At 40.8% G+C, this 144,179-nt stretch overlaps 1 long non-coding RNA gene across 1 annotated transcript; it reads left to right on the top strand.

The window, feature by feature from the left end:
- The first annotated feature begins 33,215 nt into the window (after nucleotides 1-33,215).
- Nucleotides 33,216-135,577, top strand: LOC130291582 (uncharacterized). Its single transcript, XR_008847968.1, has 3 exons — nucleotides 33,216-33,340; nucleotides 105,745-105,809; nucleotides 134,940-135,577. It is a non-coding gene; the product is annotated as an uncharacterized LOC130291582 (long non-coding RNA).
- Nucleotides 135,578-144,179: the final 8,602 nt, after the last annotated feature.

The following is a 144,179-nucleotide window of genomic DNA, read 5'->3' as shown; positions in this document are numbered from 1 at the left end:
ATTTGGGCATGGTCCTTAAGGGGTTAAACCCAGGAAGAAATATTATGTTTGATTAAATCCAGAAAATACTTGTAACTTGGCCTTAAAGGGCTATTCCGCATTCACTTTTAATGCTTTTAATCTGTAGTTATATAAACCTAGGTAGAGATATGATATCTGATTGAACCCAGAAAATACACATAACCTGACCTTAAATGGCTATTTCACATTCGCTCTTAACAGTTTAAATGCTTATTTACAGTCATGGCCGTAAATGTTGGCACCCTTGAAATTTTTCTAGAAAATCATGTATTTCTCAAAGAATAGGATTGCAGTAACACATGTTTTGCTATACACATGTTTATTCCCTTTGTGTGTATTGGAACTAAACCAAAAAAGGAAGGAAAAAAGCAAATTGGACATAATGTCACACCAAACTCCAAAAATGGACTGGACAAAATTATTGGCACCCATAACTAAATATTTGGTTGCACACCCCTTGGAAAAAATTACTGAAATCAGTCGCTTCCTATAACCATCAATAAGCTTCTTACACTTTTCAGCCGGAATGTTGGACCACTCTTCCTTTGCAAACTGCTCCAGGTCTCTCTTATTGGAAGGGCGCCTTTTCCCAACAGCAATTTTAAGATCTCTCCACAGGTGTTAAATGGGACTGGACTCATTGCTGGCCACTTCAGAACTCTCCAGCGCTATGTTGCCATACATTTCTGGGTGCTTTTTGATGTATGTTTGGGGTAATTGTCCTGCTGGAAGACCCAAGATATCGGCCTCAAACCCAGCTTTCTGACACTGGGCTGTACAGTGCAACCCAAAATCCGTTGGCAATCCTCAGATTTCATGATGCCTTGCACACATCCAAGGCACCCAGTGCCAGAGGCAGCAAAACAACCCCAACACATCATTGGACCTCCACCATATTTCACTGTAGGTATTGTGTTCTTTTCTTTGTTGGCCTCGTTCCATTTTTGGTAAACAGTAGAATGATGTGCTTTACCAAAAAGCTCTATCTTGGTTAACATTTGTTAACTTTTTTTTTACACATTTATAGCCTCCATAGGGGACTATAACATACAATCTGATTGCATACACTGTTCAATGGTATGCCATAGCAAAGCACTGATCAGCATTATCGTTGCTCTGCTGCTCCAGCCTGGTTCTCAGGCATGGAGCAATAGAGCGACAATCGGACAGCGAGGAGGAAGGTAGGGACCCTCCTCCCGTCCTCTCAGCTGATCGGGACACCACGGTTTTACCGCGGTGATGTCCAGTATTAGCCACGGGTTCTGGCTGTTTATAGTCGCCGGTACCAACCCGCTATGACGCAGGGTAAGCTTATGACACCACGTCATAGCAGGGGAGCCACGCAGGGCATACAGGTAAGCCCTGCGTCCTTATGAGGTTAAATGCATATTCACGTTAAACCTTGATAGAAAAACTATATGTTTGATTAAATCCAGAAAATACACATAACTTTACCTTATATGGCTATTCAGAGTTCACTTTCAACGTTTTTAAATGTGTAGTTATGTTAAAAACATTTATTAACACCATTTGTTTGATACAATCCAGAAAATACATGTAATTTGGCTTTAGATATGCTTTTAGTGCATACTTATGTGTAGAAAAAGCTATAACTGATCCCAGCTTCATCAAGGGACCTTCCAGTTTTCTCCATTACCATGCTCCTGTACTGTGACCATGACACTCACACAGAACACATAAAGTTATGCCATTTGATTGACAGCTGCAGACAAGAAGACATTCATTAAAGTGTACCTGTTGTTAACAAAAACTTTTTTATATAATGTAGATAATATCATTATATGTATATTAGTAATATACACTGGTTAAAAAATGTGTATATTTTTGTCATTACAGCTATTGCCTGTGTGTCTCTGTGAGGAATCCTATTACAGGAAATGTGGGTGGACAAGCAGCATTCTATGCAGTGAGGACAAGCAGGGCTCTGTGCATTTAAGGCTCTGTGACATGCTCCCGACTCACACATGATGATTGACAAGTCGAGAAGCCTGCACAGATCCCTGTTATTCCACCCTCACTGTTACACACTGCGCTCCAACCGCAAGCACTGGCCATGAGTGCAGTGTCCCTGGGTCCCCGTCTGCCGTTGGGGCTGGGATTCGAATTTGCTGGGAATCCCAGCCCGTCACTCACCACGCTCCGCTGTCCCTCTATCTCAGTTCCGGCACGCGCGTTTTCGTTTCCTAGTGCACGCATGCGCCGGAGCTCTGAAATTTAAAGGGCCAGTGCGCCAATATTTAGTGTTTGCCCCTGAAACCACATTATAAATCCCTGCACCTCCCACACTTCCCTGTCAGATCTTCAGTGCCCCTAGCCTGAGATTAAGCGTTCCCTGTTACCTGTTTGTCTTTCCCATGTATCCAGACCTTCCGCTATGTTACTAGACTCCACAACTTTGCCACCTGCCATGACCTTCTGCTATGTTTGACTATGCTACTGCCTTATCCTTCGGTACCTCACTTTGCCCAGCTACCTGTGTGGTCGAGCCATGTCGGGGGTAGAGACCTGGGTGTCGCCTGCCGCAGCAAGCCCATCCTGCCTTGCGGCAGGCTCTGGTGAAGACCAGCGGCACCTTAGACTCCGCTTACCGATACGGTCCGAGTCATCAGCCACACACGTAAGAGGAGCCACATGCAGCTCCATTCCACTCACTTTCTGTATTTGGTCTCCTCACAGAGACACACAGGCAATAGCTGCAAGGACAGTCTTTTATCACCAAAAATTATACAAATGTTTTAAATCAATGTATATTACATATATACATTTAAAAGTGTTCTCTATATGATATCAAACATTTATGTTAACGACAGGTACACTTTAATTCACAGCAAATGGTGTAAAAGCACAGAAAGATACTACCCTTATGTTATACAGAATGATGTTTTCCACATCAAGGTATTGATGTATTTGTATCTTGGGGTCTGTCATAAGAAAGCTGCACCAACTTTTCTTCCTGACTTTGTGCTCAGTACAACAAATAAATCTTAAAACAATGGTAATTCTGGCAGTCTCATTAATAGCTATGCCTTGCAGCACAAAACAAAAGAGAAATCCCTTAACAGATAACAATTTCAGAAAGTTAAATGAAATCATTCAGTAACATAAAAGATATTAGCCATTAATGGAGATATTTTATAGTGGTAAACAATTAAAATGTTCAGAACCAAGGCTACAATGAAAAACGGTCTTCCGAATGCAAATCAGTACTGAGAAAAAGCAAAGAAATATATAACATTGCAAATCATTCCCCGCAAATGATGCAGCCGCCACTTGCAAATAATATCAGCCTGTGAGTCTCCTAATTAAAAAGGGAAAGCCGCCAATAAATTTATGGCCTACCACCTGTCCATTCACTGGATGGATGTACTCTTCAGTCATTAGCCTTTAATTTAAAGGTACATAAATGGTGCTATCAATAACCAGTAAGCACTGACAGAAATTCCCTGTGTAACACTATTTAGTTCCTGATAAAATATTTTTACACAAACAATATGAAGTCCATTTATTTGAAATAAGATCTGCTGTATGCACAACACTAGTTCTCTATAAATAAATGTTTGGTTGCATTATCACAAACATTAAATAACATGCTATTAAAGTGAAAGTAAGTTTTTTTTAACCCCTTCCCGTCCTAGGCATATGCATAGTTGCTAGTTATTTAGCACAACTGGACATATGCATATGTTCTAGCTATCTCCTTCACAGCACAATGCGCTGCAGGAGAACGCCAGCGGGTCCTGGCTGCTCCTCCTCCTTCCACCTCCACCTCAAAAAAAATTCTCATATCAGCTCATTTCTCAACTTTGACGCTACTAAACTACTAGTACATGCCATAATCCTCTCCACCTTGGACTATCGCAACATAATCCTCGGTCGCCTTCCATCAAATGCTCTTGCTCCCCTCTAATCCATCCTGAACTCTTCTCCCCGTCTAATCCACTTTTCCCCTTTGCTTCTCCTCTACATGTCCCCTCAATCCTTTCATTGGCTAACTACTGCCCAACAGCTTTAAGATTTAACTGCTAACAATGACATACAAAGCCATCATAACCTGTCCCCTCCATACATCTCTGACCTTATCACCTTATACCACCCCTCATATAATCTCTAATCATCTGGAGGTAGCAGAGGTAGCAGTCACACCAGGACCAAAGCACATCTGTCCCATTAGAGACCAGTAATATAATTGGCATATGGGGCCCTGTTGCAAATTTTGCATCAGGGCCCAGAAGCTAGAAGCTATGCCTCTGCCTTTGTCTGTGCTCATCCCACATCTGCACCTCACATAGCCAACTCCAATAATTTTCCTGTGCCTTCTATAGAGACCGGAACCTGCTACCCCGGCATATACAGTACAGACCAAAAGTTTGGACATACCTTCTCATTCAAAGAGTTCTCTTTTTTTTTCATGACTATGAAAATTGAAGATTCACACTGAAGGCATCAAAACTATGAATTAACACATGTGGAATTATATACATAACAAAAAAGTGTGAAACAACTGAAAATATGTCAAATTCTAGGTGGAAAGTGTCCCCAAGTGCAGTCACAAAAACCATCAAGAGCTACAAAGAAACTGGCTGACATGCAGAAAAGGAAGACCAAGAGTCACCTCTGCTGCAGAGGATAAGTTCATCCGAGTCACCAGTTAATTCATAGTTTTGATGCCTTCAGTGTGAATCTACAATTTTCATAGTCATGAAAATAAAGAAAACTCTTTGAATGAGAAGGTGTGTCCAGACTTTTGGTCTGTACTGTATATGGCTCTTACCAACCATCAAGACCTTCAAAAGCAATCTGAAAACCTATCACTTTAAAAAAAAGCCTACAACCTACATCAACCCTGCTATCAATATCTGACTGGGAATGACTGCTTCCATACCTGCTCACAGATTACAAGCTGTCTCTCTCACCTGCTGTTTCCCTTTCTTGTAGATTGTAAACCATAGCTGGCAGCCCCTATCTCCCTCTATATCAGTCTTTGATTTACATTTTCACACTTATTGTAGTTGTACTTGTGTAATGATATCTTGTTTAACCCTTTACAATATGTATAGCACCCTGAAACTATGGGCACTATAAAAATGCCTACTGTACAGGAGCAGTGACTCCTGTCAAAATAAAAGGAGTCCCTGATCCTCTTCATTTGGCCCATCTAACAAAAGAAACATAGATGTGTGTAGATTTGCCACTTACCTCCAGGCAGCAAACATTCACTGGGATGAGTGTTCTGAGTCAGAATTCACTATAGGATCCAAAACAAGATACATGGCAAAGTGACAAATAAAAGATACTTAAGGTATCTTCTAAAGAATATAGTTTTTGTTATTATGTCAATAATTCAGACACAATGGAGGGGTGTATTGTTCCATTGTCCAATAGTCCATTGACTATTGATTTAGCTTCTAGGGAAGGAGGAAGGGGTGCATCTCACCACAACATGTTCTGTTGGCACTCTTTTCCAGGATACACAACAGGCAACAAATATGCATTATGAAGTTCACGTTTATGAGGTTATAAAAAGTTAGCTCACATACATGAGATGGTAAACTGATTATATAAAATACAGTATTGAAAAAAAGAGCATTATTGAAACATAATTAAGTTAATTTACTAATGGGCTCATCTATAGTCACTAGACACTTTGGGTATCTTCCCATGGCATATTTTTCCATTAGCCGAAAAATATTATATGCAGTATGTGGCAGAAATTTCTGTCATGTAGATTACTAGTGTTTATAATTGCTGTAATAAATGCAGAGTAACCCCATCCAATGGGGCTAATCTGAGTCCAGTATCACTCATTCCAGCAAATTTGAAATGCATGCTCAAACAAACAGAAGTTTAAGTTCACGGTGAGAACTGCAGAACATTTGCCAATCAAAAACAATGGCACGCATATTGCACACGTTTTGCGGTCTGAATTTTGTCACATAATCCACACCACAAAATGAGTTATGTACCTGGACTAATAGAGGCCCCGACCCCATTTTGTTACTCTACTTATCAGGGAAAACAAGCATAAAGTTTTCTTTTCTCAGTTGGTTAGCAGTGTAATGGTGTCAACTAATTCCAGAATTGGATGCATTCTGGTGGCATGCTTCTCTTCACTCACAGCCTAGATCTGGAAAAGGGTGATTAAGCTTAATATGCTAGAGACAGTCCTGGGGACAACATATCAGCATACATTGTTATATTTAATTTATTTGAGAATCATTCAATAAATTAGGCACTGCACTTTATGCCCTGCTCTATTTGGTGGCATTTTATAATATGTTCTGCAATATTCAGGTACTATTAAATATGCAGCATGATTTACTTCATCAAGGTTTGTGAATTATTTAAGGAAAAAATAGAGCAGTATTGAATATTTAATCTTGTGTCTCATCAGATCTACATATGAAAACATTCTAAAAGTCTTACTGTTGCTATATTTTCTGTCTGTGTCACAGCCTGATGAATTAAGAGATGTACAAGTTATAATTAGAAACTGCTTGTCAATGTGGGTTTCTCTTTGTGTTTGAACTGAATGGCTTTGAAGATCTTTATCGTGATGCTGAAATGAACTTATTGCTTGCTTCTTTTAAAGATTCCATCCAGAGATCTCTTTGCTTTCCATACAAGGTGGTTAGAGAGGCATTCAGAACATTAAAGTGATCACATTTGGAGACATTAAGTTTTCTAGCAAATGAAGGTTAATTTCATTAGGTTTCCGTATTTAGTATTTAAGTGTACTATCCAGTCTGGCTCTTTCCTTTGATATCCTTACCTTACCTTGCTTTAGCTTTTTCTACATAGTACCTTCAAAAGATCTATTAACTAAGCTTTCTTCAAGCACTCTAAAAAAATTGAATATGTACAAAGAGACACTGAGCATCCAGGTGAAGAAGCCAGATCACTTTCTATCAATTATAAGGTGTGCATTTTAGTTTCTGCGTTCTGTAAGAGCTAGGCAAATAGCAGCTTATAGCCGTCAGAAACAGGGACACTGAAAAAATTATAACCCTTAGAGGACCCAAGATATAAATGTACATTATGGGGCCCTTGGACTTAGCACACCATGATATACATTTATGTAATTAAAAGAAGAAAACACAAGTTGTAGCTTCTAGAAGACCCAACAAAGTAGACAACAAATGTGCTACTCACACATGTCCAAATGTCCCTTTTAGGGGCATCAGACAGCAGGACTCCTACTCACGTCACAGATATAGGTTACTCCTTACAACCAAGTACTTGTTCTGATCTGGGCACACTGAAAATATTAACTGGTCAGGAAGTGAATGAAAGCCCCACTGACAACCTGCCCTTTCTTCCATAAGAATCCAGGCCCAAAAAGTCCTCAGCAGCTACTGTCTGCTAGGGATTGAACTATTTTTGGATTCCTCATTTCTTCCCTGGATGAGATATGTACTTCGTGAAACCTAGTGGCTACAGATTACAGGTACCTTGAGGAAACATAGCGATCCCTGTTCACCATTCACATCACTGTTTCACAATTTCAATGCAACATCGGCTCCAGTTCACTCAGCTATGACAGGCTTTTCATAGCACTGGGTTCCTTATCCATTATCTTACTACCTACTGCTACCTTTAGGTAAGTAAAACCATTTTCTTAAATAGCTTTGCCTATTATGATCTTAAGGACACCCTGCACCCACTCCCGTGTTATAACACGTGGTCACGCATTAACCCCACGTTATAGCGGGTCGGTCCCGGCACCTAGAAATGGGCGGGACCCGTGGCTAATACCGGACATCACCGATTGCAGTGATTGATGCCCGGTATTAACCCCTTAGACGCAGTGATCAAAGTTGATCGCCACATCTAAAATGACAGAAAATGCTTCCCGGCAGCTCATTCTGGCTGATTGGGATCTGATCATTGTCCGATGGCATAGCATAGATCAGTGTCTGCAATCAGAAGATTGCATGTTATAGTGCCCTATGGGGTCTATAAATGTGTAAAAAAAAAGTTTTAAAAAGTTAGTAAATGTGATTTAACCCTTTCCCTAATAAAAGTTTGAATCATCGCCTTTTCCTATTTAACCACTCATGTTTCTCATTTATCCATTTTTGCAGAAACATGTCCTCTTCTGACTCCTGTAACTTTTTATTTTTCCACATATGGAGATGTATGAGGGTTCATTTGTTGTGCCGCAATCTGAAGTTTTTATTGGTACCATTGTTGTTTTGATGGGACTTTTTGATCACCTTTTATAAATTTTTTATGATATAAAAAGTGACCAAAAATACGCTATTTTGGGCTTTGGAAATGTTTTTTAAGTGCATGTCATTGACCGTGTGGTTTAATTAACGATATATTTTTTATAGTTTGGACATTTACGCATGTGGCAATACCACATATGTTTATATCTATTTTTTATTTACATAGTTTGTTTTATTTTATGGGAAAAAGGGGGTGATTCAAACTTTTATTAGGGAAGGGGTTAAATCACATCTATTAACTTTTTTTTACACTTTTTTACACTATTTTAGCTTCCATAGGGGAATATAACATGCAATACCTTTATTGCAGACACTGATCAATACTATGTCATAGCATAGCATTGATAAGTGTTATTGGCGCTCCATTGCTCAAGCCTGGATCTCAGGCATGGAACAATCAATCACCAATCAGACACCGAGGAGGAAGGTAGGGACCCTCCTCATGTGTTCTCAGCTGATTGGAACATCAAGGTTTTACAGTGGTGATTCCAACCATATTAAGGGGTTAATACCAGACATCACCGTGATCGGTGATGTCCGGTATTAGCCACGGGTCAGGCCATTGCGCGGTGCCAGGACCGACCCGATATGACGCGGGGTCAGCACCCTGCATCCTTAACAAGTAAAAAAATATGTAAACAAAAATAAACATAAACATATGGTATTGCCACATGCGTAAGTGTCCAAGTTATAAAAATATAATGTTAAATAAACTGCACGGTCAATTGCATACTCGTAAATAAATTCCAAAATTGCGTATTTTTAATCACTTTGTATACCATAAAATATATTTTAAAAAAAGTATAAAAAGCGATGAAAAAGTCCCATAAAAACTAAAATAGCACCGATAAAAACTTCAGATCACGGAGCAAAAAATGAGCCTTCTTACTGCCCTGTATACAGAAAAATAAAAAAGTTATAGGGGTCAGAAGATGACATTTTTAAACATACTAATTTTCTTTTCTTTTTTTTTTTTTAAACTTTATTTTGGTTTTATTATTTCCAACAAGGAACACAATTAAGAAAACAGGGAGAGTAATACGGTCCATCCAATGTCAAATCTTCAAGGTGTAAGCAGTTATGCAAATATACATAATAAGGTACAAAAAAACCATAGGATTACAGGAGAGCAATACAAAAATCGTAATGTAAGGCACTACAACTGTTCAATCCAAGTAAACCACACATCAATACGTTGTTTAGAAAGTCCTAATCGTTTAGCTATGAGGCCCTCAAGAGTGAGGTTATTGCGTATTTCTGCTTTAATGGCTGGGAGGGCAGGAATGTCTGTTGACTTCCAGCACCTAGCAATCGCCGTTCGAGCCACAGTGAGAACCTGGAACAAGATCGTAATGTGTTTAGGAAGCAACAATTCTACACCCAGAGTCAACAGGGCCACCTCCGGACCCCATGGGAAGGGAACCATGAGTAAGGAGCCTGCTTGACTCCTTACTCATGGTTCCCTTCCCATGGGGTCCGGAGGTGGCCCTGTTGACTCTGGGTGTAGAATTGTTGCTTCCTAAACACATTACTTGCTCACAGATCGGTCACAATTCGGGGCAGGACCACCAGACATGCAACAGCGACCCCTCCGCTGCCCTGCATCTCCAACACAATGGCTGTACCGATGGGAACATTCTAGTCAATCTGGCGGGGGTGTAGTACCATCTATACAGGAGCTTGCGGGACGCCTCAAAGTGAGAAGCACACCTAGAGTGTTTTTTAGGTAAAGAAAATGCTAGCTCCCACTGTTCGGAGGAGAATGTCATATTCAGGTCCCGCTCCCATTTGTCCTGAAAGGGGTAACGCTCCGGGCGATCTAATCTCACTATCTCAGAGTATCCGATAGTAATGCCTTTCCGAAACGTCCCCCCATCCAGGAAATGGGATTCGTAAGTCGTTTTAAGGGGAACCACCGGCCACTGTAGGGAGTGCATAAAATGTCTCAGTCTAAGATATAGAAAAAAGTCCTTATTAGGGATCCCATATCTAGCAACTATCGTGGAGAAAGGAAGCAGGCCATCCCCATCGATTACGTCAGAAAGGAATCTGATACCTCTAGTCACCCAGTGTCGAAAGTCAATGTCTGGAAGGTGCAGACCGATTGCCTCCACAGGAACCAGGCTTATTCTAGGGTGGAGTAATCTATTGCATATTGCAGACCTACTCCATTGTCTGATTGCAGCTGCTATCGTAGTGTAGGGAGAAGAGGGCGAAGAGGTAGGGTTGAAGCGGAGAGTCCATAGGAAATAGAAAAGTGAAGGAGAGGACAGAAGAGATGCTTCAATATCCACCCAATGTGGCGATTCCACCTGCCACCCCCACTTCTTCAATTGATCTAATATAACCGCCTGGTAGTAAGCCCTAATATTTGGGACTCCCATACCCCCCTCTCCACAGACTGATACAGTAAGGCTGCTCTAACCCTGGATCTCTTCCCTGACCATATAAAGCGGAGTACCATCCTCTGGAGTTGTGCTATATAGAAGGCTGGTACTATCACCGGCAAATTCCTAAAGAAGTATAGGATTCTGGGTAATACCATCATTTTAGCCGTGGCTATCCGCCCCGCCCATGAGATTGGGAGCGAATTGTACTGTTCCATATCTTTCCCAATTTGTGCCTTCAAGGTGGAAAAGTTCACTGCCACTAGGTTGTTGGGATGGGGGGTTAATGATATGCCCAAGTAAGGTATCTTCTCTGAAGCCCACCTAAAGGGAAACTGCGTTTTCAGTCTATTCTCCAAGTCTACAGGTATGTTAAGTGCCAAGATATTGGACTTAGAAGCATTCAGTTTGTAATAGCTAGCGTGGCTGAAGTTCTCAAGTATCTCCATCACAGCCCGTAGGGAGATTTGAGGACGGGAGAGGCACAGGATAACGTCATCGGCAAAGAGGCCGATTCGGTGATCCGTGGGGCCCACTCTAATGCCGCTGATAACGGGAGATTCTCTAACCCATTGTGCAAACGGCTCCATAACAAGGGTAAAAATTATTGGGGACAGGGGGCACCCTTGTCTCGTCCCATTAGTCAGGGAAAATCCCTCAGAGAGGGCACCGGACGAGAACACTCTCGCCGAAGGTAAGGTGTAGAGGGCCATGATCGCTCGCCCAAATGCGGGAGGAATGCAAAATTTAAGGAGAACCGCTCGCAGGTATCCCCAATGAACCCGATCGAACGCCTTCTCCGCATCCAAGGAAAGGAGCAGAGAAGGCGTCCGATCAGCGCGGGCCTTAGTAATCAGGCTCAGAAGGCGTCTCGTGCCATCTAGGGTCTGACATCGCTGCACAAAGCCTACCTGATCTCTATTCACAAGGGAAGGGAGATAGATGTTAAGTCGGGATGCCAACACCATAGCGTATAGCTTGATATCACTGTTAAGCAGCGAGATGGGCCTATAACTACTCGGGTCATCAGGGGGTTTACCCTCTTTAGGGATGGTGACTATCAAGGCCTCTAACATCTCTTTTGGGGGCTGACCGGAGTCACTAATATTATTAAAGACCCTGGTTAGATAGGGGGCAACCAGCGTGTCGAACCTCTTATAAAAGTCATTCAGGAGACCATCTGGTCCCGGTGACTTGCCCTTTTTGAGGGAGCGGATACAAGAAACCACCTCCTCCTCTAAGAAAGGCCTACTAAGTTCTTCTGCCTGGTCAGGTGACAGAGTGGGCAGAGATACAGAAGAAAGGAATGAAGAGATAGTGTCAGCAGATGGTTGGTGTGTCAAGGACTCCTGGCGTAGGTTGTATAAGTTGCCATAGTAACCAGCGAAGCAATCGGCCATTCCCTTCGGATCAGTAAGCTTGACACCTTGCGGGTTAGTCAGGTAAGCTATTCTGGACCTAGCCATCTTCTTCTTCAACTGCTTGGCTAATGTAGAGCTCGTCTTATTTCCCTGCCAATAGTACGTCATTTTAAGTCTTCTAAGTGCCAACTCGTGTGAGTGTAAAGACAAGGCGTGTAGTTCAGCGTGCAGCCGTGTGAGGTCAGCAGCAGTAGCAGGTGAGAAGCATTCTTTGTTATGTCTATGTAACTCAGCTATCCTCTGTTGCAGTTGCAAAGTCCTGGACACTCTCACTTTTCGCTCATGTGACGTCTGGCTAATGAATGGCCCCTAATGGTATCCTTAAAGGCACACCACAAGGTAGTGTCGGCCACAGATCTATCATCATTAATCTGGAAAAAGGCAGGGATAACTGCAGCTGTGGCTTCAGCATACTCAGGATTATGCAAGATCATGGGGTTAAGTCGCCAGACCGAAGCTGGGTGGTGTGTGTACGCTTCCCTGATGGAGATACTAATGGGGGAGTGATCAGACCACTCCAACGGCATGATCTTAGTTTGTGCTATCAAAGGGAGCAGAGATCTAGACACCAAGGTGTAATCTATGCGGGAGTAGGTCCTATGTGCAGTAGAATAAAATGTAAAGTCTTTCTCAGTTCAGTAGGATGGGTCACCCTCCACGCATCATACAACCCAAAGGCAGAGATCATAGAAAAAAAGCTAGTCGGGCCCGACCTAGAGGGCACAGCTGTAGTGTCAACCTGCGGCCACATTGACATATTAAAGTCACCCAACAATACCGTGTGACCCTTTGCCACTTTCTCCACCTGATGTAGGAGTGATTTAAGGAACATACACTGAAGGCGATTAGGTGCATACAGAGCCACTAGCGTGTATAGCACACCATTGAGCGTGCATATTAAAATTATATATCTGCCATCAGTGTCAATCTGAGTATGTTGTACAGAAAAAGCCACCGAGTCCCGTATGGCAATGACCACCCCCCTCTTCTTGTGGTGGGCGTGAGAGTGAAACATGTGGGGATACCTAGAATGTTTTAAACGTCCGGCGTCTTCTACATTTAAATGAGTTTCTTGCAGGGAGAGAACATCGGCATGCAAGCGCTTGGCTTCATGCCATACACGGGAGCGCTTGAATGGCGAGTTCAATCCTCTAACATTAATAGAGACCAAGTTAAGTACCATTGCAAGACATAGAAAAATTCACAGTCACCGCTAATAACTTCTTAACAGTAATAAACATCAGTACTAGAAACTTCGTCTCTTTTGTGCAAATACAATCGTCAGGACTTGAGGACATGTACCTTAATGATCTAGACAGGACAGACCAACATACAGGGGTAAAACACAAAAAAGGGGAGAACAAAAACAGGGAAACCACAAGAACACAAAGAGCAATGAAGGCCATGTGGTAAGCCTCAATGGGGGACAGGAGAAATCGTAATGTCCGCAGCTGGGCCTGCAGAAAGAAATCCGTCTAGGAAGTACCTAACAAAAGGCACAAAGAGGCTAAACAGGACCAGGAAAATTGTACCAGTTCCAGACGCAGTAACCAGTAGCAAATAGTCCACACAGCATAGGGAAAAACCAGAGATCACAGCACCATCACATCACTTAGGATTCTTTCGCTTGCGGTTAGTGACCACACTCCATTCCTCCTCTACTGCAGGGATGGGAGAAGTTCCAGCGGCCCTCAGGGACGGTGAAGTAGCAAGTAAGTTCCATTCAATGCATAAGCGCTCCAACTCGGCTGGCGTGGACACCACTTTCTTAGTGCCCTCATGAGTAACAATCATCTTGACTGGAAAACCCCACTTGTAGGGGATCCCCTGCTCCCGCAGCACTTTAGCACCAGCACTAAATTCCCGTCGCCTGGCAAGAATGGTCGCCGAGAGATCCGTGTATAATTGCAGGGCAGCAAATCGTTCAGGCAGGTCCGAGGCAGTACGAGCAGCTTGCATAAGTTGGTCTTTAATGTGATAAAAGTGCATTCGGAGAATCACATCACGCGGCACAGAGCTGGGGAGAGACTTCGGCTTAGGCAGTCTGTGCGCCCTGTCTATGAGCAAATCAAGAGCAGTGGCATGAGGAAGAAGCAAGGTGAAGAAGTCGGTTAGGTAGTCATGAAGGTCATCCGTTTTGACAGACTCCGGCACTCCTCTAACCCTAAGGTTGTTGCGGCGGGAGCGGTCCTCTACATCCGCGAGCTTTAGTTTAAGGGCCAGCACCTCATCCTCCAAGGAGTTAGTCACATCCACCACTGCATTATGCGAGGCCGTGAGCTCCGCCATTTTAGTCTCAATATGAGAGGTACGGTGCCCTATAAACATACTAATTTTCATGCAAACATTTAAAATTTTCACCACAAGTAAAACAAAATCAAACCTATATTAGTAGGGTATCATTATAATTGTATGGACCTACAGAATAAGGATAAGGTGTCATTCTTACCGAAAAGTCCTTAAAAGCAGAAGCCCTTAAAAGTTACAAAATGGCATTTTTTTTTCAATTTTGTCCCACAAATATTTTTTTTTGTTTTGTCATAGATTTTTTCGGTAAAATGACTGATGTCATTACAAAGTACAATTGGTGGCACAAAAAACAAGCCATCAGATTTTTAAAAGGTGAGGAGAAAAAAAATGAAAGTGCAAAAATGGAAAAACCCTGAGTCCTTGAGGGGTTAAACTATATATACACTTGCTTTGAGGCCATCATGTAAGGCTATATGCGCATCTGCATAGAAATTCTGTCAGGGTTTTGTCTGAATTTCAGTCACATTTAACAGCAAAATAGCCTAGAATACATATGTATTTTTTTCCATAACATAGTACAAAACTATTGCAGACTATGTTATAGGTCAATAGTGTTGATAGGTGAGCATTCGGTGAAATTGTATGACAAATCTGGACCAGAATATTAGTTTGTATTATGAACCCTTTTAATCTATACTCAGCTCAACAGCAGGGTTAGTCCATCTTTCTGTAATGACTCTGACCCGAAGGGTTAAACTTTTTTGAGCTTTAGTTTGGTTGCTGGCAGCTATCTGGGCTGACCATGCTGAGATTGCACCTGTGTAGCTGACTATTTAAACCTGCAGTGTGCTTCTAGTCCTTGCCAGAGAAAGACTTTGTTTAGTAACCAGCAATCTTATAGATGGAGATTCATCAACGGATTTAAGCAGCTTTTTTTTGCTTACAAAAGTCACACAAAAAGTTGCACGTGCGCCTAAGCAATAATTTGTGCGACTTTTGTGGGTAAGCAAAAAATTCCAATCTTCCCTACCTAATCAATTTTCAGTTTTTACTTTGCAGTGGTCCAGGATTTATCATTGCGAAAGTCGCACGTAAGCAAATAAAAGTCGTAAACCCCCTTCAAAAAGTCACAAGTGTACTGGTGCCAAACACAGTGTAGCCCAAAATTACTAAACAGATACCATAGTAGCACAATATACCATTATAAAAGCTTAAAGTAGTACTCCGGGGGAAACTTTTTTTTTATTTTTTAATCAACTGGTGCCAGAAAGTTAAACAGATTTGTAAATTATTTCTATTTTAAAATCTTAATCCTTCCAGTACTTATCAGCTGCTGTATGCTCTACATGAAGTTCCTTTCTTTATGAATTTCTTTTTAGTCTGACCACAGTGCTCTCTGCTGACACCTCTGTCCATGCTAGGAACTGTCCAGAGCAGGAGAGGTATAACGGCCTTACCTTAACGGCTGAGAAGTTGATCCACTGTCCTTTGTGAACAAGGACTGAACCGTACCAGGGAGCAGAATCTAAGGTGCCGCTGGTTTTCACCACAGCCTGCCGCAAAGCGGGATGGACTTGCTGCAGCAGGCGGCACCCAGGTCGCTACCCCGGCACAATCCATTCACACAGGTTGCCCAGGTGAAACTTGGCACAGAAGATGAGGCGTAGTCAGATGAAGCAGGGGTCCGGAGGCAGGCAGCTGAGGAGCATAGCCAGGTTACAGGCACAAGGTCAGAAGGCTGGCAGCAAAGAAGTGTAGTCAGGTCATGGGCAAAAGGTCAAGAGGCAGGCGGCAAAGGAGCAAGGTCAGATCACAAGCAGGATGTTTGGAACACTAATAGGCACACACAAGATTTCTCTAGGGCACAAGCACAAAGATCTGGCCCCATAATAGTGAGGTGCCAAATTATTATAAGGTCTGCCAAACATCGGACCAATTATGGGCGTATTGGCCCTTTACTGGGCGCACTGGCCTTTAAACCTAGAAGTGCTGGCGCGCACCCTAAGGGGAGGGGATGTGCATGCCAGCAATGTGCAGGAGGAGAAGGACCAGAGAGGGAGCAAGGTAAGGGGATACCTGGGACTTGCATGCGGATGCATCCCGGAAAGCGAGTCCCGGAGCCACCGAAGGTAGGGTGGAGAGTGCACCGCCTGGGACACGTGTGCAGGAGAGTCCCGTGGTTGCATAGAGCAGGGAGGAGGGAGTGCTCATGGCCAGAATGAATGGCTGGAGCGCTGCCCTAAACAAGAGGTTTGCTGTGTGGATTTGCTCCTACTGTGGACAGGTCCTTTTATGGACAGAGGTGTCGACAGAGAGCACTGTGGTAAGACAGAAAATAAATTCGAAAAGAACTTCCTCTGTAGTATACAGCAGCTGATAAGTACTGGAAGGAATAAGATTTTTAAACAGAAGTCATTTACAAATCTTTAACTTTCTGGTGACAATTGATTTAAAAAAAAAAAATTCTACCAAAGTACCCCTTTAACACCACTGTCCAGTGTAAAACATTACCCTCAGCCATCTTAAATATTACAATACAGAGTAAAATACCTTTACAGCAGTTCTACAGAAACATATAAAGTTCTGTAACCATTCCCACTCCTCCTCCACTGACAATAGTTCTATCTCAATTCCCACCCCTCCTTTACTGGTAGTGCTTCTGTCTCCATTTATATCCTTTCCCCAGTGGCAGCAGTTCTGAGTATTTATGTTTTATGGAAATGCATGAAGAGATGTAGCCAGCATCTTGATCCCTGGTATGTTTTTATAACAGGTTAAACAAACCAAATTTAAACATACCTTCTTAATTTCTTATCTTAATCTCTTGTGCATTACGATATCCCAACAAAACACATTGCTTTGATAACACATTCAAGCTAACGAGGTCCTGGGATTGTAAAGTTATAAAAACTGCACACGAGAGAAGCACAGAAAATGCTGGAGATGGGACACAGAGAATGTCAAGTGTCCTCCCTTACCTCCTCTTTACCTCCCCGGTATTCTTGTGTAGTGAGATTTGAGTTAATCCCATTAAAACCAACGTAGGAACGCTCTCTCATCTTAGTTACCAGTTCAAATGCCATTGCTGTGTGAAACATGGGGACTCCTGGTAATAAATGTCTGCATCAATTCCTCAGTGGCAGTAGCATTGGTGTATCGGTTTGTAACAAGTCTCTTACCTATCCTACATCATTTATAGTGGTCTCATTCGAGAAATTCCGAGAATCTTTCTTTTTTTCACCTGGATTCCACCATAACCTCTGCACCCTCTATTGTTATAGTTATGGATTAACAGATCTCTGCTTATAGATGTTTAGGAAGTTTTACTTTTCACTAAACATATAAATGGGCCTACAAAAAAAGGCCATGAGAACTATGAATTTTGGGGAACAGTATACCTCAGTAACTATTCACAGCCAAAACAATTGAAAGCTTTAAAGCTGCCTTGAATAATTTCATAGAGCAAAATAACATTAATATGTATGCAAGAAATATAGAATAACATTCCCTCCTCTTCATCCCCCATACCCCTCTTCATCTCCTCACCTACTTGGTTGAACTTGATGAACAATTGTATTTTATGAACCATAAAAAAAAGATAATGATCTGTCCTGATGATATAACTATAACATTCCAACAAAGATTGGTTTAAGACTGCCATATAAAATACTAGACTCAAAAAATCTCCCAATGAATGTCAGAAAGTCAACAATGCATATGGGAAAATAAAGTATGCAATATTTTTTGGACTTTAGGATGGACTTTTTTTGCAACAAAATACACCAGATGCCTTTCATCTCTTGCTATGATCAGATCGGACAAAATAATTGATGCCATTCAAAGCCACTCAGTTCTCGACTAAACGGCACTGATCTCTATGATCAGTATGTAGAAGACTGTGCCAGGAAAAGATTTACCGCAATTATCAAAGACAAGGCAATTCCAGTACTACAGGGAAGCTCAACCCCAACCAATGTAGCTCATCCACCACAGCAACTACACGAAGAGAGGTAGCAAGCAGTGGGGGAGCACGCAGAGAAACCACTGGAGAAAAAAAAGTTGTGTTCCTGTAAAATTGAAACAATTAAAACCAAATAAGTCAAAGGACAGAAGACATGGCAATAGCAAATTGTACCATTTATGACACCAAAACAATTAGGTACAAGTACTCTAGAATGGAGATAGAGCAGGGGCGTAAAATATCCTAGTTGTCAGCCAATGACCACAGGCCTGCTAGACAACCATAAAGTAAATGCTGCAAGTAAAAGGACTCAAAGAAGGCATTTGAATTGGTCCCCAGTACACTACAATGTAAGCAACTATTAGTCCCTTTCAGGAATAAACTTCTAAAACATTAACCCCCCACTACTATCTTAGACCACTAAAATTAGTATCAGTAACCCCTCCACATCCTTAGACCCCCCGGAAATGTTTTTGGGTATTTGTCATTGTCTAAGCATGCATATTATAGTCAAGTGCATCTTATAGTCCGAAACAAATAACTGAAGAGTACAAAACGACATAATTAGATTGTTAAGTAACAGTGTTTGGTTGTTTAGGAATTAGTCCATGGTTAGATTTCTTACACTGTCTTTAAATACACTGTCTCTTACAAAATATTATTAGAATACCCGTCGTATCCACTTTAGCTACATAAGCCAGTGCTTGTCAAAAGTTGTGTGCAAAGTGGCTGACATTGTGTGCACCCTTTCTCTTAATGGATACAATTGTTAGATTGACAAAGTTATATCATTATTTTCAAAGCTACATAGTTACACAGCAAAGCTGGTTCTGAGTCCTCTATGCTATTCAAGAGTTATATTAACAAACAAAAAAACAAAAAATAAAGAAACAGCAAAAAGAAAATGCAGTTCTGCATCATCAAATTGACCTCCCTTGTTTGAGTTTGAAGAAAACAAGTGTTCATGCACATAGTGGTATTAAAAAGTACCCATGCAGAACATTTACAATAATGATGTAAGTAATGAGGTGTACAGCTGCAGCCAGTGTCATAAAGGTAGGGCTCGCTACCGTCTCATAGCCTTGTACTCTAAGTCTATATGCAGTTGCACACAAAGATTTTTCAGTTCATATTTCACTTTATTATCTTAAGTAAAAAGCATCTCAAACTCAATTTATTTTATTTGATTCATCATGTTTCATGCTTTCGGGATTTTTTTTCAGACATGTCCTACTGCCATTTGTTGAGACATGCTTCCAGCTGTTTTTTCTGGGCTCTAGCAAAATATATATCCCCAAAAATGTACAGCCCAAAATATGTCCCCAATTATGTGCCAAAATACATGCTACTGTTATTGCCATATTTTGGTGCATAAATGGATAAAAAAAAAAGACCCCAACACATATGGATGTAAATATTACATCCATAAAAATGTGTTCACAAAGAGCTATCTTGAGACATTTTTTGATTTGTAAAATTACTATTTTACTGGTTTTTCAGGAAAATCAAAATGATCTTCTGAGAAAAGGGTTGTATAAGAATAATAAACATAGGAGAAAAAAAACTAAGTGTCAGCTCACCTGGATCCACGGTGCGCGGCAATCCTCGATACAAATACCATACAAGTGGAATAATAGCCAGCACCTGTTAAAACTTTAGATTTATTGTAATCCTTAAATGATCCATATAGACAGCAGGTAGGGAAAAATAGGAACAATAAAGTCCAGAAAGTAGCATGGAGAATGACTTCATAACCGACATATTTCAGGCTCAATGGCCTTTAGTCATGGCATACATGTTTGCACATTATTCTTCCTTTTTGTACTAACCGGAGTACCTGTTACTCCACTCCGCCCAAATAAGGGGAGGGGGAGGAGGGCCTCAGGTGCACAATACACAAATACAACTTTATTGTTCTGTGTGACTAAAACAACAAAACACACAAAGCAAATGCAAATGAAGAAAAAAGAAGACAAAAAGAGACATTATTCAATAGTGTAATATTAGGTCAGTCCTACTGTTAAGACCATTTGGCTGTATGCTGTTTAAAATATATATCCATATTATCTCCTTCTTCCGGAGATATTTTAGAGAAAATATTAGAGAAGAACTTTAGAGAAGAAACATTTCCTTGATGAAGACTAAAAAACTGTTGAGACAGTAGACAAGCAGCTGGTAAGAGGACCAGCAGCATGTCTGACATGTTCTTGTATTCACTTTCTATGTTTCCTTTAGGTGCTTCCTATATAGTTCATAAGGCATTCAGTACAGGTGAATTTGTACACTACGTATGCACTGTTGCAGTTAATAAAAGATTTCACAAAATGTTTAGTGTTGTCTATTGTACCTTCAATACTCAGACACTTCTCAGCAAATTTGCAGACAACACACCTCGACTCTGAACATTTATAGAAACCCTTGCATCACTAACTAAACTGGGTGACAGCATAGACAATAAAGTGGGAGCCCTGTGACTAGAAAAGCGTACCCCTCCTTGTAACACTTGGCTTGGATCTGGATTGCATTACAGCATGGGTAGATGACGTGTTATAATGTTTCTTATCTGATTGAATTTCGCAGCTATAGGTGGTTACAAATGCCATAGTCTTGTACAGCTTATGCTTATTTTTTTTACCTTATCAAGAAGTTGTGAGTGATCCATAGGATCCATATGTCTCCGGGATCTGTACAGGGTCCACCATGGATTTTTATTTATCATCAAGGAAATGTTTCTTTTCTAAAGTTTTCAGGGATCCAGTATCTCCGGAACAATGAGACAATGGGGTTTATTTACCAAGAGTGGAGTGTAGTTTTCTTTGTAGGTTTCAATTTTCGACAGGTATTTTCCCAAGGTATTTACTAAGGTTTCCCTACATTTTGCACTTTTCCCTACATTTTGCTTTTTTTACAACTGTTCTGATCTGTCGGGTTTTTCCCATCTCAAATCCACCACATTTTCTGTGGAAACCTTAGTAAATATGTTGGGATTTTTCAAAACTGTCTGGGACACGCCCCTTTTGTCGGGACCATGCCCACTTTCTCCCGCGACCATGCCCCCTTTTCGGGTTTATCTTGTAAAATGGAGAGTTTTATTCATTTATTTTTTTGGTTGCAAATTGTATGTGTGTGGTATGTGTGACACAATTTGTGTGCAAAACCCAAGAAAAAAGAGTTGGAATCATGTTAGTAAATAAACCTTAATGTGGATATATCTTTTAAACAGTATACAACCACATGGTCTTAACAATAGGACCGACCTAATATTACACTATTGAAGAATGTTTTTTTTTCTTTTTTCTTCATTTGCATTTGCTTCTTGTGTTTTGTTGTTTTTAGTCACACAGAATAATAAAGTTGTATTTGTGTATTGTGCACCTGATTCCCTCCTCCCCCTCCCCTTTCTTGGGCGGATTGGAGTACAAAAAGGAAGAATAATACGCAAACATGTATGTCATGACTAAAGGCATTGAGCCTGAAACATGTTGGCTATGAGGTCATTCTCCAAGCTACTTTCTGGACTTTTTCCTATGTTTTCCCTACCTAGGGAATTGTAAGGATTACAATAAATCTGAAGTTTTAACAGGTGCTGGCTGTTGTTCCATTTGTATGGTAATAATAAACATGCTATACTCCAATCTGTTCCCCTCAGCTGCTGTGCTAAAACACCAGGTCTTTCTCAGGTCTCCACTTTCTCCAGTTTGTGTGTTGTCCTCTCACTATGGAACCTGCCCACTTAACCTATAAGTGCTGCATCCAGGTCCGGACTCAAGCAGGTCCAGAAAATCTAGCAGTACAGGCAAATTCCTTGTGGGCCACCCATATTATTAGCCAGTCTCCTGTCCTGCGATTAGTTTAAACTAATTTTATTCTGTGTAAGTCAATGGTACATCAACAGACTTGCATTGGGCTGTGGCTGGTCAACTTGTGTAAGTGAGTATTAGTCTTGTGTGAGTTTCATACTGCAACACATCTCAGATAGAACACATTGATTTTGGCAGAACCTGTGCTCTGTCAGTGTCACTGTTGTTATCTGCGATGTGCTGTGCTTTACTGCAGGACTGTTAACGCACGCATAATGTCAATTTTAAATCCTGGTATTGTTTTGAAACCTCACATGCAGGTGTCTGTATTACTTCTGAGGGTCTGTATGTATTAATTGGTCTGGGGTCTGTATTATTTCTGGGGGTCTGTATTTAATGACTTTGCTGGGGGGGTCTGTATTATTTTTGGAGCTCTATATCTTTCAAACTGTATCTTAAGTGCTCCAATACAAATGAATGGAGCCACTGCCATCTACAGCATACACCCTCTCACCAGGGTCCCAATCAGGTGTCTGCTGAGTGTCCCAGTGATCAGACCCCCTGCAAACATATTGGATAGGGGATAAAATATTTCCCACTGGACAACCTCCTTAATGGAGTAGTGGCTGGTATGACTAACGTGGGTACAATTTGCTATAGTAGGCATTGGGCACTGCACAATATTGGTGGGGGGTTGGATGGTTGGTTGGACAATATTTAATGTGGGATGTTGTTGTTTTTTTTCTCTTGGGGGGTGGAAGCTTGATGACTGAACACAAAAGTCGAATTGGCATGGTCAATTCCCTGGGGCCTCCATACCTCTGTCCTTTGCGTCAGCAATTGACACACAGGTCTCAAGCACATGCTCTTTCAATGTCTGTTCTACTGTGAATGGCAAGCTGTCACAGCAAGCATTTTTTCCCTCTGTGAGGGCTCACTCCTGGTGCCTCCAATAAAACAGTGCCCATTCTCCTCTTCTTTCTTCATACACTTCCAGCTATGTGCTGGAAATACCAGACACTAAAGGCAGAGAGCTCTCTTCTTCTTCACACATTACATTTCTGGTCTGATAAAAATTAAAACGTAAAAAAATTATACATGTTTTTCAGACTGCTCAGCACCCTATTATCATGTTGCATGGGTGCAATTGTGTGGTGTATTGACTGCAGCATCTAGTTGGTAAAAATGGAAGAATCACAGTCATTTTCATAACACAATATGGAGTAGGCTCAGCTTCTGAGCTTGGTCCATTCCTTTTGACCTAATGATGTATATGTCAACACGTCAGGAAGGGGTTAATACATTGAGATTTACATTTGTGGGAACATTTAAGGTATTGTATATCTTCACATACTGTACATATCATTAAAACTTGCTGAGCAATGACCACTGTGCATTCCATAACTATCAAGTTTTATATCTAGAATTACCAGAACAAACGTAAAATAATAGATCATTAGGATTTTGCAGAGGCTGCAACATAGTTTAAAATGATTAATCATCGTATAAATGTCAAACCTAGAAAATGGAAATCTTTCAGCTGTCGTATAGCAGATGAAAAGTGATTTTAAAAATAATAACAAATCGATCAACATTTCAAACTGTGACAATTTATTTTAAACATGCAAGAGGAACTGTATAATTTAAGAAATGTGTAAGTTAATCACAATTAATTCATCATTTATTCTTTATCTTCAAAACCATGTTTGATAAATATCCCCCTAAATGCAGTTTTAATGGCTTCATATTTGCTCCTTCAACTTGTAGGGTAAGCTTTCATATTATGTCCATTCGTTCTAAAGAAGTTGGATTTGTACTAACAATACATTACTATAATTTTTGGCATAACAATTAAATATATTTATAAAGCCCTCACTGCCTGCATTTATTTTTGTGTATTCTTAATAATATGGAACCTGTAAACTGCTTTAAACCTTTTAACCTCTGCCAATTGATTTTTTTTCTAAGCATACTGAGATTCATTTATCATTGAAGAGTCGTTTACCTTGGGCGCATTGATTGTCGCAGGTGCGCCTAAGCATAGATTTGTGCAAAAATTTATGAAGATTGGAGATTAAGCAATTTTTTTGCAAAAGCTCTACATGGAGTGATTTTGAAATTTAACTTTGCAGAGGTAACAAATTTAGCAAATGCAACTTTTGCAAAAAAAAAAAAAAGTCACAAACTCCTCAAAAACACATCAAATCTACTCCAGCCCTGGCCTGGCTAACAAAACTGCATTTAGGATAGGGTCTCATGTGCCGTATCTTGCTGCATATTTGCTGCTGCATATTTTCCTACTCATTGACTTGACTGGGTAGGAAAACATGCAGCAGAAAATATGCAGCAAAATATGGCATGTGTGACCCTATTCTTAAAGGGGTACTCTGCCCCTAGACATCATATCCCCTATCCAAAGGATAGGGCATAAAATGTCTGATCACTAGGGTGCTGCTGCTGGAGACTCTCCGATCTCTGTGCTGCACCTGGCATTCATTTAGAGCGTCAGGGTCAGTGCCGGAGGCTTGTGATGGCCATGCCCCCTCAATGCAAGTCTATGGGAGCTGCCGTGACGTCACAAGCCTCCGCCCCACATTGCCAGTCAACCAGCATGGAGCAAAGTTCGCTCCGTGCACCGAATGTCTGGGGTGCCGCAGCCAAGGTCATCGGGGTCCCCAGCGGCGGGACCCCCACAACAAGACATCTTATCCCACATCCAAAGGATAGGGGATAAGATGTCTAGGGGCAGAGATACCCTTTAATGAGCATTTTAGAAAATTCACATATTTTTTTTACAACTGGGTAAAAGTTGCACTTTTATTTTCAGCAACAAGGTAAAAGTCACAGAAAGTCGAAGCGGAGAGGAGGAGTCATACAAAATGACATTCTAAAGTGATTTCTGAACTTTTATGATAAATAGGTCCTTTCAAAAGACACACAATGAAAAAATATCCCTCATTGTGATTATTTAGATAGATGGAGGCAGGGCTTTTCTATTGCTATTGTGCCTTCGGTCAGTGTAAGCAGATCCTCTGTATTCATTTTGCCATGTACACAAGTTTCTGGCATACAGAAGTAGCATATTTTTGCGCGAAGCTTGTGCAATGTGGTATCGGGCTTGGACTCCCTCATCCGGCTACATATGTTATCTCAGGGGAGACATTTAGTGACTTTTAGTGAATTTAGTGTCAGCTTTCCTAATACTAACTAATAAAAACTAAGAAAATGTGTTGTTTACCTACATCTTTGGAGACAAAGTTATTGATTTGCTAGATGTTAGGTTATCTGTTAATAAAAACAAGCTTTGAATACATGGCTTTAGAAAAAGTATACCCAGAAAACTCCTTTTTCCATTTCTGCAGCTCCCTCCCGCATCATGTTAGGAAGCGCATTCCATATTCCCAGTTCAAAAGGCTTAAACCAATTTATCATAATCAAGATAGATACTTGGTACAGGCTAAGAAGTTAAACAGAGATTACAAATAAGAGAATATCCTAACAATTGTATCACAGTAACCTTTGTGAGTGTCCAAAGAACGTTTAGATTTGACTTGTTAAGAAAGAAAAAGAAAAATAAGATTCATGAGAAAAGATTTACTTTCTCTTTTGCAAATACTAGTTAGTAGCTGATCCTGAATTGATAGACATGGCTGTTTGTAAACTCTTAATCACTCGTTTAAGAAGCAGTACAATAGGTGATCACATCCAACATAGAGATAAATAAAAAAAATCTACCTAACAATCTAATTGGTTAAAGGGGTAGACATGTCCAAAGGATAGGGGATAAGATGTCTGATCATTCTGTGTCGGGTGCTGCTCCAGTCTCGGAAATGGTGGGTTTCCGAGATGGAGACATGACGTCACACCCCTTCCATTCATGTCTATGGGAGGGGGCGTGACAGCCGTGGAGGGGAATAAGGGATAAGATGTCTAAGGGCAGAATACCCCTTTAACCCCTTAAAGGGTACCTCTCATCAAAAAAACTTTTGATATATTATAGATTAATGTATGCAGAATAACTTTACAATTGCATGTTATTAAAAAATATGCTTCTTTCTATTTAATTTTCCACTTTGAAGAAATGACCACTAGGGGTCTCCCTACCAGTCATGACAGCAAGCATTTCAGACTCATGCTGGAGTCCTAAACACTACGAGCTGCCAGTCTGCTTTGTTCACAAAGGAGAACACTCAGAGCTGCCAGCCTGCTTTGTTCACAGCCTGTTTGGCTGTGAACAAAGCAGGCTGGCAGCTCTGAGTTTTTAGGACTCCAGCATGAGTCAGAAATGCTTGCTGACAAGACTGATCAGGAAAAATATAAAAGAAAGAAGCATATTTTTCATTAACATGCTATTGGAAAGTTATTCAACATTCATTAATCTAAAATATATCAAAAGTTTATTTGATGAGGGGTACCCTTTAAGGACTCAGCGTTTTTCCGTTTTTGCATTTTCATTTTTTCCTCATCACCTTCCAAAAATCATAATGCTTTCAATTTTGCACCTAAAAATCCATATTATGGCCTATTTTTGTGCCACCAATTCTACTTTGCAGTGACATTAGTAATTTTACCCCAAAATCCACGTCAAAACAGAAAAAAAAAAATTCATTGTGCGACAAAATTTAAGAAATAATTTTATTTTGTAACTTTTGGGGGCTTCCGTTTCTACGCAGTGCATTTTTCGGTAAAAAAAACACCTTATCTTTATTCAGTAGGTCCATACGGTAAAAATGATATGCTACTTATATAGGTTGGACATTGTCATACTTCGGAAAAAAATCATAACTACATGCAGGAAAATTTATATGTTAAAAATTCTCATCTTCTAACCCCTATAACTTTTTTTTTTCTGCATACGGGCCGGTATGAGGACTCATTTTTTGCGCCGTGTTCTGAAGTTTTTATCGGTACCATTTTTGTATTGATCGGACTTTTTGATCGCTTTTTATTCATTTTTTCATGATATAAAAAGTGACCAAAAATACACTATTTTGGACTTTGGGATTTTTTTGCGCACACGCCATTGACTGTGCGATTTAATTAACAATATATTTTTATAGTTCGGACATTTTCGCACACGGCGATACCACATATGTTTATTTTTATTTACACAGTTTTTTTTTTTTTTATGGGAAAAGGGGGGTGATTCAAACTTTTAATAGGGAAGGGGTTAAATGACCTTTGTTAACTTTTTTTTCACTTTTTTTTGCAGTGTTATAGCTCTATAACACTATACCTATAACACTGCACACACTGATCTCCTATACTGATCCCTGCAAAGCCATAGCTTTGCAGGGATCAGTCAGATAGGCGGTCGATTGCTCAAGCCTGTACCTCAGGCTTGGAGCAATCAATTGACGATCGGACGCCGCGGAGAGAGGTAAGGAGACCTCTGCCTGCGTCCCAGCTGATCCCAGCCGACTGAGCTGCCGTGAACGGTTTACTTTCATTTTCAGACGTAGCGATCAGTGCCGCGTGCTATTAGCCACGGGTCCCGGCTGTTGTTAGAGGCCGGGCCCGACCCCGCGTTATAGAACGGGAGCGGACCCATGATGTAGCAGTACGTCATGAGTCCTTGAGGGGTTAAATAAACTAGCACCCATGGAGAATTATCCTTGTACATAATGTTCTTTTTCCAAGTATAAAATAAATAGCGTTCCAGGAGGCCATTCCCATGCTCTTAACTATATAATCACCTGTTGCATGCTAAATGGTGTGTACGCTCTAGTCTGTCCATGTAGATTCTTCCATGTGGGCAAAACAAGAAGATGTTTATTAATCTGTACGAAAGAGCACTTTTACTCAGTATAGACTGGACACAGTGCTTCTAGATTTATTACCACATGAACGGTTTCTATGGCGGTAATTGTAATGTCCTTAAAATTTGCCAGTTTAGAAAAAGTATTGTTTGCCCATAGGAACCAATCAGAGCCCAGTTTTAATTTTACAAAAAAATAAATAAATTGAGCGAAGGCTGAATTGTGAATTGAGCGAAGGCTGAATTGGTTGCTATAGGCAAATCAGACAGTACCCGCCCTCAGACAAAAGAATAATTCTGGGCCATCCAGATGCTTCAGCGTGTATAAATCTGTTGTATACAAGCCCTTATATGGTTCTGAGGATAGAAAAATTTAAGAATTAATGCTTTTGAGATGAGGAAGAAAAAACAAAAATGCTAACATGAAGGCCTCAAGGCCAAAATCTGCTCTGTGCTTGAGAGGTTAAATCACTGGATATCAATAACTACTAGTGTGACCCTTTAAGTGGTTTATTGTTGTAGCAGGCCATGCACTGTTATTTAGGACACCAATGTGCCAGTGGTACTATTGTTTATTTTCTTCTGCAGCACCCTCTTTTAAGCTCTACGCACAAACACCTGCACACACAAAACATGGACCACAGATCACTCTTTAGACGTCCACTTGCCATCCCCGTCATTATAAATGAGCTTTTGGACCACAGTCTAGGATTTGACATAAAGAAGAGAAATGTGTATTACATGCCCAGCAAGTTGCACCAAAATATATTACGCAGCTTATGTCACTTTGACAAATTTTTCACAGTTTGCACCATTTTAACCAGCTCGTAAATCTTACCACACTGTAGATATTGATAAATATCTCCCTTTGTCATTATTTCTTTGCTTGGTGTCAGTTAGTGGAAGCATTCTTGTTTGGCTTTATTATCTGAAAGCTCTTTGCTTTCCTAGTGTGACTCACAGCTGAGAATTTGTGACAGTTTACCATTGAAGACCATCTGTGAACTACTGTATATTTACCAGCCACACACATGTCCTTCCCCTGCATTGGACTCATGGTTAATTATTTCCACAGCTATGTGAGAGCAGGAATAGGTATGGATAGGTTTTAACAAATGAATCGAAACAGTATTAATATTCTCAACGCAAGAACAAAGTTTAAAACCAGTTCTGTAAAAATTAGAGCAATTAAACTCCATAAACAGGGTTATAGTGCAGGTGAACATGAGTAAAATGATATTTTACTCAGCCTGATTGGTGGTCCAGTTAGTGAAATAGAGTCCCAGTTGCTAATATGCAAGAGCTAATTTGCATATTAGCAACAAGGGCTCTATCTCTAATGGGACCATCGATAGGATTGAGTAAATCATTGTTTTACTCATGTTCACCCGCACTATAACCCTATATAATAAAGTCCTGTAGCTTAGTCTCCATAAAGTCCTGTAGGTTAGGCTCCCTTGGATACTGGCTCTACCGTAGGGATGGGCTGCACCTCAATGGGGAGGATGCAGCTGTGCTTGGGGAGAAGATGGCTAGAAGGGTAGAGGTGTGTTGAAACTAGGGACTGGGGGGAGGGAACCTACAACATAGAGGGGGAAGATAGTGTAGATAGAGAGGGGGGACTTATTTAATGTACCTGGGGTGGAGCGGAGGGAGGAATTAGAATAGTTAATAGGGATAGGCTTCACAGGAAGAAAAAACATACACCTTTGAATTGCATGTTGACTAATGTCAGAAGTCTGACCAATAAAACTGAGGAACTGGAGTGGATGACGTCTGAGTAAAATTTTGGCATAGTGGGTATAACAGAGACTTGGTTGGACAAAAGCTGTGGCTGGGCGGTCAACATACAGGGTTATAGTCTATTGAGGAAGGATTGGCCAAAACGGAAAGGGGGAGGGGTTTGTCTTCATGTGAAATCGAGCCTGAAGTCCGCACTGCGGGAGGATACATGGGAGGGAAACAATAATGTGGAGTCATTATGGGTAGAAATATATGGAGATAAAAAGAAAAAAAATCTGATAGGGGTTTGCTATAAGCCACCAAACATAATGGAAGAGATAGAAGATCAATTGCTGAGGCAAATAAACAAGGCAGCAAATCAGAATGACGTGATAATAATGGGGGACTTTAACTATCCTGATATAAACTGGGAGACTGAGACCTGTGAATCTCATGAAGGAAACAGGTTTCTGGCTATAGCTAAAGCAAATGATTTGCCCCAAATGGTGCAGAACCCGACCATAGGGGGCACCCTACTAGACTTAATATTAACCAACAGACCTGACAGAGTAACTAATGTGCAAGTAGAAGGACACCTGTGAAATAGTGAATCTCTTGAGGGGTCACAAAAACAATGAACTTTAGGAAGGCAAAGTTTGATCAACTCAGAGAGGCCCTTAACAATGTAAATTTGGATAATGTCCTCAAAAACAAGAATACTGCCACTAAATGGGAGACTCTTAAAAATATCTTAAATTCTCACTGTAAGAGGTACATACCTTATGGAAATAAAATGGTCAGAAATAAAAGAAAACCAATACGGATTAATAAAAATGTTAAGGGGGCAATAAACAACAAAAATAAAGCATTTAAACTACTAAAACAGGACGACAGTGAAGAAGCATTAAAAAGCTATAGAGAAAAATGTAAAATATGTTAAAAACATATAAAAGCCGCAAAAATAGAGACAGGCTCACAGACTCATTGCCAAAGAGAGCAAAACTAACCCCAAAATGTTCTTTAACTATATAGATAGCAAAAGGGTTAAAAATGAAAGTGTTGGCCCTTTAAAAAACGATAAAGATGAAATTATAAATGGGGATGAAAAAGCAAATATATTAAACAAATTCTTCTCCGCTGTATTCACTGAGGAAATTGAAATGCCAGGTGAAATACAGCACAATAGGGTAAACTCTCCAGTGCAGGTCACCTACCTAACCCAGGAAGAAGTACAGTGTCGTCTACAAAAAAATCAAAATAGACAAATCACCAGGTCCAGATGGCATTCACCCCGTGTTCTAAAGGAATTAAGCAATGTGATAGACAGACACCTATTTTTAATATTCACGGACTGTATAGCAGCAGGGACTGTTCCCCAGGACTGGCGCATGGCAAATGTGGTGCCAATATTTAAAATGGGGTCAAAAGGTGACCCCGAGAATTAAAGGCCTGTTATTTTAACCTCCGTTGTATGTAAACTGTTTGAGGGTTTTTGAAGGGATGCTATTTTGGAGTATCTTGACAAAAATAAATGTATGACTCCATATCAGCATGAGTTTATGAGGGATTGGTCCTATCAAACTAACTGATCTGCTCTAATAAGGAGGTGAGCTCTAGACTGGACCAGGGGGAATCGTTCGATGTGGTATATCTGGATTTTTCCAAAGCATTTGATACAGTACCACATAAAAGGTTGGTGCATAAAATGAGAACACTTGGACTGGGGAAAATGTGTGCGAGTTGCTCAGTGATAGGAAACAGAGGGTGTTATTAATGGTACTTATTCTGATTGGGTGACTGTTACTAGTGGGGTACCACAGGGGTCAGTCTTGGGTCCTGTTCTATTTAATGTATTTATGAATGACCTTGTAGAGGGGTTGAATAGTAAAGGAGCAATCTTTGCAGATGATGCTAAACTCTGTAAAGTGGTAAACACTATAGAGGACAGTGCACTGTTACAAATGGATCTGGATAGGTTGGAGGTTTGGGCTGAAAAGTGGCACATGAGGTTCAACACTGATAAATGTAAGGTAAAGCACATGGGGAAGAAAAATCCGGGCTGGGATTATGTATTAAATGGGAAAACACTTGGGATGACTGACGTGGAAAAGGTCTTGGGAGTCTTAGTTAATAGTAAATTTAGCTGTAGTGACCAGTGTTGGGCAGCTGCTGCCAAGGCAAATAAAATCATGGGGTGCATCAATTGGGGCATAGATACCACTGTACAAATCACTAGTCAGACCACACATAGAATACTGTGTACAGTACTGGGCACCAGTGTACAAGAAAGGTATAGTGGAGCTGGAGAGGGTTCAAAGACGGCAACCAGGGTAATACGAGAAAAGAATAATAACATTGCAGGTTATGGATTCCAGATCTATATGGACAGAAGGTTTATCCAGGGATCTATTCTGGTGGCCATATTTGGAGTCGGTTAGGAATTTTTCCTCTGGATCAACTCAGTAGGGACTCATTAGGGTTATAGGTTGAACTTGATGGACTCTGTTTTTTTTTTCAACCTTATGAACTATATTACTATTATATAATGATGATGACCCATCCTTAGGATAAGCCTTCTATGATAAAACCTAGAAATCGTGCAATAATTGTGGTGCAAGACATTCATAGCAGTTTTTGGTACAAACTGAAACATAAATCTGGCACATTTAGCTTAATAAAGCTCCAATGTATGCTGTACCGATGTAGCATGTATCTAATTATCATTTGTTAGTTATTAATGGAGATGAGCTCGGAAAACCTGGTCTCACTTAGAACTTTGGGGTGACAGCAGCCCACCGAACTTTTGAACATTACTAGGCTTGGCTCGAGTGAGGCTGGCAATTACTTTAATAATAATAGCAGAAGGGATAAGGAACACATAAAAGGAGGAACTACCGTTACCACTGAGATGATGTCAGGGTAGCCCAGCATACCTTACAGCTATAAACAAGATCACATGACCCCAGGTTATGTAATCATTGCTTTATATTATGTGCCACATAGCTTCAAGGTCCTTGAGGACACAGCATAGAGGTGGGTTCAAGAGGTTAAAGAAGCCCTGTGCACTATATTGCAGCCACCATTTTAGAGAGAGAAAGGCAAAAGAGAGAGTAAAAAACAACTAATCCCAGAAAGCCCACACAAAAACAATAGAAATTCAGAGCAAGTTGAGCAAAACATTAATCAGTGGACTGATCTCAGACAGTGACCTCCTGCTCTACTGGGTAGAGTGGGTGCACTACAAATCTCAGCCAGCAGTATACAAGCACATAAAAGCTATCACATTAAAAGCAAAACAAAGCATTGATCTGTGGGCTGACCTTAGATCAGGGGTGTCACTAGGCATAAAGATTTAGGGCCCGTGCCCCAGATACAAAAGACAGTGCTCCGAACTTTATGCCTAGAGCTGAACTGCACATCTCCCTATGCACTGCACTTGGGAGAGAGCTGGGGGGGGCAGGCAGTGTCAGCAGAGCTCCTAACCTCAAGCAGCTACATAGAAATGGAGGACATGTAGCAATATACAGAATGCCACACATCCTCCAGCATTGTAGAGCTCCCTGATCTGAGAGGAGGAGGGGGAGGGGAGGACCAATGGCACGGCAGCCAGCAGAGACCAAATAGCAGGTCATGCCTGTGCCTTGAGTCCTAGGCCCCCTCCTCTCAGCTAGAATCCTACATCTCCTCCTGACCTGAGCCCTCCACAGATGTCCTGAGATGGAGGGAGAGATCTGCCAAGACAGGGAAGTGATTGCCTGACAGAACTAATAGGTTAGTGTAATGTATATGTGGAGTCTGTATAACTATGTAAGTGTATATGTCTGTGTGTACTGTAAATTGTGTGAGTGTGAATTCACCTATCTTGTTTATGTATGTTACTTTTAATATTATAAGCAGGGAAGTAAATAGGCACTGTCATTTAAAAAAAAAAAAATTTGATAAGTTGTATAGACATATGAAAAGTTTTATCAGTAGAGATATGACCCTGTCCGATCATGAGGATGAGTAGACTGACACAAACTCTGGGGGAGATATATCAAAATCTGTCCAGAGGAAAAGTTCCTGAGTTGCCCATGGCAACCAATCAGATCGCTTCTTTCATTTTTGAAAAAGCCTCTGAAAAATGAAAGAAGCGATCTGATTGGTTGCTATAGGCAACTCAGCAACTTCTCCTCTGGACAGATTTTGATATATCTCCGCCTCTAAGCCTATAGGACAGTCCATATCTCATAGACACAGAGCTAGGAGAGAAGTGTGCCGCTGCACGTCTCTTTTCCTACTCCCATGGTTTCAGACTTCAACCACTAAAAAACCTTTGACATATCGCTAGGACTTGTCAGGTACGCTTTGAGTGTTAGAATTGGGTCACACGTTGCTTATTTGCTGCAGATCTTTCGTTAGTCTCACTAGGCTTCAGTGGCAGGATCCATTTAAACTTCCTGAGTAATTTTGTTGCCTGAGAATTGCTCTGAGACTCACGTGATTAGGCGGATTCCCCAAAGTCGAATGTCCTCTGGAATACGTCTGGTCATGTAAATCTCAGAGCAATTCTTGGGCTAGAAGATTACTCAGGAAGTTTAAATGCATTCTGCTGCTGAAGCCAAGTGAGACTAACACTTTAAATCTGCTGCATATACAGAAGAAGACTGGATGGGATTTAAAATGTATATATCTGAGTTGAAATGAGCCTGCAAATCAACAGCATTTTCATTTGGTGTCGTAAACACGATATATTTCGTGTCACAGGGTAAGGGAGCCCGCTTCAGAGATCTGGAACACACATTCTGGATCCCCAGGTCAGTGCAGAGCTTAACTAGTAGTGCACTGCTGAACCTGTATAGAACTGGTATCTACATTTATATGGTCACTGTATATGGAGAACATTGGTCTATAATAGAGATGAGTGAATTTTTGAAAATTTTGATTAGGCCGAATTCTCCGAAAAAAATTGGATCGGTCCAAATTTATTCACAGCAAATTTGTATTAAAAACGGCTATTTCTGGCCTACAGAGAGCCTCAATAGGGGTGTAGAACACTTTTCCTTGCTGTAACACGCATAGGCTGTTGCTGGGTTAGTGAAATAATACTGTTATTCATAATTACATGCAAATTAGAGGCATCGCTATTAGAATCACTGTCACAGAGCGGCACAATGACAGAGCCTGGAGGTGGCATCAGTATGAGGAGATCATATAGTGCCTGAATGACACATCGTGGAGGTGGCGGCAACAAAAGGAGACCAGATAGTGGCTGAATGACACAGCCTGGAGTTGGCGGCAGCATAAGGAGACCATATAGTGGCTAAATGACACAGCCTGGAGGTGGCGGCAGCATGAGGAGACCATATAGTGACTGAACGACACAGCCTGAAGTTGGAGGCAGCAATAGGAGAACATATAGTGGCTGAATGACACAGCCTGGAGTTGGCAGCAGCATGAGGAGACCATTTAGTGGCTGAATGACACAGCCTGGAGTTGACGACAGCATTAGGAGACCATATAGTGGCTGAATGACACAGCCTGGAGTGGACGGCAGCATGAGGAGACCATATAGTGGCTGAATGACACAGCCTGGAGGTGGCGGTAGCATATAGTTGCAGAATGAGACAGCCTGGAGGTGGCATCAGCATGAGGAGAACATATAGTGGCAGTATGAGACAGCCTGGAGCTCACAGCAGCATTAGAAGAACAAATGGTGGCAGAATGAGACATCCTGGAGCTGGCATCAGCATGAGGAGAACATATGGTGGAAGTATGAGACTATCTGGAGCTGGCATCAGCATGAGGAGAACGTATGGTGGAAATATGAGACAGCCTTGAGCTGGCATCAGCATGAGGAGAACATATGGTGGAAGTATGAGACTATCTGGAGCTGGCATCAGCATGAGGAGAACGTATGCTGGAAATATGAGACAGCCTTGAGCTGGCATCAGCATGAGGAGAACATATGGTGGCAGTATGAGACAGCCTGGAGCTGGCATAAGCATGAGGAAAACATATGGTGGCAATATGAGACAGCATGGAGGTGGCATCAGCATGAGGAAAACATGGTGGCAATATGAGACAATCTTGAGGTGGCATCAGCATGAGGAGAACATATGGTAGAAGCATGAAACAGCCTGGAGCTGGCATCACCATGAGGAGAACATATGGTAGAAGTATTAGACAGCCTGGAGGTGGCATCAGCATGAGGAAAACATATGGTGGCAGTATGAGACAGCCTGGGGGTGGCATCAGCATGAGGAGAACATATGGTAGAAGTATGAAACAGCCGGTAGCTGACATCAGCATGAGGAGAACATATGGTAGAAGTATTAGACAGCCTAGAGGTGGCATCAGCATGAGGAGAACATATGGTGGCAGAATGAGACAGATTGGAGCTGGCAGCAACATGTGAAGAACATATGGTGGCAGAATTAGAAAAAGGAGAACTTGGCATCAAATGTGTGGCATCAGGCGGGTGGCAGGATCAGAATAGTAGCAGGTAGGCAGAAGAAAATGGTCTCTTTTGTAAAAGTGATAGTGTGCACAAGTAAGTATTGAGGATATGCATTACGTAAAACTTAACTTTTAATAATATTCTTAAGAAAAACAAATCAAACAAAAGGAAAGGTGTGCGAAAAACACCATGTGCTACCTACACCACCAAGTATTGATGTCATGCAAAGACCTCTAAAAGGTAAAAGGGAACAATGTATGGTCCATAGTAACCAGTGGGGGTAAAATCTTCCACTGTAAGGCCCTTCTCTAGTATTATTAATTCCCTTCTTGGCAAGTGTTACTCACTCTAAAAAGGGCAGCCCCACACAGGATCCTCTCCCTATTTCCACCTGCAAACACTGCCATTTCCCAGGGTTTTTAGGTGGAAATAGGGAGAGTTTCCTGTGTGGGGCTGCCCTTTTTAAGACGAGTAACACTTTCCTCAAAAAAGTGGATGGAAAAAACATATTGTCCATTGTAGCAGATGGGGGGAAAAATTAATAGGGCCCTACTCTCGCCCTATTAATTCCCTTCGTGGCAACTGTAACTTGCCCTTAACACAGGAAAATGTCCCTATTTCCAATTAAAAACCCTGTGAAATGGCAGTGTTTGTAGGTGTAATTAGGGTGAGGTTCCTGTGTGGGGCTTCCCTTTTTAGGGTGAGTAACAATTGACAAGAAGGGGATTAATAATGCGAGAGTTGGGCCTTTCAGGGGACATTTTCACCCCCACCGGTTACAATGGACCATACGTTGTTCCCTACTACCTTTTAGAGTTTTTTGCATCACATCAATACTTGGTGGTGTAGGTGGCACATGGTGTTTTTTTGCACACCTTTCCTTTTGTTGGGTACATATATTTTATGTTAAGAAAAGTTAAGTTTTAGCTAATGCATATTCTCAATAATGACTTGTGGTCTGATGCAGAGGAATGTCTGTAACTGGGGAGCAGCACCTTAAATATGTTTTGCACTATCCATACTTGTGAAGTTTTGATGTGGCACCATGGTCAATCTACTCTGATGCATCAGGCATTGGTGGGTGGAAATCCTGGCTGATCCATGCCTGATTCATCTTCACAAAAGTCAGTCTCTCCACATTTTTTTGTGGACGGACGAGTTCTCTGTGGGGTTACTATGGCCCCCGCAGCACTAAACACCCGCTCTGATGGCACACTACTTGCCGGGCAGGACAGCTTTTCCAGGGCAAACTCTGCTAGTTGAGGCCATAAATCAAGTTTGGCTGTCCAGAAGTCCAGTAGTTCTTCAAGGTGTGTTGTCATGGCCATGTCAAGGTATGCCACCACCTGCTGGTTCAGGTCCTGCTCCTGCTTCTGATGAGTTGCTTCACTATGCGGGTGAAGAAAGCTACTCATCAGCAACTGTAGACTCAGGCTGCTGCTGATGGAGCTGGTATTGTTCCTACCACCCCACCCCTCCCAGCAACCATGGCAGTGAAAGGTGAACGCAGAGGGACCCCCGAGTCAGACCTGTGAGAGGATGGACGATGGCGCAGATAGGCATCGGGCAACTGACTACATTGGATGTCTCTGTAGTAGGTCAGTTTGTCCTCCCTCTCAGTGGGTGTAAAAAAGGTCCCCCTTTTTGTGCCGGTAGCGAGGGTCCAATAAAGTGGAGAAATGAACCCGCTGCCGAATGGTGACAATTCGGCGGTCACTACGCAAGCTAGTGAGCATGCATTGTGCCATTTGTGCAAGTGACTCGGAGGGACTCCCTGCCTCGATCTCCACTGCATACGGCCATGGTGTGTCTGGGTCCTCTGTCTCGCCTTCCTCATAACCCTCTACCTCCTCTGGCTGCTCCTGCTCCTCCTCTCCTGTCAGATGACTAGAAAAAGCAACAATCTCGCAAAACCTAAACTGTGTTCCACTGTGCCCCTCCCCCTCCTCCTCCAGTTCAGCCCCCACAGGGCTCATGTGGCTGTGAGATGTAAGCTCCATGTCTCTAGGGCCCTGACCAGCTATCGTTTCCAACATGTGTTGTAGTAAAAGAAGCAGTGGAATGACGTAGTTCATCCCATAATCCTGGTGACTGACTAATAAGGTGGCTTCCTCAAAGGGCCTGAGCAAACGGCAGGTGTCACATATGAGCTGCCACTGGTTCACATATCGGCTTGGATCATCAAGAAATCGGTGATGGCTTTTCTCCGTTCGTATAGTTGGTCCAACATATGGAGAGTGGCATTCCAACGTGTAGAAACGTCGCAAATAAGACTATGTCAGGGGATACTGTTCTGACACTGCAGCTCAAGGAGGGTGTGCTTTGCAGTGTACGAATGGCTGAAGTGCATGCAAAGTTTCCTTCCCATTGTTAGGATGTCTTGCAGCTAAGGGGAACACTTTAGAAACCACTTGACAACCACACTGAACACGTGTGCCATGTGGGGTGCATGGCTCAGGTTTCCTTTTCGCAACGCAGACAAGATGTTTTTCCCGTTGTCAGTCACCATGGTTCCCATTTCCAGTTTTCGTGGAGTAAGCCATGATTCGATTTCTTGATGAATTACTTTTAGCAGTTCCTCCCCTGTGTGACTCGTTCGCCAAGGCAAACCACGTGAAGAACAGCGTGACACCACCATGCCCGACACACATGGTATACTGGAGGGGCACTGAGACTTGTCCGTGCAGTGGAGGCTGAGGACAAGGTGGAGGATGAGGAGTCGCACACTGTCACAGGACCAATGGCCTGAGACCATGGAGGAGGAAGCGACATGACCTGTCCAAGATGCTGATGTGGCTGTGCAGGAACCACATTCACCAAGTGGGCTGTAAACTACATGTATTGTCCCTGACTGTAGGTACAGCTCCACACGTCGGTTTTGCCGTGCACTTTGGTACACACCGGCAGGCTCAAGGACTGGCCCACCTTCTGTTCCATAAAATTGTACAGTGCTGGTATTGCTTTCTTCGCAAAGAAATGACGTCTTGGGACTCTCCACCTCGGCTCGGCATAAGCCATCAGTTCTCTGAAAGGTGCAGAGTCCACCTTTCAGAGGTTTGAAAAGGCAGGGACTGCAGCACCAGAAACTTGGACAGGAGCACATTCAACTTCTGTGCCATTTGATGAGTGGGTACATACTGTTGTCTCTTGGACATGGATTTGCAGATGGATTGCTGGCCGAATGACTGACTCAAAGTAGGAGGAGTAGGAACATCTGAAGCGACCGAAGATGGGTATGACACACAGCTCCCTTCGGCTGGGGTGGTGGAGCCTTGGCTGGCTGAAACAGGAATTGGCGTGCCACTGGGTGATGCTGCAGGCTGGACCACCACATCGGAGCCAAGGCCCTCCCAGGCTGCTTTTTGGTGATGCTGCATATGTTGACACAGGGCCGTGGTGCCAACATTGGGACCCTGGCCACGCTTCACCTTCTGCCGGCACATCTTGCATGTGTCCATGATAACTTCCTCCAGATGCTTGATGCAAAACTGCCACAGTGCCGAGTAGCTGATTTTCTCACCAACAGTACGCACTGACGCTGCCGACTTCAGGAACCCCTGTTCCACTACCTCCGGAGAAAGTAGGCTTTGCAAAGCAGGTGGTCTACCCCGGGCACATTTGTCTCCAGACTTTCCACTTCTGCCACCATGCTGACTGCCAACCATGCTACCACCTTGCTGGCTCAGCTGCTGCCTCACGTGCAACCTGCAACCCTTTTCTCCTGATGATGATGAAGCCTCTTCTGCACCCGGCTCCCAAGTGCGATCGGCATCATCATCATCGCGTTGTGTCTGCACGTCACTGATGTTCTCCTCAGGTTCCTCAACAGTATCTGCTTCAGGAGCTTGAACGCTCGCAACACCACCTCCCACGTCACTCTGCTCATCCCTCCTCCATTTCTTGGCTAGTCAGTAGCTGCTGACTGTCCTCTAGTAGATCATCCACACTAAATAATGGAGCTGAACCCGGAGCATAAGATACTTCTGTGGGGTAGGGAAAAGCATAGGACAGAGGCAATGGGTGGACAGGGACTGCTCCCGGGCCATGCCAACTGAGAGTTGAGTTGTGTCTGAGGAACCCATTGACTGTTGACTGGGGGTGTCAGATGTCACTTGTGATTAAGTGGATGACCGTGTAAACCAATCGATGACGGCAGATGGGTTGCTGGTCAAGACACGACCGCTAGCTGATACTGGAAGCTCAGGCCTCTTGCTGCGCCTTATGCTGCCACTCGCCCGTATTCTGCTGAGACCTCTGCCTGATGAATTTAGGCCTCTGCCACTCCTCTGTGCACGTCCTGGCACTTCTCTGCCTGACATACTTAGTGCGTATATGAGGGGAGTACAATGTGCTCCAGTATGCTTAAAACAGTATTTGTCCACAACACGTGTGTGTACTTTGGGTTGGCCTTTCACAGTAACTAGGCCCTTGAGGCTTTAACAGGAACAAAATGGTACACCACTTAGATGACCGCACATGTTACACTTAAAGGGTACTCCCGTGGAAAACTTTTTTTTTTTTTTTAAATCAACTGGTGCCAGAAAGTTAAACAGATTTGTAAATTACTTCTATTAAAATATCTTAATCCTTCCAATACATTTTATGGGCTGTATACTACAGAGGAAATGCTTTTCTTTTTGCATTTCTCTGATGTCACGACCACAGTGATCTCTGCTGACCTCTGCTGTCCATTTTAGGAACTGTCCAGAGCAGCATATGTTTTCTATGGGGATTTTCTCCTGCTCTGAACAGTTCCAAAAAATGGACAGCAGAGGTCTGCAGAGTGCACTGTGGTCATGACATCAGAGAAATCCAAAAAGAAAAGCATTTCTTCTATAGTATATAGCTCATAATAAGTACAGGAAGGATTAAGATTTTTCAATAGAAGTAATTTACAATCTGTTTAACTTTCTGGCACCAGTTGATTAAAAAAAAAAAAAAGTTTTCCACGGCAGTATCCCTTTAATAGAGGAGAATACGCTTTTAGTGCTTTGCTCACCCTGACTGGCTGATTACTATTAGCTTTTCAGTTGTTGTACACACCAGTGCTGCAGCACACAGTCGCTGTGTACTACACCCAAAATTGCACTTTCTCTCTCAATCTCACTCCCTTCCCTATCAGTGCTTCTAGGCTGGATTTGGGCTTGGGGTGAATCACTGCTGTAAAAAAGCTTTTCTGTGCAACACACTGCTCTCTGTCCCTCTCTCTCTTCAATAAAACGCTGATGTAAGTGGCTGAAAGATGGCTGCCGATTATATAGTAGTGTTGAGCGGCATAGGCCATATTCGAATTTGCGAATATTTGCGAATATATGGACGAATATTCGTCATATATTCGCTAATTTTGCATATTCGTAATATTCTCGTTTTATTTTCGTATATGCGAACATTTGCATATGCGAAAATTAACATATGCGAAAATTAGCACATGCAAAAATGTGTACGCCAGTCTCACGCAGTAGTATTAGAGCCTTCTTTACACCACACAAGCTGGAAGCAGAGAGGGGTGATCACTGTGATGTGTACTGTGAAAAAAACAAACAAAAAAAAACGAATATTCGTAATTACGAATATATAGTGCTATATTCACGAATATTCGCGAATTCGCGAATATGCGATATTCGCGAATAAAATTTGTACTGCAAATATTCACAAGCAACACTATTATATAGGGCTGTGACATCACAGGGGTGGCTGGCTGCTGATAGGCTGCATGCTGCATGTGATTCAGGGTCATCCTGCCAACCCTTGTTCCCGCCTTCCCAGGATTCCATGCCCCATGTCCTCACATGTGGATCTGCCATTTTAGATGCCCGGCCTGTGGAACCTGGACCACACTAAATGGAGTTTAATGAAGCGATTTGCGCGATCGAATCGCGGCAATATTTGCATTGGTTACGAATCACATTTTTTCTAAAATTCGTAATGAATTCAGATTCTTCAGATTTGACTCGCTAAATCCCTATTCTGTATATAATGGATATTATTAAAAAACGGTAAAGTTGTATTATCCAGTCACTATGTGGTGTTATGGTCATGGTGTGACATGATGTTAGCGTTTTATGTGTAACAAATTAATCTCTGTAATTAGCAATATAAACCCTATTAGGGCTGTTGTGGGGGGGGGGGGGGCGGGTGCCCAAAGCACTCTAGTTACACCTCTGCTTCAATACCTTTGAAGAGTAGGGTCACTTGTGCCGTATTTTGCTGTGTATTTCCTACTGCATCCTTTCCTACCCATTGAAGGCAATGGGTAGCAGAATCAGTTTCAGAAAATATGAAGCAAAATATAGCACATTACCCTACCCTAAAGGTATTTGAATGTATATTGGCAGCAGAGCCCCAAAACCTGATATCAGTTAAGGCATTTTTTTTTTCTGACAAAAATATCAGAAAAAAAAGTGTGTGTGTGAAAGTGGCCTTAACCCCTTAATGACGCAAGACATAAATGTACGTCCTGGTGAGCTAGTACTTAACGCACCAGGACGTACATTTACGTCCTAAGCATAACGGCGAGCATCGGAACAATGCCCGGATCATGCGCGGCAGGTCCCGGGAGCTGATCGCAGCCAGGGACCCTCCAGTAATGGTGGACATCACAGCATCTGCAGCATTGCGGTCACTAAAATGGATGATCGGGTGGCCCGCAGCACTGCCGCGGTGATCCGATCATCCAGCACGGCAGACGGAGGTCCCTTCACCTGCCTCCACTGCCTTCCCGGCATCTTCTGCTCTGATCTGCCTTCCCACATACCAGAGCAGAAGATGACCGATAACACTGATCAGTGCTATGTCCTATACATAGCACTGAACAGTATTAGTAAAAAAAAAAATTGAAAAAAAACCTCCCCCAATAAAAAGGTAAAATGTCCCATTTTCCCTATTTCACCCCCAAAAAGTGTTTACATTTTTTTATATACATATTTAGTATCACCGCGTGCGTAAATATATCTGAACTATTAAAATAAAATGTTAATGATACCGTACGGTGAACGGCGTGAACGTAAAAAAAAAAAAGTCCAAAATAGCAGTTTTTTATAACATTTTATTCCCAAAAAATGTATAAAAAATGGATTAAAAGTTCTATATAAGCAAATATGGTATCAATAAAAAGTAAAGATTACGGCGCAAAAAAAGACCCCTCATACCGCCACTTAAATGAAAAAGTTAGAGGTCTTCAAATAGGGGGATTTTAACCTGTTAAGGAACCAGGGCATACCTGTATGTCCTGAGTCCGCTCCCGTTCTATAACACAGGGCCACGGGGCCAAAGCAGCTCGGGCCCGTGGCTAATAGCGCGCAGCACAGATCGCGGTGCCGTGCGCTATTAACCCTTTAGATGCGGCGTTCAAAGTTGAATGCCGCGTCAAAAGTGAAAGTAGAACCATGTCGGTTAGCTCAGGGAGCTGTTCGGGATCGCCACGGCGATGCTTGACAAAGGCTTGTACGCCGAAACGTTGCATCCCATGCTCTAATGCAATAAAGAATCTTAACCTGCATTTAATCCGGACTCAGTGAATGGTGCTGTTTCCTCAAAAGGAGCACTGTTTGTATTTCCCGCCTGGCAAGATGGGGGATGCCTGCACCACACTGATGGCCTTCCTGTGCTGAAACCCTTCTTCCACTTCTACATTTTCCTGCATGTAGTTATAATTTTTTCCATACGACAAAATCAAACCTACATAAGTAGGGTATCATTTTAATCGTATGGACCTACAGAATAAAGCGGTGTCACTTTTACCAAAAAATGTACTGTGTAGAATCGGAAGCCCCCAAAATGTACAAAATGTTTTTTTTTTTTAATTTTGTCTCACAATGAATTTTTTTGCCGTTTTGCCATAGATTTTTGGGTAAAATGACTGACATCATTACAAAGTAGAATACATTTTTAGGTGCAAAATTGAAACAGTTATGATTTTTTTAAAGGTAAGGAGGAAAAATCGAAAATGCAAAAACGGAAAAACCCCAGGTCCTTAAGGGGTTAAACGTACTAATTTGGTTAAAAAGTTTGTGATTTTTTTTAAAGTGCAACAGTAATAGAAAAGTATGTTATCATATTGACCCAAAGAATAAAGAACACATGTCATCTTTACCGTATATTGTACGGCGTGAAAACAAAACCTTCCAAAATTAGCAAAATTGAAAATTTCTTTTTAATTTCCCCACACAAATAGTATTTTTTCGGTTGCGCCATACATAAAGTGAGTGATGACATTACAACTGACAACTGGTTGTGCAAAAAACAAGCCCTCATACTAGTCTGTGGATGAAAATATAAAAGAGTTATGATTTTTTGAAGGCGAGGAAGAAAAAATGAAAAGGTACAAATAAAATAGTCCGAGTCCATAAGGCCAAAATGGGCTGAGTCCTTAAGGGGTTAGAGTGGATTCTGCCAACAAATCCACCACAATATCTGCAGGTTATGCATGCAGAGTTAAATGCATATATGCTATTGGCTTGTCACCCTTTACAATGCAAAAGCTTAAACCTGCAGCAAATATGCATCAAACTCTGTATATCTGGCCTGCAGGCTTTGTGGTGGTTTTGTTATTGGGATAAAATTACAGCACAGGTGGATTTACTCGTAAATGCTCCTTTGAGATTGAATTACACAAGATCGCATAAAGTTGGGCTCATGCTAGCAAAATGCTACACAGAGGGCCCATGCCCCGGATTTTTTAGGACCTTAGCCACACCCCTGCCTCAGATAGTGACCTCCTGTCGCCTGTTCTGCTGTGTTAAGCAAACTAAACTGTAGAAGTTCGGTTTGGTCAGAAGTTTGGGGTCTACTAGCTTTTCTTCTTCTGCAAATATATCCCTATTTGCTTTTGACAAAGCAATGCTTATATGCAGTTATCTGGGAATGTTTTTTGCACTGTAATAGATTCCCAGGGCTGGGCAAACTCTCCTCCTGCTCTACACAGAAATCTGGAGCTGCTGTATACAGCCTTGGCTTGGTGCTAAAATCCTGACAATTAGCAGCTATGGGTGCACCCTGTCAAGATCATGATCATGCTATTGCTTGCAGGGATTGAATGAAAAGACACAGTGAGTGCATAAGGGCAAGCTTGTGCTGGCATCATACATGCCCCTTCTTGAGCAGTAGATGTCAGAATGAGTGAGCAGCAGAACAGAGGGATTTGGGAACCAAATACAGATGCTAGACACATAAACAATAGATGTAAAGCATTTGTATGATGCAATAAGTAACAAATATAAGCATTATTTTTTTCTGTGATATGACAGGTATGCTATGACAATACCAGTGCCGCTTTTTGCATTACTGAACACTTAACTGCCAACAAGGTGATGGGGGGGTCCAAACTTTTATGCTTTCTTTTAAAATTCTCTCATGTTTCTGTATGACAAGCAATAAGAATAATGGCAAAGTCTCATATATGCAACTTTAAATACAAAGGTTTTGACACCAAGTACTGTATAATCTATAAATAACTTTGGACCATGTTGATGTCATTGCTTCGGAGTACAGTGGTCCCTCAAGTTACAATATTAATTGGTTCCAGGATGACCATTGTATGTTGAAACCATTGTATGTTGAGACCAGAACTCTATGGAAACCTGGTAATCGGTTCTAAAGGCACCAAAATGTCATCCAAAAATAGGAAAATGTGAGAATGAAAGAAGAATAAGTAGATAACTAATACAGATAAAGCAAATCCTTACATATAAAAATAAGAAAGATCTGCTGGGAGCTGTAATCACTGTCTATGTCAGTGTTTCCCAAGCAGGGAGCCTCCAGCTGTTGCAAAACTACAACTCCCAGCATGCCCGGACAGCCAAAGGCTGTCCGGGCATGCTGGGAGTTGTAGATTTGCAACAGCTGGAGGCACCCTGATTGGGAAACACTGATGTAGAGGGTTTAATAATTTACCAGGACAAGAGGTAAACACTGGTCTATGTAGAGGACAGGGGCTTCTTCGGGGTCCTGTACAGTACATGCAATGTCCTAAAAAAGTAACATGGAGCCACCCCCACCTGGTGTCCAAAGAAACAGCTATCCCTGGCACAGGTAAAGTGTACAGAACATGTAATACCTCCCTGTACTGTAGGGGGCGCTACCAGACACCAGTCAGTGCATATGCTTCAATAATACAGGTAAAGAGTACAGAACATGTAATACCTCCCTGTACTGTAGGGGGCGCTACCAGACACCAGTCAGTGCATGCACTTCAGTAATACAGGTGTTTTACCAGTAAATTGCTGATTGGTCAGATCTTCCGGCCATTGACACGTTTCACAGATCTGGACTGTCTGTAGCATTGTATGTTGAGTCTGGTTTCAACTTACAATGGTCCAGAAAAGACCATTGTATGTTGAAACTATTGTATGTTGAGGCCATTGTAAGTTGAGGGATCACTGTATTTATATTTGAGAGCTTGTTCATCAGCAGTATCAGAGTAAAAGAATCACCTACATTTTGTGTTATAACACATTGCTCAATGAGACAATAATATTTTATGTATTTGTTAGGTTTATATTTCTAGAATTAGACATTGCTGATCTTCTTAATTTTATTTGGACAAGTTTAAACCCTGTTACTTTAAGTATTTATGTAAATCAGTGGGCTCAAACATCTAATGAAAAGAATTGCCAATGCTTAAATTTAACATAGAACTCCTTTTGGCTAAGGCACATTTAAAAGCTATTTTTCATGCAAATGATGAAAATGGATGTTAAAGTCGAAGTCACAATCCAAAGGTCACACGTGCAGGTCTTGCAAAAAGGTAATAACATTTTTATGAAATACAACACTTTAATTCAGCTAGATGGCTGTTTTAATAGTTTTACTCTAATTGCCAGCTTTTGGGGCTGTAGTTTTAGGAAGCACAAAATTGATACCATTAGCTTTAATAGCCAATACCTCTTCCAGACCTTCACTATGGACTCTGATAAAACCATTAACTGTTATTTAAGTAGGACAATAAAACGGCTTCATCGCCATGCTTGGAATATTTTTAATTCCTTATTTTTACTAGAGCGAAGTGGAGTTACAGATGACATTTGGAAATCAGAAAGGGAAGCAGTGTCATTGTTATAAAATGAATCATCATTTTAGAAAATTCTACTTTTGATTCGAATTTTGCCCGACACATTTTCACACCAAAATGCATTAAAATATGAAGGTCACTATACTAGAGAACTCACATTTCTCCTGATGCATTATGTGCCAGCTCTTTTGACTTGTCCATACTAGTAAATACTTTTATAACAATTCAAGATAATATTTTTTTGAATTATCATGTCATGTCAGGGCAGGAAATATTTTTTTCTTAAACACTCTTATAAAAATTTGCATGGAATTCCTCCATTATGGTCAATAATAGTATTTCAAACTTTCAATATTAAAATAGTCATTATAGAACATTTTACCCTTTCTCAATGATCACCTGATTTGTTTTAGCTTCTGGAACCCCTATTGGCCAGTTGGCATTGCTAGGGAACCATACAAATTATACATTTTATTGAAAAAACAAGAGCCAACAAAGCATTTTTCATTACAGTCGCAAAGCAGAGATAATCCACATCTTTCTGAGCATAGAAACAATCTAACATGAGGCTCAATAATACTTAAGTAAGTATAATGAAATATATAAACAGGTGTAACAAAAACATGGATTGGACCGTGCAAGACCAGGAAATGGAAAGGGGGCAGGAAAAAAAGGAGATAGTCGGGGAGAGAGGGAGAAGGGGATTGAGTGGAGGCAACAACCCTTACAGTAAATCATATCAGAAACATCTTGGGATAGGGGAATTGTATATCATATGGCACTGTCTATTTTTACTCCATGTTGCTCTAACCAATTTTTTTTTTTTTTTTTTTTAAACTGCGTGAAGAAGGAGGTGCACCAACTTACAAGGTCCTCCATTCCATAAAATTTAAGATAGAAGGAAGAGCAGAGGAGAAGATCGCAACAGAAGGTTGAAAGCAGGTGAATGGAGCTCAGGCGGCCATCTTTAATGATCGGACCACCATAATTTAACCGCAGCTGCTCTAATCAGTGTGTGTACGACCATACTTCAGATGCTGTGATCAGTATTGATCAGGGCATCTGAAGGGTTAAAGGGGTACTCCGCCCCTGGCACCTTATCCCCTATCCAAAGGATAGGGGATAAGATGTTAGATCGCCGAGGTTCCGCTGCTGGGGACCCCGTGGATCCCCACTGCGGCACCCCGCCATCATTACTGCACAGAGCGAGTTCGCTCTGTGCGTAATGATGGGCGATACAGGAGCCGGAGCAGCGTGACGTCATGGCGCCGCCCCTCATGACATCACGGCCCATCCCCTTAATGCAAGTCTATGGCAGGGGGCGTGATGACTGCCACGCCCCCTCCCATAGACTTGTATTGACGGGGCGGGCCGTGACGTCACGAGGGGCGGAGCCGTGACATAACGATGCTCCGGCCCCTGTATTGCCCGTCATTACGTGCAGAGCGATCTCGCTCTGTGCAGTAATGATAGTGGGGTTCTGCAGCAGCGATCCCCGGGGTCCCCAGCAGCGGTACCCCGGCGATCTGACATCTTATCCCCTATCCTTTGGATAGGGGATAAGATGTCTAGGGGCGGAGTACCCCTTTAATGGCCGGCACCAGCTCCTGAGCAAAGAATATTCTATACAGCAAATACATTAACAAAAGCAATTGCTATATGTCAGAAACATGACATAGTCATTATAAGTACATGGTAAAAAAATATATATGTTGTGACTCTATTTATAAAAATATAAATCAAGATGCCACTGTAGAAATGTTCACCTTTAGCATCTTGTATTAGTAAAACTTCTAACCAGTACTTCTACTACCTCTACCAACAAACAAAGAAATGCTTTGCACACAATTTGTTGAAGATCTCTAGAAACAAATGAGGCTGCTGTGCTTTGCAAGGCAATGGAACAATATTAAATTAAAACAATATAAAGACCTGTCCAAAGCTAAATATTTCTTAGAACAAATATATTGATTAAACATCTTCTGTTGTTAGCATTCTTTGTGCAAGTTAGAGTTTTTGCTTACCTACTTAAAAAAAGGGCTTGAAAAGTAAAGGACAAGGCCGAGTAAAATATGCACAGTCATGCTTTTGAAACCTATAATGTAATTAAATTGCAGCAAAACAACATAATGTTCATAAGTCTACAAGAAATAACACAGCTTGGTAACTGGAACAGATAAATTACTCGAACAGATGAGGAAGAAACATTTCTACACGATAAACACGAGTCCAAAATGCTCCTAAATACTTACACTGCCCTCAATACACATGTCTCTCATACTGAATGATTTCTCTTGAAAACAAGAAATTCCACAGAGTAAAAAAAAAAAAAAAAAAAAATTTGAAAGAAACAAGTTAATCTATTAATGTATATAATTCACAACAATGCAAAAGGATTGCTAGCAGAAGGGAACAAAAAAAAGGGTAATAGCCCTGAGCCCAATTACATGTAGAGGCTCACTTAGGTTATGTTCACACCTCGGAATTTCCATTTGGAATTCTGCACAGAAATTCTGCTGCAGCAGAGTCCGGTTGAATTCAATGTGATACTGTTGCACTGTGCACACGGTGGTATTTCTGTGCCAGATTTCTGTGCATTCCCGTGCGGTCCTATTATGCCGGCGCCCGCAGTCTGCGAAATTGTCCGCACAGAGATTTTCTGTGCGGACATTCCAAGATGTGAACATAGCCTTATTGTGCTTAGTTTTACCAGGAAAAACTGCCCCCTCAGGAGTCACATGTCGATAGCCCAATAGCCCTCTTAACTGCCATACACTCATATAGGCTGCTGGCGCTTAAGGTCTGCTGCCTACAATACCACACAGCCCGCAATATGCAGTGATGTCACCAGAGAACATTTACTGTATGGAGTCAAATGTAAAGAGGCTAGAAGGGGGCACTTTTTCTTTGAGGGAAGTGGGAACACTATTACTTTGAGAAGTACGTAAAGGGGGAATTTTTTTCTGTGTGTCTATGTGAGGGCACTAAAAGCAGTGGCGTAGCTAGGGTTCGTGTCACCTCGTGCTGTAGAAAATGGTGTCTCCCCCCCAGAAAGACACTAACTGCAAGACGTTTGCAGCGGCATTGAAGATTTATCCTACTTTACTATGCATTGTTACGCCGAGCGCTCCGGGTCCCTGCTCCTCCCCGGAGCGCTCGCAGCGTTCTCCCTCTGCAGCGCCCCGGTCAGACCCGCTGACCGGGAGCGCTGCACTGTCACTGCCGGCGGGGATGCGATCCGCGTAGCGGGACGCGCCCGCCCGCGGATCGCATCCCAATCTACTCACCTGTCCCGTTCCCCGGCTGTCACATCCCGGCGCACGTGGCCCCGCTCTCTAGGGCGCGCGCGCGCGCCGGCTCTCTGAGATTTAAAGTGCCAGTGCACCATTAATTGGTGCCTGGCCCAATCAGTGTATTAGCTTCCATCTGCTCCAGGCTTATTTAAACCTACTTCCCCTTCCTGTCCTTGCCGGATCTTGTTGCCTTAGTGCCTAGTGAAAGCGTTTTGTGAGTACCTTTACCGGTGTTTCCAGACCTTCTGCCGTTGCCCTTGACTACGAACCTTGCCGCCTGCCCTGACCTTCTGCTACGTCTGACCTCGCCTCTGTCTAGTCTTCCTGTACCACGCCAGTTTCAGCAGTCAGTGAGGTTGAGCCGCTACCGGTGGACACGACCTGGTTGCTACCGCCGCAGCAAGACCATCCCGCTTTGCGGCGGGCTCTGGTGAAAACCAGTAGCAACTTAGAACCGGTCCTCCGGAACGGTCCACGCCAATCCCTCTCTGACACAGAGGATCCACCACCAACCTGCCGAATCCTGACATGCATTTTGCACGGCATAACTAAGATGCTATAAGAATGTGGATGTAAATACCACTGCAGCCCCCTACATCTGCACCAGCCCCAAAGCATGTCCTGACTGCTTCCCCCCAAGAAATAATATAGAAATAGCAGCTTGTAAAACGTAGACCTGGATATTCCCCCTCATACGTTTTCTCTCCCTAAAAATACAGCAACCATATAGCAGTGGATACCAGTACTATGCAGGATATATACCCCATATAAGTGATTGAATACTGTACAAAACCATATAGATTTAGATAACCAGCTGTACACAGGTAATATACACCATATAAGTGATTACATACAGGACCATATAGAGGTAGATACCATATGTACACAGGTTATATATACACCATATAAGTGATTACATACAGGACCATATAGAGGTAGTTATCATCTGTACACAGGTAATATACACCATATAAGTGGTTTTATATATATATATATATATATATATATATATATATATATATATTCACTAAAAATGACCCAAATGTGCCCCTCACTAACTAATAATGCCCCCTGTGCCCCCCCCCATAAATAAATAATGTCCCTCTGTGTCCTCTTATATATCTTTCTTATAGTAAACAGGGAATATTTATATATGAGAGGACACAGTGGGCAATAATATTTATTTATAAATGAGGGGGCACAAAAGGGCTTATTAAGTATGAGGGGGCACAGGGCATATTTAAAAATGAGGGGCCATGATATATATATATATATATATATATATATATATGTGTGTGTGTGTGTGTGTGTGTACAATACCCTCCTGTTCTCCTCATATAAAAATATGCTCTCTCTCTGTCCCCCTCATATATACAGAGCCCCACAGTGCCCCCTAATTTTTTTATCTACCCCTTTATACCTAAATATTCCCCTCTGCGCCCCCTTATGTAGAAATATTGCACCCTGTAACCCCTCATATATATATATATATATATATATATATATATATATATATATATATATATATACAGTTATGGCCGTAAATGTTGGCACCCCTAACATTTTCTCACTGAAAAGGATTGCAGTAACACATGTTTTGCTATACACATGTTTATTTCCTTTGTTTGTATTGAAACTAAACCAAAAAAGGGAGGAAAAAAGCAAATTGGACATAATGTCACACCAAACTCCAAAAATGGGCTGGAAAAATTATTGGCACCCTTTCAAAATTGTGGAAAAATATGATTGTTTCAAGCATGTGATGCTCCTTTAAACTCACCTGGGGCAAGTAACAGGTGTGGGCAATATAAAAATCAAACCTGAAAGCAGATAAAAAGGAGAGAAGTTCACTTAGTCTTTGCATTGTGTGTCTGAATGTGCCACGCTAAGCATGGACAACATAATGAGGAGAAGAAAACTGTCTGAGGACTTGAGAACCAAAATTGTGGAAAAATATCAACAATCTCAAGGTTACAAGTCCATCTCCAGAGATCTAGATTTGCCTTTGTCCACAGTGCACAACATTATCAAGAAGTTTGCAACCCATGGCACTGTAGCTAATCTTCCTGGGTGTGGACGGAAGAGAAAAAATGATGAAAGGTAGGACACAGGACAGTTGCCAAAATGAACTTGAGTAAGCCAAAATTCTTCTGTGAAAACATCTTGTGGACAGATGAGACTAAGATAGAGCTTTTTGGTAAAGCACATCATTTTACCGAAAACGGAATGAGGCCTACAAAGAAAAGAACAAAGTACCTACAGTTAAATATGGCGGAGGTTAAATTATGTTTTGGGGTTGTCTTGCTGCCTCTGGCACTGGGTGCCTTGAATGTGTACAAGGCATCATGACATCTGAGGATTACCAATGGATTTTGGGTCGCACTGTACAGCCCAATGTCAGAAAGCTGGGTTTGTGTCTGAGATCTTGGGTCTTCCAGCAGGACAATGACTACTCGATATATGAAAAAAATAGAAACACAAGAATAGCGCAACAATGTGCGGTAAATGTGGTTTGGCAGATAAAATGAGCGTGATGTAAAGAAACCTGCTCACCTTAAGGTGTTATGCACTGGGCATAACACCATATAGCGCTTGTATCCCGGTGAATCGGGAATCGCTGGATTGAGGAGGTGCGGCTGACACTGTGGCATCCTGTGGGTCCTGGACGTCTGGTAGATGCGATTGGTAAAGGTTCCCGAGACACTAGTTCTCAGGGAGAAAAAAACGGTGTACCGAAGCGCTCTCTCCTCTGTGTCCGCTCACTGTTGGAGGTTCCGATCGTGGTCATGTGAAGAAATAGCCAGGCTCGATGCGGTTGGTTAATCACTGTGGATTTTATTAGAGAAAATCAGGATAACGCGTTTCGAGGGGTGGGACCCCCTCTTCGTCAGATCCAATGATGTGGCAGATGTACAGAGGCCACTCATTTATACACAAAAAGCCCGCGAAACTAAACACAAGTTACCGGGTGGAAATAAAAAATATAGTTTTGTTTTCATACAAACATAATATACATGCAGTGTCACCGTAGCTTGCGGACACCTGGGGGGAAAAAAACTTAAAGTGCACAAAATCTTATAATTCATCTAATCTTCAAATCCTATATTGTGGATACCAGGGCATAATAGGATAGTTGGCCCGGCTATCCAAATGAGAAGAGGGGCAGGTTGGAAAGACAGGGAGCTGTTCTCTGTGTTCCCGTGACATGTGAAGATAGAGATGCGGACGGACCACGGCTGCTAAAAATATGGGAGAACTCACCCATCTGATCCAGAGGGGAGTGAGTGTAACAGGATATTTTTTCAGATAAAGGGACAATACGTGGAATACGCTTTTCCAGTAGAAGTCAATCCGTCAGTATGGTGTATTGGTTTACAGCAGCCTGATGAGCTCCCGTCGCAGCAATCTGCAGTGTAGAGAGACAGAGTCGCGCTGGGATCGTGGCTCGTCTATGTCCTGTGCGGAGCCAGAGATGAAGCACGATCGTAGCTCCTTCTTCTCCTGTTCAGGTAAGGGAATATTTAGTGGAAGTCGCTACTAGCATATAGCGACTGAGTGTCGAGGACATATTGGACTCCAATAGCTACGTACCGTTTTCTAGTGGCCATTATTCCGAATGGAAGCAGAACATACCATATGGTCAATTTCGCCGGGTGCGAAAAAACTGTACGGACACGAAGACATATCTCGACCAATCCAAGATTCTGAAAAACAGATTTACTGTAAAAGGATATCCCAAAACCCTGGTAGAGAATGCTTTTCAGAAAGCTCTTGCACTTACTCAGGAATCTTGCTTACCATCTTTTCCGGTGCCGCCGGTGGCTTCAGACAGTGCAGGCCCAGTACCATCTCCTTCAATACAGGAGGGCCTCCGCGATAAAACCGTGTTATCCTGATTTTCTCTAATAAAATCCACAGTGATTAACCAACCGCATCGAGCCTGGCTATTTCTTCACATGACCACGATCGGAACCTCCAACAGTGAGCGGACACAGAGGAGAGAGCGCTTCGGTACACATTTTTTTTCTCCCTGAGAACTAGTGTTTCGGGAACCTTTACCAATAGCAGGACAATGACCCTGCACATGCATCAAAAAGCACCAAGAAATGGATGGCAACAAAGCACTGGAGAGTTCTGAAGTGGCCAGCAATGAGTCCAGATCTAAATCCCATTGAACACCTTTGGAGAGATCTTAAAATTGCTGTTGGGAAAAGGCGCCATTCCAATAAGAGAGACCTGGAGCAGTTTGCAAAGGAAGAGTGGTCCAACATTCCGGCTGAGAGGTGTAAGAAGCTTATTGATGGTTATAGGAAGCAACTGATTTCAGTTATTTTTTTCAAAGGGTGTGCAACCAAATATTAAGTAAAGGGTGGCAATAATTTTGTCCAGCCCATTTTTGGAGTTTGGTGTGACATTATGTCCAATTAGCTTTTTTTTCCTCCCTTTTTTTGGTTAAGTTCCAATACACACAAAGGGAATAAACATGTGTATAGCAAAACATGTGTTACTGCAATCCTTTTCTGTGAGAAATACTTCATTTTCTAGAAACATTTCAAGGGTGCCAATATTTACGGCCATGACTATATATATATATATATATATATATATATATATATATATATATATATAGAAGTCTGAGACTTCATAACTGGAGCCAAGGAATGTGCTAAGGAGCTCATATATAAATTATGGGCAAATAGAAAAGATTGCAACAATAATACTTGCCTAGTCCAGGTTCCTATGATGGAAAGAGCTTTCTTTTCCAGCTCTGCAGCCTATGAGCCACAGTGTTGGGATTCCTCAGCCTGCGCAATGATGTTACATCATTGCGCCAGTCTGCTGGGGGATCGCATTGCAGAGGCTCATAGGCTGAAGAACCTGCAGCCTATTGGGCTGTGAATGGCAGAGCTGGGAACTCACAGCCAGCTCTGCCATTCACTGTACTGCATCTGGAGGACCGTGGGGTGAGACCACTACAGTAAATATTTTTCCAGCTTGGTCGTATCACCCTGCTTAGAGGTTTCTCGCGGTGCAGTCTGCACTTCCCTGGCAATGCCAGTGTCTAAAGGAGTAGGACTAAAGGAGCACTTTTTCTTTGATTAAGGCACTAAGAAAGCACTATTGCTGAATAGCAAGTGAGGGGGCATTATTACTGTTAAGGGGCAGTAAGGAGGAACTATTAGAATGGTGAGGGCACTAAGGGGGGCATAAACACTGAGTGTGGGCTCAATGGAGAGCACTGATATTGTGTGGGGAAGAGAGTGGTACACAATTATTGTGCGGGGAACTAATTCCATCTTGGTACTGTCGGTTTGGTATAGTTTTTTTGGGGGATGACTTTAGTTATAAGCACACCAAAAGCAGCAACTGGCAGACACTGCCTCCCAAGTTGTAGCTGGAAGACATCATCAGCTGGATCATAGACAATAAAAGAGATAGTAAACTACTTCATGCAGAGAAGGCATCGTCTATGACACATTTGATGTAACTGTAATTCATTATATGTTCTTTAGTACCTGACATTATTATGGAGTCCTGTGAAAAGAGTATTGTTGCCATCCTACACCTGCCTGAAGTATATATTCTAATAAATGTTTGGAGAAGACAGCTTAAATGAGCACTGTCAGATCCAAAAACATGTTATATGTTGTTACTGATAAAATGAAAGACCTTTTGTAATATGGTTGTTTAAAAATGTTTGAATATTTCATAAAGAAAACGGTTCCTGAAAAATCCCAGCATTAGGGATCTCCATACCTACTGGGACCCTAACCAGTCCTGCTGCAGCACCAGGCTTGTCCATGAGTCATGGACAAGAGATGAATTATGGACAAGGCCCCTTCCTGTGATAGGATTTAAAACACTGTGAGCTAATGAAAAGAGGTATTTTTATAATAAATAAAGGTGATGGAGGCATAAAAATTAGATCATAATACATAGCAAATGATCAGGATTAGGTACTGAGTAACATATTATTATTATTATGTGGGATCTGACAGATTCGCTTTAGGATCCAGGTTTGGATGTACGTAGGTCATTGGGACATTGTGTGACCCCTTTGTACTGCACCCCTGACATGACAAGTGTAAAATATGTTTGACCAAATATTCACAGGTCTCGTAAACCCACTTGACCCTGGGAATTTCACATGTGCACCTTATGCTGAAGCCAACAACACTGTAAGGATTTGTAGGGATTTGTAGTATTGCACATCTTCAGAAATAGAACATCAAATCAGTGTAATGGGAGGTAGGCCACTCAAAGTGCCAGTTTGATATTTTTCATTGTCAGATGTTTTAGATCAGTGGCCTGTCTGACAAAACTATAACCTGAGCACATGTAATATATGAGGCACAGTTCCAAAGTGGTTCCAGGAAATATTGAAAAAGTCATTTGTATGCAACGCCTCGATGAGCAATTCCTTACATGAGGCAATAATATTGTTTTTCAGACATCACCTAAATGTACATTGTGTTTCTCCTCTAACTTGGCCCTTAAACTGCTTTTGCTTGCATTTTTACCAAAGCCTTTACAGGATAACACAGTACAAAACACAACTGCAGATGTCAGTACCTACAGTGGGGCAAAAAAGTGTTTAGTCAGCCACCAGTTGTGCAAGTTCTCCCACTTAAAAAGATGACAGAGGCCTGTAATTTTCATCATAAGTATACCTCAACTATGAGAGACATATTGAGCAAAAAAAACATCCATAAAATCACATTGTCTGATTTTTAAAGAATTTATTTGCAAATTATGGTGGAAAAATAAGTATTTGGTCAATAACAAAAGTTCATTGAAGTTCATTGAATATAGGCCTAGAGGATTTACCCCTACTGGATATCACAGTTATTGGCCATCTCCTTACAGTAACCAGAAGCCAAATTGCAACCAAATGGAAGCATAGGGAGATTCCGGAGCTTAATACCATAATAGAGGTGACACATCATAATTGCTGCATGGAAAGGTCGATAGCATTGGTAGTAGATAAGCTGCCGATGTTTACTCAATTATGGTCTAAATGGCTTGAATTTAGACTGATAGCTTAATAAAAATTTTTGACTAGCAATGATAAGATAGAATGCCAGTAAATGATTATTTTTGAAATTAATAAGTAACCACAACTCTCTTCTTCCCCCCTCTTCCCTTTGTTTTTTTTTTTTGTTTTTTTTCCCTTTTGCTTCCTTTCCTTCTAGTTATTTTAACTAGGTAATGTGTTTCCCTATTATTAAGGGAATGTACTATTTGTTTTGAATGTATGTAACCTTGAAATTAAATAAAAAGTAAACAAAAAAGAGAACAACCAGAAAAAAAAAAAAAAAAAAAGTTCATCTCAATACCTTGTTATATACCCTTTGTTGGCAATGACAGAGGTCAAACGTTTTCTGTAAGTCTTCATAAGGTTTTCACACACTGTTGCTGATATTTTGGCCAATTCCTCCATTCAGATCTCCTCTAGAGCAGGGATATCGTTGGGAACCTTGGACTTTCAACTCCCTCCAAAGGTTTTCTATGAGGTTGAGATCTGGAGACTGGCTAGGACACTCCAGGACCTTGAAATGCTTCTTATGAAGCCACTCCTTGGTTGCCCAGGTGGAGTGTTTGGGATCATTGTTATGCTGAAAGACCCAGCCATGTTTCATCTTCAATGAACTTGCTGATGGAAGGAGGTTTTCACTCAAAATCTCATGATACATGGCCCCCATTCATTCTTTCCTTTATACGGACCAGTTGTCCTGTCGCTTAGCAGAAAAACAACCCCAAAGCTTGATGTTTCCACCTCCATGCTTCACAGTAGGTATGGTGCTCTTGGATGCAACTCAGCATTCTTTCGCCTCCAAACCCGACAAGTTTTTACAAGAAAAAATCTACTTTGGTTTCATCTGTCCATACGACATTCTCCCAATACTCTTCTGGATCATCCAAATGCTCTCTAGAAAACTTCAGACGGGCCCGGACATGTACTGGCTTAAGCAGGGGGACATGTATGGCACTGCATGATTTGAGTCCCTGGCGGAGTAATGTGTTACTGATGGTAGCCTTTGTTACTTTGGTCCCAGCTCTCTGCAGGTCATTCACTAGGTTCCCCCATGTGGTTCTGGGATTTTTGCTCACCGTTCTTGTGATCATTTTGACACCACTGGGTGAGATCTTGCGTGGAGCCCCAGATCGAGGGAGATTATCAGTGGCCTTGTCTTCCATTTTCTAATAATTGCTCCCAGTTGATTTCTTCACACAAAGCTGCTTGTCTATTGCAGATTTAGTCTTGCCAGTCTGGTGCAGGTCTACAATTTTGTTTCTGATGTTCTTCGACAGCTCTTTGGTCTTGGCCATAGTGGAGTTTGGAGTGTGACTGTTTGAGGTTGTGGACAGGTGTCTTTTATACTTTTATATATTAAAGTGATGCCATTAATACAGGTAACAAGTGAAGGGCAGAGGAGACTCTTAAAGAAGAAGTTACTGGTCTGTGAGAGCCAGAAATCTTGCTTGTTTGTAGTTGACAAATATTTATTTATTTTTTCTCATTATGACCCTCATAGTTGAGGAATACCTATGATGAAAATTACAGGCCTCTCTCATCTTTTTAAGTGGGAGAATCTGCACAATTGGTGGTTGATTAAATACTTTTTTGCCCCACTGTATATAAAAATACTGTACAAGGGAAGAATTCATCCAGCTCCATGTTAAGGTCATTTGGAAAAATGAAGGTATTCAAATCCAATGTAGCAACCAGGCATGCTTCCATGATCTGGAAAACAAAGAAAATAGCAGTGCAATCAGACATACACGTCAAATTTTTATTATTTTTTTTAAACTATTTTGTTACTGCATGTTTTTGGTATTTTACAACAAATACGATTTTGTTCACTCAGAATATTCAATCAGTTGTCCCTTTGTAATTCTGTAAGGTTGAAAAAAAGACATAAGGTTGTTAAACCTCTTATGCATTTTCCACAATGGCAAACAACTATTGAATGGTTGACAATTGGCTTTTTACAAGGGCGAAAATCATTTCTGAGTTTAAATACAGGAACCATTGGTGAATTTCAATATATGAATCTATTAAAAACAAAGTCTGGGGTTTTCAGTGTTTCCTAGACCTATATATGGTGTGCTGAAAGTAAAGCCTTTTAACAGAGAATGTCCCTAATGTTTACAGGTCATGTTATCCTCTATTGATGTATTTTTCTATTGATGTAGGTTTCATTTGTAATTCGGTTACTCTTGGGCTGTCTTTTCCCTTAGCGAAACAACCCTAATCTTACTAATCTTCTTTGTTGATAATGTAATCAACATGTTTGATTTCTCATAGCATCCTTAAATGGTGCCTGTTTTTTTCAACACACTTTGCATAAATCAATAGTACAAGCAAATATAAGAATCTTTCTAATATAGAATCAATATGGTGAACGGGCTACTTTTGACCAAATTCTTGCATTTATATAAAATAAATTTGTGCATAATATCAGCACATCCCATATATTAAATTAATTAAACCTTATTAATCTGTACCTGGAATTGCAATTGTGCCAGGGTAGCCAATATACAGTAATAGGCTAAAAAATGGTGGTCAAGAGATTAAAAACCTCTAAGCCTATAACATAGCAGCAATTCTGGACCAACTTCAGACATGTTGGAGTTTTCCCAAAAAACACTTTTGGTCATCATACCTAATTTCATCAAACCAAATCCTATCAAGATTAAATGTTAAACAACTATTAATATCCTCTGCCCTAAAGCTAATCTCTCCAAATCTACATTTATGAAATATTTTTTTACCCATACAGTAATCCATGTTTTTGTTGAGTCCTTTTTGTCCAGATTTTTAAACAGTTTTGATGCATCATACAAACGTTCCCTTACCTATTTACATTTTGATCATTCCAAAAAATAAATAATTGTACCAGTATAGGTGTATCATGCTTTTCAATTTTTCAAATTTTACTTTCATTGCAATGGATTTTCCAAAGGTTCTACCTATGCATATGATTCAGTCATTTCTACAGCTGCTAATAAACAAATGTCATTAATGTTGAAATGGGGACAAGCTGCATGATTTCCTGGCATATAAGCTGGTCCTTTAAACTCTCTAAGTGCATTGAATATTTAGAATAAATATGTAAAACTCAACTCAACTCAATAGTATCTCACCCCCATTGGACTATCACACATGATACCAAATTATTTTAAAATCTGCTGAAAAGGCTGTGGTTATATAGCAACTCCCTTCTGGGAAAATGTATTTTGGTTTTAATTTGAATAATTCCAATGAAAATTTACTATTGATCTAGTCTTAGCAATTCTTGATTTGCATCTTGATAGAATTCCATCTTCAATAAGGAATGCATTTTACCACATTTTGTTTTCAGTCAGACTGTCCACTGCTTAATCTTGGTGGTCCCGTGTCTTCCTTATCCACTGAATTGTTAAGGAGAGTCAACTTACAATGTAGACTCAAAATCAATCCCTATACTTTTTTTTACTGCAGTTCAGCAAAAGAGAAAGTCTGCCAATGGATCTGCAATATTCTGCATAAATTACCTATATATTTTTTCGAATGGAGGAAGATATGCCACTGTTAAAATCGCCTTCAGTCTACATTTGCTATTTGTGATGTTTGATAAAAAAATGTATGTAGAAAAAAAATTAAAGAGAGAGAGAGAAATAATCTTTTGCCCTTTCCAATTTTCCAAAACTCGTCATTGACTCTGAAACTCAACTCAAGTACAAATCAATAGGGGATCAGTCGACATGCTACCTATGAAAGTCCATGGAGAGGGAAAAGAGAAAGAAAAGAAGAGAAGTGATAAGAGTTAGAGGTAGACAGAAAGAATACAGAGAGACCACAGGAGCTTATTTTGAGTATAAGATCTCATTCTAAAGCTGAATTCACAAATAAGATGGCTCAGTGTTGTTCTATAATTTCCTTTACGCTGCTGGTTCTGAGTATGTGCTATAGAAAAACAGGGAAGCAGGATCCACTATAAACATTTGACAACAGTCCGGTCAAAATTGGTGAGTTTGGTTATCAATAATCTGATATGTATGATCAGATTTAGTCTTGCTTTTGTCTTGTTCTTGTTATAAATTTCTTCTTGTCTTGGCACCCTTGAGTGCTTGACTCTTATAACATTGATGTTTGTAGTGGTTTAATTTAGGACTAATATACAGGCAGTTATTTCATCTTATGTTTACCTAATTTCACAAGAATAAAGGGGTGAAATTACTTCTGTTATGAGGTTAGACACGTGGTTGTTCTAGCCTGCAAAAAAAAATTTTTTTTTTTTTTTTTTGGGGGGGAGGGTTGTTTTGTTTTTTTATTTTGTATATGTAAATGAATTAGCAACTGGCTCAGTGATAGTGAGCAGAGGTTTGGAATTAATGGAATGTATTCTGTTTCGGTGACAGTTACAAATGGGGTACTGCAGGGGTCAGTACTGGGATTGCAGAGTAGAACTTCAATATTTGCAGATGACACTAAACTGGGTAAGGTGATAAACACAGAGGAGGATGATATAATATTACAGAGAGATTTGGGAAAGCTGGAGGCTTGAGCGCCGACATGGCAAATTTAGTTTAATGTATATAAATGTGAGCTTATGCACTTGGGTCGTGATTAATGGTATGGGAGAAATTACAGGACCAAACAGGTTATCAAATTTGGGATTAGTTCATTTGGATAAAAGACGTCTTAGGGGCGATTTGATCGCAATGTACAAATATATGAAAGGACAGTACAGAGATCTTTCTAGTGATCTTTTCATACCTAGGCCAGTAACCATGCCAAGGGAGCATCCTCTATATCTAGAGGAAAAGGGGTTTCACCATCATTACAAATGGGGATTCTTTAATGTACGAGCAGTGAGACTATGGAACTCTTTGCCACATAATGTTGTGATGTCTGACTCAATAAACTAGTTCATGTGGGGGGGGGGGGGGGCTGGAATCCAGGGACTTATTCTGATCCCCATATTGGAGTTGGGAAGGAATTTTTTTCTCTTTCATGGAGCAATTGGCATCAGCCTCATAGAGGGGTGGGTTTGCCTTCCTCTGGATCAACACAGTAGGGTTGTAGGTTGAACCTGATAGACTTTTGTCTTCTTTCAACCTTACCAACTATTTAGCTATGGAATTTTGTCACTTCAGGAGAAAACAGGAGATTAGAGCATACAATCTAACTATAATGTTGAAAAAAAGGCTTCCACCAAAGCTTTATATTAAGGCAGGACCACCAAACATGAAAAAAGAAGCATTGATCTATAAAACACCTCCAACAGGTATAGAAAAAATAGTTAACATCTGAGGTCTTGTTCCATTTACTCTGTACATTATAACTGACTTCTGTTAAATCTTTAAACAGTGAGAAGCAACTTAAAGGATAAGATGGATCTGTTTGTGAGTAAAGCTACTGACCAGATCACTTTCCCAGAGTATTGAGTAGGGGAAAGAGTCCGCAGGTAGGGTATAAGTTTTTGTTTGTAAATAACAGAAATCCTTTTAATTGGGGGCACACATTTGACAAACATTTCCTTGGACCATGTCAGTGTTTGAAATGGGAAATTTGAGTTTTCCCATAGTAATGATATGTGAGTTAATATAATGTGTGTGAAAATGTACATCATATGTAAGAGCACTTGAACAAAAACAGAAACCCCAATGGGGATGGGGCATATTTTTCTGGACTCTACACTAACCTTACTCTACTCTACAGAACAAACCTCCCCTGACAATTTATCTTCCCATCCCATCATTGTGATCATATCTATTGGTTGCTAATTGTTCATTATAGTACTATAACACATATACACTACTTGTATATAGACATTGAGTCGCAAGCTTCAATTCCTCTGCCTATCATGAATAAAAATTTTCGTGTTTTGCATTATTGCTTTTTTTCAGTACATCCATTGTGGGGTTTGCAGTTGAATCTGTATTAAACACACTCTTTCAAGTAAAGTCTAAGCTGGAAAATAATCCTCAGTGACTAATATTTACAATATACTAGATGAAACTGCACGTTGCAAAGATTAGTCGAGTCTCCAAGAAAAAATGAAGTAGCATTTAGTCTTAAACCCTTAATGAATAATTACTCAAGTATCTAAATGGCAAATGTCCAACTATATGTCAAAAAGCTGATCACGATGAGAAGGACATATCTTTCCCTGGAGAAAAAAGATACTGAAAGCAATAAATAAAAAATAAAAAATAATAATAATAAAAAAAAAATATATATATATATATATATATATATATATATATAAACAATGGATGTAAACAGGATAGAGTATTAAGTAGATTGAAAGCTTGTTACTCAGTAAATAAAGCTGGAAGTGATAAATTAATTTGCTAAACTAACTTGTACTGTACCTTGTACAATTGTATTGTAGAAAACGAATGTTTAAAGTCGCTGGTAAAAATTGGGCAGATGGCATGGTGTTTTGTCTCCATTAATGGATATAGATGTATGTAGCAGTACACTGAATACGTCTGTAACAGAGTGTGATGACTATTTTATCATAATGGAAGCAGCATAGCGGTTTAATTTGGTTGTAATTTAAACATACTTTTACCACTTGGTAACAGACAGATAAAGCTGTTACTTTACAAGGAAAATGGTAAATAATCTTGTCTCACTTGCACTTTCCTTGCAGAACGGCTTTATTTCAACGTCTATTTGTTCTTTGCTTGTAGATTTAGACTCAATTCTTCAGTTTCTTATTATTCGCATACATCAGAAAATAATAATAATTATAACTATATATATATATATATATATATATATATATATATATATATATACATTTTTATTATTATTAATTATACTTTATTAGCAGTCATTACATTGAATGTACTGTTTGGTACTATGTAATAAAGTACTGAACAGTACTATTGGGGAAGATCATTCTGCATGCTGGTGGAGGGTAAGCAGTGGCAAATTTGCACTCATATAGCACTGTGAGGTTCAGATGAGCCCACCCAAACCTACAGGCATCTCCATTTTACCTGTAGATGCTGTGATTTACATTGATCATGGCATCTATAGGGTCAATGTTGGAAATCAGTATGATCGCTCATGTCGGCCATAAGTGGCGAGTCCCCCGGCTGATAACAGTCAAAACTCACTAGGAATCAAGTGCAGCTCCTGCGCTGTCTTCATAGACACACCATAAAGGTACAGTACCGTGTGGGATGTTTATCGCTGCAGCACTGTACATGTATGCTGTGTGTCCTTAAGGGGTTAAGGGGGGTTTCACATACACAGCATTTATTTATTTTTTTGCAGTTTTCCGTTAATTTTTTTGAACCAATGCTGAAATTAGAATCATGAGGAGTGAGAAACATTTGTAAATAAAGATTACTTTAATACCAACTACACCTATGTATGGCTTTTCCTCTAAACTACTTTAAAAAAAAAAAAAAAAAAACACTTAGAAAAGTATGTTTATTTTTTACTAGTCAACAAACATAAGATAGACACAAACAATTTCATTTTATTTTTTTATTTTCTATTGAGTTATGTTAACATTGTTTGAATGTTCTTTTTGATGGTTCTATGTACCAAAAAAATAAATAAATAAATAAATAAATAAAACCTAACATTTCTGTCCCTGCATGCCCTTTAATAAGTCTTACTAGAAATGTGAAAGTGTTTATTATCTAACCCTTAAAGCATTTTTCAGTAGTGCAGAACTATAGCTTGTAATGTTTATGCTGTTTAGCATGTTCACATTTTTGAGGTGAGAATCTCGCTTTGCTTTGTATTTTTCTTTTATTCTCCCTGAGAACAAACTTTATAATTCACTCTTCAAGACATCCTACGTGAGAAACATATTATATATTCCTGAAATGTGAAAAAAAAAAAATTCTTTGTAGTGGCCCTTCTTTCATTTGTTCTGAGTCAGGATTAACTTGGTACAGTGCAACATAAATCCCTTGATCTTCCTATGTACGGCTGAACTTCACACTGAGAATTGAGTTGTCCTTACAAGTTTAAAAAAAAAAAAAGTCCAAAGGAAATAAAAGATACAACGAAATGGACTGAGGTATTTTACAAATTATCTAAACAAATCTAATTTCTTGGCAAAATAACACATTAAAGAGTATGTACCTTTGCAACAATTTTGTTCTATTAACCCTGAGCATCTAAAATGTAAAAGGAACATTTTGGCAAACAGTGCTAACATTTTGTTTACACAATTACTACACAGATCTATTCATCCTCATCAATAAACATAAAAAAATAAAAATAAAAAAACAATGTAGTTTTCCTCTACTACCCATTTAGAGCCGCATTATTCCCCTGGAAGAGGGTTTAATGTCAGTACAAGAATGCATATAGGTGTTCTCCAAACAATTGGTGCCACATGTGCAAGTTGGCAACCATAAATGTGTCTTCCCAGCTGTTGCCTACTACTTTTGTGTACCCTAGGCACCAAAGACCCTTATATCAACACATTTTGGCACAAGGTTCAACATTATTTTACTGACAGTTTCCACTAGGGTTAAAGGCATGTAATTTAGACAATTATTTTGTACTTCTAACTTTTTAGTGTTGTTCAACAACCTTGCTGGTCATATTTGCAGTTTCACCTGAGTTACAAAAAGTTGGGAACCACTGTTATAAGTATAAAAAAAAACATGATTTGCAAAGACAAAAAGGGTGCATATTTTGCACTATATTGGCCAAAACATTACATAGGAAAGGTTTAGCTCATTTTGACCAAGTATGGTATTATGTGAATAGTGTTTGACTATATATTGGGCAATTTAAAGGGGTACTCTGGTGGAAAATTATTATTTTTTAAATCAACTGGTGCCAGAAAGTTATACAGATTTGTAAATGACTTCTAATTAAAAATCTTAATCCTTTCGGTACTTTTTAGCTGTTGTATGTTACAGAGGAAGTTGTATTTCTTTCTGGAATAGTTTTCTGTCTGACCGCAGTGCTCTCTGTTGTCCCCTCTGTCCATGTCAGGAACTGTCCAGAGAACAAGCAAATCCCCATAGCAAATCTTTCCTGCTCTGGACAGTTCCTGATATGGGCAGATGTGTCAGCAGAGAGCACTGTGGTCAGACTGAAAATAAATCCAGAAAGAAATACAACTTCCTGTGAAGCATACAGCAGCTGATAAGTACTGGAAGGATTAAGATTTTTAAATAGAAGTAATTTACAAATCTGTTTAACTTTCTAGTACAAATTGATTTAAAAAAATGTGTTTTCCATCGGAGTACCCCTTTAACACACTCTGGGCAATTTAGTTATCTATGGCTTTTTGCACTGTTTTGCAGCATGCAGTAATGTGTGCATAATTCATTTAAAGTGAATCTACCAGCTTTATTTGCTGTTAAAAGCTACAGACACAGATAACTGTTAGGGTATACAGTAAATGTAAACTGTTTCTTTCCTGGAGCTTATGTTGGTTGCCAAACTTATTAAATTGCTTTTTAATTTATCGGCCAAGTGTCAAGAAGGCGGAGCTAAACATGTCAAGTACCACAACCTGGCATGCCCCCCTCCTTGACCTCCATGTATAGGGCTCCATATGTCAATCAAGGAGGCAAAGGGAAATGTTGACAATTAGGCATGACAGGCTGTGGTTCTTTAGCAGTTTTGCTCCACCTCCTTGACACTTGGCTGAGAAATTAGAATGCAATTTTAGTAGTTAAAAAAGCACCATCAGCTCAAGGAAAGATACCAACGGTGTTTGCAACAGAAAAAAGGCAGGCAGATTCCTTTTTAGAAATGGATGGTATTATTTTTAGGACCCATGGGGCACTGTGCCATTCATATATACATATATAGATGTTGATATGCCTAGTAATAGTATATAACTGTCTATTAACCCCATCTTTTAGAAACTTAGGAGAAAAGCCAATGCTTATTTATTGAAGAAGAATCTTCATCCGTGTGCGTGTAGCCATTTTATTAAGTATGACTTTGTTTCCCCCATGGCAATCACAATACTCAGAGACGCAGACTTATTTACTCCCATATTAAACATGTTAGTTCCATGGCATCAATCATACTGACATTCATGGCACACTGTTCCCATCTGCATGTTCTGTGATACAATTAGCTCCAAAGCATTGGAGTGATTAAATAAATAACATAGGAAACATTCAATAGACAAATTGTGTGCAAATGTTCCATGGGACTAGCAGAGAATGTATCACATGCTTACAGAAGCCAAAAATCATGGATAAAGAAAGTGATTATACTCAATTTGTACAGTGGCTGGCAATCTTTTACTAAGACTATAATAGGGCTGTAATCTATTTTAAAGCCTTTAAAATAAGCCACGCAAATTCTTGGGTTAATGATTTTTTTTTTTTACAGTTTTTATCCACTGGAAAGAGTAATGCATTAGACTTTTGATATCTTGTATGAAATATAATTTTTTTCAGGGTCAATATTTATAAATAATTTTTTCTCACTACATTGTATTTTATTTCATGTCTTTAATTATCTTAACCCCATAATGACCACGGACGTAAATGCACAAAGTATCTCAGCACCAGGACGAACATTTACTTCCTGTACATGGCCGCGAGCATCGGAGCGGTGCACTGCAGGTCTCATCAGCTATCAGCAGCTGGAGACCCGCTGGTAATGGCGGAAATCAACGTTCGCACTGATCTCCGCCATGCTGATGCCGTGATCAATACAGATCACGGCATCTGTGGCAATGCGCATGTCACGGGGATCCAATCATCGAAAATGGCGACTGGAGGTCCCTTCACCTGCCTTCGGCCATCTCCTGGAGTCTTCTGCTCTGGACTGAGATCGAGCAGACCAAAGCAGAATATTGATGATAATACCAATCAGTACTATGCCCTATGCATAGCACTAAACAGTATTAGCAATCAAGTGATTGCTATAGATAGTCCCCTTTGGGGACATAAAAAGTGTAAAAAAAAAAGTTAAAAAATATAAAAATAAAAAGTAAAAAAATTAGAAAAATCCCCTCCCCCAATAAAAATAGAAATTGTTTCTTTGTCCCATTTTACCCCCAAAAAGTGTAAAAAAAAATGTATAAACGAAATTATTAAACTAAACATTAATTAAGCGTTGAGTCGTGAATCCAACAGTGAGTGCAGATATCGTTATTTGTTTTTTTAAACCATATATCTGATGCATCTATCCTTTTATTTGTCTCAGCACCACCGGAGACTCTATTGGTTTTGATCTCCGTCACCGCATCACTATCCTATTTCTGCACTAATTCGGGTATTAACCCCCGCATTGCCTGTTGCTAGTAGTGCCACCGTTTGAACACTGTTCACACATGTATGTATGTATATATATATATATAGCAGACCACTACTATGAGAACACACACAGAGATCTGTGCAGTTTACTCACAGACATCATAGCCGCTCCTCAGCGGCTGTTTGCTCATAACAGTAGTCTGCTCCTACGAGTGGACACACGGGCACAGGCAGGAGGCTCACTCTAGGGTTTGTTATCGGCGGATCCGTTACGTGTGACTCTACCCTAAATGTTGCAATGAAAGTTAATGACAGCTTCTAAAATTGCTAAATATTGGTGCTGGTGGGTTCTGGGGGTCTTATTTGGACCTCCATGGGGTGATGCAGGGTCCCATTCAGGTGACATGACTGCCAGAGGTTTTTATCTCAGGAATTGTATGGTGCTAACATTTGTAAGTTTTTTTTACAAACATTTTTCTAATGATGAGAAGTGCCTTTTTTTTGCATGCCTGTGCATGTCCCTGTGCATGTCCCTGCTGCTCATTGTAATTGGGACCATTGAATGTAATGTATTAATGTGACCTCAGGAGCCAAAGAACCTTACACACGCTGCTTTACTATGGCAAATATATCATTACCTGAATTGAGCTCAGACAGAGCTTCTTTACACAATGGCCCATATTCGCTATGCCTGATATACATGACTAGTGGCTACATTACATGTGCAATATGTGCATTTTATATTTCACTATAGAATTTTGACTGAAAAATAAAAAAACAGCAAAACAGGAAAATGCTACAAAAACGTTGTTCATAAAGCAGCTTTGTATTTCTATATCTAATCTAATTATATTAAATTTTATATCCAATTCAACTGCACTGAATTTAAAGGGGTTTTCCAGAAAAAGTTAAAAAAAAAGTTTGGTCAGGGAGGGGGTAAGCAAAAACAGAACAGTTTCATGCCTTCCCTGCTCCCGCACAGCTGTTGGTATAACAGAGCTCTAATCACCTTTCACTTTACCAGAGCTCGCTAAGATATGAAAGCTGAGCTGTGATTGGTTACTGTGGGAAAATCAGACAGTTTTGGTTTCAGGCAGATTTGTAAATTTAAGCCACCTAGTGTACTTAAGCTTAGAGTGTATGTAAAAAAAAGATTGCATTTATTTAAATCAGACATATCCTTTAAAGTGTTCCTGTGATTAAAAAATAAAAAAAGGACACGTCATAAGTTTTTATCGTTCAAGGTCTCAGCACTGAGATATATACTGATCTCAGTGTTGATCAGTACGATCAGTATTAAGAACAGAAAGAGGTACCTGCATAGGCGCTGGAAGTGCTTAAGAGTGAGCTGCTACCCACTCATTCTACTGATCAGTAAAAACTTGATCAATCCAAACTTTTGACATGTCTCTGTGACATGTAAAAAGTTTTTTTTAAATGACAGGGACACTTAAAGAACATCATTTTTTTTTACAAAAAAGGTAGACATGTAAGCCTTACTTTTGTTGTCTTATTAGATGTGAACCCCTTATGGAGGGTTTTTTGTGTTTTGTTTTGATGGTGAAGCAGCTGCTTCTGCAGACTTGAGTAAAAAAAAGTCTTCCAGAGGAAGGGTGGTGGTGTCCTTATCGCTTTATGATATCTTGCCATCGTAAAGAGATAAGTCCTAAGTTACCAGATGCAGAAAACCAGACTTAGTGCCATCTCTGCAAAAAGAAATTAGGCCATAGCCAAGGTCTGAGTTTAAGAATTACAACTCCACCACTGTCTGCTGTCCACTTACTACCACTAGCTCTAGCCTAGATTTAGTACGTGCCATACAAGGAGAGTGTGTCATGCCACCTAGATGCAGGGCAGACTTGATTGTTTTCCAATCTCATATTACAACCAGTGAGCAAGTATGAAACTTTCTGCTGCAGACAGTGCAGCAAGTCCTACACTGTTTGGCATTTCTCGCCATGGGTTAAGAGATGTAATATAGTGTGGCAGCGCTTGACCCTGCAGCGATGAAAGAAGGGAGAAGGAGTAGAGTAAGCTATGCTTTTCCCTATAGGGGACTGCAAATGTTCATGGAGGAAGACCTGGATAAGGCTGAGGAGGAAGAGGATAGGTGGCAGGTGGCAGAAGTTGAACGACGCAACCATGGTGTTGTTACTACTATTTCCTAGCCTTGTTGCGGTGAAGCCTCTTTCTGCAAGATGTTGTCCCAGGGCCATAAAATGCATGAATTGGCCCTGGCTATAGCTACTGCTCCAAGTATCTACAGTGGTATGTACTGTGCTGTACACTGACAACTACATGGACTGGCCCATTCTCTCTGCCACATGATTGTGCAAAGCCGGGATGGCTATTTTGGCAAAATAATGAAAACCTGGCAAAATACCAAACAAGTACCCCAACACCTAATTGTGCCCCTTCTCTGGAAGTAGTTTTTTTTTTTCTTTCGGGCCCACAGATGCAGAAGTGTTGCCATCACCTGAGATGATCAGACCAGCAGGCCCGTGTTTGGTATGTTTGACAGATATTCTGGCCTTACCTTGGCTATGCTTTTCTTTGCTGACAGTACCACTACCTTCCTGCTCTAAACATGTCAACTCCTCCTCCAAATAGTTCTCATGTCCTGTCCAACACATAATTATTAAACTCCTCATAATCATCATCCCTGTTACTCCTCTCAGTATCAACTTGTGATGTCAGATCATGGACTCCTTCCTTCCCCGCATATCCACCATGATGCCTTTGCCTTACAATCTCACCACCACGCTTACCCCCACCTGTCCCACTGGTGCTATGCTTGGCCACCACTTCCACCCTCACTACCTCGGCAAAATACCCCAAAGGCTGGTTGTCCTCACACAACTCCTCCTCATGGCTAATGATATCCTTCTGCTTAACACTAGTGGGGGAAGCAAAGCCAGAGAGGATTGAACAGACCATCTAGGACAGACATTTCACCTTAGAACCAAAGATGCTGTAGGCAAAGCTGAAAGTTGATGTCTTCAGGCGCTCTCCAGGATGGTCAAATAACTTTAACCGTAAACACGGACCAGTAAAATAATAAAAATGTATTTAACAAAATAAGCTCAGACAGCGCATTTCGAGGGGCGGGACACCCTCTTTGTCAGGTCCACTGATTGGGGAGCAGGAGCCATGACTGTTTTTATACAGTATTTGTCCGTGAGAATATTTTTCATTTAACCCCTTAAGGACTCAGCCCATTTTGGCCTTAAGGACTCAGACAATTTAATTTTTACGTTTTCATTTTTTCCTCCTCGCCTTCTAAAAATCATAACTCTTTTATATTTTCATCCACAGACTAGTATGAGGGCTTGTTTTTTGCGCGACCAGTTGTCCTTTGTAATGAAATCACTCATTATATCATAAAATGTATGGCACAACCAAAAAAAACTATTTTTGTGGGGAAATTAAAACGAAAAACGCAATTTTGCTAATTTTGGAAGGTTTTGTTTTCACGTTGTACAATTTATGGTAAAAATGACATGTGTTCTTTATTCTGAGGTTCAATACGATTAAAATGATACCCATTATTATATACTTTTATATTATTGTTGCGCTTAAAAAAAATCAAAAACTTTTTAACCAAATTTGTACGTTTATAATCCCTTTATTTTGATGACCTCTAACTTTTTTATTTTTCCGTATAAGCGGCGGTATGGGGGCTCATTTTTTGCGCCATGATCTGTACTTTTTTTTGATACCACATTTGCATATAAAAAACTTTTAATACATTTTTTATAATTTTTTTTTTAATAAAATGTATTAAAAAAGTAGGAATTTTTTACTTTGTTTTATTTTTTTTCGTTCACGCCGTTCACCGTACGGGATCATTAACATTTTATTTTAATAGTTCGGACATTTACACACGCGGCGATACCAAATATGTCTATAAAAAATGTTTTTTACGCTTTTTGGGGGTAAAATAGGAAAAAACGGACGTTTTACTTTTTTATTGGGGGAGGGGATTTTTCACTTTTTTTTTACTTTTACTTTTACATTTTTTTACATTTTTTTTTACACTTGAATAGTCCCCATAGGGGACTATTCATAGCAATACCATGATTGCTAATACTGATCTGTTCTATGTATAGGACATAGAACAGATCAGTATTATCGGTCATCTCCTGCTCTGGTCTGCTCGATCACAGACCAGAGCAGGAGACGCCGGGAGCCGCACGGAGGAAGGAGAGGGGACCTCCGTGCGGCGTTATGAATGATCGGATCCCCGCAGCAGCGCTGCGGGCGATCCGATCGTTCATTTAAATGGCGAACTGTCGCAGATGCCGGGATCTGTATTGATCCCGGCACCTGAGGGGTTAATGGCGGACGCCCGCGAGATCGCGGGCGTCGGACATTGCCGGCGGGTCCCTGGCTGCGATCAGCAGCCTGTGATCAGCCGCGCATGACACGGGCATCGCTCCGATGCCCGCGGTTATGCTTAGGACGTAAATGTACGTCCTGGTGCGTTAAGTACCACCTCACCAGGACGTACATTTACGTCCTGCGTCCTTAAGGGGTTAAAACAGATGTGGTAAAATCACAATGAAAACATGTTGTTATACTTAAAACTATCACATGATCAGACATGCAAAATAAGCATTTCATACTGGAAAAAATGTAAACATGCGTGTATGTGCAATAATTATCCCTATTCCCCAGGTTAAAGGAAAGGTATGACATAGCCTCATCTAAGCTGTAAATGTCAGTTTTGTTTCAGATATGAGTTTGCTATCCGTGCTCTCAGGTCCGAGTCACAACAAGTGTTAGTCTGTCCCGGAGAGAATGGGGGACTGCTTGGCATTAGAAATGCCACAGTACCACGCCAAAGACTCCCTCATCTCACAGTGTTGGCGCTCTGTCTGCATTCCAGGACAGAACGTAAAGGCATTAAAACATTTCACCTTGTCATGTTACTGTAGACAATGAGAAATCCATTGACACCTGACTTAATGACATATCGTCAGACTCTTCTTTCTCCTCCTAAGAAGACCTTGAATGAGCCAACTAGTCCACGAGGGCTGTACTATTCTCTGAAACAATGCAACCCCTAGAAAACAGTGACAGCCTGCTGATGCAGCTACTACTACTAACAGGCACCTGGCTGCTACCAACTGTGCTGGTGCTAGTACTGTCACATCATTCTTACTGGCAGAGGAAAAGGCAGGGGTTCTCTGTTCTTTACCCCATCCAACAATTCCTTTATCAAAACCCCTTTTTTTTTATTGGAAAAGATTTGGGGGATATTTTTATGTGTTTGGGATGATTTGTCACTCACCTTAAAGTCCCATTTTAACTTTCAATGCTTTAAATGCATAATTAACTTAAACACAATTATAAATGCTATATACTTGATTAAACCATAAAATATGGGTAACTTGGGTTTGACGTGCTGGCGGAGGGACGCGGTGTGTGAGAGCTCTGACCGGGCCGTGGCTTTAGGGGCTTAAAACACAGCTATGCTGGGCAAGCATTGGGGCAAAAAGCACTCTAAATCTTCTCAGGACACTCTGGATCCCTCTCATTCCATTGCAGCCTTCGTCTGCCTGAAAAACCAGCAGAAAGACCCATCGCTGCACTCCCTCCGCCCTCAGCCTTAACAGCCAGCCTTACCTTGTGCTGCGCCACTCCCACTGCCTGTAATGGTAGCGAAACTACACAGCAACAGCAGCTGGCGGTGGGGGAGTCCTCCCTCCCGGGCTCCGGACCCAAGAACAGAGGTATGCAGGTATGCCTCAGCCCACAGCCACTTCTCCTGAATCGGAGACCTCTGTATAGTGCTGTAACTGTTGCAGTGTCGGCTCCTTCAGCTCCTGCTCCTCCTCTCATCATGGGACAGCATATGGATACTGCACAACCCTCAGATACTGTGTCTCTTCAATATCCCATAAAGCCCTCAGTCTCTCTGCCACCTTCTAAGGCTTCTGCTGGTGCTCCTGCATCACATCCAGCCTCCTTGCAGCCACAACATGAATCAGCCTGTCCTGGTATCTGTGCTTCCTCTACACAGCCCCCTGCAGACCTTGAAGTAGCTCATTATGTAGCTCCACTGCAATCTTCATCACAATATTCTATCATGACTGAACTTCCAGATCCTTAGTTGTCTACAGTGCTTTATTCTCCTGTCACAGCTGTCCAGTCAGCATCTGATGCCTGTGACTTTGATATGCCAGTTTCCAGTGGAGACTCTTCAGAAGTTAGTAGTCCGCCTGAGTATTGAGGTGAGAGCCCACGTGCAAAGAAAAAACTGTTCAAGACGCCATTAAAATTGGCCCGTCTTAAAGGGAGACATTCGGGCCATTCTACTTCTGATGACACCCGTGATATGGATTCTGTTCCAAGTATTCGCCCGAAGACTACCTCATCTCTTGCGACTGCTTTTATACCTTCGCCTGAAGCAGCGGCTCACACTTTGCACAATTACCCTGAATTGCAGGCTCTACATGCACTCCTGCCCCCTAAAATGGACTTACTTACACTAGCCTTTGACCTTAAATCAACATGGAAAGAAGACCTTCTTCCTGTGTGTGCTGATGTGTCAAATCTGAAACAACAAGGACTTGGAACAGTTTTGTGTTTCAATTTCTTCACAAGTTGAAGATTTTCACACTACTACCAAGCGTGGCAGTCATCAACGATCGCTCATATGGATGACCTCCACAACCGTAATAGACGGAATAACATCGTATCAAAGGTCTCCCGGAATCTGTGCTGCCGCAAGACCTCCCTGGAACTCTACAACGTCTATTCAACGAGGTGCTCCAGAAACCTGCTGATATGCCGTTAGAATTAGACAGAGCCCACAGGGCCCTTAAAGCTAAAGACCTGGACCGTAAGAAACCGTGTGATGTTATATGTAGTGTCCACCTATATCAATTGAAAGACAGAATTATGAGACAGGCCCCCATGCTTTGAGCTCTCACTTACAATGGGACTTCCATACAACTTTACCCGGACTCTGCATCTCTGTTATACCCTTAAACCACTGCTTCAAGTGCTACAAAATGCAAAAATTGTCTACCGCTGGGGACATCCAAAGCATCTGCAACTGTTTTTGGAGACATTTATGTCACCACCAGTTTCATTGCCAGACTGGGAGAAAATGTTCTTACCTCCTGCACCACAGCAGCTGATCCAATCCCAAGATAGCCCTGAGATGACCTTCCCAAGCTACTGGTTCTGTACCTCTGCCTCAGAGGTCCAAGCGTAAAAACCTGAGACTCTTGCTGATTCCTTTTATCGCTACGGTGTGATTTTTGTGCCCTGGGTTTAGACCCACCATATAGAAGTTCCTGTATGTCCTCTATTTCTAAATTAATTCCTATGTTAAATACTGATGCTATGTCCCGTTAGCTTCTGTACTCAGCAGTCACCTTTGCTCATACTGGCCAGATGACCTTTATTTGTTAGCCCCATTATGTCTTTCTCTCTAGACCTAACTGTCCATTTTGAGACATGTTTGTTTTGAGGTTCATTAGGCCCTTTCCCCTCTTATGCTATTTTCTTACCTATGGTTCATTCCACCCTGACTTTTCTCCTGTGTTCCTTCCACAGTACCCCCACTAGGGTATATGCTGGATGGTTTCCAGCACTAGTACTGGCCCTTCTGGCCTTCTATTGTAGTCCCTTTGTGACTGTCCCCCCACACGGTTGCTATCCCATGTATTTCCTTTTGTGTCTGACCTTTTTTCTTATCTTCTTTTTTGTCTCCACAGGATTTAAGGTTTTTTTCTCCTGCTCACTCCGCGGAGGTGTCTCTCAGAGTCTTGGTAAGTTTTTCATACCCCCCTACACACATCATGGCGGCTGACATTAAAATGACCACCCTTAATATTCAGGGGTTTAACACACCTGAAAAAAGGGCTCAGCTCTTATATAATTTTCATAAACAGCGGGTAAATATTTTGTGTCTTCAGGAGATGCATCTCAAAGCACAATGCTTCCCTGCCATCTTCAACAGGAATTACACCACATGGTTGCATAGCGCCTTTGTTCAGCGCATTTGCCCTTCCGAACTCGCTGGGAAAAAGCGTAGACCACTCTTTCACAGATGAGGAATGGAATCAGGCATGCTATAAAACCTCTACTTCTTGTAAAGCACAGGAAACAAATTATAAACTGCTTAAGAGATGATATAGGGTCCAAGCCCTCCTGTCTCAGTATTACCCATCCTTACCAGATGTTTGTTGGCGTTGTGGTGCCCCAGGGGGAACAATACAACATATATGGTTCACCTGTCCTTCTTTGTCCACCTTTTGGACCCAAGTTCTGCATTTAATTCTGCGTCTTACTTCTGTTCACCTCCCATTGGACCCTGAGCCTCTTCTTCTTACTATTCTCCCACAGGGGATCTCTCGAAACACAAAGACTCTGCTCTTCTTTCTTCTTCTAGCAGTGAGGATGTTTATTCCCTGCCTCTGGAGGTCTGTCTCCCCTTCTTCTCTTTCATCTTGGCTTCTGAAAGTCACTCACCTACACAAAATGGAGGAGCTATTGTCTGATTCCCGACAACAAGCTGACAAACATATTGCTATTTGGTCCCCCTGGCCTGAGTTTATATCCTCACCCGATTTAATGGTCCTTCATACCCCTTCGCCACCATGATTGGTGATCCCTCTAGTTTACCTACATTGTGATCATACATGTTACAGTCCCATGTTACAAGCCTTCTTACTGTTTTCGCCTTGACTCGGAGTAGATGGCCTTGAAACCTTCTGCGAGGTATGTTACTGTTTCTCTTGTCCTGTGTTTGTAGACTTTTCTGCTTTCCTTTTCTTCATGTTTTGTTTCTAGTCTCTGTCTTTATTCCCCCCTCCTTCTCGTTTTTCCTTCATTTTTCTTCCCTTCCCTTTCCTCTCTTTTTCTCTCTTTACCCATGTTTCAGTTTTTCTCCCATTACCCCTTTTTTCAGTTCCCTTTTTCATTTTGAAGGCATTGTCTTCCCCTATCGGAACTATGATATAATGTTTTTCTTCATATTATTGATGAATTTTTACACCATGTCCAATCGCCGGTTATCTGTATTTGATTCTATCCTTAATTCATTGTTTATGCCTTGTTTCATATTTGTAAAATACAATAAAAATTTATATTTTGAAAAAGAAAATACACATAACTTGGCCTTAGTTGGCTACTGCTAATTCACTTTCAATGCTTTCAATGCATAGTTATGTTAAACACAGGTAGAAATACTATATGTTTGAATTTACCCAGAAAATGCATGTAACTTGGCCTTAGATGGCTATTTCACATTCACTCTTAATACTTTTAAATTTGTACTTATGTTAAACCCAAGTAGAAATACATTGGGGTTTATTTACTAAGAGTGGAGTGTAGGTTTCTTTGTGGGTTTTGAATTCCGACTGCTATTTTCCCATGGTACTTATTAAGGTTTCCTTACATTTTGCACTTTTCCCTACGTTTTGCTTATTTTTTTTACAACTGTTCTGATCTGTCGGGTTTTCCTAAGCTCAAATACACCACATTTTCTGTAGAAACCTTAGTAAATATGTTGGGATTTTTCAAAATGGTCGGGCCACGCCCATTTTGTCGGGGCCACGCCCATTGCATCCCGTGTCCATGCCCCCTTTTTGTGTTTTTCTTGTAAAATGTCGGGATCACGTAAGTAAATAAACCCCTATATGTTTAATAAACCCAAAAATACATATGACTTAGCCTAAAATGCCTATTCCACGTTCACTATGCTTTAAATACATATTTATGTTAAAAATAGGTCAGCCCACTATTTCATGTGAAACCAAGAAAAGAAAAAGAGCTAGCAACTATAATGCTGCACACCAAGAGAATTTATGACAAATACCATGTATCATACAAAAAGTTCCTTTATTGCACATATAAGAAAAAGAGGTATGGGTACAGACATTTAAAAACAATTAAAATAATAAGAAATCTGGACGGAGGAATGTAATCCTACTTCGTCCACCCCGTGCTGGGTGAATAATCCCCAATAAGGAGAGTGGAATCCTAGCCAAAGAAATATATTTGTATATCAATCTGTCAATAAAATATGAACATGAACCTCAATGCCACACAAATGGTACAAATATACTGGTGTGTAAGTTTACCAAAATTATACACAAGTGACAAAACAGAATACAATGCCTTAACCAGTACTCCTGGAAGACACAATAAATACCATGGATATGAAGTAAAGTTCACAATCAGAAATCCCTAGAGACACTCATCAATATAAGGTGCATGTGGTTCAAGGAGATGTATAGCAATTGCTAACTGGTCAATGTATGTGGCTAGGGTGTCCTCATCCAAGCACGGGGGGCAGCAGACTCCACGCGTTCCGCCTCCAGCTACGGTGGCTTCCTCAGGAGTGATCTGTCCCCCCTCTCCCTCTTTCTTATATACTCTATAAATCATGTAACACCTGTAAGGAGTTTACCTGTAAGCCCACTATTTCACTCAACTTGCTAGGTATTGTAATGTGTATTTTAATGTGCTCGTTCTGCAGTCAGACTGCAGGATTTGAAGTGCACCAACTAGACACAGTAATATAGGTGACAGGAGGCCACTGTCTGAGGTAGTCCACTGATCAATGTTTTGCTCAGCTTTTAATGTGATAGCTTTTATTGGCTCTTCTGCAGTGACACTGCTGGCTGGGATATGTAGTGCTCCTACTGGACACAGTAATGTAAGTGGAAAGAGGTCACTGTCTGAGGTCAGCCCCTTCCTCAATGCTTTGTTCTGCTTGCTTTTAAGTTCTTTTGCATTTGTGAGGACTTTTTAGCTCCTACTCTCTTGCTCAGCTTTCTCTCTCTCCAAGATAGTGATTATAATGCAGTGCACTCGGCTTCATCAGCCTCCTAAACCCACCCCTATGCTGTCTCCTTGAAAATAAAGTCCTGCCCATCTGACTGATTCACTGAATCAGTCAGAGTGGACTATAAAGCCTATAACTCAGCAACAGGGGGGCTGATCACACTGCTGTAAACAGGTATGTGATCAGCCCTGCTAGGATATCTACTGGTTACTGCAACTCAGTGACAACAGATCCTCTGTAAGTACCAGGGCACCAGGATGCACATTACATCAAGTGTCATTAAGGGGTTAAATATATTGCATACATTTCACCAAAATAGTTGTTCCATTAAATACTTGATTAATGAGATCAAACCTAGAATCACTATCAACAACACCTGTGTGGACTTGGTAGACTCTCATTGAAGCCTACCATATTTGTTATCTTAGAGGTTACATTTAAAGATACTTAAACTTGAGATGTTTCATGGAGGTAAATAAAAGTCAAACCAGGTCCTCTTTAAGGATCAATGGAAATGTGAGGAAAAAGATTTCGGATTTTCAAGGTGCAAAAGCCGTTCAATGATAAAACTGGCGTTCATAAAGTCTTCACACCAACTGATATATTTATAGAATATTTATTGAAACATATAAAACTTAAAAGCCATACAACATAAGATGTTTCAAGGGATGCAGCGCCCCTTCTTCAGATGTGCATAATGGCATTGCCATTACTCCCCCTCAATGCAAGTCTATATATGCCCCCCCTCCCATAGACTTGCATTGAGGGGGCGGGATGTGACATCATGAGGGGGCGGATCTATGACATAACGAGCTCCCATTTGTTCCAAATGCTAAGCAGCGGAGTACCCCTTTAAATATCTGTATCACTAAATATATGGGTGGGGTGATGCCAATTGGAGGTGAGGTAAACATATGTGCACTTTTCCAGTTGCTGACATATAGAGAAAAACTATAAGGGGGAGATTTATCAAAACCTGTGCAGAGGAAAAGTTGCCCAGTTGCCCATAGCAACCAATCAGATTGCTTCTTTCATTTTTAACAAGGCATCTGTAAAATGAAAGAAGCGATCTGATTGGTTGCTATGGGTAACTGGGCAACTTTTCCTTTGTAAAGGTTTTGATAAATCTCCCCCTAAGTAGTCTTCCTGTACAGTAAAGTGCATTTAACATTTTCTTGCTCACTGTGAACAGATTGAAGCTGTCAGTATTTTGCCCTTTTGTACATAGGTGCGATGACAACATCTGGCTCAAAATAACGTAGACTCCACATTCTGAGCCTTACAGTGTATTTGTTATTTTTTACAGAAGAAATGTTAGTGTATGTCCATACGCAAAGAATGAGGTACACCGACTATGACTAAGTAGCCTTGGACACCAATCAGTACTAAATTGACAACCTATGCCTAGGGCCACTAAGGGGCAATGGGAATTAGCGCACTTTAGTGAATCTAGGGCTTGAAGTGGAAGAAAAATGATAGACATTAATTATCGGCCTAGTATGACTCTGTTGTGATTTATTGCCAGAGTCTTGATATCATTTACTTTCCCTGTGCTGCCCTGAAAGAATCATATAAGACTCAATAATATGTGTCTCTCCTGACATGGGAGTTCAGTGTTGGCTCTAATTGCACGGGGAAAGTAGATTAATAGTGATATGGTAGAATGGCATCATTCAGGGCTATGACTGAAATCAATCTCCTTGTTCTGTTCAATAAATCACTCTAAATGTTCGGATATGGATGCATACTCAGTCATATCCATGTTAGTCCCTTGGTAAGTTCTGTGCTCTAGCACCAAATATCTATTTTCTATTATATGTACTGCACAATCCTCAAGCAATCCATATTCCCTGCATGTGCAAGTGGATACAATTCATTCAACTTGGTTACAGGCCATTAAATATTGAAAATAATAAAGAAAAACAGAAAATTAGGTTTATATAAATGGTTTCTACGCCAAGCAGAGAGCGCATTGTTAATGGTATACTATACATTCCTAACAAAAGGAATCAATTTTGCACTATAAAACAAGTTTATTTATCTTACAAAAATATTTAGGCCTGTGGCACACAGTTGTGAGATACATATGGCTCCAGGGTTGCTTTTAGAAGCTTTTATGATTGGAAAATTATTATTTTTATTTCATGCATCTGTGCATTTTTTTGTTCTTCGGGTTTACATTTTCTTTTTATTGTTACATGTGACGTTTACAATGATAAGTGTTACAGAGGAACAGAACGTGGACGAAAATATGTCAATTTCCAAACATCAAATAGGTATGTGGCTGTATCACAGACACATATGTAACATTATCTGACATTTCATTTGAAACATATAGACATAACTATGCAGTGGGACCCTCTGTTTCCTGCTGCTCTTCTGGCATAACTTTCCACTAGCATTTAAAACATGGTCCAATATTGTGTTAATTCACAAAAAAATTAAGAGATTGGAAAATGTCGCCATGATGAAGAAGGACTTCTATAACTGTTTGTGCAAAGCTTGAAGGAGTATTCCAGTACAAAATAATTTATCCCCTATCCAAAGGGGATAGGGGATAAGTTATAAATTGCGAGGGGTCCTAGCGCTGGGGCCCCTGGGATCTCCTGGAAGGAGCCACGGCAGTCTGCAGGAAGTTAAGTTTTGTCCCCAGCAGAAAGCCGCTGCAGACACGCCCCTTCCATGTATCTCCATGGGGTACATGGAGGGGGCATGTCGGCCACCGAGTCATGCGGGGACGGAACACCCCCTTTCCAGCATACTACTGCGGCCCCATCCAGGAGATCCCGGGGGCCCCAGCGCTCGGACTCCCCGCGATCTATAACTTATCCCCTATCCTTCGGATAGGGGATAAGTTATATTGCACTACAGATCTCCTTAAGGACCAAGGACATACTGGTACGTCCTTGGTCCTGCTCCCCTGATATAATGCAGGGTTACACGGTAACCCCGCATCGTATCACGGCGGGCCCGGCGTCATAGTGAAGGTGGGACCCGCCGCTAATAGCGCGCAGCGCCGATCGGGCTAAAACCGAAAGTGAAAGCTGCCGGTTAACTCAGTGGCCGCAATTTTGCCGCGGCTATCCCGAACAGCTTACAGGACAGCGGAAGGGCCCCTACCTGCCTCCTCGCTGTCCGATCGCCGAATGACTGCTCAGTGCCTGAGATCCAGGCATGAGCAGTCATGCGGCAGAATCGTCGATCACTGGTTTCCTATGAGAAACCAGTGCTCAATGATGAAGATCAGTGTGTGCAGTGTTATAGGTCCCTATGGGACCTATAACACTGCAAAAAAAAGTGAATAAATATCATTTAACCCCTCCCCTATTAAAAGTTTGAATCACCCCCCTTTTCCCATAAAAAAAAACACAGTGTAAATAAAAATAAAAATAAACATATATGGTATCAACGCGTGCGGAAATGTCCGAATTATAAAAATATATTATTAACTAAACTGCTCGGTCAATGGCGTGCGCGCAAAAAAATTCCAAAGTCCAAAATAGTGCATTTTTAGTCACTTTTTATATAATTTACAAATGAATAAAAAGCGATCAATAAGTCCTATCAATGCAAAAATGGTACCGTTAAAAACTTCAGATCACGCCGCAAAAAATGAGCCCTCAAACCTCCCCATACACGGAAAAATAAAAAAGTTATAGGGGTCTGAATTGACAATTTTAAACGTATTAATTTTCCTGCATGTAGTTATGATTTTTTCCAGGAGTACAACAAAATCAAACCTATATAAGAAGGGTATCATTTTAATCGTATGGACCTACAGAATAAATATAAGGTGTCATTTTTACTGAAAAATGTACTACGTAGAAATGGAAGCCCCCAAAAGTTACAAAACTGCGTTTTTTTTTTTTAATTTTGTCGCACAATGATTTTTTTTCCGTTTCACCGTAGATTTTTGAACAAAATGACTGCAGTCATTACAAAGTAGAATTGGTGGAGCAAAAAATAAGCAATCATATGGATTTTTAGGTGCAAAATTGAAAGAGTTATGATTTTTTAAAGCAAGGAGCAGAAAACGAAAATGCAAAAACGGAAAAAACCCCAGTCCTTAAGGGGTTAAAGCATTATTATTTGTACTGCTATATATTGTATCATATTTTCCACCATTATAATCAAAGGGAATATAAGAAGAAGCAAAGTAAAAAAACAGCATTCACCTTAAATTGGAGAATCTTCTGAAGCTTTTCTTTTTCCCATTGTAGGACAGGTACAAAGAGACATGCAGGGGCACATCTGGGTTACAGCTGTTTCATACACTGCTGGCACTTCCCCTGGTCCATGAACAAAATTAAAATTGTTTTCTGAGAAAAGAACATTGATGACCTGTTATGGGTGCAATACCCTGCACTACAGCTACTAAGTTTATGTTGTCTCTCCAAACAAGTATCCAGATCGCCTCGGCTCTCAAGAGCTCTTGTAGCCAAAAACATGTCCAGATAAAGGAATGCTAACTGAGCACACTGGTTTGTTGGACTGCTTTTAAAAGGATTCAATAAAGATTGATGGTTTAAACAGAGTGCTGGATCAAAATCTTTGTTTTTCCATTAAGTTTATGTTGCTCAGAAGTATAGACCGATGTAAGAAAAGAGGCCATTGTGTTCAACTGCTTAGAACCTCCCTCTATCTTCAAAAGAAGGAGAGCTGTTCTTTAACTCAACGGTGTGAATGACCACCATGAAAAACTACCTCCAGACATTGCAAGGAAAATGTCTGTCTTGCCCCAGCAAAAGTAACTCTTTGCAAAGGGATGCTGTTGTCTAATGAAACAAGCAATTAAAAAAGAAACCTATCATTTGTTTCATGCGGCCATAACCATGGGCACCCTCACTACAATGCACTATGATTTACAGTACCTTGCTTCTCACCTCTCTTCAGAGCCTTACTGAATTCGACTTCTGGGTCTTTTCCTATGTGTGTATTGGAAGAGACCTCTCAGGTAAGGCAAGTATAAAGGGACAGCCACCTTCTTGACTGCACATCAAGTTCTAGGTTCATTGTAAAACTATTATTTCTCTTAAACATTGTACCATTTGAAAGGGCATCTTAGCGAAAATTTTCATGCTGACTGTGGTTCAGACAGCATAAAACAGCCGACAGGTTTCCATTAAGAATTTTTCTGGCCTTTGCTAAAGATAGATTTTACCATCTTAGATTTTCTCTGTTTTCTCTACTTTATGCTATGTGGAGCATACAGCAGCTAAGAACTGGAAGGTAAGGTTAATATTTTTTAATAAAAGTAATTTACAAATCTGTTAACGTTCTGGCACCAGTTGATTTAAAAAAAAATTGTTTTTCACCGGAGTACCCCTTTAAACCCTTAAGGACATAGGGCGTATCCATACGCCCCGTTTCCAAGTGCTTAAGGACCGAGGGCATATGGATACGCCCTGAGCATTTCCGGCCCCCGCTGCTAGCCGGAAGGGAGCTGGGGCCGGATGCGTTCAGCAGGCATCCCGGCATATCGCCCAGGGGGGTCATTATGTCCCCCCATGTTGGCGATTGCCGCAGATCGCTGGACAATTCAGTCCAGCGATCTGCGGCGGATTCAGGGTCAATCGGGTCTCCAGTGACCCGATGACCCGGAATTACTGGCTGATCAGGGCCGTCAGAGAAGGCCCCGAACAGCCAGAGCCAGCAGGGGTGAGGTGGCACTGGTGCCACCTCACGATCGCCCTGATTCGTCGGCCGGTTTCCCGGCCGACCGAACAGGGCGCCTGCTGCGGGTGTCACTCCCGCACCCGCTCCGCCCCTCTTCCGGAGGACGTGAGCGGGCAGAAGACCCCGGGTGCTGGGGACCCCGATCCCCAGCGTCCCTGTTGGGATCGGGCCCCAGGAGCGACGGCGGCGGCGAGGGACTGACCTGTGCGGCGGCATCGTGGAGCAGCAGCAGGAGGTGAGTGACAGCCTCCTGCAGTTGCTTATCAACAGCTCCCAGCATGCAAAAAGGGCATGCTGGGAGCTGTAGTTATGCAACAGCAGGAGGCAGACCACCACAACTCCCAGCATGCCCTCATGGGCATGCTGGGACTTGTAGTTTTACAACAGCTGAAGGCACATTCTTTCTATGGAAAAGTGTACCTTCAGCTGTTGTATAACTACAACTCCCAGCTTGCACAATCAGCTAAAGTGCATGCTGGGAGTTGTAGTGGTGCATCTGGTGGTTGCATAACTACAACTCCCAGCATGCCCGTTGGCTGTCGGTGACTGCTGAGAGTTGTAGTTTTGCAACAGCTGAAGGCACACTGAGTTAAGTAGCAAACCAGTGTGTCTCCAGCTGTTGCATAACTACAATCCCCAGCATCCCCAGCCAATGTAGTATGCCTCCGGCTGTTGCATAACTACAAGACCCAGCATGCCCTTCCTCTGTCCATACATGCTGGGGGTTGTAGCTTTTGCAACAGCTGAAGGCACACTGGTTGCAAAACACTGCGTTTGTTACCAAACTCGGTGTTTCACAACCTGTGTCTCCAGCTGTTGCAAAACTACAACTCCCAGCATGCACTTATAGACCGTACATGCTGGGAGTTGTAGTTTTGCAACAGCTGGATGTTTCCCCCCCCCCCCCCATGTGAACGTACAGGGTACACTCACATGGGCGGAGGATTACAGTAAGTATCCGGCTGCAAGTTTGAGCTGCGGCAAATTTTCTGCCGCTGCTCAAACTGCCAGCGAGAAACTACTGTGAACCCCCGCCTGTGCGACTGTACCCTAAAAACACTACACTACACTAACACAAAATAAAATAAAAAGTAAAAAACACTACATATACACATACCCCTACACAGCCCCCCTCCCCAATAAAAATGAAAAAACGCCTGGTACGCCACTGTTTCCAAAACGGAGCCTCCAGCGATTGCAAAACTACAACTCCCAGCATGCACTGATAGATCATACATGCTGGGAGTTGTAGTTTTGCAACAGCTGGATGTCCCCCCCCCCCCAATGTGAATGTACAGGGTACACTCACATGGGCGGAGGATTACAGTAAGTATCTGGCTGCAAGTTTGAGCTGCGGCAAATTTTCTGCTACAGCTCAAGCTGCCAGTGAGAAACTACTGTGAACCCCCGCCCGTGCGACTGTACCCTAAAAACACTACACTAACAAAAAATAAAATAAAAAGTAAAAAACACTACATATACACATACCCCTACACAGCCCCCCCTCCCCTCCCCAATAAAAATGAAAAATGTCTGGTATGTCACAGTTTCCAAAACGGAGCCTCCAGCTGTTGCCAAACAACTACTCCCAGTATTGCCAGATAGCCACTGACTGTCTAGGCATGCTGGGAGTTTTACAACAGCTGGATGCCCCCTGTTTGGGAATCACTGGCGTAGAATACCCCTATGTCCACCCCTATGCAAGTCCCTAATTTAGGCCTCAAATGCGCATGGCGCTCTCACTTTGGAGCCCTGTCGTATTTCAAGGCAACAGTTTAGGGCCACATATGGGGTATCGCCGTACTCGGGAGAAATTGGGCTTCAAATTTTGGGGGGTATTTTCTGCTATTACCCTTTTTAAAAATGTAAAATTTTTGGGAAAACAAGCATTTTAGGTAAATTTTTTTTTTTTTTTTTACATATACAAAAGTCATGAAACACCTGTGGGGTATAAAGGTTCACTTAACCCCTTGTTACGTTCCCCGAGGGGTCTAGTTTCCAAAATGGTATGCCATGTGTTTTTTTTTTGCTGTCCTGGCACCATAGGGGCTTCCTAAATGCGGCATGCCCCCAGAGCAAAATTTGCTTTCAAAAAGCCAAATGTGACTCCTTCTCTTCTGAGACCTGTAGTGCGCCAGCAGAGCACTTTTCACCACCATATGGGGTGTTTTCTGAATCGGGAGAAATTGGGCTTCAAATTTTGGGGGGTGTTTTCTGCTATTACCCTTTTTAAAAATGTAAAAATGTTGGGAAACCAAGCATTTTAGGTAAAAAAAAACAAAACATTTTCACATATGCAAAAGTCGTGAAACACCTGTAGGGTATTAAGGTTCACATTACCCCTTGTTATGTTCCCCGAGGGGTCTAGTTTCCAAAATGGTATGCCATGTGTTTTTTTTTGCTGTTCTGGCACCATAGGGGCTTCCTAAATGCGGCATGCCCCCAGAGCAAAATTTCCTTCGAAAAGCCAAATGTGACTCCTTCTCTTCTGAGACCTCTAGTGTGCCAGCAGAGCGCTTTTCACCCCCATATGGGGTGTTTTCTGAATCAGAAGAAATTGGGCTTCAAATTTTGGGGGGTATTTTCTGCTATTACCCTTTTTAAAAATGTAAAAATGTTGGGAAACCAAGCATATTAGGTAAAAAAAAAAAATTTTTTTTTACATATGCAAAAGTCGTGAAACACCTGTAGGGTATTAAGGTTCACATTACCCCTTGTTACGTTCCCCGAGGGGTCTAGTTTCCAAAATGGTATGCCATGTGTTTTTTTTTTTTTTTTTGCTGTTCTGGCACCATAGGGGCTTCCTAAATGCGGCATGCCCCCAGAGCAAAATTTGCTTTCAAAAAGCCAAATGTGACTCCTTCTCTTCTGAGACCTGTAGTGCGCCAGCAGAGCACTTTTCACCCCCATATGGGGTGTTTTCTGAATCGGGAGAAATCGGGTTTCAAATTTTGGGGGGTATTTTCTGCTATTACCCTTTTTAAAAATGTAAAATTTTTGGGAAACCAAGCATTTTAGGGAACATTTTTTAAATTTTTTTACATATGCAAAAGTCGTGAAACACCTGTGGGGTATTAAGGTTCACTTTACCCCTTGTTACGTTCCCTGAGGGGTCTAGTTTCCAAAATGGTATGCCATGTGTGTTTTTTTGGTGTCCTGGCACCATAGGGGCTTCCTAAAGGTGACATGCCCCCCAAAAACCATTTGTCGCTCCTTCCTTTCTGAGCCCTATACTGCGCCTGCCGAACAATTAACATAGACATATGAGGTATGTGCTTACTCGAGAAAAATTGGGTTTCAAATACAAGTAAAAATTTTCTCCTTTTTACCCCTTTCAAAAATTCTAAAATTGGGTCTACAAGAACATGCGAGTGTAAAAAATGAAGATTTTGAATTTTCTCCTTCACTTTGCTGCTATTCCTGTGAAACACCTAAAGGGTTAATACACTTACTGAATGTCATTTTGAATACTTTGGGGGGTGTAGTTTTTATAATGGGGTCTTTTATGGGGTATTTCTAATATGAAGACCCTTCAAATCCACTTAAAAACTGAACTGGTCCATGAAAAATAGCGAGTTTGAAAATTTTGTGAAAAATTTCAAAATTGCTGCTGAACTTTGAAGCCCTCTGGTGTTTTCCAAAAGTAAAAACTCATAAATTTTATGATGCAAACATAAAGTAGACATATTGTATATGTGAACCCCAAAAAAATGTATTTTGAATATCCATTTTCCTTACAAGCAGAGAGCTTCAAAGTTAGAAAAATGCAACATTTTCATTTTTTTCATCAAATTTGGGGATTTTTCACCAAGAAAGGATGCAAGTTACCATAACATTTTACCACTAAGTTAAAGTAGAATATGTCACGAAAAAACAATCTCAGAATCAGAATGATAACTGAAAGCATTCCAGAGTTATTAATGTTTAAACTGACAGTGGTCAGAATTGCAAAAAACGCTCCGGTCCTTAAGGTGAAAAAGGGCTCGGTCCTTAAGGGGTTACAGTAGGTATGTTACACATCAATTTCAAAAAAAGAAAAAAAAAACTATGTATACATTGCAGGCTATCTTTATAAACAGTTTCAATAGATTCCATTGTAAAATAGCACAGAACACTTCCCTATGTCCTCCTATATCCCCTCTTCTTCCTTCCAACCTCATGCCTGCGGTCATGGGGATGTCCTCCCAGGACACTCCAACCTATGTGGTATAAACTGGCACATATCCCAGCCTCACAGCTTTGTCAGGACGGAAGGATTTCAACCAAAGAGAACCTCAAGTCCCTCATTCCTGAGGTAACCTTATCCTTTCTACACACCAAATGTTGTACGGCATTTCTCAAGCAGCATTTCCCCTTTAGAGAACTTACAGATTTTAAGAAACAGAGGTTGTCTTCAGTGCTCGAGGCTTCTGAGCGTGTACATCAGCTTTATGGGAAAAAGAGCTTGGCTTAACTCTCTCTGACACTGAAGTTAATCATGTGCTCCACAACTCTCACAGCTACTCTAGATGTGTACAACTTCAGAAATTATATTTTAAAATCTTATCCAGCTGGTACAGGACCCCTTAGTTTCTTTATGCCCATGCCCCCTCCCCCAAGACCTCTGCTGGCATTTCAAAACCAATACTGGCTTACACATATATTTGGTGGCAGTTCCCTCTCATACAACCTTTTTGGAAAGTCATAGAAGAAGCCCTGGCTACCATCACAGGCTCGACCATCACTCTAAAGTCAGCTGCTGTATTACTAGGATGTCCATCTAAGTCCTATAAACCCTTCCCTCTGTCACTTATTACTCATCTCTTAGCGACCGCAAAATTGTTGATCCCCTGAGGTGTCTCCAGCTTCCCCCCCATCTCTGAGTGACTGGGTTGAGAAACTCCGCCAAATTTGTAGATTGGATTAAATCAGACCCATTTGTTACCTTAACCCCTTAAGGACCAGGTTTTTTTTCAATTTTTTCACTTTTGTTTTTTCCTCCTTACCTTTAAAAAATCATAACCCTTTCAATTTTGCACCTAAAAATCCATATGATGGCTTATTTTTTGCGCCACTATTTCTACTTTGTAATGACATCAGTCATTTTACCCAAAAATCTACGGCGAAATGGAAAAGAAAATCATTGTGAGACAAAATTGAAAAAAAAAAGCTATTTTAAAACTTTTGGGGGGTTTCTGTTTCTATGCAATAAACTTTTCGGTAAAAACGACACATTCTCTTTATTCTGTAGGTCCATATGATTAAAATGATGCCCTACTTATATAGGTTTGATTTTGTTGTACTTCTGAAAATAATCATAACTACATGCAGGAAAATGTATATGTTTAAAATTGTCATCTTTTGACCCCTATAACTTTTTTATTTTTCCTCGGATGGGGAGGTATGAGGGCTCATTTTTTGCGCCGTGATCTTAAGTTTTTAGCGGTACCCTTTTTGTATTGATCGGACTTGTTGATCACTTTTTATTTATTTTTTTCTGATAGAAAAAGTGACCAAAAATACGCTATTTTGGATTTTGGAATTGTTTTGCGTGTACGCCATTTACTGTGCGGTTTAATTAATGATATATTTTTCTAATTCGGACATATGTTTATTTTTATTTACACTGTTTTTTTTATGGGAAAAGGGGGGTGATTCAAACTTTTATTAGGGAAGGTGTTAAATGATCTTTATTCACTTTTTTTTTTTTTGCAGTGTTATAGCTCCTATAGGGACCTATAACACTGCACACACTGATATTTTACATTGATCACTGGTTTCTCATAGGAAACCAGTGATCGATGATCCTGCCGCTTTACTGCTTATGCCTGGATCTCAGGCACTGAGCAGTCATTCGGCGATCGGACATCAGGAGGCAAGGTTGGAGACCCTGCTCGTGTCTAACAGCGGTTCGGGACACCGCGATTTTGCCGTGGCGATCCCGAACAGCTCCCTGAGCTAACCGGCATGGTTTCAATTTCACTTTAGACGGGGCGTTCAAAGCGTGGCCCCGCGTTATAGAAAGGGAAAGGACTCAGGACGTACCGGTACATCCTTGGTCCTTAAGGGGTTAATGATCAGGCTCTTTTTTCTATTGAATGATAATAACTTTAGGACACTTTTTCTGAGCGGAGCAATTCTGAGATTATTTTTAAGGGTGCATTTTTATTGACACATGCAGAATTTTTTGTGAAAAACTCCAAAATATTGTGAAAAACTGGAAAATGTCTGGGGTTTCTTTTTTGTATTATTTTTTTTTTATGGTGTACACTGTGCGGTAAAAGTGATGTTATTTATTCTGTAGGTCTGTACGATTATGGTGATACCCATTTATATAGCTTTCCATGTTTTTTTTCCTTTTCTGAGCAAAATTCTTTTTCTGCCATTCATTTTCCAATAGCAGTAACTTTTTTATTTTTTGTCCAACGCCATTGTGTAAGGGCTTATTTTTTTGCGGGATGAGCTGTACTTTTATTGGTATCATTTTTGCTATACGTGCTACTTTTTCATTTTTTTTTTCTATTTGTACCAAAATTGGTGAATTTTGAATTTTTTTTTTTTTTATCCGTGCAGGATAATTTACATTATAGCTTTATAGTACACGTCATTATGGATGTGGCAAAACCTATTATGCCTATGATTTGTGGTTTTGATCTTTTCTGATGATAATACAGGGCTTTTATTGAGAAAGGGGCATTTTTTTTTTTTCACACTTCATACTTTTATTGAAGTACTTTTTATTTTATTTTTTACAGGTTATACTATGCTGAAATACATTTGTACTGCAGCACAGTATTAACCGATTAGCTGCACACAGCACAGCCTGCGCGCTCCCCCTGTCATTACCATAGATGTTGTGATCAGGATAAATCACGGTATCTATGGGGTTAAGCTGCCGGGAGCGGCGCGATCGGCCCCGGCAGCTGCGAAGGCTCAGCCGGGTCCAGCTGCCGATCTTCTTCACTGTCCGCGGCAGGGCAGGAGATCGCTATTACGTATGCATTCATCCCAGAGTGCAAACGTGTCGGGTGCAGGGACTTATGCATACTTCCTATAGCAGAAAGAGATTACCAGCCGAGCTTTGTGTACACTTGATATCTTTGTAAAGATATGGTCACCTTGGCTTACCTCTACCTATTGTTGTCTGTGTTCCTCCACATGAATCTCTGCTTATGCATGATGTCTGTCTTTATCTCTAAACATAGTTGCCTACTCCCCCCCCCCTTATCTTCCCTATCTCTCTCCCTCCTCTCCCCCCTCTTCCTCCTCTCAATGCTACCAGTTTTTTGGTTTACATTATGCAAAATGTATCTGATCTTTTTTGTTATAATTGCCTTCCTCATGCTTGGGGTTAGTTGGGCGTGTTGTGCCCTGTGCATTTGTTAAAACTAATAAAAACATGGTTGATAAAAATAAAGTAGCACAGAATACAACCATTAAGCTGTTATAATTAGAGATGAGCGAATCGAAGCTGACAAATCCAAATTCATTATGAATTTCATTAAAAATTTGATTCATAACCAATGCAAATATTGTCGCTATTCTATCTTGCGAATCACTTCATTAAACTACATTTAGTGCGGTCCAGGCTCCAGGGCATCTAAAATGGCAGATCCACATGTGAGAACATTAGTAAGCGGGATGACCCTGATTCACATGCAGGATACAGCCAGTCACCCATGTGATGTCACAGCCCTGTATAATCAGCTGCCATATTCTGGCTAGTGACTTCATTCATTACACTGCAGAGAGATAGGACGGAAAGCCTGTGTGTGTGTGTGTGTGTTACACAGAAAAGCTTTTTCCAGCAGCATTTCACCTCCTAATCACATCAGCGTTCTGGTGGACATAGAGCACTGCTTTTTTTTCACTGAAAAGGATTTTTACTGCAGCCATTAACCTCCCAGTCACTTGCTATTGTATTATCGAGAGGGACAGAGTGCTGTGTGTTGCCTCATACATTTCAATAAGCTGCCTCAACTTCATAAACCTTAGCAGAGGAGGCAGGAATACTTTTTCTGCACAATTCTGTGTCTATTTTTCGCAACAAATCATATGCTGGTTAAACTAGTCTGTAGACAGTATAATACCCAGCAGTCCATTCCTAATAGTTTTTGACAGAGTGCAATTTTGGGTTCAGTAAACAGCTTTTGTGTGCAGCAGCACTGTTGTGAACTGCTGGTGTTGTGCAAATATAAAAAATAAAAAAGCGTACTGTAGCGCATTTTTCTGCTCTTATAAGTGCATACCACATACCTACATCTAAGTAGTTTACTATTTTGTACCTGTTAAACTCCCAAGGGCCTAGGTACTGTGAAAGGCAAGGGAAAAATAATCACCGGCTGGTGTTTTACTAAAATAAGTTTTTTTAAGCGTACTGTAGTGCATTTTTCTGACCTCTTTGTTTCACAACAAATGGTCTGCTGGTTATACTAGTCTGTAGACAGTATAATACATACTGAGCAGCCCATTCCTAATAGTCTGTGAGAGAGTGCAATTTTGGGTTAGTACACAGCCACTGTGTGCTGCAGCACTGTTACGTACTGCTGATGTTGTGTATAAATAGGTTTTTATAAGCGTACTGTAGCACATTTTTCTGCCATCATAAGTGCATACCACATACCTACATCTAAGTATTGTACTATTTTGTACCTGTTAAACTCTCAAGGGCCTAGATACTGTAATAGTCCAGGCAAAAGTACTCACTGGCTGGTGTTGAACTCAGATACTTTTTTAAGTGTACTGTAGCACATTTTTCTGCCCTCATTAGTGTATACCACATACCTACATCTAAGTAGTGTACTATTCTGTACCTGTTAATCTGTCAAGGGCATAGATACTGTAAATGGACAGCTAAAAGTACACACCTGCTGCTGTTCTAGACTAATACTGTTTTAAGCGTAGTGAAGCATATTGTACTCCCCTCATACATGCACTAAGTATGTCAGGCAGAGAAGTGCCAGGACGTGCACAGAGGAGTGGCAGAGGCTTAAATTCATCAGGTGCAGGCAGAGATCACAGCAGACCAGGGGCGGGTGGCAGCAGGAGTCACAGAGCTCCCTGTATCAGCTAGCAGTCGTGTCTCGACCAGCAAACCATCTGCCGTCATCGATTTGTTAACACGGTCATCCACTTCATCAGAAGTGACATCTGATACACCCAGTCAACAGTAGGTGGGTTCCTCAGACACAACCCTCAGTTGGCATAGCACAGGAGCAGTCCCTGTACTCCCATTGCCTCTGTCCTATGTTGTTACCTCCCCTAAAGAAGTACATGTCCTTTACGACCCACTGTCTTAATGTGATTCCTGCAGAGCCACAACACCAACTTGGATAGGTCATTCCTCCTCCACACTCTCAGGCCGTTGGTCCTGTGACAGTGTGCGACTCTGCCTTCTCATCCTCCACCGTGTCCTCAGCCTCCACTGCACAGACAAGTCTGTGCCCCTTCAGCATATCATCTGTGCCCCTTCAACATATCACGCTGTTCTTCAAATGGTGTGCCTTGGCGAATGGAGTTACACACAGGAGAAACTGCTAAAATAAATTCATAAAGAAATTGGAGCATGGCTTACTCCATGAAAACAGGAAATGGGAACCATGGTAACTGACAACGGGAAGAACATCTTGTCTGCGCTGCGACAAGAAAGGCTGAGCCATGCGCCCTGTATGGTACACGTGTTCAATCTGGTTGTCAATCGGTTCCTGAAGTATTCCCCCCATCTGCAACACATCCTAACAATGGGAAGGGAACTTTGCATGCACTTCAGCCACTCGTACACAGTAAAGCACACCCTCCTTGAGCTGCAGCATCAGAACGGTATCCCCCAACATAGTCTGATTTGCGACGCTGGCACACATTGGAATTCCACCCTCCATATGTTGGACCGAGTACACAAACATAGAAAAGCCATCACCGATTTTTTGATGATCCAAACAGATAGAGGGACTCCCCTGTGTAACTTCAAATACAACCAGTGGCAGCTCATACTTGACTCCTGCTGTTTGCTCAGGACTTTTGAGGAAGCCACATTATTAGTTAGTTGCCAGGATTATGGTATGAACAACGTCATTCCACTGCTTCATTTCCTACCACACATGTTGGAAACTATGACTGGTCAGGGCAATGGAGAAGTGGCGCCTTCATTTCTCGGCCACATGAGCCCTGCATGGGCTGAACTGGAGGAGGAGGGGCACAGTGGAGCACAGTTTAGGTTTTGTAAAATGGGCAGATTTTCTAGTCATCTGACAGGAGAGGAGGAGCAGGTGAAGCCAGAGGGGCTTAGAGGGTTATGAGGAAGGCGAGACAGAGGACCCAGACACACCGTGGCAGTATGCAGTGGAGATGCAGTGGAGTCAGGGAGTCCCTCCAAGTCACTTGCACAAATGGCACAATGGATGCTCACTTGCTTACGTAGTGACCACTGCTTTGTAACCATGACTTCTGACTCTCCACCTATTTGTACCCTTGCTGCCGCCACAAAATGGGGGGCCTTTTTTACACCCACTGAGTGGGAGGACAAACTGACCTACTACATAGACATCCTACGTAGTCAGTTGGGCGATGCCTATTGGCACCATCATCCATCCTCTCACAAGTCTGACTTGGGGGGCCCTCTGCACTCACCTTCCACTGCCATGGCTACTGGGGAGGGGTCTACAGTCACTGATGAGTTCCTTTCTTCACCTTCATAGTGAAGCAACTCATCAGCAGCAGGTAGACCCTGAGCAGGACCTGAACTAGCAGGTGGTGGCATACCTTGATAAGCCTATGCCAACACACTTTGAAGATCCGCTGGACTTCTGGGCAGCCAAACCTGATTTGTGGCCGCAACTAGCAGAGTTTGCCTTTTAAAAGCTGTCCTGCCCAGCCAGCAGTGCGACGTCAGAGACGGTGTTTAGTGTGCTGGGGACAATAGTCACCTCAAGGAGAACTCGTCTGTCCATGAAAAATGTAGAGCGACTGACCTTTTTGAAGATTAATCAGGCATGAATCAGCCACGATTTCCCCCCACCAATGCCTGATGCGTCAGAGTAGACTGGCCATGGTGCCACATCAACACTTCACAAATATGGATAGTGCCAAACAGATTTAAGGCGCTGCTCCCCAAATACAAACATTCCTCCGCATTAGACCTTAGACTGGTATTGCCACCCACATGCACCACTCTGTCACCAGGTCACTTTCAGGACTCTTGATGCTGCTTCTGCCACCTCCAGGCTGTCTCATTCAGCCACTCTATTGTCTCCTCATGCTTCATCCACTCCAGGGTGTGCCATTTAGTCACTATATGGTCTCCTCATGCTTCTGCCAACTTCAGGCTGTGCCTTTCAGCCACTATATGGTCTTCTCATATGCCGCCAACTCCAGGCTATGCCATTCAGCCACTATATGTTCTACTCATGCTGCCGCCAACTCCAGGCTGTGCCATTCAGCCACTATATGGTCTCCTCATGCTTCTGCCAACTCCAGGCTGTGCCATTCAGCCACTATATAGTGTACTGATGCTGCTGGGCCTGGGACATTACCTTCAAATTTTCATGGTAGAACTAGCTACCATAAATCTTCAATTTCAATTTTAAAATTCATCTTTAAATCTTAGGGATTGTGATGCCCTATGGTCTCCTCATTCTGCTGCGAGCTGCAAGCTGTGTCATTCAGACACTATATGGTCTCCTCACACTGCCACAAATTACAGGCTATGCCATTCAGCCACTATATGTTCTACTCATGCTGCCGCCAACTCCAGGCTGTGCCATTCAGCCACTATATGGTCTCCTCATGCTCCAGCCAACTCCAGGCTGTGCCATTTAGCCACTATATGGTCTCCTCATGCTTCAGCCACCTCCAGGCTGTGCCATTCAGCCACTTTATGGTCTCCTCATGCTTCAGCCACTTCCAAGCTGTGCCATTCAGCCACTATATGGTCTCCTCATGCTGCCACAAACTCCAGGCGGTCATTCAGCCACTATATGGTCTCCTCATACTGATGCCACCACCAGGCTCTGTCATTGTGCCGCCATGTGACTCTTTGTTAGATTTGGTCTTTTGTAATCACATGCCGGGGCCCGGGACATTAAAACTTGGGAGTGTAATCTTAAAGAGAGGTGAGAGGCATGCGCTGGAACATGTGGTAGCTCGCCTCACGGCATACCACCAGTTCCATGCTCACCAGAATGGGTATTTAAAAAAAAAATGTAAATAAATTCTAATTAAATGAAATAAATAAAAATGTCATTAAAAATCTATTCACTCTCTTCAATTTTGATGCCATATGGTCTCCCTGCTGCCACATTCAGACGCTCTGCCGCAGTGACTCTAATAGCAATGCCTGTAATCTGCATGTCAGACTGAATAACAGTATTATTTCACTAACACAAGCACACTCCCTATGCATCGTGTCACAACAAATAAAACTGTTCTACACCCCTATTGAGGCTCTCTGTAGGCCAGAAATAGCCATTTTTTATATGGATTTGCCGCAAATAAATTCGGACCAAACCAAATTTTTTGGGGAAATCTAGGTGAATCGTCCCAATCGAATTTTTAAAAAATTTGCTCATCTCTAGTTATAATGAACAGCCTTCAATTTCAGCCACCACTGGGATTTCTCATACTGAAGCTATGATATATATGTAAAATGAGCCTTACCCCATGTAAATTTAGATAGATGGCTTTGATAATTCTAAGAATAAACCATCAATATTTACTATTAGCCATAATTATACAACTATATGCTTAATGGTGTGTCATCCCCTTAAGCCACCAAAACTGCTCCTAATCCTTGGAGAATAGATCTCTGAACATATCCTGTGGTATCTGGAATAAGGATGTCAGCAGAAGAATAGAAGAACAGGAAAAGAAAGGTCTTTACTGGAGACGCTGCAATCCTTTTCTCGTCTCTAGTTACCACAGAGACGTTACCACAAGGTTATGGGTTTATTAGAATAGCTCAGTATGAAAGGGACAACACGCTTTGATGCCTGCTTTTGCTTTGACTTCCTCAGGTCCATATAAAAACATATATATATATATATATATATATATATATATATATACACACATTGTTCCATATAGAGGAGTTCATCACTTGGAACAGATAACTGTTTGTGTGGAGATGTCACAAGGTTATTCTATAGTTTATCACATGTTAGCAAATGCTGCTATATACAGATGTACTTGCTAACATGTGATGCATTACAGATCAACTGTAGTATCTAAATACAAGAAAACAAGAGAAGTGCCTCGAGTAAAGACCGTTATTTTTTTGTTTTTTTATTCATTTGCTGATCCACTACTCTACAGCCAGTAAATAGGGTTAATAGTACAGAAACAGTAGCCTTTCACATATATAAGCTTTAAATAGAGTTTTACTCTTCTGCACAACCACTCCAGATGAGTGCACACCGGTGGTCATGTGGTCTGATCACTAGAAGCCTTTACGTTTACATGAGGGAGCATCACTCTCTTTTTTGTTCTCCCCTCCTTGAAGGTGTAAGCAGCAGATCTTTAATTTTTTAGATGGGGTCTCCTTGTATTCAATATGTTTTTCTGGCACTTCACACAGTTGTTCAATCGGCATGACATATGAAGAGTCTGGAGACCAAGTCACCAAGGATATTCTTTCTCATGTCCCTTAATATATTTCTGAAAAACCAAAGCAATGTGTCAAGGCACAATATTCTACAGAAGGAGGCCATTGCCATTATTATTAGGGATGTTTAGGTAAATAGTCTGTATTAAAGTAACCAGAGTAACCCAAATTTAAACAGCAGAACATTCCCTAGGGTTTGCCTGCTGGCTTGTCTTCTTCACATAGGGCATTCTAGTGCCATTTCCCCAGGTAAGTGACACACGCTCACCTTGAAGGCACACTATATTACTGCTCAGTGGCTATGTAATGAGTTGATGCAACTTACATTTTCTAGCTCTACCGGGGTATCTGATCAGATGGGCTAAACATTGGCTAAACATTGCTCCTCAGTGTGCTAAACGTTGCGCCTCATTCTTTGGAAAAAGCCTTTAGTGCTGATTTATAATTTGTGGTTCCTTTGGACCCTTTTTGTTGGTATTAACTATTTGCTAGGGACACCTTATAAAGTTTGCCATTTTGGAGATATGTTATCCAATTGCCTATCCTCTTAGATGCTTACACTTGCCCATTTTTCCCTGCTTCGAACTGATCAACTTCATGAACTGACTGTTCAGTCACCTCCACCCCTAACAGGTTTTCATCTTGTCACAAATGCGTCTATCAGTGGTTTTAATGCTAAAGGGGTACTCTGCCCCTAGAGATCTTATCCCCTCTCCAAAGAATAGGGATAAGACGTCTGATCGCTGGGGTCCTGCCGCTGGGCCCCCCATGATCTCCTTGCTGAACCCAGCATTTATTTAGGGTGTCGGGTGCAGCGCCAGAGGCTCATGACGTCACGGCCACACACCCTCAATGCAAGTCTATGGGAGGGGGCGTGACGGCCGTCACACCTCCTCCCATAGACTTGCATTGAGGGGTTGTGGCCATGATGTCACGAGGGGCATGGTTGAAGTTCGCTCCATGCATCGGATTACTGGGGTGTCACAGCCATGATATTAATATATCAATCTATGTAAATAAAATATCAATCATATAAGAGTGCACAAAAAGATACAATATTGAAAGCATAAATTGCTGTAAACACTTTATTCCTATGCAGGTAAGATATCTGCATAGTATAGGACTTAGAATATTCCTCTTGTTTACAACGGTTTTCTTTGTGACAAACACTAAGCTTACTTACGAATGTTCATATGAATGTTGACAAACGCAGATAGGCTATTGCCAGTGCTGTTTAATTTTATGTTACCAGGAGAAACATTCTCTTGGTTATATAAGAAAAGTTCTCATGGATGCAAAAATGTAAATAGCTTTGACAATAGCCTATCTGCGTTTGTCAACATTCATATGTACATTCTAAATCACCCAATACTTTTTTAGGGCATATTGAAGTAAAGCTATTCCATATTTCATGTTGCTGTATGTGCAATTATCATTGCAAGCAATTAAAAAAAATAAAAATAAAATTATAATAATAATAAATATTTAATATTTTATTTTGGATGGTTTTTATTTGCATTGCCATCATTCATCCATTATTTCTATGTTTGCTGTAAAAAATAAAGTTTACTATTATATGCAATAAAGATATAAGAAGGCCATTTAATGTAATATTCTTCCAATTGTACAGAAACTAATAAAAAAAAAGAGATTAGGGAGGAATTTGTATCTAAGAATAAACATTATTAGTATGTTTGAAGCTACCTGAGGTAGGTGAAAATATTGTCCTGGTTACCTATTTGAGCACTGACAATGCCTTACATACATTCTATTTTCAAGGGCTATTTTTTATTCTCCATTTCTTTTAACCCCTTAACACATTTTTTTTTTTTTTTTTAAATCGGCTGGTGCCAGAAAAATAAACAGATTTGTAAATCACTTTCATAAAAAAATCCTAATCCTTCCAGTACTTAGCAGCTGCTGTATACTACAGAGGAAGTTGTATAGTTCTTTTCAGTCTGACCACAGTGCTCTCTGTGTTATTTTCTTTTTTAATCTCTTTTTTGTCTGACCACAGTGCTCTCTGCTTACACCTCTGTCCATGTCAGGAACTGTCCAGAGCAGGGCAGGTTTGCTGTGGGGATTTGTTCTTACTATGGACAGTTCCTAAAATGGTCAGAGGTGTAAGCAGAGAGCACTGTGGTCAGACAAAAAAGAGATTAAAAAAGAAAATAACTTCCTGTGAAGCATACAGAAGCTGATAAGTAATGGAAGGGTTAGTATTTTTAAATAGAAGTAATTTACAAATCTGTTTAACTTTCTGGCATGACTTGATTTTAAAAAAAGGGTTTCCATCGGAGTACTCTTTTAGGAACTTTTCATTTTTGCATTTTCATTCTTTCCTCCTCTCCATTTAAAATCCATAACACTTTAAAGGGGTTGTGAGCTGCCCTGACTTTTGGAGCTCTGCTCCCAAAACCCCAAAAAGTTGCAAAAAATTGCAGTTTTCTCACACACTTCTGCTCACAAATAAAACATTTTGCTCTTGTGGTGCATTTTATGTTAAAATGAAAGGTGACTTTACTAAGTACAATTGGTCCCGCAATAAGCAAGCCCTCATATGGGTTTGTAGGTGGAAAAATGAAAGGGGTTGTGCGCTGCCCTGACTTTCAGAGCTCCGCTCACAGCGTCCGGAAGTTAATTACACCGAACGCTGTGTGCGGGCTTCCGTGTTCGCGGCCGCCGGGCGTGACGTCACGCCCGGCCCCTCGTGACGTCTCACTCGTCCCTTCATGACGTCTTGCCCGCCCCCTCAATGAAGTCTATGGGACGAGGGCGTGACCGCTGTCATGCTACCTTCCCATAGACTTCCGTAGAGGGGGCGGGTGTGACGTCATGAGGGGCAGGCGAGACGTTGCAAGGGGCCAGGCGTGACATCACGCCCGGTGGCCGCGAACACGGAAGCCCGCACACAGCGTTCGGAGTAATGAACTTCCGGACGCTGTGAGCGGAGCTCTGAAAGTCAGGGCAGCGCACAACCCCTTTAATTTTTCCACCTACAAACCCATATGAGGGCTTGCTTATTGCGTGACCAATTGTACTTAGTAAAGTCACCTTTCATTTTAACATAAAATGCACCACAAGAGCAAAATGTTTTATTTGTGAGCAGAAGTGTACGAGAAAACTGCAATTTTTTGCAACTTTTTGGGGTTTTGGTTCTTACACAGTGCACTTCATGGTAAAAATGACACATTAGCCCTGATTTACAAAGAGTGGAGTGTAGTTTTCTTTTGTGGGTTTTAATTCCCCACAAGTATTTTTCCACAGCATTTACTAATGTTTCCCTACATTTTGCACTTTTCCCTACGTTTTGCTTTTTTACACATGCTCTGAGCTGTCTTGTTTTCCTCAGCTTAAATCCAACACCTTTTTAGTGGAAACTTTAGTAAATATGTTGTGATTTTTTGAAAATGTCGGGGAGAAGGCTCCTTTTCGGAGACCATACCCCCTTTCCCAGACAGCCATGCCCCTTTTTGGAGTGTTTTCAGTAAAATGGAGAGTTGATCCTGCTTTTTTCTGCAATGTGCCAGAATCTGGTGCACAACCCAACAAAACAGGTTGGGTTTAAAATAGTAAATCAGGGCCATTGGGGGAGACATATCAAAACCTGTGCAAAGGAAAAGTTGCCTATAGCTACCAATCCGATTGCTTCTGAATGGTTGCTATGGGCAACTTTTTCTCTGGACAGGTTCTTATAAATCTCCCCCAATATCTTTATTTTCTAGAGTAATGCAATTAAAACAAATCTAATTTATATAGTTTTTTCTGTTGTCCTTTTCTGACCACTATAACTTTTTTATTTTTCCATAAATAGGGATTTATGAGGACTAATTTTTTTGTGCCACGATCTGTAGTTTTTATTGATACAATTTTGATGGGACTTTTTGATTGTTTTGTATTTTTTTTCTGATATGATTTGTGATTTCTATGATGCAATTAAAAATCTGTATTTTTGGTGTTTGTTATTTTTTTTTTGACATTTACATTGTTTACCATGCGGGATCATAAACCTTATATTTAAGTAGTTCATATAAGAAGTAGCACGGCACTGCGGTATTGGTGGAAATAAACGTGTTGGATATGCGTTGGTGTAGCTAGGTGCTGCTGGTGGTGCTCTGACACAATGAGATATTCATATATTCCAAGAGAAGAGAAAGAAATCGGCAACTCACCATTCAGCTGGTATGTTCTTCTTTTATTGAAGCATACTCACATAAAAGTAACAAAGGGAGAGGGTGGTGGGGGGATAGTGATATGCGACCGAGCTCCTGTTTCGCACACTAAGTGTGCTTCCTCCGGCCAGAGGAAGCACACTTAGTGTGCGAAACAGGAGCTCGGTCGCATATCACTATCCCCCCACCACCCTCTCCCTTTGTTACTTTTACATGAGTATGCTTCAATAAAAGAAGAACATACCAGCTGAATGGTGAGTTGCCGATTTCTTTCTCTTCTCTTGGCTTATATTTTAGTAGTTTGGACAGTTTCTTCATGATCTCTGTACTCCTGACTTTGGTTCTTTTCTGCCGCTTTTCTGCCGTCTAAATAACCGCTTTTGGTTTCATATTTTATATTTTTGTCTCCATCTGATTCCTGGTCCCTAACAGTGTGGCAGGCCAGGTCAAGGTAATAATACAAAAACAAGATATCAATGCAATGATGTTTGTCTAAGATAAAGGTATTGTAGGTATGGGGAGGGAAGGGGTGCAGGGTAGGCTAAGAGGAAAGGTAGATAAGAATGTTGAATTGTTTATACTTGTTGTAATTTTGTTAACATATTCATCAAAAACCTATATATATATATATATATATATATATATATCATACTGTTTTTATGTTGTATATACCAATTATATATTGTATTTACCAATTAACTTACAGTACTGTTTATATGCAATCATTTTCCATTGTATCCTGACAGCTGTGTCTCCAAGAGGGCAGGGGGTAAATATATCTTGTTTTGTGTTACATAAATGTAGTCTAATGTTTTATGTTATACAATCTAAATAAAAAATAGTTTTGACATAAAGAGCACATGAGCATGACTAGTTCACATGGATACAGTGCTATGTTATTTACATCAGATAGAAGACTGGGTTTTGCACAAATTAAGTCACCATTGGATCTTGCAGCAATGTAGTATTGTAGAGTGACTACAGGACAATCATTTATTTATAAATGGAGTACAGCACAGGATGTAATGGTCAAAAGGTTTTAAAGAGAAAGTGACACTGTGTTCACCAACACTAACCCAATATACTGGATTATAGTGCGGGTGAACGGCTTTACAAAGAGAGCCACTTACCTAAACCTGTTGAGTATATGCAGAGTTCTGACACTGTAAACATCCTGCTGTGTTGCTATCCAGTGCACAATGGAGACAGGGAGCCGGCAAACCCAGCTCCCCTGCCTCATCCATATTCTCTATCTGCCCTGCCCCTTCATTATTATGCTACTGAAGTTCAAGGGTGAACGCTCAGACAACAGAGAGTTCACCCACGGCATTTATTAGTATATTAATGAATGGGCAGACAGAGAATAGAGGGAGGCAGGGGAGTTGGGTGAGCCGTGCACTGGATAGCAATACAGCAGGAAGTTTACAGTCTCAGAACTCTGCATATACTCAACAGATTTAGATAAGTCACTCATCTTTGTAAAGCTCACAAGAAGGAAGTAAATAAGACATCTGCCACTAACCAGGTTTCAGCAGAAAGTATCTTCTTTATTGAAGCATACTCACATACACATATTGATCGGAAGAGGTTGGTGGGGGGACAGTGAGAGACGACCGAGCTCTGGTTCGCACGACTTGCACGCTTTCTCCGGCCATACTAATTCCTACCTGTGCACAATTTATATACAGGTGCGTGCAAAATTACTTGCCTATCACATCACAGGACGGGGAATCATCTGACTGTGTGACGTGGAGGCAGATAGGCGTTATTAAAAGTTAGAAGCAAGCTGTTAACTCTGTCCTATCATTCATTCCAATATTGCCTGTTGCGTTAGTTTTTATAATCCATAATGTTTCTATACGCAGTAATTTCTGGTCTATGCGTTCATATCTGTTACTTTGAACTTTTTCCAGACCTAAGAATTTCAGGACTTCTGGATTGCCCCCGTGTGCCTCCCTTACATGGGACTGCAAGCGTGTCGCTCCTGGTTTGCCTGTGCGTATGGCATACATATGCTCCCTAATTCGCACTTGCAGTTGGCGCTTGGTTTGTCCAATGTAAAAGAAGCCACAGGGGCATAAAATGGCATAAATTACATTTTTCGTACGACAGGTAATTAATTCTTGTATCGAATGTTGAATTGGTCCTAATCTTACATTCCTAGTTTCCCAACTGTGCTTGCATTGATTACATTTCCTGCATTTATAATTTCCTTTAGGTATGACGTTATCTAGCCATGTCTCTTTTTTCGTGGCTGCTTTCTTTCTTTTGTTTTTATTAATAGTCTCCCCTATACAGTGGTCCCTCAAGTTACAATATTAATTGGTTCTGGGATGACCATTGTATGTTGAAACCATTGTATGTTGAGACCAGAACTCTATGGAAACCTGGTAATTGGTTCTGAAGCCCCAAAATGTCATCCAAAAATAGGAAAAAGTGAGGATTAAAGAAAAATAAGTAGATAACTAATATAGATAAAGCAAATCCTTACATATAAAAGTAATAAAGATCTGCTGGGAACTGTAAATCACTGTCTATGTCAGTGTTTCCCAAGCAGGGAGCCTCCAACTGTTGCAAAACTACTTGGGAAACACTGGTCTATGTAGAGGACAGGTAAAAAAAAGTAATGGAGTCGCCCTCACCTGGTGTCCAAAGGAGCAGCTAACCCTGGTACAGGTAAAGTGTACAGAACATGTAATACCACTCTGTACTGTAGGGGGCGCTACCAGACACCAGTCAGTGCATACGCTTCAGTAATACAGGGGTTTTACCAGTGAATGCCCATTTTGATTGGTCGGTTCTTCGGGCCAATGACACGTTGCACAGATCTGGACTGTCCATAGTATTGTATGTTGAGTCTGGTTTCAACTTACGATGGTCCAGAAAATACCATTGTATGTTGAAACTATTGTATGTTGAGGCCATTGTAAGTTGAGGGATCAATGTAGTGACATTCTTCTTATATGTAATCCTAGGTTTTGACTGTGCCACTTCTTTTAGGTCCTCCTCGGCTTTTAATAGAAACCAGTTTCTTCTGATTGCCTGCTCTATCACAGAATTCATAGGTGAGTTTTGGAACACAAAAGTAAACTTTTTTCTTTCCATCTCTTTCTCCTTTCGTTGTACTTTATTTTTTAATAAATCTTTCCTTTTTACCTTTTCTGCTTTTTCTCTGCCTTTTTTGATTATACTCTCTGGATATGCTCGCTCTTTGAATCTATTTTCTAACTCGTTAGCTTGCTGTATATACGTGATCTCATTAGTATTATTACGTTTGAGCCGGATGAACTGTCTGTATGGGATATTATTTTTCACTATTGGTCTGTGCGAACTATGGAAATGCAGCAATGTGTTCCTAGCTACATCTTTTCTGTAATTTTCAGTGACTATTGATCCTTTGTCATTGACAAGTCTAAGATCTAAAAATTCAAATTTTTTGCCACCGTATTGGCTGGTGAATTGCATGTTAACAGAGTTATTATTTAAATGCTCTACAAATTGCTCAAACAGTATTTCTGTCCCTGTCCAAGTGACAATAATATCGTCTACATATCTATGATATGTTTTAATGTATTTTAAGAAGGGATTTTTTGTACTGTAGACATATGAATTTTCGAATACTCCTAGGAACAAGTTAGCATACGTACAGGAGACCCGATTTCCCATCGGGGTTCCGATCTCCTGCTTATACCACTACTCTCCCGATAAAAAGGTGTTATTGTTAAGGACAAATGTTAATCCCTCAGTAATTAAACTCTATTAATTCTTCTGACATGTTGGCATACTGCAATGTATTTCTTATAGCCTGCACACCCGCACTGTGGGGAATGCCAGTGTATAGACTAGTGACGTCAATGGAGCATAGACTGTCATGTTCTTCTATTTGTATTTCTTCCATAATCTGTAAGAGGTGTTTAGTGTCTTTTACATGCGACATTAGTGAGGTGTGTAAAGGACTGAGCATCCAGTCGAGATATTGCAATAAATACTCGGTCGCTGAGCCGATCCCGGCCACAATTGACCTGCCTGGGGGTCGGCTCAGCGACTTGTGAACTTTTGGAAGATGGTACCACCGCGCGGGTTTGACATTGTCAGGCAACAATCTTTCTGCATATTTTTTAGATATTACATTTTTGTTAACATACTTATGCAAAAATGATTTAAGTTTCTCAATGATAGTCAACGTGGGATCTGCCAATAAAGGAGTGTAAGTGGTGGCGTCGGCTAATTGCCTGTGCGCTTCTTCTTCATACTCTTTAGTGTATTGCACCACAACACTACCTCCCTTATTGGCACGTACCACTGTAATGTCATCTCTTTTTTCCAGTTTTTTTTACTGCTTGCGACTCTACAGCTGACAAATTAGAAACTGTATTGGGATATATGATGGCTTTGGTGTCCCTCATGACTGCCTTAGTTAATGAGTCAATACTACTCCCTTGTATTATAGGTGGGGTAAACTTGGATTTTTTACCTTTCCTAAAGGGTATACCAATGGGGTTGCCATGGGGAATTACATCTAAGCCATCCTTATCCTCATAACAAAATTCTGAGTCTAATAATTTGATGCATTCTTGGTCGCGTGCATCTAATTCTGGTGGGAAGAAACCTAAGGGGCCAATACAAACTTGACTATCACCTTCATATGACTGTTGCTGTGAATATGAAGGTTTATTAGTGAAAAACGTATGCAAATTAATGTCCCGCATAGCGCGTGCAAGGTCCACTTCAAAAGTGACCTCATTAAACCGTTCTATGAGACCATAATTAAGTCCTTTGGACAGTAAAGAAATGGTAGCAGTATCCAGAGGGTCATCTGTCAAATTAATGACATTGGAAATTAGTTCTTCCCTTTCCAGGTAGCAGCTCGTGTCTTCTTTTGTTCTTGTACAGGTGGATCTTGTTCCGTTTCTTTTTCTTTGTGTGTTATATCTCCCTCTTCTTGTACTCTTCCTTCTAAAGGCACTGGTGCAGTCGTAGTAGGACCTTGTTCAGATGATGTTTTTGTCTCTGTAGGAGCACGTTTCTGTAGGAGCATGCTCTGACTGAGTCTAACTGAAGCTGTGGTTTGTATTCTAAAGTGTTGTATTATTAAGTGTTACATCTGAGAAGTTTTATAAGCAGAAGTTCATGTGCTGAGTATACTGTGGATCATTGTTTTCCAAAGAGGGTGTCTCCAGCAGTTGCATAGCCCTTGCATTTTTTCCCTCCTGTCTGTAGCACACCTGGGGGAGGGGTTAATTAACTGCTCTCAGGTGTATAAAACTAACTGGGAAACTCTGTGAGCCCTGCTCTGACTGAGTCTAACTGAAGCTGTGGTTTGTATTCTAAAGTGTTGTATTATTAAGTGTTACATCTGAGAAATTTTATAAGCAGAAGTTCATGTGCTGAGTATACTGTGGATCATTGTTTTCCAAACAGGGTGTCTCCAGCAGTTGCATAGCCCTTGCCTTTTTTTCCCCTCCTGTCTTTAGCACACCTGGGGGAGGGGTTAATTGATTAACTGCTCTCAGGTGTATAAAACTAACTGGGAAACTCTGTGAGCCCTGCTCTGACTGAGTCTAACTGAAGCTGTGGTTTGTATTCTAAAGTGTTGTATTATTAAGTGTTACATCTGAGAAGTTTTATAAGCAGAAGTTCATGTGCTGAGTATACTGTGGATCATTGTTTTCCAAAGAGGGTGTCTCCAGCAGTTGCATAGCCCTTGCATTTTTTCCCTCCTGTCTGTAGCACACCTGGGGGAGGGGTTAATTGATTAACTGCTCTCAGGTGTATAAAACTAACTGGGAAACTCTGTGAGCCCTGCTCTGACTGAGTCTAACTGAAGCTGTGGTTTGTATTCTAAAGTGTTATATTATTAAGTGTTACATCTGAGAAGTTTTATAAGCAGAAGTTCATGTGCTGAGTATACTGTGGATCATTGTTTTCCAAACAGGGTGTCTCCAGCAGTTGCATAGCCCTTGCATTTTTTCCCCCTCCTGTCTGTAGCACACCTGGGGGAGGGGTTAATTGATTAACTGCTCTCAGGTGTATAAAACTAACTGGGAAACTCTGTGAGCCCTTCTCTGACTGAGTCTAACTGAAGCTGTGGTTTGTATTCTAAAGTGTTGTATTATTAAGTGTTACATCTGAGAAGTTTTATAAGCAGTTCATGTGCTGAGTATACTGTGGATCATTGTTTTCCAAACAGGGTGTCTCCAGCAGTTGCATAGCCCTTGTATTTTTTCCCCCTCCTGTCTGTAGCACACCTGGGGGAGGGGTTAATTGATTAACTGCTCTCAGGTGTATAAAACTAACTGGGAAACTCTGTGAGCCCTGCTCTGACTGAGTCTAACTGAAGCTGTGGTTTGTATTCTAAAGTGTTGTATTATTAAGTGTTACATCTGAGAAGTTTTATAAGCAGAAGTTCATGTGCTGAGTATACTGTGGATCATTGTTTTCCAAACAGGGTGTCTCCATCAGTTGCATAGCCCTTGCATTTTTTCCCCCTCCTGTTTGTAGCACACCTGAGGGAGGGGCTAATTGATTAACTGCTCTCAGGTGTATAAAACTATCTGGGAAACTCTGTGAGCCCTGCTCTGACTGAGTCTAACTGAAGCTGTGGTTTGTATTCTAAAGTGTTGTATTATTAAGTGTTACATCTGAGAAGTTTTATAAGCAGAAGTTCATGTGCTGAGTATACTGTGGATCATTGTTTTCCAAACAGGGTGTCTCCAGCAGTTGCATAGCCCTTGCATTTTTTCCCTCCTGTCTGTAGCACACCTGGGGGAGGAATTAATTAACTGCTCTCAGGTGTATAAAACTAACTGGGAAACTCTGTGAGCCCTGCTCTGACTGAGTCTAACTGAAGCTGTGGTTTGTATTCTAAAGTGTTGTATTATTAAGTGTTACATCTGAGAAGTTTTATAAGCAGAAGTTCATGTGCTGAGTATACTGTGGATCATTGTTTTCCAAACAGGGTGTCTCCAGCAGTTGCATAGCCCTTGCATTTTTCCCCCCTCCTGTCTGTAGCACACCTGGGGGAGGGGTTAATTGATTAACTGCTCTCAGGTGTATAAACTAACTGAGAAACTCTGTGAGCCCTGCTCTGACTGAGTCTAACTGAAGCTGTGGTTTGTATTCTAAAGTATTGTATTATTAAGTGTTACATCTGAGAAGTTTTATAAGCAGAATTTCATGTGCTGAGTATACTGTGGATCATTGTTTTCCAAACAGGGTGTCTCCAGCAGTTGCATAGCCCTTGCATTTTTTCCCCCCTTCTGTCTGTAGCACACCTGGGGGAGGGGTTAATTGATTAACTGCTCTCAGGTGTATAAAACTAACTGGGAAACTCTGTGAGCCCTGCTCTGACTGAGTCTAACTGAAGCTGTGGTTTGTATTCTAAAGTGTTGTATTATTAAGTGTTACATCTGAGAAGTTTTATAAGCAAAATTTTAAAAAGCAGGAGTTGTAAGCAGGACCCACTGTAACTGTAAGTATTACACTCCCTTGATAAAAGTAGTTTTTCTTAATAGTTAATAACAGCTGTTCGTCACCAAGGATATGGACAGCAGGATTGGAGGTTTTCTTCAGTGCACATTGTGCCACATGTATACATCTCTGGAGCAGCAGCTTCAGGGTGAATACCGCTGTGACAAATGTGAGCATGTTGCCCACCTGGAGGCTCGTATTAGAGATCTAGAGGAGCAAAATGCAACATTGAGGGCTATTGACAATCTTACAGAGCAAGCAGTTAGTGGGGTAGAAATGGAGGTTGGAGAAACTAGCCAGGAGGCCCAAGTAGGGAGCTGGGTTAATGTAGTTAGAGGGACTGGAAAGGGGGCAAGGAAAAGGAAGGTCACTTCTGCGTCTGATCTCCCAAGTGAAATTGCCAAGTTGGGCAATGATGCGAGGGCCTCAGTATCAGAGATGGCAACCCTAGTGGATACTGGTCTCCCTAACAGCCGGGGGAACAGCTCAACCAGTAGTGTGGGGGATGGTAACGCAGGTAGGCCAAGACAGTTAGTTGTGGTAGGGGATTCTATAATCAGGAAGACTGATAGAATAATTTGTCGCCAAGACCACCTCAACTGAATGGTTTGCTGTCTCCCTGGTGCCAGTGTTCGGCATGTGGTGGAAAGGGTGGACAAATTACTAGGGGGGGGGGGGCTGGGGATGACCCAGCTGTCGTGGTCCATGTGGGAACCAACGACAGAATACATGGTAGGTGGAGGTCCTTGAAGAATAATTGCAAGGAACTAGGTGCCAAGCTGAAGGGAGGGACCTCTAAGGTTGTGTTCTCTGGAATACTTCCTGTGCCATGCGCATTGCAGGAAAGACAGTGGGAGCTTAGGGCTGACTTTTCATTGGGGTACAAACTCTATTCTACGGATAATTTGCACCTGAATGGAAGGGGGTCTGCTGTACTGGGGGAGAGAATCCTGGAAGGGGTGGCTGAGTATTTAAACTAGGTGAGTGGGGGGAGGATAATAAAGCAAAGAAAGCAGACAGTGGGATGGATAGGTTAGAGAGGGGTCAGGACATAATGGTGGGTGGAGAGGAGTCCTGTGGGGGGAGGTTAAGAGCAGTGGATAAGGAGATTCATGCGTTACAAACCAGCTGTAAAAATAAATGTAGCCCGAAAAATTGTAATCCCAATAATTCAAAAAATTCAATTAGCCCCAATAACTCAATAACTACAATAAGCCCCATTAACTCAAAAAATACCGTTAGCCCCAATAACTTAGATAACAATGTTAGACGCAATAACGCAAAAAATCCCATTAGCCCCAATAACTTAAATAATAACGTTAGACCCAATAACTCAAAAAATCCCATTAGCCCCAATAACTTAAATAGTACAATTAGCCCTTATAACTCAAATAATAACATTAACCCCAATAACTCTGAAAATCCCATTAGTGAGACTATATGTGTAAAACTTAATGGAAATGTAAAGTGTATGTTCACAAATGCCAGAAGCCTAGCAAATAAAATGGGGGAGCTTGAGGCCTTGATACTGGAGGAACATATTGATATAGTTGGGGTCACTGAGACATGGCTGGACTCCTCGCTGTTAATCTGCAGGGGTTTACATTGTTTCGCAAGGATAGAATGAACAGAAAAGGTGGTGGAGTCTGTCTGTATGTAAGAAGTGGTATGAAAGTCAGTGTGAACGATGCCATAGTGTGTGATGATTCTGAGGATGTGGAATCACTGTGGGTAGAATTACAAAAGGAGGGAAATACTGAAAAAATAATATTTGGTGTAATCTACAGACCCCCTAATATCACTGAAGAGATAGAAGGTCGACTGTATAAACAAATAGAGAAGGATGCCCGGGCAGGTACAGTGGTAATAATGGGAGATTTTAACTATCCAGATATAGATTGGGGCCGGGGGCTGGCTAAAACTACAAAGGGGAGAAAATTCCTAAATTTATTGCAGGATAATTTTATGGGCCAGTTTGTGGAGGACCCAACAAGAAGTGATGCCTTGTTGGATCTGATCATTTCCAACAACGCAGAGCTGGTTGGTAATGTAACTGTGCGGGAAAACCTTGGTAATAGCGACCACAATATAGTTACTTTTCACTTAAAATGTAGAAAATAAAGACAGGCGGGGAAGGCAAAAACACATAACTTTAAAAAGGCAAACTTCCCTGGGCTGAGAGCTGCACTACATAGACTGGGGGGAGGTGTTGTCAAATACTGATACAGAAGGTAAATGGGACATCTTTAAATCAACTCTAAATAACTATACAGCTAAATATATACCAAAGGGGAACAAATATAAACGATTAAAACTAAATCCTACATGGCTGACAAATGAGGTTAAAAGAGCAATAAACAACAAAAAAATAGCCTTCAAAAAATTCAAATCTGATGGGTCAGCTATAATATTTAAACAGTACAAGGAGCTTAATAAAATCTGTAAAAATGTAATAAAAACAGCAAAAATTCTAAATGAGAGACAGGTGGCCAAAGAAAGCAAACCTATCCTAAATATTTTTTTAGATATATAAATACAAAAAAAAACAAGGACAGAGCATGTAGGACCCCTTAATAATGATATTGGGGAGGTTGTCACGGGCGATCAAGAGAAGGCGGAGCTACTGAATGGGTTTTTTAGTTCTGTATACACTATGGAAAAAGGAGCTGACATTGGCCAGGTCAGTGCTGGTAACACATCATATAATGTACTGAACTGGCTTAATGTAGAGATGGTACAAGGTAAGTTAAGTAAAGTAAATGTAAGCAATTCTCCAGGGCCGGATGGACTACACCCAAGAGTTCTTAGAGAGGCAAGTTCAGTAATATCTGTACCCTTGTTCATGATATTTAGAGATTCTCTGGTGTCTGGTATTGTGCCAAGGGAGTGGCGCAAGGCTAATGTGGTGCCAATCTTCAAGAAGGGCTCTAGGTCTTCGCCAGGCAATTATAAACCGGTAAGTCTAAAGTGCATTGTGGGTAAAATGTTTGAAGGACTTATAAGGGATTACATACAGGAATACATAGGGGATAATAGTATTATAAGTGATAGCCAGCATGGGTTTACTAAGGATAGAAGTTGTCAAACCAATCTAATTTGCTTTTATGAAGAGGTGAGTAGAAGCCTTGACAGAGGAATGGCTGTGGATATAGTGTTTCTGGATTTTGCCAAAGCGTTTGATACTATCCCTCACAGACGTCTGACAGGTAAGTTAAGGTCCTTGGGCTTGGAAACTTTAGTTTGTAACTGGATTGAACACTGGCTCATGGATCGTACCCAGAGAGTGGTGGTCAATGATTCGTACTCTGATTGGTCCCCGGTTATTAGTGGTGTACCCCAAGGTTCAGTACTGGGCCCGCTGCTGTTTAATTTATTTATCAATGATATAGAGGATGGTATTAACAGCTCTGTTTCTATCTTTGCAGATGACACCAAGCTTTGTAGCACGGTACAGTCTATAGAGGATGTGCATAAGTTACAAGATGACTTGGCTAGACTAAGTGTCTGGGCATCCACTTGGCAAATGAGGTTCAATGTGGATAAATGTAAAGTTATGCATCTGGGTTCTAAGAACATGCATGCATTAAACTGGCAGAGTCACTGGTATAGAAGGATCTGGGTGTACTTGTAGATCACAGACTACAGAATAGCATGCAATGTCAGGCTGCTGCTTCCAAAGCCGGCAGGATATTGTCATGTATAAAAAGAGGCATGGACTCGAGGGACAGGGACATAATACTCCCCCTTTATAAAGCATTGGTACGGCCTCACCTGGAATATGCTGTTCAGTTTTGGTCGCCTGTTCATAAAAGGGACACTGCAGAGTTGGAAAGGGTGCAGAGACGAGCGACTAAACTAATATGGGGCATGAAACATCTTAGCTATGAGGAGCGATTAAAGGAGTTACAATTGTTTAGTCTTGAGAAGAGACGTTTAAGGGGGGATAGGATAAACGTATATAAGTGTATAAATGGCCCATACAAAAAATATGGAGAAAAACTGTTCCAGGTTAAACCCCCCCAAAGGACGAGGGGGCACTCCCTCCGTCTGGAAAAGAAAAGGTTTAGTCTAAAGGGGCGACACGCCTTCTTTACCGTGAGGACTGTGAATTTATGGAACGGTCTACCTCAGGAACTGGTCACAGCAGGAACAATTAACAGCTTTAAAACAGGGTTAGATACATTCCTGGAACAAAATAACATTAATGCTTATGCAGAATTATAAAACTACATCCCTTTCCCTTATCCCCCTACACCCTTCCCTTCGATTCCCTGGTTGAACTTGATGGACGTATGTCTTTTTTCAACCATACTAACTATGTAACTATGTAACCATATGTTTAGACAATGCAATATTTCTTGTATGTTCTGTGGTGGTTTTTTTATATTTGTTCCTAGACTTGTAGGATCCTTGTTTATGTTCAGATTTAACATTTTGCCAAGCAAATTCTTGTCTGCTGTCATAGTCCCTTTTGTATCCCTGTTTTTGTTTTTCAGTTCATCTTGTAAAGAAATGAGTTTTTCTTTGAGTTTATCCAAAAAACTAGCAGCTTGCATATGTGGTGCTCTCTTAACGAATTCTGTTTTGGCTTTCTGCAGTAATTTGTGTATTTTGTTGTGTTCTATACGGTTGCGGGTGAGGACTATTTGGAGCAGTTTTAAGGCATGCTCGTGATGGGCTAATGTCCATGCTTTGACAAAGACCTCGTCATCTTGGAATATCACAGGTTGTTTGAACATGCGCAAACCTCTTCGGGCTCTATCACATAGGTTGTAAGATTGCAATGACTGGACTGTCCAAAATGATGCCATTTCCTTATCAGACAGAGTCGTAATCCAATGTTCTAAGGATTTCAAGCTAATGACTTCTATATCATCCTTGGTATTGCAGTCAAGGAAAAATCCCCCCACGTCCTCTCTTCCTATGTGTACTGCTACATCTAACTGATCCAACAGCGTGTTTTCCTCCATGTCCATGTTTTGTGGCTTTTTCTTGTTGCTTCGGCTGACTGGCAGGTCAGCTGTGCGTGCTCTGTGTTACTAAAGGGTTAAGATAAGTAATGCAGTTCTCAAAGAGACAGTAACGCGGCACTGCGTGAAGCATCTGGACTAGGAGCCTGTGCTTGTAAGGGACCTGAATGTAGCAAGTGGTGCTGGTGGCGGTGCTCTGATGTATGCAGACAGGTTCAATAATATTCACAAGAAGGAAGTAAAGAAGACATCGGCCACTCACCAGGTTTCAGCAGAAAGTATCTTCTTTATTGAAGCATACTAACATACACATATTGATCGGAAGAGGTTGGTGATAGACGACCGAGCTCTGTTTGGTACGACTTGCGTGCTTCCTCCGGCCATACTAATTCCTACCTGTGCACAATATATATACAGGTGCGTGCAAAATTACCTGCCTATCACGTCACAGGACGGGGAATCACGTGACTATGTGACGTGGAGGCAGGTAGGCATGATTAAAAGTTAGAAGCAAGCTGTTAACTCTGTCCTATCATTCATTCCAATATTGCCTGTTGCGTTAGTTTTTATAATCCATAATGTTTCTATACGCAGTAATTTCTGGTCTATGCGTTCATATCTGTTACTTTGAACTTTTTCCAGACCTAAGAATTTCAGGACTTCTGGATTGCCCCCCTTACATGGGACTGTAAAGCTGTTCACTCGCACTATAACCCAGTATATTGGGGGTAAACAGGGTGTCAGATTATCTTTAAACTTAAAAATCCACCAATGCTATGATAAAAGATTTTACTATGTTTAAAGTCTGTTCCTGTCTTTTCCGGCATTGCTCTTTACATACCCTGCAACTCTTACCCTCTTAAAACCTAAACAGACCCTATTTCAGTCTCTTATAATGCCTCAGACATGTTTCCACTGGAGGTTTACCCACAATTTTGAGTGGAAATTGGAATACTATATAAGTACTTGTAGCATCCCACCTGTCCGTCCTGGATAAGTTTGCCAGAGGGCACATAACATTGGGTGATTGAAAGGCTATTTATATTTTATCCACATAATGACACTCATGATCCTCAAAAAACTGTTATAAAAAGTGTTCCTATCATTGCTTACAAAGAAACAGTGCCATTCATGTGTGTGGCTGTTTCTGGTACTGTAACGTAGCCTTATTTTTTTTGAACATCTGTACCTGTGTAAAAAGAAAAGAAGTTAGGGGAATAGCTACATAGTGGGGGGGGGGCACATATTCAGGTTTTGCATTGGGCTGTAGAAACTTCTGCTCATTAGAAATCGGAACCCCACTGATAATGTACTGTACACTGATTGGCCATCTAAGTCTTAGGAATAAAAAGGATAAAAAGCAGAAACGTTTTGCAGATGTCCATTTAAGCTGGTTGTCGACAGAGTACATTGTGAATCTTTTCCCAGTTCTGTTGTCCTTCTCCAGAGCTCTGCTGTCAATCTTACTGAGATGTGATAATTGCCTTAGAGTTAAATAGCTTTGAGCATGACTTTTGGCATATCATTCTAAGTTTGACCATGTCTAAAATTCAATGAAATCATGATATTGCTCAGACAAAAGAATGACATGTACAAGCCACTAGAATTGTTCATAGATTTGTTTTTTTTTTTTTCCAGCCTTCACTGTACTGTATATCACATTTAAGAAGTAATGGAACTGTAGCTGTCAGAACTGTTTCAATATATTTTACTATGTATGCGTAGCTGGTATTGGATTGCATATTGCTTCACAATTGTATCTATACACTCTATATTTGTAAGTACATGTATTGTTTGCACAAACTGTTATTTTTGACAGTGAGACAATGCATAAAATAATAAATAAAACCCATAGAAATTTTGCGTTTCATGGTTGATTTCATCTGGACAGTTATTTTATTTATGGACGATTATTCAGATGTGAACTAGTAGAAATGTCAGATTTTAATAAAAGTAGAATGTGTTTGTGAAATGTAGAGAATGTTATGGGCTAGAGATGTTATTGGCTATATAAACACAATAGGATTCACCGTACCTTGTTAATTCTATGCTTGGGAAATACATTTGTTATATATTATGACAGCCTCAGGAATTACTGGCAGGTTTGCTTGATGCTCATAAAATAGCTTTGATCACCATACACTTTCCTGTATAATAGGGGAAGATTTATCCCCTTAAGGGCCTAGCCCATTTTCACCTTAAAGGGGTACTCTGGTGGAAACCTTTTTTCTATAAAGGAAAACTGTCATATGTTTTGTCCCACACTATCCATGGGTACCTGTGGATAGTGCGGGAGATGCTGAACATTTTGAGTCCTACCTTGCCCGGATCCGCTGAGCCGTTCGCCCGTTATAGCTGGTTTTCGGTGTATTCAAATTAGCTGCTAACTGGCACAGACGGGGTTACTGCCTTCAACTGGCACTGTGACATAACCGCCGCTCAGCCCGCAGCACTGCCCGGCTAATGAATATTCATACGTTGTCTTACACTTTCCGTCTCATCTTGGCCGAGTCCTGGACGATACTATGCATGCGCGGGATTTCCTATTATACCCGAAAGCTGTCTTGAAGCAACGCTGAAGACAGCTTCTGGGTATAGTAGGAAATCCCGCGCATGCGCAGTATCCTCCAGGACTCGGCCTACATGAGATGGAGAGTGTAAGGCAACGTATGAATATTCATTAGCCGGGTGGTGCTGCGGGCCGGGCAGCGGTTACGTTACAGTGCCAGTTGAAGGCAGTAACCCCGCCCATGCCAGTTAGCAGCTAATTTGAATATACCGAAAACCAGCCATAACTGGCGAACGGCGCAGCGGATTCGGGCAAGGTAGAACTCAAAATGTTCAGCGTCTCCCACAGTATCCACAGATATCTGTGGATAGTGCGGGACAAAACATATGACAGTTTTCCTTTAAATAAACTGCTGTCAGGAAGTTAAACAGATTTGTAAATTACTTCTATAAAAAAATCTTAATCCTTTTAGTACTTTTTAGCAGCTGTGTGCTACAGAGGAAATTATTTTCTTTTTGAATTTCTTTTTTGTGTTGTCCACAGTGCTCTCTACTGACACCTCTGTCCGTTACAGGAACTGTCCAGAGCAGTATAGGTTTGCTATGGGGATTTTCTCCTGCTCTGGACAGTTCCTGATATGGGCATCAGGTGTCAGCAGAGAGCACTGTGGACAACACAAAAAAGAAATTAAAAAAATATTTTCCTCTGTAGCAAACAACTGCTAAAAAGTACTGAAAGGATTAAGATTTTTTAAAGTGTAACTCTCACTAAAACAAATTTTTGCTATTGCCCTCCTTACGGTAAATAAAAAATATTTCTAATATACTTTGTTTAAAAAAAATTTAGTTTTCAATGTTTTATTTGTGCTTAAAAAAGCTCAAGAGCACATTTTCCCCCATCTTATAGACAGACTTTGGACCGAAGTCCAAACACAGAAAGTGCAGCCTGGAGTGTTGGGGGGGGGGGGGGAGGTGTCAAACCTCATCCAATTATAGCTCCTCTCACACTTAACTGCCATATGCTATTGGTTGGACACAACCCCCTCAGCAAACCAGGCTGCACTTCCTGTGTTCGGGCTTCGGTCCAAAGTCTGTGTATAGGATGGGCGAAAAATGTGCTCTTGAGCTTTTTTTAAGCACAAATAAAACATAGAAATATTAGAAATATTTGTGCAATAGCAAAAAATAGTTTTAATGAGAGTGCCCATTCAATAGAAGTAATTTACAAATCTATTTAACTTTCTGGCACCAGTTCATTAAAAAAAAGTTTTCTACCTGAGTACCCCTTTAACCCCTTAAGGACTCAGCCCATTTTGGCCTTAAGGACAATTAAATTTTTACGTTTTCATTTTTTCCTCCTCGCCTTCTAAAAATCATAACTCTTTTATATTTTCATCCACAGACTAGTATGAGGGCTTATTTTTTGCGTGACCAGTTGTCCTTTGTAATGACATCACTCATTATATCATAAAATGTATGGCGCAACAAAAAAACACTATTTTTGTGGGGAAATTAAAACGAAAAACGCAATTTTGCTAATTTTGGAAGGTTTTGTTTTCACGCCGTACAATTTATGGTAAAAATGACGTGTGTTCTTTATTCTTAGGGTCAATACGATTAAAATGATACCCATTATTATATACTTTTATATTATTGTTGCGCTTAAAAAAAATCACAAACTTTTTAACCAAATTAGTACGTTTATAATCCCTTTATTTTGATGACCTCTAACTTTTTTATTTTTCCGTATAAGTGGCGGTATGGGGGCTCATTTTTTGCGCCATGATCTGTACTTTTTTTTGATACCACATTTGCATATAAAAAACTTTTAATACACTTTTTATAATTTTTTTTAAATAAAATGTATTAAAAAAGTAGGAATTTTGGACTTTTTTTAATTTTTTTTCGTTCACGCCGTTCACCGTACGGGATCATTAACATTTTATTTTAATAGTTCGGACATTTACGCACGCGGCAATACCAAATATGTCTATAAAAAAATGTTTTTTACGCTTTTTGGGGGTAAAATAGGAAAAAACGGACGTTTTACTTTTTTATTGGGGGAGGGAATTTTTCACTTTTTTTTTACTTTTACTTTTACATTTTTTTACATTTTTTTTTACACTTGAATAGTCCCCATAGGGGACTATTCATAGCAATACCATGATTGCTAATACTGATCTGTTCTATGTATAGGACATAGAACAGATCAGTATTATCGGTCATCTCCTGCTCTGGTCTGCTCGATCACAGACCAGAGCAGGAGACGCCGGGAGCCGCACGGAGGAAGGAGAGGGGACCTCCGTGCGGTGTTATGAATGATCGGATCCCCGCAGCAGCGCTGCGGGCGATCCGATCGTTCATTTAAATCGCGAACTCCCGCAGATGTCGGGATCTGTATTGATCCCGGCACCTGAGGGGTTAATGGCGGACGCCCGCGAGATCGCGGGCGTCGGCCATTGCCGGCGGGTCCCTGGCTGCGATCAGCAGCCGGGATCAGCTGCGCATGACACGGGCATCGCTCCAATGCCCGCGGTTATGATTAGGACGTAAATGTACGTCCTGGTGCGTTAAGTACCACCTCACCAGGACATACATTTACGTCCTGCGTCCTTAAGGGGTTAAAGACACGGCAATTTTTTTTTATTGCGTTTTTGTTTTTTCCTCCTCGCCTTCGATAATTCATAACTCTTTTATATTTCCATTTCCAGACCCATATGAGGGCTTGTTTTTTTGTAGGACCAGTTGTACTTATTTACATTACTTGTTTTACCCTAAAATGTTTGGTAAACTCCAAAAAATATTTTTGTGTGTAAGGAAATTTAAACAAAAATCATAATTTAGCAAATTTGGGGGATTACGTTTTCACGCTGTACACTTTACGGTAAACATTACATGTTTTCTTTATTCTCTGGGTCAATACGATTAAAATGATACCCATGGTTACATACATTTCAAATATTGTACTGCTTTTAAAAAATCTCAAACTTTTTTTTTACAAAATCAGTATGTTTAAAAATTGCCCTATTTTGACCACCTCCAACTTTCCTATTTTCTATATTCAGGGATGTTTGAGGGCTCATTTTTTGCAGCATGATCTGTAGTTTGTTTTGGTACTATGTTTGCGTATATGTGACTTTTTGATTGTTTTTTTATAAATTTTTTTGTAGTTTGATGGGACAAAAAAGCTGAAATTTTAGACTTTTTTTTTTTACGGTTATGCCATTCGCCATAGGGGATCATTAACATTATATTTTTATAGTTCGGACATATATGCATGCAACAATACCAAATATGTTTAATATTTATAATTTTTTTATGCTTTTTTGTATTAATATGGGGAAAAGGGGTGATTTAAAACTTTATTAGGAGAGGGGCTTTTTCACTCTTTTTTTCCCTTTTTATAAAACTTTTTTTTTACATTTATTTTACACTTTTTTTTTGTCCCCATAGAAGACTATTTATAGCAATCATTAGATTGCTAATACTGTTCAGTGCTATGCATAGGGCATAGCACTGATCAGTATTGTTGGCGTTCTTCTGCTCTGGTCTGCTGCAAGGCAGATCAGTGCAGAAGAACCTGGGAGACGGATGGAGGCAGGTGAGGGGACCTCTGTCTGCCATCTTGGCCAACCTGATCCCCGCAGTGCGGCGGGCGATCAGATCAGCCATTATAAGGGCCACACTGCCGGAGAATGCCATGATCTGTATTGATCACAGCACCTGAGGGGTTATTGGCAGATATCAGTGTGATCGCTGATGTCCGCCATTAACGGCAGGTCCGCACCTGCTGACAACCCCCCCCCCCGGGAATGAAGAGAGCGCAGCTAGTGTCACAGCCGTATCGCAAATGTATGGCACAGTGCGGGAAGTGATGCTATGCAGCGCCGTAAATTTACGGCACATGTCCTTAAGGGGTTAAAAATGGATTGTGATACACAATAGCATAGAATATAATAGTTAATAATTGATCTAATGATGTCAGAGTTGTGGGAACGGGGGTACCATGTAATGCAAGATAACATCCATTATGGCTACAACATCAGCCAGTAATCATTTACCTATGTAGTAAACAAAAATTATTCAGATAGAGTTGAAACGTGTATAAGGTAATACATTGCAAGAGTACGTTCACATGTGCATTTTTTTTTGCTGCAGATCTGCTGCAGATTTGCTGTCGAAGATTTTGCTGCCCATTGACTTTATTTGTTAGCAAAATCTGCTACATCAAATCTGCAGAAGATCTGCAGCAGAAAATATGCACCAGGGCTGGTGGATGCTATAGACCTTGTGCTCCCCAGTTTTTGTTTGAGGATTCCCCTTAAATGCTCAATAGGGTGTAGGTCATGAGACATGCTTGGCCAGTCAGTCTTCTTTACCCCCTATTTTAGCAAGGCAGTGCTCGTCTTGGAGGCGTGTTTAAGGTTGTTAACATGTAGGAATCCTGCTTGGGGCCCAGTCTCTGAAGGAAAGGGAATCATGCTCTGCTTCAGTATATCACAGTACATGTTGGCATTCATAGTTCACCTCAAGAACTGTAGCTCCCCAGTGCCAGCAGCACTCATGCAGCCCAAGACCATGACACTTCCACCACCATGATTGACTATAGGCAAGACTCACTTATCTTTGTACTTCTTACCTGGTTGCCGCCACACGCTGGACACCATCTGAAACAAATAAGTTTATCTTGGTCTCATCGGACCACAGGACATGGTTCCAGTAATCAATGTGTTTAAGTTGCTTGTTTTCAGCAAACTGTTTGCAGTCTTTTTTGTGCTTCATCTTTAAAAGCGACTTCCTTCTGGGACAACAGCCATGCCAATTTGATGCCTAGTGGTGCGCATAGTCTGAACACAACAGGCTGCCCCCCTCCTTTAACCTCTGCAGCAATGCTAGCAGCACTTATATGTCTATTTTCCAAAAAAACTAAGAACTCTGGATATGACGCTAAGCAGGTGCACTCAACTTTTTTATTTGATCATGGTGAAGTCAGTTGTGAGTGGAAGCTGTCCTGTGAAACTACCGTATGGTTATCCTCACCATGCTGAAACATAGTTTCAGGGTCATGGCAATCTTTTTATAGCCTAGGCCATCTTTATTTAGAACAACAATTCTTTTATTTAGATCCAGTGTTGAACTTCCAGTGCCCAGTATTAGAGATTGTGAGAGTGAGCACACCAAAGATAAGACATCTGTTTCTCATTTACACCTGAAACATTAAAACACTATAGAGTCACATGACGAGGAGGGAAAATGACTAATTGGCCCAATTTGATCATTTTCACTTAAGGGCTTACCCACTTTTGTTGCCAAGGTCTAGACATTAATGGTTGTGTGTTGAGTTATTTTGAGGAGACAGCAACATTAAAGGCAAAACCCTTTTCAATCAATGTGTGAACATCCCTGTTCTCCACTATTGTTTTTTGATTCTGATTAATCAAAACAATAATGAGTGAAAGGGTTAAGTGTTATTGTGCATAGTTCTTAAACAGCTTATAAAGGCAGACCTTTTCCACATTGTCATTAGTTTACCAGGCAAGAGGCTGCTGACAGGTCCGCTTTAAAGAAATCAATACTACAGGTCAATTTACATGTGAAAAACAATCTGCAGTATGTGGATAAAATGTTTAACCCTGCTGATCTCATGTGTACGTTCGCATGGAAGATCCGACCCATGTTCATTTACCCAAAGTGTGATTTTATGAAAAAGTTTTTACTTCATGAATCAATATTGCCTGTTCGGGGACATCTAAAGCCAAAAATCCTCATCCTCAATCCCCAATCCTCAAATACATGAAGTCAAACTACTTTTTTCTCAATACATTGAGCATTCCCTTTTTCATAGTTTCCTTTAATGTCATGGAGAGAAGGAATAGAAGATGGAAGTAGAATTTTAAAAAGTGCCACATGTCAGGTAGCATAATTCTTAGAACCACTTGTCAGCCTCAGTGACATCTTTCATCAGATTCACTCCGGGAAGCAAAAATATATAGAAGCAGCAGACACTTGTTCAAAAGAAGCTTTTGCATATAACAAAAGCTACAAGCACAGCAAAGAAAGAAAAGTGACAACAGAAATGATTGAAGAAATTAAATGCAAATACATAATAAACTGGAAACAATTGAGCTCACAAAGTATCTCTTAGGCTATGTTTATTACATTGGGTTTTTTCAGGCATATTTCATTTATAAAAACGTGTCTGCAAAAGTGACATGTCATTTACGTGGTTGTAAAAATGCCTCAATATTTCTGTATATTGTGTGCACAGACAACCACTTTCCCATAGACTTACTCATATACTCTACTCTAAAATACCTAACAAAATAGTTGTTTTCTCCCAAAACATAATAACACTCAAATAATTGAGGATCTATTGTCTCATGGGTTCTGGGGAAAAATGCTATGAATGCTAATAGATGAAAGTAGAAGACTTTTCTCAAAGTGCATAATAAGGAAAGCCAAAAATGTCCCTCAATATTACAGGAACACAAGTTTTCATATCACTTTAGCAGAGAGGATTTGCAATCTGGTGTGAGTTACTGCTCATACTGTAAAAGGGGGGGTGATGATGGGGTAAAGGTCTGAAGACATACTTGGCCGGTCCATCACCTTTACCTTTACCTTTTTATTCAGCAAGGCAGTGGTCATCTGGGAGGTGTTTGGGGGTCCTTATTATGTTGGAATACTGCCCTGCTGCCCAGTCTGTAAAGGGAGGGGATTATGCTCTGCTTCAATGTGTTACAGTTGATGTTGGCATTCATGTTTCCCTCAATGAACTGAAGCACCCCACATCCAGCTGCACTCTTGCACTCCAAGACCATGACAACCCCACCACTGTGACTGTAGGCAAGACATACTTATCTTCGTACTCTTCATCTGGTTGCCGCTACACACGGTTGACACCATCAAAACGAAATTAGTTTATCTTTTTTCTCACCGGACGACAGGTCATGGTTCCAGTAATCCAGGTTCTTAGTCTGCTTATCTGCAGCAAACTGCAGCTGGGTTTAATGTGCTTCATCTTAAGAAGAGGCTTCCTTCTGGGACAACAGCTATACACACCAAATCTGATGTAGTGTGTGGTGTATGGTCTGAGAACTAACTGGGTGCTCCCCCCACCTTTTCAACATCTGCAATCAATCAATGTGCATTCAACTTCTTTGGTCACCCATGATGCGACTTGTTCTGTGAAACCACTCTATGGTCTTGCCCACTATGCTGCAGCTCAGTTTCAGGGTCTTAGCAATCTTCCTATAGCCTAGGCCATTTTTATGTAAAGCAATAATTCTATTTTCCCGATCCTCAGAGAGTTTTATGTCATGAGGTGCTATATTGAACTTCTAGAGACTAGTATTAGAGAGTGTGAGAGTGATAACACCAACTTTTGCACCTGCTCTCCATTCAAACCTTAGACCTTGCAACACTAATGAGTCACATGACATTGTGGAGGGCAAATGGCAGTTGGGCCCAATATAAACATTTATATTTAGAGTAGTACTTGCTTCCCCCCCCCCCCCCCCCCAAAGCTTAGACTTTTAATGGCTCTTTTGTTCAGTTATTTTGAGGGGAAAGCAACATCAATCACTGTTATACAGGCTGTGCACTTACTTACTTTACATTGTTGCAGAGGGATATTTATTCAGTGTCACATGAAAGGATAGAAAGGATATAATAAAATATTTACAAAATTGTGAGGGGTGTATTCACTTATTTCAGATACTGTAAAGATGGTTTATTATGGTAGCTGAGTATCATTGAAGCATTGAGCCAGTACTTGTGTATATAAAAGCATTTTATAGTTTTTACTTAATAATTTGTACACAATTACCAATTAGCATCTTACTAGTGCCACTAGAAGTTGTGCTTTAGTGTGTGTGTGTGTGTGGGGGGGGGGGGGGGGGGGGTAAATGTTATTGGGGGTGATTTTGATCTTGCAGCCAGTCAGTGTTGTTTTGATTGGATCCTTCACCCTCAGTGGGGTATTTTTGTTTCTGCAGCTAGCCTATGGATTCCTGTAAGCCCTATTCAGAGAACTGGGAGATTCACAGAAATATCTGCAACATTTTTGACAAATGTGAATATAGCCTAGATGTTACTGTACACATTTGATAAAAGCCAACTAAAAGTTTGATAATTATTCAAAGAGTTCACAAAAAAATACATATAATAGAAAATATAAAGAAAATAATTTAAAAAAATTATAAGTAATAAATATAAAACAATCCATCTACTGGTTGTATAGTAATGGCTAATGGACTATCAGCAAACTCCATTATGGCATCTTTCAGCTGTTTGATAAAGACAATTATTGATTAATATTATAAAATTATTTAAAGGGAACCAATTAGCAGATTTTTGCATATATAACGCTCGACAACGCATGGCCGGGGAAACCATCTTCACCATCCCTGGGGGTAGCATATATAATGCGTTGTCGAGCTATATATATATATATATATATATATACAGTAACCCCCCGACCTACGGTGGCCCCGACATATGATAAAAGCGACATACGATGGCCTCTCAGAGGCCATCGCATGTCGATGTCAGCATCGACATACGATGCTTTTATATGTCGGGGCCATCGCATTAATTGCTATTCGACAGCGCAAAATGCTTAAGCTGCTGTCGGATAGCAGCTTAAGCATCCCTGGCAGGTTCACTTACAGGGGGAGAGAAGGGGCCATCCCCGGTTGTATAATTACCTGTTGCCGGGGTCGGGTCTGCGCTGCTTCAGGCCTCCGGTGTGCGTCCCCTGCGTCGTTGCTATGCGCTGCGAGACACAATGACGAGTGACGTCACTCATCATTGTGCCGCGCCATGCAGCGCATAGCAACGACGCAGGGGACGCACACTGGAGGCCTGAAGCAGCGCGGACCCGACCCCGGCAACAGGTAACTATTAACCGATAACCAGGGGGAGAGAAGGGGCAGCGGCGCCGATAGCAAGGAGAGAGAAGCGACGGCAGCAGGGCTCTAGACCCCTGCCTTTCCTGGGGGCTTCTGGGGGTTAAAAACAGTGTATCGGGGTATACACATGCACACACACGCACCCTCATTTTAAAACTTTTTTTATCCAAATATCCTTGGTAACATGAGGGTGCGTGTTATAGGCCGGTGCGTGGTATACCCTGATAAATACAGTAATTGTCTTGAAACATTTCAGGGGTGCCAACATTTACGGCCATGACTGTATGTGTTTGGTGAGCCATATACAAACCTCAACTGCAGCAGAACCTCTTTGGAAGAGTGGAGTTTTTCTGTTCTTTCACTTTCATTTTTTCCTCCTTTTTAAAAATCATAACCTTTTCAATTTTGCACCTAAAAAAACATATGATGGCTTATTTTTTGCACCACCAATTCTACTTTGTAATGACATGAGTCATTTTACCCAAAAATATACGTTGAAATGAAAAAAAAAATTATTGTACGACAAAATTGAAGAAAAAATGCCATTTTGTAAATTTTGGGGGCTTACGTTCCTACACAGTACATATTTCTGTAAAAATGACATTTTATCTTTATTCTGTAGGTCTATACGATTAAAATGATACCCTACTTATATAGGTTTGATTTTGCCGTACTTCTGGAAAAAATCATAACTACATGCAGGAAAATTAATACTCGAGATGAGCGAACTTACAGGAAATTCGATTCCTCACAAACTTCTCAGCTCGGCAGTTGATGGCTTTTCCCGCATAAAGTTTTTATTGGTACCATTTTTGTTTTGATCATTCTTTTTGATCACATTTAATAAAAAAATGTTATGGTATAAAAAGTGACCAAAAATACACTATTTTGGACCTTGGACCGTGTACGCCATTGACCGTGCGGTTTTATTAACAATATATTTTTATAGTTCGGAAATTTAAGCACGCGGAGATACCAAATATGTTTATTTTTATTATGTTTATATATATTTTATATGGAATTTGGGAAAAGGGGGGTGATTTAAAAAGGGGGGTTAATGTGTGTGTTTTTAAACTTTTATTTTTTTTTACACTTTTAGGAGGAATCATTAGAATCTTCATACAAATTAATGTGGTTCCATAGAACCACATTGATCTGTGTGCTCTGCGCTCGATTGATGAAGCCTGGTCCTGTCAGGCTTTATCATTCTCAGCACAGAAGCCACCATGGAAGGAGAGGTAAGCCCTCCGGCTACCTCAGAAGTGGATTGCCCCCCCCCTGCGCAATTGCACTGCAGGGGGGGGGGCACCCCTCTAGACCACCAAGGCAGGATAAAGGCACCTTTAGATGCCACTGTCAGCTTTGACAATGGCAATCTAAAGGGTTAATAGCCGGGGACGGCTGGGAATCAGCTGGGGGGCGGCCGATATGACGCGGGCATATGGACGAGTATAGACGTCCATGGTTATTAACCGGTTAAAGTAAAGGAATGTATGCCTACAGCGCTGCCCTAAAAATCCTAGCTATTCATTAGTAAATAGCTTTTTCGTAAGTAATGCAAGATTCTGATTGGTTGCTATGGTTAAGTGGATTTTCTTTGCTTTTCAACCAATATAACTAAATAAATGTTCTATGTGCTCATATCCCATTAATCAGAGTTGACTGCTATGTTGCCCAGTAAATTATTCTCTGTAATGAAACACAGTTACAAGTTCTGGGAAATAAAAAGAAAGAGACTGCAGGGTAATGATATAAAAGGTTGGAGGTTCAAACAAAATGTTTCATATACTATGTTCCAAAAAAATAAATGTCTTTACATTTTAACAATGTAAAGACATTTAAAATCCAGTTTCTTTGTTGGCACAATGTTAATTCTTTCTAGTCTATTTTGCTATACAGTATATTTCTTCACTACTCTTTAATCCCAACCTCCAATCTGTCTATACAGTTCTGTCATCAGAAATATCCTTGTCTCATACACTCTCTTATGTTTCCAAACAAATAGGTGGCCTGGAGCAACAATTTGCAGATAACTGAAACATTAAACTGAAGGGGTTATACTGCACAGTCGATGACTGGGAGCAAGAACATAAGACTATAGAAATTGATTTACAGATAGTTTTATACTTGAAATTATAGATAGTTTTATAGATTTTGCCATAAATGGTATTAATCATGTTATTAATCAAAAGTCTACTTGTTATGGTTGATGGTATAAGAGAGAAAATGGTGTACAGAAAAATCCCTGTTTCTTCTGTTAAAACATATATTAATCACTAACATTAACACTTACAAATGTCATCATAACTGGCCAAGAGGAATGCTGTTTAATCTCTGATGCTGCTTATGGTTTGGGATCTTTAAAAACAATTAACATTTTACTCCAGACCTATGATTTTCTACAGTAAGTAATAAAAATAAAAAAAATTAAAGATCATAGCACAAAGGAAAAAAACTTAAAAAAAACAAAAAAAAAAACTGTTCTCTTTCAATAATTTTTTGGCATAAAATAGAATAAAAGTTATTATTATTATATAATAAAAAATAATAAATACAACCAAATAAAGCTCAATTTCTTGAATAACAGAACTTTTTTTCCCAACAGTTATTTTTCTAACCAGTGGCACACTGAATTGGGAAATTCTTAATTTTTTATTATAAAAAAAATAAAATAAAAAGAATCTAAACACTGCAAGATAATTTTTTTACATTAGAAAAATATTGGCACCATTAATGTTTATATTAGGAAAATGTTGGTGCCATTAATGGTGTACAATACATTGGAGAGATGAAAGAAGTTAAAGTGCACCTGTCATTTTCCCACATGAAAAAAAGTCATTTGTCATTATCAGTACCTAAAACTGATCATGTATATAGAATTTTATGGGTATACCAAAGAAAGAGAGCTTTACCACTGCTTAACCAAAAAATCATTAACTTTATCTATCCATCTATCCATCTATCTATCTATCTATCTATCTATCTATCTATCTATATATCTATATATATATGAATATATATATATATATATATATATATATATATATATATATATATATATATAAAACTCAATGGCCCTTATTTACTAAGAGTGGAGTGTAGGTTTCTTTGTGGGTTTTAATTCCGTGCAATTTATTTTCCACGGTATTTACTAAGGTTTCCCTACATTTTCCACTTTGCCTACACTTTTTGCATCTCCTGGTGAATGGGTCAGTCCAGCTGGTAAGCCACACCCCATCTCACAAAGACACGCCCACCTTTTAAGCCACACCCCTTTTATTTTCAGTTAACCATTTCTTTACCACAATGCAGCCCAACCTGAGGATTAGAAATGAGGATTAGCTATGGGGACGGATATGAGGATGGGATATGAGGACAGGATATGAGGTCGGGATATGGGGACAGAATATGGGGACGGGATATGAGGTCGCATATGGGGACGGGATATGGGCACGGGATATGCTGATGGGATATGGGGTCGGGATATGGGGACGGGATATGGCAACGGGATATGGAGACGGGATATGAGGTCGGGATATGAGGTTGGGATATGAGGACGGGATATGAGAACAAAATATGAGGACAGGATATGAGGTTGGAATATGAGGAGGGGATTTGGGGTCGGGATATGGGGAAGGGATATGGGGTCAGAATTTTGAGATGGGATATGAGGACAAAAGCTTCCTCCTTTGTTGCTTTTCCCCCACAAGGATAAGGTAGGAAAAACCGGGCAGCCACGGGTACTCAGCTAGTATTTTCATAAAACAGAATTACCATTACACACATTGGGCCTCATTTACTAAGCTGAAACCGACCAGTTTTTGTCTGGTTATTTTGTCTGAGACATGTCTGCGCCAGTCTGCACCAGTGTGCGACAGTGTGCGCCTGAAAAATCCGACAAACCCGAAAAAGGGGCATGGTCTGTCACAAAAGGGGCGTGGCTTCACAACCCGACTGATTTACCCAATAGTAAATAGAGAATAATCCTGCAAGTCTGAAACAACTTTTCCCACTATCAGAATCATTAATTAGGCCTAGATGTATAAAACTAAACTTTATTAAATCACAGATAAATTTTGACATAAAGACATATGAATATTTTCCAAAAACAGTACAACATTGTGTCTTTCGACCAGATAGAGGACACAAATCACAGATAAGGTAGGGGAGGGGTAAAGGGTACAGGTGAACCCCTACTCAATAAAGAGCCCTACCTAGTCTAATACCCTTGCCCTCACTAGTCAATAAGTGTGGACAGGGGTTGGGAATTTGGGGGACCATTTGGTACACAGTTTGTACACCCCCCCCCAGACCACCCGGTACGTGGTTGGACCGCAAGATCTGTGGTACCTACAAATGCGGTACATGCAAAGCGTGTAGGTATGTACGGGTATCCAAGACGTTTCAATGTTATAAGGACCAAAAAACATACAAATGTTACAATTATGCTAACTGCAAGACCACTCGGGTTATTTATTTAGCCAGCTGCCCCTGCCCCTTGGGCTATGTTGGAAAGACGAAGAGGGAATTAAGACGCCAAATTCTTGAACACATTAATGATATCAAACAAAAGAAGGAGAAACCGGTGGCACTCCATATGAATCAAAAGCATTCGGGTGATCCCTTTAATATTAGTTTTCAGGCTATAGAGGTACTCAAACATGATGTTAGGGGAGGTGACGTTGATAAGAGGCTGCTGCAAGTAGAGGCCAGGTGGATTTACCGTCTTCGTACGGTGACTCCACATGGCCTAAATGAGCAGATATCGTTTTGCCCGTTTATTTAACCTATTGGATTTTTCTAACTTATTTTTGGAGAAGGCCAATGCTTTGATATTTCCAAATCTCCCTGTGTTATCATAGATCACTAACTTAGAGAGTGAATTTATGATTTTTGCTTGACCACCAAGGAATCTCCTTCTAGACGCCCTATGAAACCAGGTCCTTGTCTACCTTTGGTAATAATTTATTCGACTATAGCCTATTATAACTATCAGGTTCATCTTAAATTAACTGCATTTATAGTAATTTCTATTTTTGGTAGTGGTACTATCGTTTATATTTGACCATTTAATCGACAGCTGAGTGAGCTTGTAACCAATTAATTGACAGCTGAGTGAATATGATTTATTATGTAGTTTTGGAGTTGAGTTCATATCATTATGTATTTATTTATTATTTAATATTAATATTATTTTTTACTTTTTAGCCCCTATTGTTTCCCCGGATCATCTTTCATTATACTAAAGTACCTTGGTATATGCGCCCCCGATCGGCGATGTGTGGTATTAGCCGCGGGTCCCGGCCGTTGATGAGCGCCGGGACCGACGCGATATGATGCGGGATCGTGGCGCGATCCCGCTTCATATCGCGGGAGCCGGCATAGGACGTAAATATACGTCCTGCGTCGTTAAGGGGTTAAGACCCAATCATGCATAATATGTGTAATGGTAATTATGTTTTATGAAAATATTAATAAAGTAAATGGTTTTATTGGTAAAGCAGTGGTAAAGCTCTCTTTATTTGGTATGCATATGTTGTGGACCGGTATGTATATTGGCTTCTATCTGTTATTCTGTGCTTTGGAGGGGGCGTTTCCTCACTCTGCATGACAAATATTCCTCTCTGACTGCTGAGTCTCTTCATCCAATCACTGCAGGTTACATCCTCCTCTCTGTTTTCATGCTGCCGTCTGATAGACAGGACAGGAGTGAGCATAGAGGAATGCTAGTTCTGCCCTCACTTACTGGACTTTGTCCATGCCTGTGCTTCAGCTTGGACAAAGATTATACTGCAGCCAGACAGGATTATGTTTTGGATAGTATGGGGATATTTTTGTGTCATGATTTCTATATAAAGGAAACAAAATTTTCTAATGAAGTATATTTGAAAGGTTAATGTTTTTTTCCAAGATGTACAACGTATAATTTTTTTTTTGAATTTGACAGTGCCCATTTAAGATATAAAGGGCACACTCTGACTCTTTTGCACAATATCTTTCTTAAAGCTAGAGTTGGCTTTGTATTGTTTAGGGATTTCCCTTTTTATCTATAAAAAATTTATAAGCAGTCTGTATTAAAAAAGTTATAAAAAAAGTAATATAAAACAGTCACATTTACTGGAGAAAGGTATTAACACAAATAATATCACCATTCTGGAATAGTCCCAGCTATTAGTAATACAAATGATAGTTAACCTTCACAATTCGAAAGCAATGTCTGATATTCATGAGTTACTTTTTAGTAACTTTTTGTTCATTACTACTATTGTCAGTTTAAATTTTACCAACAATTCCATCCACATCTGTATCCTGGACCAGCTGCACCAAAATCAGCACAACTTAATGTAGATTTGCTGCTACGGATGTACCATCCATCAATTTGCCTATTTAAAGGATGAAACATAGTGACTGTATTGTTTGGTGTCATGGTGTGTACCACATTGAGAGAGTTGTCTCAGGAGATTAGGAAAAAAATTATAGACAATCCTGTTAAGGGTAAAGGCTATAAGGCCATCTCCAGTAGTATGACGTTCTTGTGACTACAGTTGCACATGTTATTGAGAGGTTTAAGGTCAAAAGGACAGTAGCCAACCTACCTGGATGTGGCTGCGAGAGAAAAATTGATGACAGATTAAAGTGATAGATAATACGAATGGTAACCAAAGAGACAAAAACAACTTTCAAAGACTTTAGAGGTGAACTCCAAGGTGAAGGTACATCACTGTCAGATTACACCATCTATGGCTGGGTGAGCCTAGAGGACACCACTGTCAAAAGCAAATAATAAAAAAAAAAGCAAGACTGGATAATGAGACTTTTTTCAACATTTTATTTTTCCCCAGCCATCTACCTCAACTACATCCCTAATGTGGAGTATTCATACTTGGTATCTCGGACAGCATAATCAATAAACAAAGCCCTAACTGGAGTATTGGGGATGGACATGTCATTGGTTTCTTATTTTGTTTATTGTACATTCTGCATTTGAAGATTTTAGGAACTGTCCAGAGCAGGATAGTTTGCTATGGGGATTTGCTCATACTCTGGACAGTTCCTAAAATGGACAGATGTGTCAGCAGAGAGCACTGTGGTCAGGCAGAAAGGAAATTCAAAAAGAAAATAACTTCCTGTGGATCATAACAGCAGCTGATAAGTACTGGAAGGATTAATATTTATTAATAGAAGTCATTTACTAATCTGTTTAACTTTCTGGCACTAGTTGATTTAAAAAAAAATGCTTTCCAGTGGGGTACCCCTTTAATAGATCTTGAATATCTGAAGTAAACATCTACAAACTCTGCTGGACAGGGATTGTTCGTACTTGTTACCTAGAGCTAATCTGGTTTCTATTTCCTTTTGAATTGCAATCCACTGATTTTGAGTTGCAATCCACTGATTTTGGCAATAGACATGATATAGAAGGGATTTATCATTGCTCCTTTTTGTAAAAAGGAGCAATAAAAGGTGCAAAGCCACTGAAAAGTCTCTAAAACTACACCAACCCAGACATGGTGAAGCTTTTTGGTGTATGTGTAGACAGAAATTTCAGAAAATGTGACCTGCACAAAATTTGTCAAAGCTCTTTTACCTTTTAATAAATTTGGTGCTCCTACACATTATCAGCACACAAAAAAAGGTGTAAAAAAAATGCTTCACTTGCACTGCAATGATAAATGTGGGCCATTATCTTTAAAAGGAAATTAACTGTATACTAGGTCTTGGACTCAAACTGTATTGGTGCCATGGTGTACAGCAACTGTTTATAGTGGATTAGCAGTTGTGAGGACCTATGGTCGTTTCAGGCAAATGTAGGCAAGTTGACTCACTAAGGCACAGCTGATTAGGCAAAAGTCTTTACTCATTTCAGGTTTAAAATTACCTTTTGGGTAATTGTTCACATGGCTCAAGATCGTAATATATATATATATATATATATATATATATATATATATATATATATTCGTTTGTTAGCATTTGCAACATTAAAGAGAAACTGACAGCTATTTAATCCGCACTAAACCCAATATAGTGTGGAAGAATAGCTGTAAAAAGGATTACAAAAATATTTAGGTGAGGTATTTCCATAGTTATGCCGATTAGGTCCGTTCCCATTGGCTCACCCAGCTGCCTTGCCTTATCACCTTATTAATAACCCTCCCTGGCTCCCCGCCTCTATTGTGTGCTGGAGCACAATGGAAAAGGACCTACTAATGGGTATAACTCTAGAGACACCTAACCTAAATATAGATTATATATTCTGGCCTAGACCACTATGTTCTGCGACTTTATGTCATGTCACTAATGTCTCCTCTCTTTCCAATATATCATCCTGTAGGCCTCTATTTGGGTTACTCCCCATATGACATCCCGTTCAGGATTTACCTTGGCATCTTTGGGTTATATCTTCTGTCCCTGTACCTTGGATCTTCTTCGCTGGCTGGAGCATCGTTTAGCTTGATTGTGGATGTTCCCATCTTTCTATGGATCAAGAAAGATTGAATTTACTTGCTGGATAATTGTGGGATGGAATCTCGAAGTGGACCATCTGTCCACATAATGTATAGGAAATTTAGGGCCTGATACCTCCATCGATTGATTGGAATAAACAGAGATCCTTATTTGGGACTGATGACCATGATATGGACTTGAGAGATACTGACACGATTGGATGACAGTACTTCCTTCATCCTATTTTTGTGATCACCTCCAAATGATCACGTTTGATAGCTATGGAGCCTCACAGATGTACTGCGGACTATATATTCTTTCTTACAAGTATGGAATCACTAAAAACCCACAAAAAAAATATGGTACTATTGACCTTATTAAGAGAACGAGATGAAATAATACATTTGACAATCTATTTGTACTAATGGACTTTCATGCCTGCACACTTGGAATAATAATATTGTGTATAATCTTAATTGTGTTCCTTTGTATCTGTATACTCTTTCCAACATACAGTAAAATATTTTTGGCTATATTCTCCATTTGCTGTGATTGTCGCATAACGCTATCCATGTAATTCTTGCAGATGATTTATTGGGTGTCCTTGATCCTCTGGGGGGTGGATCAGGTAGCATGGATGGCCATGGCACTCAGACCTCGTTTACCCATGTCCCTTGGCAGCCGGTGTGCCCATTCACTTACATGTGTCACGGACAACTTATTTTGACATAATTACTATTTCTAATTAATGTTAGCACTATGACGTCTATTAACTTTCTTTTTGGGTATCTAGGTAACTTCTCACTCTTTTTCAGTGGGTGCTTGGCTTTGGGGGGCGCCGCTCGACGGTGGTGCGCATGCGCCCGGACCATCATGCGTCACACCGTGCGTTCCACAATCTGGACGCATGCTGAGCGCATTGATATTGTCCTCTTTCTCTGTACGCACGCCACATTTAGTGACAGTGCGTTCCACCGTGTGTTCCACATGGAGCGCAACAACTTCCGAAAGGACGGTGATTACACCTTCCGGACGGAAGTTGGACAGCGTTTCGCCACGCCACAGCACATGGAGGCCCAAACAGGAACACCAGGCAGGTATGTTCGTTAATTGGTGTATATATAAATACCTAAATGTTTTTCCTTCACACTACCACCCCTGAGGAAGTTGCCCCTGTGTGGCAATGGAACGCGTGGGGACTCTGGTGACCCCGTCCTCTTTCACATTACCAACCTCTACTTGGCCTGTGATGTCTGGTTCTGTATGACAATCTAATACGGTATTTAGCTGCAGGTAGCCATTGCATGGTTATTTATATGGATTCTGTGTTATGTATTGCACATTGATATTTATTATCGCGATCTGCATGTGATTCACAGACCTGACACACAGGTTGCTTATTGTATTATTGAGGATGGGTGTCTGGTCAGGAGAGGGGGTTCATGGCCCCTCTCCTTAGTTGTGTGCTGGCTCTAGCAAGCCAGAGATTTTAATGTTTTTAACCCTCTTTTTGTGTGCAACTGCATGTTTCCTATGTCTTTTGTAATAATAACATTTCTAATTGATTATATTGGGTGTGCTACTATTTATCAGTGATGGCTTTTTCTGGTTCTGGTAACCTAACCTAAATATGTGAGTAACCCTTCTTTTTACAGCTATTCATCTGCACTATAACCCAGTATATTGGGTTTAGTGCAGGTGATATAGCTGTCAATGTCTCTTTAAGGGTAGGGTCACATAATTTACGCTGCACATTTGACACTGTGTATTTGATGCTGCATATTTCTGAACTAGCAAAGTCTATGGAAGTAATAATAAATATTTATTTGCTAGCACTGAAATACACAGCACCAAATATGTAGCGTCAAATACGCTGCATATAATGCTATGTGTGACCCTACCCTAAAGAGTATTTACCCAAAAAGTAGGAAAGAAACCATCAAGCATATTGTACCACTTAAAGAAACTTCAACTAAGTTTCCGGTAAAAGAAAATTGTCTGCAACAATCTAGCAGAGTGCCACTTCCCTACAGGTGAGTTGATATTTGATTTCACAGTGGATACATATTTCACATACTTTTACATAAACATGCTAATTCCTTACAATGACAATAACACAGTCATTATTTACATATACCTCAATGAGAAACGACTTTAATTCTAACTATTTTAAATATGTTTTATAATTTATTTTTCTAAATGTTTGAGCGATTCTTTGACTACAGAGAAGCTACATTCACGCAAAAGATAATTATATCCTCCCTTCAAGGATGATTGTCGATGCCCCATGGTATGGTGACATGATGGAGAAAAATCAGCAACATAATGATAGTTTGGACAAAATAATATCCATGTTATAGTAATTTAGAAGGTGAGACTAACTAAAAGTGCTCCTTTATGATGCTAACCAGTAGTTATTCTAATCTAATGTAACGTTTTGAAGGCACTGTATATACAGGGAGCGTTAAGTCTTCAAGGATGCCATGCTGCTCACTTGAAAGGGAATGATTAGGTGACTATAGGTATAAACTATAAATCATAATTATTATCATTTTTTTTTTTACAGAGCAGATGGGGAGAAGTCAGTCAAGATTTGTGGTAATTGGGATATACTTCATGTACATGAGAAAGAATGGGCAGAAGAAAGTACAGTGATGTCTTTCGGAGATGTAAGAGACAGAACCAGGTGCAAAGGCTTGACTGGGTCAAGAACTACACTGCTGTTGGGTCAAATTTAATTAATGCTTGCACTGAATCAGCAATACTTATACACTTGTAAGGCTTTTACAGTAAGGCCTTTTATGTTAAGTTGTTATTATTCGAGATTACTAAAACTGTGAAAATATAATTCAGATAATAAAAAATTGAGTTTCTTAGAATTCAGGAACCTATTTCTATTTTTAGAGAAGTTTAAACTTGCAAGACATAAACTAATATTTTTTTTCCTTATGGTTTTACTATTATATCTACAAAGTTTTCTTTAACTCACCTTGGCCTGTTTGTTATCATCTGTACTGCATGCTATACAGAGAATAGGCAAGTGAACATTAGGTTGATGACATTGTTTGGCTGGGTTCATATATCAGGAGTGCACCAAAGGGAAACTGATGTTAGAATTGATCCTATTCATATGAATGGGACAGTTCACAATCATCCAGTGTCTCAATTTTGACGTATAGTTGGACATGCCGGAGAGCACTTGATAGGGGAAAGCAGCTTGTCCGCCGTACAGAAACAATGGTCGCCTTATGCCATACAACTGATGACAACTTGTCATCAGTTGTGGCATCAGTTGCGTCAAGATCTAGGCTGAGTTCACTTATGCCAGATGCCAAACATATGTGAAGCCAACCTTACAAGGAAACACATAAAGGCCTTTTTTTGGGTTCCCAATTCACGGCTTCATTGCAATAAATGGTGTTTGAAATGCTGCCACTGTCCGTACAGATGCAGACACAAGCAGTGGCCAAATCCAATGACTCCCCAAGGATGACACAAACCTTATTTGGAGAAATTTCTGCCCATTTAACCTCCTCAGGACGTCGGGTGTATGCATACGCCCTGCATCCCGAGTCCTTAAGGACATGGGGCGTATTCATACGCCCGTGGGAATTCCGGTCACGACGCTAGCCGGTTGGGGACCGGACCGGGATGCCTGCTTAAATCATTCAGCAGGCTTCCCGGCACATTGCCCAGGGGGGTCCTGAGACCCCCCCATGTCGGCGATCGCAGAAAATCGCATGTCAATTCAGACATGCGATTTCTGCTATTCCGGACTGATCGGGTCTCTGGTGACCCGATCACCCGGAAGATAGGGATGATCGGAGCTGTCAGTGACAGCCCCAATCATCCTGAAGGCTAGGAGCGAGGTCGCAGTGCTGCGATCTTCTCCTATCCCCTGCCATTGGTCAGAACTGATTCTGACCAATGGCAACCCCCGTTCTGCCCACCCCTGGATGTCATGGGGAACGTGGGGAGAAGATGGAGGCTGGTACCTGGAGAAGATGCCTGTGGACCCCCAATCGTCGCTGGAGAAAGGCACAGGTAGGGAAACCACGTGGGGGATGAAAGTAAAAGTAAAGTGATCTTTACAGTGGCAACCACTAGGAAGACCAAACTGCAACTCCTAGCATGGAGTTGTATTTTTGCAACATCTGGAGGGTCACAGTTTGGAGACCACTGTTACAGTGGTGCCCAAACGGTAGCCCTTCAGATGTTGCCAAACTACAACTCTCAGCATGCCTAGACTGCCCATGCTGGGAGTTGTAGTTCTGTAACATCTGTCCCTTCAGATTTTGCAATTTTCATGAAATTTTTGAAAATTGCTGCTCTACTTTGAAGACCTCTAATTTTTTCAAAAAGCAAAAATATGTCCATTTTATGATGCCAACATAAAGTGGACATATGGTATTAGTGAATAAAAATAACATTTATTGGGAATATCCATTTTCCTTACAAGTAGAGAGCTACAAAGTTAGAAAAATTCAAAATTTTCAAAATGTTCATGACATTTTCGGATTTTTCACCTAAAAAGGGTGCAAGTAACGCCGAAAATTTACCACCAAAACAAAGTAGAATATGTCACGAAAAAACAATCTCAGAATCAGAATATTCGGTAAAAGCGTTTTCGAGTTATTAATTCGTAAAGCGACGGTGGTCAGAATTGTGAAAAAGGGCTCAGTCCTTAAGGTGAAAAAGGTCTGCATCCTTAAGGGGTTAACAGTAGTATAACTGCATTTACTATGTAAGTTTAGAGCATGCAAATTTGCCAGCAGTCAGCATGTAGGGGAATTTATCATATAGTGTATGCCATAAATTTAGCAAATTTTTCACATTTGGGTCTTCGATACCACTTACTAAAAATTAGGTTAAAACTTCCACAGTTTGGAAGCTTCCATAGTTTATTTACTACAATTCACACTTAAAAATAAGGGCAAATCATAGTAGTCTGTGCTAACTCCTACTCCCCTAAATAAACTTGGGATGTAATTCCGGTATTGCATCTTTTTATTAAAGGGGTTATCCACCATAAGGTGATTTTAGTACTTTGATGGGCATGATTAGGCAAGTACAGTAATGGATATACTTTAGGAAGAATCCGTGCTTGTTGTGGAGCTAAACGGTTGTATTGTGAGTGTTACATGGCTATTTCCCTCCATCTACAAGTTCCAGGATTCCTTTTTTGTAAGTGTGAGGTCACTTTTCTTTCTCCCACACATTAGACTTATTGAAGCATAGGTGAGCTGCCTTACATGTAGTACTGTGAACAATAGACCAGTGTTTTCTAACCAGGATGTCTCCAGCTTTTGCAAAACCTCAAATTACTGCAGAATAATCCCCCTCCCCTAAGATCATCACCACCAAGCGGCAGCTCGACCTATTGAAGCAGACAGGCTCATTTGAACACCTGACTAGTGATGTAATGTCTCAGGTGGCACTGCAACCTGCCAAAACCTGAGACAAAACTTATTCTATATACTCCAAAGGAAGTTGTGTTGTGGTCTGACTACAGTGCCCTCTGCTGCCACCACTGTCTGTTTCAGTAACTGTCCAGAGCAGGGGTAAACCCTTATAGCTTACACCTCTACTGCTCTGGACAGTTCCTGACACAGGTGTCAGCAGAGAGCACTGTGGTCAGACTGGAAAGAACTACAAAACTTCCCCTGGAGCATACAGCAGCTGAAGTACTGGAAGGATGAAGATATTTAAATAGAATTAATTTACAATTCTGTTTAACTATCTGGCACCAGTTGATTTGTAAAAAAAAATGCCCTATGGAGTATCTCCCTAGGGTTGTGATGTTTACATGTTCTTATCATTTGAGGCCTCAACCAGCAATCTTCCATTTTTAACAGTTTAACTGTTTGAGTGTTTTATTGCTTAAATTGTGACCATTATGGTAAACCACAGTACCATACTGGGAGAATCTGTAACTATTACAGATATACCAGATGTGTTCTCTTATAGCAAGCCAGCAAAATATTACCTATTTTAAGGCAATATCAATTGTGTTTGTATCTTTAGAATATTTTTAGACCTATATATCTTAAAGAGAAAACCCCTTAAAGGGGTACTCTGCCCCTAGACATGTTATCCCTTCAAAATATAGGGGATAACATGTCTGATCGCTGGGGACCCCTGGGATCTCTGCAGCGGCACCCCAGTCATTCAATGTGAACTCCATCCGCTCAGTGCCAGATGACTGGCAACTACAGCCACCACGCCCCCTCCATTTATGTCCTATGGGTGGAGGCATGATGACTGTGTACTAGCAGTCATACCCCGTACCATAGATATGAATGGAGGGAGGGTGTGTGGTGTGGTGTCACGAACACGGAAGTCGCAGGCTTCCATGTTAATGAACGCCACAGTGCCAGCCCGGAGGTCTGACATGTTCTCCCCTAACCTTTGGATATTAGTCCTCATAAACCATGACACTCACTGTTAAATAATCAGTTTATTTACTCAAAATGCTATTCTATGTTTATAAGATATTTGATTATTGACAGAGGTTAAACTACCGTATATAGTGCAGCTTCACCTTGCCCAAAAGGCCTTTTCTGTGCCATATGACAGTAAACCACTAAAAATGATGAGAAATTTGCATTGGAGCCTAGGAGCTATAAAGTATAGCTCTGGTAAGATCAATAGACTGTTGCTGTATATTGGGTTTTCGTTATCATTCAATGCAAATTAGGTTCATTGAAATCTATCTCTAAGTATCTCTTTTGCTTGCATTTCATGTATGCTGTGTAAAAAACAACAAGGCTAAAAAAAAGAACCACTGTTTCCGTCTACTTGATCTTATATGTAGCAATTACAGTTAATACAGTAGATTGCTATCATTATGATTTTGCATTAGCAATTAATTGAAAAGGTTATAGTCATGTCTACTGCTCAATTAGCCAGAGTGAGTATTACATTTCCTGTACTCCAGGGGCAGACAGCGTGTTCACAATATATCTATTTAACCTCTTCAGGACACAGGGCGTATGCATACGCCCTGCGTTCCGAGTCCTTAAGGACACAGGGCATATCCATACGCCCGTGGGAAATCCGGTCCCCACCGCTAGCCAATTGAAAGTGAAAGTAAAATGATCTTTACTGTGGCAACCACTAGGAAGGCCAAACTGCAACTCCCAGCATGCCCAGACAGCCTAAGGCTTTCTTGGCATGCTGGGAGTTGTAGTTTTGCAACATCTGGAGGGTCAGAGTTTGGAGACCACTGTTACAGTGGTGCCTAAACGGTAGCCCTCCAGATGTTGCCAAACTACAACTCTCAGCATACCTCAACTGCCCAGGCATGCTGGGAGTTGTAGTTCTGTAACATCTGTCCCTTCAGATTTAGCAATTTTCATGACATTTTTGAAAATTGCTGCTCTACTTTGAAGACCTCTAATTTTTTCAAAAAGCAAAAATATGTCCATTTTATGATGCCAACATAAAGTGGACATATGGTATTATGAAAAATGCAACATTTTCAAAATTTTCATGACATCTTGGGATTTTTCACCAAAAAAGGATGCAAGTAACGCCGAAAATTGACCACCAAAATAAAGAAGAATATGTGACGAAAAAACAATCTCAGAATCAGAATAATCGGTAAAAGCGTTTTCGCGTTATTAATTCCTAAAGTGACGGTGGTCAGAATTGCGAAAAAGGGCTCAGTCCTTAAGGTGAAAAAGGGCTGCGTCCTTAAGGGGTTGATAGTTACCAATCATTTGCACACAGCTTTATTGCCTACTTTTTGGTTGAATATTTCTAAGCTTTTTCATCTCCTCTACACTATATTTGACTATCTTAGCACACATCCCTGTGAAGTGAGAATATTGCCATAAATCATTTACTGGTCATGGTTGGTGCAGTATCAGTAAAATAATATAGCATATTTGCAGCCTCTTCAGTATGAATCATTGCAGATGTATTTTCTTGTCTGTTGCTTTCATTACGGAAGATATTTCCAAACTTTGTTTCACGTCCAACTGGAGGAAGGGAGGATGAAGCAGGCAGTGAAGTCATTCTGCTTTTATCAAGCTTGTTCATCAATATCTGAACTCGCTAAGTCTTTGATATACATCACAACGCTCTGTGTATTCAGATTAAGCATCAAATAATGCTACCACGCTCATGCTCTTACATATTTTATTTTGTGTCCAAGCTTTACATTGAATAGGACAAAAAAAAAGTTGGCTGCTCCCATTTGTTAAAGAAAAAAAAAATAATTGTTTAAAAAACTAAAGACTTTTTTTTTTTGTTGTTGTTACAAACAGAATATATTAAGTAAATGTCCCAGGGAATCCAAGTGAGAAAAACAAGACAGACACAATAATATGTAATAATAATAATTAATGAGGGTGAAAATCATACAGATGTGTCCATCTTTACCTTTCTTTCAGTAACGAAATTCAATTTCTAATAAAAGCAAATCACAACCTGCATTAAGAATACTCAAAAGGCTTCATTTACACAGCAAACACAGGCTGTGACACATAGGGGAACACAGTATTTATACTTAGTGATAAAGTGTCTGGAGATCATGTTACAGTGAAAGGCTGACACCATGCACCACTAAATATATTAGAGAAATAAATAAAAGCTGTCTGCTTTTGTCCATAGGAACCAATTACAGCTTAGCTTTTATAAGGATTGGCCGGCAAACAAAATGTATCCACTATCCACAGGTTAGGGAATAAGTGTCTGACTGCAGGAAGTCTGACCATTGGGACCATGATCTCCAGAACAGGGCCGCTCTGTTATCTCAGGGTGCTCCAGCCCCCACCTTCCCAGATGATCTGCTCTCAGAAGTGATGGCCCGCTTGCCAGTGAGACATGACATTGATGAGGCTGGGGATTGGCGGTGTTCAAAAAAACAAAACAAGCCCCATTTTGGAGATCAAGGGGGGTTCCAGTTAAAAAAGAAAACGAAAAAATCCTAAAAGAGAAAAAAATCAGCAGCCTGGGGGGGGTCATGCTCCAGACTCCTGGCATCAACATTAGTGATGGGAGTCATGATGCCAGGAATGTAGAGTTTGACTGCAGAGGCCACTGAGGTCTGCTCCTAAAGTAAGAATGGCGTGATGACTGGAGGCTGAAAAGGGAATTATTGCAGAATCAAATAGGTAGGTAC

Source organism: Hyla sarda, chromosome 9 (genome assembly GCF_029499605.1).
Source record: "Hyla sarda isolate aHylSar1 chromosome 9, aHylSar1.hap1, whole genome shotgun sequence".
Lineage (NCBI taxonomy): Eukaryota > Metazoa > Chordata > Amphibia > Anura > Hylidae > Hyla > Hyla sarda.
This window is presented reverse-complemented; position numbering and strand designations above follow the sequence as displayed.